The sequence below is a fragment of the Equus asinus genome, chromosome 2, assembly GCF_041296235.1.
Source record: "Equus asinus isolate D_3611 breed Donkey chromosome 2, EquAss-T2T_v2, whole genome shotgun sequence".
In the NCBI taxonomy this organism is placed as follows: Eukaryota; Metazoa; Chordata; class Mammalia; order Perissodactyla; family Equidae; genus Equus; species Equus asinus.
In genome coordinates, this window is record NC_091791.1 from 128,108,457 (window position 1) to 128,213,312 (window position 104,856).

A 104,856-nucleotide genomic window follows, 5' to 3' on the forward strand; every position below is an offset into this window, starting at 1 on the left:
ATTTGGGAGTCCTAGTCACTCACAGTCAGTGTGTCACCCAGGCTGATTTAAACAGAAAAGCCATTTGTTGAAAGGGGACTGGCTGGGTCATGGGATTGCCAAGCAGGAGACGCAAGCTTGGAAAATAAGCAGGAACAATGGAAGGACAATCCACCAGAGCAAAAGCCAAAATCAGATACCAGACTCAGCCCAGCAACAATGCTGCCACTGTCATTATCACTGGAAACTAGCACCGGTACTCACGTACAACAGCCCCCCGGCATGGAATAAAGCTGACCCTACTATGGCCACTGCTACCAGGATGAGTTCTCCATGGTTCTGTTTCTCTGAATTATTAACATTTCTGGGGGCTACTTGGCCAGGCCTAGGCCACATGCCTCTCTTTTAGTTGCCAAAGAGCTGGGAAAGCAAAGATTCAACCTTTTCAATGTCTGTCATGGAAAGTGGGCTCTGCTTACCTCCAAGACTTGTAACATAGGAAGGGGATTCAGATTCTGGGAGGCCCCAAATTACCAAGGTCTGTCTCAAGTGGGTGCTGTTGAGGTCACTGGGAAGAGTGATAAAAGTAGAAATGGGTGTGGACTGAACTCTTTTATAAAAAAATTTCAATAGTGAATGACAGAAAAGGAGTCTATTAAGGATGCTGTGAAGGAGCCATATGAGGTGTAAGAAGAAACTGGAAGAGCATAGCCCGTACAAGCCAACGGAGGAAAGGGATGCAGGCGCAGGGTGATCAACAATGCCAAATGACATGAAGTGGTCAAATAAGCCTGAAATTTTCTAATGGATTTGGCGGTTTGGAAGTAGTTTGGAACTTTGGTGAAAGTATTTTCGGTAGAGATTTTGGGGAGAGGTCAGATGGTACTAGATTTAAGGAATAAATGGGAGGTGAGGAAGTGGAGATGGAGAATGCAGACTACTCCCTGGAAGCTTGGTTGAAGGCAAGAAAATATGTGCAGTAGTCAGTAAGGTGTGGGATTAAAATTGGATTATTTTAAAGATCGGGCTAATTGATCAAGTTTATATGCTGAGGTCAAAGAGTAAGAGAAAAAAGTTGAATGTCCGTGAAGGAGAGGGGTAAGTGAAGGAGCAGAGTTCCTTAAGAGGCAAAAGGGGATGAAACACGTATCACAGTGAAAGGATTAACCTTGGATTTGACGGGAGACCTCTCTACCTCCCAGGAAAAAAGGATGAGAGAGATTCAGATGTTTGGAGGGTGCTGAAAATTGACAGCGCCTCCCCTCATGGCCTTTATTTTCTCTGTGAAGCAGAATGGGGGATGGGTGGCAGAAGCTGATGTGTGGAAGGACTCTGGATGCACTGAGGGCCCAACAGAGGAGACAATTTGTAGTAGCTCTGTATGGGTACAAGTTAAGTTAACTTAAGCATTTTATTCTAGATAAAGGTAACTCATAGACCTCAAGGTCAGAGGGCCTCAGGAAGGGCCTGGGAAGATTCCAGCAACCAGACAGCAGTCTCGTCATTTCTAGTCTCTACCTCTCCATGCTTCATTCTCTCTCTGTAGATAGTCTTTCTCCATTTCTCATTCCTCATAGTAGTTGGGAGGCGGATGCACCATAGCTCCCAAGTTTATGTCTCTTCTGCTCAAGAAAGCAGTCCAGTTAAAATCATAATCTCTCAGCCCTAATCCAAGATTCCCAATTGATACCATCTGTGTAGCAGAGCTTGGATTAGGAATCCACTCACCGTTCAATAAACTGCAGCCAGGGCCCCAGGGGTCACACAAGACAAATATAGTCCTGAGGCCTGTAGATCTGGAGGGTGAGTGTGGAAAATATAATTCCTAAAGGATGGGGCTCATGGGTTGGACTAACCGAAAACAGTGTCCACTCACGAGCTCAATTCTGTAGGATTGGGTGATTTCCTTTGTCCTGGTTTAGGATGTGAGAGTAGAAAAGGTAAATGACCGGATTGATACAGGGATTTTAAGGGCAAGCATATTAACAAAAATGTGAGTGAAGTAACTGACCATAGGATCTGGACCAGACAGGAAAAGAAGTAAAGCCAGGAAGATACTGATAAACCATGAGGCAGTGGAGATTCATGAGATTCATGATAAGTAGAAGAGCTAGTGGTGTGAGATGAGAGGGGGTAAGGAGGGGAAATCCTGGAAGGTTAGAGAATACTGGAGTTTGACAGTTCACTCACTGGGACAGACCCCCTGTGCTTACTTAAAGTGCTAATGTTCAAACACTTCTATGCATGCAGGGCTCCAAAGAGCTATTATGGGGCCCTTGCTGGTGAGTTGTTTTAGGCAGCAGAACCAACTCCTGCCCCAACTACTCTGAATTTCTGTACTCTGAGACTAAGACTATAAGTCCTGCTACTTTATATCCCTCACTTTTTTCACTTATTATAAGCAACGGGTATAACAGACCAATACTGAGACAGTGTTGTGGCCCAGGCTGAATGGCAAGGTGAGAAGAGAGGGGCATAAAAAGGAGAGGGAGTCTGAAAGAAGATGCGGAGGATATTCAAATGTAAAAACACCACTGTGAAAATTGTGAGTGACGCCGGCTCAGGAGGGAGAGATATGACACGTGTTTATATCACTCAGGGCCAAAGCCTTCCTTCTGTGTGCTGTGTCCCGCAAAACAGAGGGAGTGAGAAAGGAGAGTAGATCTAAGACAAGTCTTTCCCCATCCGTGCTGATGGAAATGAGGGGCTTGTGGGAGCCCCAAGACACCAAATTCTGATAAGGATGAGGAGGTCTGGTCATGTCTGAGGTTAAGAAACACAATAACCACAATCACAGCTTCCATTTATGGACTACTTTCTAGTCCTCTGCTGGTTACTTTATGAGGTTGAACCATATGAAATTGTGGGTATTTGCCTCTTTATATCCCACAAAACGGTAATTGCATCCAGTTCAACCTACCATCTCATTTCAGGATGAACCTCACACACACACAGCAGCCTCATTAAATAGCTATTATTGTCCCCACTTTACAGATGAGAAAATTAAGACTCAGAAAGTGAAAGTCTTAGTTTAAAGCTGAACAGACAGCTGAAACCAAGCTTTGAAACTAGATTGTCTGAATAGAAGGCCACAGTGCTATCCCCCACACCACAGCTATCAAGGGCACAGGAGAGTTAAACTTAAGAATTAAAAGACCCTGAGGCGTTCGACACCTCATTGCAAACCAGAGATTCTTGGAGTCAGCAGGGTCTCAGAAGGCCCGGCCCAGGCCTCCAACAAGAGGCAGCCAAGACTTCCTTCCCTCCTCATTCCTCCTAACCACACGGGGCGCCAAACGCCAACAGTCTCTTCGGAGGGCCCTTCGCGCACCCCCGGAGCCCCTCTTGTTTCTTCATGCACCCGCCCGCCCCGACCCACAGCGCAGGCGCCCTCCCCCGCTCCACAACCCCTCCCCACCAGCGGCCACTGCGCAGGCGCCCCAAGCCTGGCATCGGGGAGGATGCCGCGCCCAGGGGCGGGCCACGTGGCAGTTGGTTGGGAGCAGGGCACGTGGCCGCGGTGTCGTTGCGCGAGCGTGCGCAGAGTGGCCCAGCGCGCCCGTGACGGAACGACGAGGCGTGGGGTGCGCGACCTCGCCCTCCGGGCCGGCCCCCGCCCCTTGGCCTGCTGCTCCGCCCCCGCGGGGCGTCCCGGGCCGCTCGTCCCTTCGGCGGCGGCAGCGCGCGGCCCGGGGTCGCCGTGAGTACTCGCGAGGCTCGCCTTTGCGGCGGCCGCCAAGGGGACGGGGACGGGACGGGACGGGACGGGGCGGGGCGGCCGGGCCGCGGGCAGGGTGCGGGGCCCGTCCCGCCTCGGCCGGGGTGGATGAAGTGAGGGGCTTGGACCGGGTGGCCGCAGGTGCCCGTAGGCTTGACAGGCTTTGCTGAAGCCGGGCGGCTGGCGACACCGATGAGGCAGAGCTTCTTCCCCGGGAGGCAGGTGTTGGGTGCCTTTGGGGTTTCCAGAGGAAACCGGAGAAGAGCTCTAACTGCTCCCCCAAGGGAGGCCTCAGGGCCTGTCCTAAAAGTGTTTTGGGGGCTCAGCTTGTCGTCTCCCTCTACTGGGTATCCAAGACAGCGCTACGCTGCGAGAATCGCCCCGCCGCGGGTGCTCCCCCGCACTCTTTGTTCAGTGGCCTAGTCTTCCTGAGAAGGGAGCACTCGATAGAGAGTGGAGTAACCTCCTTTCCCAGGACCACATAGCTGAGAGTCAAATCCAGAGTTTAAACGTTGAGATCCGAGGCTTTTTTGGCTAGATGTGAAGTTGTTTGGCCGAGAAGCGCCCGTGGACCCAGGGAAAGACCTTTGAGATCCACATTGAGGCTTATTTACATTTGGCCTATTCCCGTGCCAATTCATAAAGTGTTCTGTGTTAGCTGCCATCATCCAAACTAAACACTGAGCCGAACGACACTCTTCTTTGGGCACTGTTCTCACAATCTGTCTTTGGCCCATCATCTCTTGAAAGGTTCCCTCCTTTTCCTCATTTAGATAAGTCAGATAGGTCTTACTTGCTTAATTCATTAAAGAGACCCTTAATTAGTTATAATCACGTCACAAGAAGATTGGATGTAATTAGGAACTGTTAAATGTGCTTAAGTCCCAGTTCCGCTGTACTCCTGACCTTAAGCGAGTTGCTTGACCTCCCTAAGCATGAGTATTCTATGTATAACATGAAAGCTTTGAAACAGGCCATCTTTCAGGCTTATTCGGCTTTAAAATGTGTGTGAATTCCATGACTCACCACTCCCCTTTTCCCACTCTTCATCTTTTAAACCCATTCTCCATCTCCCCAGAAGAAAGGGCATTGAGAGTAGAAGGTGGGCATCCCTTTCACTGAAACAGGCTGGTTTGAAAAAGATGGTAGTCTCTGAGTTGTCTCTTCCCTGGATAAGAAAAACTCCCTCTGAACTACATTTTTCTCCTTGTGATAACAGCAGAAGCCAAGCAGCAACAGCCTTTGGAGAGAGGCTAAGTGTTTCTTGACTTCTGCGGTGACAAAGACCTTGAGAAAATTGGTACTTCTGGCCTACGCTGCCATCGGCCTACCGCCCAGCCCAAGACAGCCCAAGCTGGACATTAGTGCCTCCCTCTTTATTCCTGTGTGATCATCCAGATCAGCACCTGACTGTTTATTTTCAAATCTGACAAACCCAGCCCCCGGGTCTTCATATTCTGGTTGTCAGCTGCTCTTGAAGGTGAATGGAGTCTTGCTTTTTAAAATTATTTTTTTATGATTTTGTCTATGTGTGAACGCATTTAGGTTCTTGTATGTATCTCCCATTTGGCTTAGGTAACCAGCAGACAGTTCATTCATTCATTCACTCATTGAATAAATACATGTTGAGAGACTGATAGTATAGACAGTGAAAACAATCAAAGCTCTGTCACCATAGAGCTTACGTTCTGGTGGAAGATAAATACAATAAACATACAAGTTGTATGTCACAGCATGGTAAGTGCTGTGGAAAAAAATGAAGTAGGGAAGGTGGTTAGTGCTAGTATTAGTGCGAGTATGTGTGTGTTGGGGTGTTGCTGTTTTATATAGGATGGTCAGGTTGACCTTTGAGCTGCTGAATGAGTGAAGGAGCGAGTCATGTGGATATCTGGGTGAGAAGCATTCTAAGGGAGAACAGCTAGGGGCAAAGGCCCTATGGTGGGAATATGGTTGAAGAACAGCAAGGAGGCAGTTGTGGAGTCTTGGGTAATCTTCCTGTTCACATTTAGAGTTAACATTCTAGGGAAAGCCCCTGCAAGAGTACAAGTAGCCTCTGAAACCTTCAGGGACCCATCACTCAACTTCATCAATAATCGACATTTTGCCGTATTTAATCTATCTACCCCCTTTTTTGTGTGTGCTGGAGTAGTATTTTAAAGCAGATCTCAGATGTCAGGCAATTTCATCTATAAGAGCTTCAGATGCAATTTCCTTTTGCGTATTGTTTTTGATGGGCCAGGCAGCACTGTCACCTGGAGGACTGCTATGCTGTTTGCCCTGGCATCGTGCCTTCTGTTCCCATCCTGGGTCGGTTACCAGGCTTAAGTTGGTATCCAAGGTACAGACCACAGTCTCTTGGAACACACAAGGATTTGGAGCAGTCCTCAAATTTTATGCATCAGAATAACTTGGGGGGCTTGTTAAAACACGAATTACTGGACCTCATCTTTGGAGTTTCTAATTCAGTAGGTCTCAAGAAGGGCCTGAGAATTTACATTTTTAACAAGTTTCCAGTTGATACTGATGCTGCGGGTCCACAGACCCCATCAGAACCACTGATCTAGAACCCTAAGGTTCAGTAGATCCATGTGAGACCAAAAACACCACTGTTTAAGGTTGAAATAGGTTAGACTGAGGTGTGTGCAGAGCCAGGAAGGCCTAGAACCGTGGTTCTCAATTTTGTCTTTGCAGTAGAATCACTTGGAGAACTTTTTACAATTTCGTTAGTTAGGATCCGTGCCCCTGAAATTGAATTAATTGGTTATGGGATGGCGTTGTGGACTGATGTGTGTTAAAGCTCCCCAGGTGATTGCAATGTAAAGCCACTTTTATGACCTACTGATTTAGAGAGCAATAAAAAGCTTTTTTAGCCTGCTCCTAAGGTAGCTTTGCCATCCTCTGCCATTAAAACCTTCATAAATTGACAGATGATGTATTTTTTCCTGCTGTATATGGAAGCTTCAGTGGGACTAAAACTTGCTGGTGTAGGGTTGGGGATCTTTAAGATTAGAAGGGAACAGGGAAACTGTATGTGAAAGGGCTAGGGGTTAGTGTTTTTGTGAGTGTTTTTTTGGGATCAGGATTGCATTTTTATTTGAAGAGTAGTTTCCAAGAGGAGTCCAGGGCATTATTTTGGCCCTGACCACTCAGACCACGTCTACCTTAGGATGCTCAGTGTTGAGGACTTTTAAAGTTAGCTATGATTGTCATATAAAGGCGGCTAGTGATAGTGTTGTTTAAAAAGAGATAACGACTCAATCTGGAGAAATAACTAGAGGAAGAGAGTCCAAAAAAATCTGATTCTGATGGGGGTTAGTACTGTGAAGAATGTTCAAAAATGAACTGACTAGATAGAATAGCATAAGCATCTGGTCCTGCCACCATCACTTTTGGCTTCCGGGGTTGATATAGCATTATGAACTAGAGCAGGGACTTGCTCCTGTCCCAGCTCTCTGGCTTAAATGGAACAACAGTGTTTTATGTTTGTATAGTGCTTTCACAGTTCATTATCTTTAAAGAACTATCTGTACAAGTGTATGTGTACATGCATGCAAGTATGTCTCTGTGTGCAAGTGTCTGTACATATGTATAATAAGAGTGTATCCGTAAATGAGTGCCTGCTTATATACCACCCAGCCATTAAGTGATAACGAAACCTATTGTCTACTTTCCACAGGACAGTGACTTGTTACCACTACAACGGCAGAGCCTGCCATCCTCACCAGATCTTCAGTCATCCCCTGACATCACCCCCTCCCCCATCTCCCTTTGTGGCCTCCTAAATGCCCATCTCACTGGCCTGGGTTCAGCCGGTGGTATGGAGGGGTGCTGCCTAGCACTGACCTGGGAGTGTGTGTGACCCACTGCTCCAATGGTGAGAACAACTGATCCCTAGATGGGACGAAGTGCAGGCCTCACATTTCCCTGGTATTTTCCCTCCCAACCTTTTGGAAGGTAGAGTGGCTATTTGAAGTTAAAGGAAGGAGAAGGTCCATGGAAAGAGTATTATTTGCTGTTTGTGTAGGTGGATTCTCTTGGGAAGGAAGGGGTGAATTGAATACTTTAAGGGATAGGAAGGGAGTGATGAGACAAGAGAGCTTAGGTATATGTGGGAGCTGCTGCCTTGGGTAATGATCCTAGAAGAGGCCAGCTTGTAGTTGAACCTAGATTTGCCTAGGAATCAACCTTGACATTGAAGTCTGAATCCTTCCTCATTGGCTACGAGAGCCTCAATCATCATACCAAGACTTACGAAGGCCGAAATTCCCTATTGTTTTCCCCTGTTCCACCAAGTCAGAGCTAGGCCATGGATATGACCAGATTCAGGAAGAGACTGAGATACTCCCAAAGGTTGAGGTGAAGGGAGTAAAGGGATTAGGGCTTCAGTTATTCTATCCCAAGGGACCTGCTCCCATTCTTTGTGGGAATGTGTTTCCCATCCTATAACCCCACCCCATTCTGTGGGATAGCAGGGACCCAACAAAGGGTTATATCCTTATTTCTCATTACTAGGACATCAAAGGCCAGTTCTGGAATGATGATGATTCGGAGGGAGATAATGAATCAGAGGAATTTCTCTATGGAGTTCAGGTGAGGCTATAGCCCCTAAGACCCAAGTTGGATGGTCTTGATGTGTACTTTGGATACATCAGGAGTGAAAGATTATTCTGGAGCAGAGATGAGATGAGGATATAATGTTGGTGTGGTCTGAGCATGGTCTTAGCAGAGCTGATCTCATCTTCTTGCTCTTGCCTGGGACTCATACCTTTCCCAGAGTAAACTATACCCTTTGTATATGGAGGCTACCCATATGTTTTAGTTGGAAATAGTTATTTTCTGACCCTTCCCTCACTAGCCAGTGGGGGTCATTTCATTGATTGGGTCAGATTTTTAAAATATTACCCTGCCAGTCATTGCCTGATATCATCACTACCCAGGGTGTGATCCTCAGCAGGATTGTTGGGCTTTGCAGAAAGAACCAGCCTGAGTTAAATTCTCTTCCGCCTGTTCTGATTGTCATAGAAGGGATACCTAAGGATCCTAGTCACAGTCTGAGAGGAAAAGCAGGAGACTTAAGGATGTGAACTCCTCAAAGCCTGCGGCTAGTCTGCCAAAACTTCTTAAGAAAGGTGTTGAAGGAAGACCTGTGTGTCAGTAAAATCCCCAGCTAGGGCCACCACTAAGAACCCCTTCATATAAGTGGGTTTGAGCTTGTATGTGCTGCTGCTGTTTGATTTCCCTGTTCCTGGTTTTTCTTCATGTTCTTTTTATGTTCTTCATGTTCTCATCTCTCTCTTTCCCCCATCCCTCCCCCCACCGTCACACCATTTTTGCTGCTGACTCAGGGGAGCTGTGCAGCTGACCTGTATCGACACCCACAGCTTGATGCAGACATTGAAGCCGTGAAGGAGATCTACAGTGAGAACTCTGTATCCATCAGGTGGGACTCCACTTCAGGAATGGCAGGGCAGCAAGCCGTTTCTTTGAGTTGTTAAAAGGCTAGAGGTTTTTTCTTCATTTATGGTGTGATAGGGGTTCTGTGGACATTGATAAATTATGAGCTTAATGATAGTGGGAGTTGCTCAGAATACTTAAGCTTGCCGACAGGAATAAGTAGGAAAGTATAGCCACTTTTCTGAGAAGTTCCCGCTTATACACTTAGACCCTAGAAGGGTCTGAGAAGACCCTTCTAGGCTGATAGTTTCACCTTTGAGGTAAGACGGGCTTGTGGCTTGGAGAAGGCCCTAGTCATACTAAGTGGCTTGAAGCTGTAGCTAATAGCCTAGATACAGAGCTACCTTCCACCCTTTCCTCTGCCCTGTCCCCAGGCTCAGTTCTCCTTCTATCTGAGTCTCTGTTCCCGTCTTTGTCCCTTAATGAGTCTCACCTGTGGTCGCCTGTATCTCTGTAGAGAATATGGAACTATCGATGACGTGGACATTGACCTCCACATCAACATCAGCTTCCTCGATGTAAGTGGTGCTAGTATCTGCTAACAACATGTCTAGCTGGACTTGTGGATTTTGTCATGTAGGCCAGGAGTCTTACTCCTGAGTGCTGTATTTGGAGCACGTGTTCTTCATCCCTGTCTTTCCTAGATCATCAGCAGACGGTGGTGTGTACTGTCCATGTGCATGTGTGTGTCATACAGGGAAAACTTTAAGTCTATTACTCTCTGTTGCTAAACTGGAAATTATCTTCTTTACTTTTTTAGGAGGAAGTCTCTACAGCCTGGAAGGTCCTCCGGACAGAACCTATTGTGTTGAGGCTGCGATTTTCTCTCTCCCAGTACCTTGATGGACCAGGTAAAGGCAGTGACTTTGGGCAAGTGGGTGCTCTGAGTGTGGTCTAATCCAAACTCCTAAGTTAACTGAGACAGAGAAAAACTAGGAACAAGGCCCCTGGGTGAAATCTGCAGATAGGGGCTTTTCAGTCTCCTGTCATTGGTGTCTTCATTCCCTGTCACCTGATAGCCATCCCCTGAAAGTCTTCTTGGTTAGTGAAATCATTTTGTCTGGTTCCCAAATACCATTTTTTCCTCTCCTTCCCCTCAGCTTCCTACTGAGGATATTTGAAATTGACCACACAGCTCCCAGAATCTACCCTCTGTCTCAGATGTTTTCCTCCTCCACAATTATTGTTTAGAGTACGTTAGAACTGAGGAAGCTAATTCCCTGAACTGTGCCTTTGGACTCCCAGGAAGATAGAGAAATATATATACTAGAAGCTTTCTCTTCTCTTTACAGAACCGTCAATTGAGGTTTTCCAGCCATCGAATAAGGAAGGGTTTGGGCTGGGTCTTCAGTTGAAAAAGTAAGAACTTTGATCTTTCTGGTCTTGGACATAGGAGGGAAAGAGACATGTTTGTATGTGAATGGACAGGCAGACCCTTGCATGGAATGTTTCCTTCCAAAAATGTCTTTCTGAAATATGCCCAAGAAAGACTAAAATAAATTGGGGGAGTCAAATTTATGGTTAGATGGGGGAGACTGTGGTTTGGGGGTATCTGGCCTTGAGACTTCCTGGAAGTAACATGAGAAGCTCATCAGTACTTAGCATTTAAGGAAAAGTACAGCCTTGGACTTAGAGCCATGTTCTTCCCATTTCCTTTTGTGTTTTTTTCAGAGTGGGGCTCTAGCAGCTCAGACAGTTTTAGTTTGTTGAATGTGTTGAGCACCTTGCTAAGTATTTGGTATACAAAGAGAAATGAATTACAGATTCTACCCTGAGAAGTTCCAAATAGAATCCAGTGGATACATACTGTAACAGAAGTGAATATGTAAGATTTAGAAAGGACACAGGAAGCAGTGACTCAGTCTAGGGGCAGATGGAAGGCTATGAATGAAAGAATGAAAGGGAGATGATTAATAGTTTTCAAGGATGGATAAGAGTTGCCTATGTAGACAGATTCTGAGAGTAACATTTGCAAGGGCACAGCCATGTGAAGCAGCATGTGTGTAGGAAGCTTCAAATAGTTAAATCTTGCTAGTAAAAGGCAAGGGGAGAGTGGTGGGAACTGAAACCAGAGAAGTAGGAAGAAGTCTAAATCAGGGAGGATCTTGGGCTTTTGTCTTGTAGACATTGGGAGCAGTGAAGGGTTTTAGGCAAAGAAAGAACATGGTCAGATTTAGTTTTAGAAAAGCCATTCTGGTAGCATTGTGAAAAATAGGTAGAAGGGGGTGAGACGAGAGACCAGAACTAGTTGTAGAAGGCTTTTGTAGAAGTCCTGACATGAGATGATGAAGGCCTGAACCAATGTGTGACTGTGGGTAAGAATAGAGATGAGAGATAGATGAGAGAGAAGGGCTGGCCTGGTGGCGCAGAGGTTAAGTGCACACGTTCTGCTTCGGTGGTCCGGGGTTTGCTGGTTCGGATCCTGGGTGTGGACATGGCACTGCTTGGCAAGCCATGCTGTGGTAGGCGTCCCACATACAAAGTAGAGGAGGGTGGGCATGGATGTGAGCTCAGGGCTAATCTTCCTCGAAAAACAAAAAAAGACTTGAAGACTGATTTGGATATATTGTATGTGGTCATAAGAGCCAAGGAATAGTAGAAAATTACTCCTAGGTTTCCAGCTTAGATGTCTGGGTAAATTGTAATACCACCAATTTAGGGATTTAAGAAGAGGAGCAGGTTTGTGGGATGAGGGTAGGTAATTAGTTCCATTTTAAACATGTTATTTAAAGGTAACTTTGGGATATTCACGTGGAGATGCTTAATTGATTGTTAGATATGTAGATTTGGTATTTACAGGAGAAGTTGAGGTTGAAGATACATATCAGCGTATGGGTAGAAATTACAAACAGCATAGAATATGATATGAGATTGTTAAGGGAGAGCATGATAGAGCGAGAAGAAAATAGGAACAGCAGCAAAACACCTTTTAACACCCAGACAAAATACCCAACAAACAGCAGCGTAGGCAGAAGAAGAAACACTGAAGATAGGTCAGAGAAGCTGGAGAAGAATGGGAAGAGCATGGTGTCACAGAAGGCCAGGGGGAGAGTTTCTTCAGGGAAGGCAAGAGCCAGAGTGGATACGTAAGAGGAGATCGTGGGAGTTTCTGTTGGATTTAGCATCAAGGTGAGACCAATTTTAGCAGAGCGGTGAAAGTAGAAACCAGAATACTGTAAGTTGAGAAGTGACTGGTTGGCAGTGAAGTAGAAACAGTAAGTATGGATTGAGAAATTTGGATGAGGATGGGAGGGAAAGACAGAGATAGTTAGACTGAGGTGCAGAAACTTCAAACTTTCTGTAGACTTTGGGAAAGGAGCTGACAGGAGAGGGAGGTAATTGATAGATCAAGCTCCCTAAAGAGGAGGGAAGGTGCTGAGATCTAGATTACAAATAGAGGAATTGGTCCTTAATAGGAGGGTCATCTTGTCTCCAGAGAATGGAGGGATTGAGGTAAGGGTGGAAGTGGAAATAGATTTTGTAGTAGGGTTGGAAAATGAAAGGAGCTGATATCTGATGGCTTCAGTTTTCTCTTAAGGAGGAGGAGAGGTTAGTGGTTGTAGGTGAAGGTAGACACTTAAAGAAGGTGATAAGGATTTGGCATAATAGCTTAGAGTAATGCTAGAGAGAACTGATCAAGGACAAGTGAAAAGATTAGAAGAGTAGCTGATGGCCCAGCTCAAGTTGAAAACCATAAATTTGGGGATGTAATTTTTCACCTAACAATGTTAGTACCCCTCATGTTCCTAGTGCTTTTCTTCACTGTTCACAAGGCAGAGGGTGATACTTACCTCCATCCCACTCTCGGTGTAGTCATTCTTGGCAGTAAATTCCAAGGTTCATACCCTTTGAAGGCTTGCTCACCTTTGAGGTTTCCCTCTAAAGGCAAAGCATCTCAGAATTTTTCTGGTCCTTTAGACTAGGTAATGGGAGTGAGTATTTACCCGCTAGGGTAAATAGGTGCTTTAGGACAGTACATTTCTGTGTGTTAACGTCATATCAGGGGAGTCTTCCAACACACATTCCCCCACCACGACTGGCTTTGTAGTCCCTTGGGTCTGAATTTTGGATTAGTTGCCTTTCATAGTCCTCTATTTCATGACCTGTTACCCTGCCTGAGCTTTCTTAAGCCTGTTCTCTTTGAATTCTTAGGATCCTGGGTATGTTCACATCCCAACAATGGAAACATCTCAGCAACGATTTCTTGAAGACCCAGCAGGAGAAGAGGCACAGTTGGTTCAAGGCAAGTGGTACCATCAAGAAGTTCCGAGCTGGCCTCAGCATCTTCTCACCCATCCCCAAGTAAGTGCTCCCCCAGGACCTGATCATCTCTGATCATGTTAATCTTGTCTTAGCACCCACCCCACCTTCTAGATTACCCAAACTTAGCTAGTCTGTCCTCTCCCTAGGTCCTCTGAATTCTGTTGCTTTACTAATACTACCTACGTGGTCTTATCCCTTATATATCCTTTTCTTTCTATTCCTAACCCATTGTTCGTCCTTTATGTAGAACACAATAGCTCACTTCATCCATCCTGGCCCAGGACCCACTTGTTTCCAGTCCTCTTCTATGATTCCTACTGAATCCCCACTTTCTTCACTTCTGTTTGCTGTCCCTTCAGGTCTCCCAGTTTCCCTATCATACAGGACTCCATGCTGAAAGGCAAACTGGGTGTACCAGAGCTTCGGGTTGGGCGCCTCATGAACCGTTCCATCTCCTGCACCATGAAGAACCCCAAAGTCGAAGTGTTTGGCTACCCTCCCAGCCCCCAGGCAGGTCTCCTGTGCCCCCAGCACGTGGGCCTCCCTCCCCCAGCACGGACCTCTCCTTTGGTACATGGGCTGGGGAGAGTTTGACTTGGGTGTCAGGAGGGTGGGAGTGGAAATGTGGGAGTATAGCTTCTCAAAATGGGGTAGAAGTATGGTTGTCCAGGCATCATAAATCACACTTGGACATGTACCCTGAGTGGGTGGAATGGAACTGAAATTTTAATAGCTGAAAGCTTACATCTAAACTATCTGGCAAACTTTTCTGACAGTAGGCCATGGAGCAGAGAGTCTGGGGTGGGGCATCCCAAGGAGATGTCATGTATGATTTTATTAGGTTGTGGTTAGGATTTGGTAGTCAGCTGCTGTGCTAACCTATTCCACCTACCTTGAAGAGGGTTAAGGACAGGTGAGCTTTTTTTGAGAACTTTTAGCAAAGATAGCTGAAGGTGTTCTGTCCAACTTTGGCATTACTTAAGCTGGTCGGAGCTAGGGCTTAGCTATTTTGGGAGAATACTAGGTGATGGGCATGAGCGACGTCTGTTGAAGCACCAGCTTCATAGGAGGCTCATAGGGTCCATCTTTTCACTCTCATCAGGTCAGTGGTCACTGCAAGAACATCCCCACTCTGGAATATGGATTCCTTGTCCAGGTAATCAAGTCTAAAACCTTTCCCCTCTTGTCTGACCCGTCTGATCCGCTAACATCTCCCAGCTCCTCAGCCAGTTAACAGATGTTTGCTGAGTTAGTCTACTCCCAGAACTATACTATATGTTGTGTGGATAGAAGTAAAGAAGGCATAGTTTCCATCCTCAAGAAGATTACAGCATTTTTGGGAAGACAACACTTACAGACAACTTAAAATCAAGTGCCAAAGCAAGAGGCACTGCAAATTTTAAGTGCATAGATATCAAGATGAGACAGGGATTAATGCTAGTTTCCTTATGATCCCCAACATCCTTGCTCAAATGGTCTTCTGTTTTCCCCACAGACCTCTGTCACTGCTCAGCCACTACGGGTCATTTGCTCCTTTTAAAATCTCCTTATTTCCTGGACACGCTTTCACATTGCATCTCTGTTACCTTTGTTCATGTCGTTCCTCCACTGGCCTTTCTCCTCGTATCTGCCCATTGCGCTTGAGGCTCAGATGCCACCTTTTCCATAACATCTTCTCCGTTATCCCAGCTGTATTAGCTGGAGGAGATGTCTCTTCTCACTTTATGATGCTTTTTGTTTTATAGGACACCTGTGTGTCACATAGCATATGCCTTGAATTGTAATTAATTTGCATGCCACATCTCCCTTGTTGGAATATAGGGTCTGAGTGAGAAGAAAATCTTTTATATTATTGCATAATCGAGGAGACCTTTCCCTGAGCTGGGTACATATAGACATTTAATAAATCTGTATTAAATGAATGAATAAAAGCCCTTGCATGTCCCTTTACCAGCCCAAAGGTATATGAAATGGGAGCAACTTGATTTATATACAAAATATGGCTGATTGAAAAAGCTGTATTAAGACAATGTTTAAAAAAGTACTTGAGGAGGGGCCGGCCCAGTGGTGCAGCGGTTAAGTTCGCACGTTCCGCTTCTCAGTGGCCCGGGTTTGCCAGTTTGGATCCTGGGTGCGGACATGGCACCGCTTGGCATGCCATGCTGTGGTAGGCGTCCCACGTATAAAGTAGAGGAAGGTGGGCACGATGTTAGCTCAGAGCCAGGCTTCCGCGGCAAAAAAAAGGACGACTGGCAGTAGTTAGCTCAGGGATAATCTTCCTCAAGAAAAAAATACTTGAGGATATTGCTGCATGAGCTCTGGATTTGTGCTGTCTTCCCAGGACATAGTTGTATCTATGGTTTTGATTAGTGGACAGGCTGATTGTTTAAGATAGTTGAAATGGCTTCTTAGGTGCCCTCTGATCATGGACTGAATACCCAGAGGGACAATCTATAGTTACTACAACTAGTGTTAATAGTTTGATTAGTACCCATTTATAAAATACTTTCACAGAAATCATCTCAATACCTCTGAGGTGAATAATGTTACACTTTCTAAATGAAGAAACCAAGGCTCAGGTTTACCGACTTGCCCAAAATTATATTTGGTATTAAGTAGTAGGCAGGGACTCTTAACCTGGCTCTTCTACCATGTCTGGTCTCATCTTTACTATAATATATGGTCTTAGCTCTAGACCTAGGCCATCAGTTTAACTAAAGTGCAGGGCCCAGGAGTAGATTCTACCTTAGGCACAGGAGGGAGAAGGAGAGTAGCCAGAAAAGAAGGTAAAATTCTTTCCCAGATCTGTGCCTGTACTTCCAAAAGACTTAGTAGAATCTCTTCTCTCCCCAGATCATGAAGTATGCAGAGCAGAGGATTCCTACGTTGAATGAGTACTGTGTGGTGTGTGATGAGCAGCATGTCTTCCAGAATGGGTCCATGCTCAAGGTACGTGCCCCTATTCTGTGACCCTCTTCCTTGGACCCTTAGCCAAGGCCCCTTCACTCCTTACCTCTTCTGTATTCCTTTCTTCCTGGGTCTGTGGTAAAGGTAGAATTCTGTCTACACTCCCTGAGACTCTAGAAATGTTTTTCTTTGAAAACAAATCTCAGCAGCCCTGTTTGGAAATATGAGGATATGTGACTATTTTTGAGGAGATAATCCCCACCCAACATTTAAAAATAGGGATCAGATACTGATCAAGATGATTGGATATGATGCTGTCCTCAAGGATCCAAGTCTAGGTGAGTAGACAGACACTTCATTGTAAGTGTGTAGAAGAAATATGAGCAGTGTTGTGGAAACTCAGAAGAGAGAGCATCTAATATCTAGGGAGGCCATGGAAGGCTTCATGGAAGACATAACATTAACTCTCAAACTATCAGTAAGGCAATGTAATTAAGACTTCACTTACTTATAATTTTCTCATGACGTAGAGGGTCCCAGATCCCTACTTCATTCTAGAATTGTCTGAGGTTGCGATTGTCTCTCTCTCCCTACAACACCTTCTTACTGCACACTCGCTACCACCACCATCTGTTTAATATGTCCATTCAGCCAGCTGTCTGTACTCGTGAACTGTGCGTTTTCTCCTTCTACACACTGGGAGTCATGTCCGGAGCTGCAGAGGAGGTGGCCACTGGAGCAGAGGTATGGGAGAGGGAAAGCTGCTGGGGAATTGGGATCAAGAAAGTGTGGGGAACCCAGCAATGTCACTTCTTAGAATTTAACCTCCAGAAGTGCTTTCACATGTAAGGGAGTTCACTACAGTATTGTTTGTAATAGGAAAAAAATAAAAAGGGTACAGCTCCATCTGTAGGGAATCTAGTTAAATTAAGGTATGTCCTTACAGTGGAAATACTATACAGCTACTATTTATGGGTAGAAAATTATAACATAGAAAATAGAACAGTGTGTATAGTACAATTCTTTTTTTTTAATTGCCTATATAATAAGATAACTATTTCCATAGGAAAAATATCTGAAAGGATATAAATCAGACTTAGCAATAGTTACCTGTGAGGAGTGAGATTCATTTGTGGGCAAGGGGGTGATTTTCATCTTTTCTTTAATCACTTTTTTAATCATTGTTACTTGAATTTTTATAATGTGCTTATATTTTCTAACAAAAAGGCCATGAACATGTTCGCTTTTTAAAAGAACATCAGAGAAATGCTGAGACTTCAGCAGATGGACCCCTGCTTGATACGGTGTGACTCTCAGCACTGGGGAATCACTTAGTCTCTTCTCCCTGTCTCTCCCTTCCGCTAAGGTGGTGGATCTGCTGGTGGCCATGTGTAGGGCAGCTTTGGAATCCCCTAGAAAGAGCATCATCTTTGAGCCTTATCCCTCTGTGGTGGACCCCACTGATCCCAAGACTCTGGCCTTTAACCCTAAGGTATAGTTGCTTGGGAAGAAAGTCAGGGCTAAGAAACAGAAATCGTAAAAGATGGTGGGAGACTATTTGCCATCGTTCTGGTGTACACAATTTGGAATAAGAGAGAGAAAAAATGGAACACTTGTTTCTTGGGAACTCTTGAACCCTAAGCTTTAGCTGTTTTAGTGAATAAATAACTGAGTTTGTTAGAAGAAAGGGAGAATTAAATATTATATGTCATGATAGAGAAGAATAGAGGCTTTGGAGCCAGACAGACCTGAATTCCATTTGAGGTTTGGCTGCTCTCTAGCTGCATAGTTAGGCAAATCACTTAACCTTTCTAAACCTCAATTTTCTTATCTGTAAAAAGGGCATACCTTGCAGATTGTTATAAAAATGAGAGATAACAAATGTAAAGTATTAGTTAGTCAGGATTCTCCAGAGAAACAGAACCAATAGGAGATAAATATATATAGGAAGAGATTTATTGTAAGGAATTGGCTCATGTCATTATGAAGGCTGAGAAGTACCAGGATCGGCAGTCAGCAAGCTGAAGACCAAGGAAAGCTGATGGTGTAAGTCCCAATCCAAAAGCTGATAGGCTTGAGATCCAAGAAGAACTGACTTTTCAGTTCAGTCCGAAGGAGGAAAAGACTGATGTCCCAGCTCTAGGCCATCAGGCAGGAGGGCATCCCTCTTACTTGGCCTTTTCGCTCTATTCAGGCCTTCAGCTGATTGGATAAGGCCCATAGGAATTGGGGAGGGCAATCTGCTTTACTCAGTCTACTGATTCAAAGGTTAATCACCCTCAGAGAGACACTCAGAATAATGTGTGGCCAAATGTTTGGGCACTCCATGGCCCAGTCAAATTGATCCGATTAACTATTGACAAAATTAATCATCATAAGTACCAGCACAGTGTCTCACAATTACTGTCAGTGCTGTGTATCAGGTACTGTATCAGGTTCTTGACATATGTTGTTTAATCCTCAGAACATCTCTATGAAGGTAGTGGGAATATTTATCTTCCTTTACACAAGAATACTGAGGTTTTAAGAGGTTAAGTAACTTATGCTATTAACTCCAAGCTGGTAAAAGAGAACTAGCTTGTCATTCTATAACTATCTGACATTAAATCTGTGTTCTTTCTATGACATACTACATTGTTTCTCTGGGGCCTAGACTTCTTTTGTGTATCTGACCCTCCTTTTTGTCATGTCTTACTCTCCTCCACCTTTGTTCATCTGGTTCTTCTCTTCCCATTGATTCCCCACAGAAGAAGAATTATGAGCGACTTCAGAAAGCTCTGGATAGTGTGATGTCCATCCGGGAAATGACCCAGGTATTCTGTCCTCTGCCTGTCCTCTGCCCTCTATGTTGCCCCACTCAAGTGCCCTATTCTGCTTGCAAGTCATGGGAACTTAGAGATTTAGAGATGCTACTTAATTCCTCACTGTGTTGTGTTTAGTCTTCCCTCTTTAGCCTTCCCAATCCTTGTTCTCTGTTTTGTTACTCCTCTTTCTCTCTCCTAATGTCTCTCTCAACCTTTACCTTTGCTGCTAATTCCTTCACAAGTTGTTCATATTTAATGTTTTTCCCGTAATTCTTAGAGAATTAGAGAAGTGAGGGAAAGACCTCTGCCCAGGGTTGTGAGGGTGAGGAGGGGGGCTTGGAGGTAAGGAACTAGACCCAGGGCCTACGTCTTCTATCCTTCTAGGGGTGGGGCAGCCACATGGAGCAGTGACCATCCTTTGAATCAAGGCTGTCCCTCACCAGACTTCCCCACCCCTCGTCTGCAATCTCTGCATGAATAGACATTCATTTGTACTCACATTTACAGGTGGGCCTCTTCTCAGCAAATCCTATATATCACAGTTCAGATTAACACATAAGTGACACCTAGCAGGGATAATTTACTTGTCAAAGGACTCTTTGCTTTTTGTAAAGTTTTACCACAGGATTCCTTAGCCTAAATCTTTCTGGGACATTGATTTTATTTATTTTTTGATTTATAATCAACCTTTTAGGGCTGTAGGAGTTGCATAAAATGAGGGAGACCCACCTGCATGTTGTTTTGTAAGCATCTTTGGTCATTTTCATATTTATTTATAGTCTTCCCAACCTGACTGGGCTCCTTAAGGGTGGGAACCCCATCTCCTCTTGCCTTTGTATGGCCTTCAGTGCCTACCTTGCCCTGGGCCCTGATAGTCTGTGGAAAGTGGGAGGGTTCCCACCTCTCCTGGTAGATAACTTTAGGGCCGTTGTCTTACAGGGCTCATATCTGGAAATCAAGAAGCAGATGGACAAGCTGGATCCCCTGGCCCATCCTCTCCTGCAGTGGTATGGATAGAATGATGCATCCTTCCCAGGGCGGGTGGGGAGAGAGGCACAGTGTTAGACATGGAGCCTGCACCTTTTCTTAGAGGCAGTTTCAGCATCCTTAAGGAGGTTATAGATGTGGCTGCTTTTTCTTGGGGTTTTGTTAATACACCTGGCCATGATAAGAACTCAGATCCTACAAAGAGCCCACAAATTCTAACATGATGTCTCAAGTTCTCTGTACATGTTTCATGTTTCCCAATAGGTTTTTGAATGCCCCTTGCATGTAAGAATTAACACTGTTCATTTCAACTGGGTTTTCTACGTACCCAGAGGTCTGTCTCCCGCTTAGACTCCCTTTCCCTGTCTCAGTGCCTTTCCTGTTGATACAGACTCTCCAGAGCCTTGAGACATTATTGTTATTCCCTTCTCCTAGCAAAGACTCTGACCGTCCTCTGCTGCCCTCCCTGCTGATGTGGATTTCTGTTCTGTTTTCCTGACATAGCTTTCCCCTTCTAGCTTGTTGCCCTCTTCCTCATCAGCCTTTGACATCAGTACTTTATCAGTGCAGCATTCTCCCTCTTAGCATGAGGAATGACCAAGTATAGACCATCCAGGATACACGTACCATCATAGGTACATGGATGAAGCACAAAAAGTAAACTTTATCCACTCTAGGAGATAATGCTGCCTCGCTGAACCCTCCATGTTTTATGCCTTTATTCTCTCCTGTCTTCTGAGTTCAGGCTCTGTACAGCCCAGTCTGTCCCTGAATCCTCAGAAAGTTTGTTCTAGTTTCTTCTGTTTCCTTCTCCAGCCCAAACAGTAACTTTCTCTCCATTCCTCCCCATCCCTGAGAGAGCCCTCAGGCTTCCTCTCAACTCAGGTGGGATGGCTCCTGAGCCTCAGTTCTAAGTTTCTAAATCCCAGGTATAAGTTATCACCGTCCTAATACAGACCCCTCCTTTCTAATTTCTTTTGTTTTGTAACTGACCTCTTGTGCTCTTCTTTTATATTATCCTTTTCTCTCCCTAGATATAGCAGCCCACCTCCCATCCTTCTCTTTCATCCACTATTTACAAACCTAGTACTTAGCTCTTTGGTCAGTAGCTTCCCTTTTACATTTTTATACACAGGCATTACCCTCCCCAGGAATATCCAGACAGTGACCTGGACACTTCACACAATTCAGACAGCCCTGGAATCCTTGTTTGTTCTTCCAGGGGCAGAGCAGCGTTGCTGCTTTATTCAGGATGGCCTAACCACGTACTTGTTCTATCCTTTTCCTTTTTTCTCTGTTTCATCCTAGGATCATCTCTAGCAACAGGTCACATATTGTCAAACTACCTCTCAGCAGGGTAAGTGACCATTCTCCCCCAACTCTTTAAATTTCTAGTGAGGGGCAGGGAGGGGCTCCAAATCAGCTAACCTCATTGGTTTTAGACCTGTCTGGTGGGCTCTTTCCATCAACAGTAGTCTTTGGGCCTAAGCATATTTCCCTTCTTTAGGGTCATTGCAAGCCTGATTTGCTCCCTATCCCCAGCCCTTCCCTCCCTGATCTCCATTTCTGCTCTGTTTTCCTGACCCCACCCCACCCTGGGCAGCAGCTGAAGTTCATGCACACCTCACACCAGTTCCTCCTGCTGAGCAGCCCTCCTGCCAAGGAGGCTCGGTTCCGGACCGCCAAGAAGCTTTACGGCAGCACCTTTGCCTTCCAGTGAGGGGGTGGAGCCTGGGGAGGAGGGCAACGAATAATGTAGGGGGGTGGGAGGGCAAGTTCCCTTGAGGTGTATGAGTTTGTGTTACCTATGTCTGTCACCCAGTCAGTCAACAGATATTTACTAAATGCTATTGTGATAGGTGCTGTAGAGAATAAAAAGACACATGTGATATGGTCTTAACTCTCAAACTTGTTATGATGTAGTTGAGGAGAAATGATATTTACATGTAAAAAGATGTGGTTGAAGGAACAGATTGGAGGGGATAGGTTTGAAAGCTACTTTGAAGGAAATCAGCAATCTATGCCTAATGGTGGGAGGGAAGAGAGAGAGAGATTAAAGGCAACTTAAAGGGAGTAGTGGTACCCTTTTCTTAAAATAGACGTTAAGTCAGGATTGGAAGCCATATTTGGGATCAATGATAAGTTTGTTGAGTTTGAGATGAAGTTGTTTAATTTGAAATATCAGGAGAATAAGCACATGAAAATACTGAACCAGCAGTTGAGGGTTTAGGATGGGATTAGCTGAAACGCAGAACAGAGGATGGGACTGGAAGTCAAGATGCAGGCATCTTGCATGCCTGTGACTGTATCCACGTGCATGTCCATCACTGGGTGTATCTGTGTCCGTCATGGCCCGTGTGAGTGAGAATGGGTGGGAGTGGCAGTCTTGGAAGTACTCCTGGGAACCTCATACAATGAGGAGACATGTATACTACCCTGCCTTACAGTGGGTCCCACATTGAGAACTGGCATTCGATCCTTCGCAATGGGCTGGTCAATGCATCCTACACCAAACTGCAGGTGAGGCTGTGCCCTTTCTCTTTCTCTCAACCTCCCTCCCTGCCCCACTGAAGTTTTGAAAGGCAGCTCTAGAGTACTCAACTGTTTTTGCCTCAGCATCCTCAAACCTAGCCTGCCGTGGGGCTTCCCTAGAGAGGAAGTTGGAATTGCGTGTATAGAGTAAATGTCGCTGTTGTATATTTGACCCCAGGCTGGGTTTTTTGGTGATTTTGGAAATGAGAATGTAGCTATAGGCAGGAATATGAATTGCTGATTGCAGCCACTGTGATGAATTAACCTATTAGAGCTTTTCAATTTATGTGTCTATTTTATTCAGAGAGTTTATATAGGAGACTTATTTCTTTGCCCTCTGAGACTCCAAGGAATGGTTATTGTCCTTCTTCCTGGCTATCTATTCTGTACTGCCCTTTTGTGGAATCTGCATATATCCCAAGGCCCAGGGACAGGAGCATGGATTCTGAGGGACTGACTCAGTGGCTCTGCCACTCTTACTCTCCAAGGCATCAGTATCTAGTATTTCATAGGCAAAGGGGTTAACCTGCATCCACTTTTCAGCCAATCAGCTTTTTAAGAGTAGGTTCCTAGAGTTATCTGAATGAATGAGAGGGTAAATGGAGAGACAGAGGGCTGGATAAGCCTTGTGGCTGCGTAATATGCACCGATGGGAGGGCCCAGGCTCATATTGCTCATCCTGGTGTTTCCCTGCAAGCTGCATGGAGCAGCCTATGGCAAAGGCATCTACCTGAGCCCCATCTCCAGTATTTCCTTTGGATACTCAGGTAAGAAATACTCTCTGGCCACTTTGACTCTATTTACATTGCATCCGTTTTGTGACTATGTGATCTATGCTGTCTCCTCCTCCATCATAGATACTTGGTCTATGTCAGCTCTCTCCCCAATCATGGATACATAGTCTGTCTCTCTCCGCTTTCTCTCATTAGGAATTTAGATTCTTTACAAGATGAGGCCAGTTATCTCCCTTTCTTTTAGGTAGTCCTCTTCTCCATGGGGATTGTTTTATTCATTGTAAGGGCTTGTCTCTGGAAATGGGTTAGGGAATAACTGGGAGATGAAACAAGGCTTTTTTTAGACTACATTTTTGATGTTGGCAATAGCCTGTCATCATAGATTGTGTGTGTGCACATGTGCATCTGAGTTTATATGTAAATACACTTGAAGGCTTGAGTCCTTTCCACTGGCTTACATTTCGGGAGACATTGCTCTTCTCCCTGTGAACCACCTTTAAAATTTAAACTGTCTATAATTACACAGTGTTATGTTAGGCACATTAAATGCAAGAGAAAACATTTTATTCCGAAGATAAGTCATGAATGAGGTCCAGATTCTAGTCAGGAGGTGAGTCCAGCTTTGTCCAGCTCAGAAAACGAATCTGGCCTAGAGCTCTCTCAGTGTTCCAGGTTCATGTCTTAGTTGCTTTCCAGTCTTTTGTTCTTGTTCTATGTAGTCTCTGTGAAGGATAGCCACATGTAGTTGCATGTCTGTGAAGGGGACAGTGCTAGATTCTTTACAGAGTACTTGGTATTCTTGAGCAATTGTAAATGTCATAAAGGTAAGGAAACCTGGGTCCAGCGTCACAGAGCTAGAACAGTCCCCAACAACAAAGTAAACCAGACAAAGTGGAAGAAAGCAGATAACACAGGTGAGCACCTAAGTAGTAGAATAAAGACAGTTACAATAGATAGAGCCAAAAAAGCCAAAAGATGATTCTTGTAAAGAACTGACAAGACAGATAACCCTAGTTGGATTGATCAAGAAGGAAAAGAACACAATTAAATAACAATATGAGTGAAAAATGGAACATAACTACAGATATAGCAAAATTTTAAAAGGTAATGGGAGAATTTTGTCAACTTTATGCCAGTAATTTGAAAACTTTGACAAAAGGTTTAAATTCCTAGAAAACTTAACACAATCAATTCAAGAAGAAATAGAAAGCTTGAATAGCCCTAAAACTAGAAAAGACATTGAAATAGTAGTTTAAAATTTTCCACAAAAAAGAAAACAAACTAAAACCCCACCAAGCCCAGCTAGTTTTACAGTGAGTATTAAATCAAACTTTCAAGGAACAAATTATTCCAATCTTACACAAAATTATCCAGAGAATAGAAAAAGATGGAATTACAAGTCATGAAAGATTGGTAAATTTGACTATATTAAAGCTAAAAACTTCTTTTCATCAGAAGACACTTTAAGAAAATGAAAAAAGAAAGATAAGCTACAAACTGGGGGAAGACATCTGCAACATATATAACCACAAAAGATCAGTAATAAAAATGTATTTTAAAAATTCTTACAAATTAAGAGGAAAAAGACAAACCAAATAAGCAAAAGCTTATTATAAAATAATATTATGAAATTATAAAAATAAGCAGGTGACATGACTGGGCATTTCACTGGAAACGATCAAAAAATATGAAAAGCTGCTCAACCCCTATTAATCAAGGCAGTGAAATCAAGACCAAAATGACTTACCATTTAGCACTCATGTGGATTGGCAAAAATTAAGAAATCTGATAATACCTCTGATCGTATCAGAGGTTGTAGATCAGCAGGATCTCTTTTATTGCTTATAGGGATATAAATTGGTACAACTACTTTGGAAAACAATTTTTGGTGTTAAATTCCATAAAGCTGAGAAATTTTATCACTGTGACTCAGTATTTTCATTCCTACATGTGTGCACCCAGAGACGTGTACACGAATGTTCAAAGCAATGCTGTTTGCAACAGCAAATCTTGGAGACGACCCAAATGCTCATCATCGAGAGAATGAGTAAATGTATTTTAATATATTCTCACAATGGGGGCCAGCCAGTGGCGCAGCGGTTAAACGCGCACGTTCCCCTTTGGCGGCCCGGGGTTTGCCAGTTTGGGTCCCGGGTGCGGACACGGGATTGCTTGGCAAGCCATGTTGTGGTAGGCGTCCCACATATAAAGTAGAGGAAGATGTGCATGGATGTTAGCTCAGGGCCAGTCTTCCTCAGCAAAAATAGGAGGATTGTGGCAGCAGTTAGCTCAGGGCTAATGTTCCTCAAAAAAAAAAAATTAAAAAAAAAAAATTCTCACAATGGATTATTATTCGGCAATGAAAATTAATGAAGAGTGGCATTCAACAACATGGAACAATTTTAGTAATAAGTTGAGGGAAAAAAGGCCCCCTGTATGATGCCTTTTTTCATATTGTTCAAGAGCAAACAAAATTAAGTGTTATTTGGGGGGGGGGGTATGAGTGTGTTTTATGATAAAACTAAAGAAACAAAAAAAGAAATGACAACCTACATTTCAGGGGAGTGATTACCTCCCAAGGGGAGGAAGATAGTTGGCATAGGGTAGGTGTACATAGCTAAATGTAGGTCACTGGTAATGTTTTAGCTCTTGGATTTAGGTCTTAGGTTGGGTCTGTAGGTATTCATTGTTCTATTAAATAAGTGGTAGTGTCAAAGGTTATATGACTAATCCACACAGGATAAGTGCCCAATAAATATGTATTGCATGTGTGAATGAATCTTATTCTGTGTGCCTGGGGTCCAAAGTGGGGGTTGGATTGGGGTAGTCTTTTTGGCTTCTTTGTCTAGGTTCTTCAGTCTTTATTCCAGCCTGAGCTTCCTTCTAATTAAGCTCTTATTACTTTCTTTTTTTTTTTCATTTATTTGTTTATTTTTGTATGTACATCATAATGTATTTCAAATTCTGTGTAGATTAACTTATTACTTTCTGAGTAGTAAGATTCTCCTGGCTCTTGGTACCCGCAAGATTCTTTCTTCCTGCTTCCTCCCTGCCTCTCCCTGTTGCCTCTCCCACTGGCCTTTGTTTACCACTAAGTGCCTGAATACCTTTAGCTGATGAAGCCAGGAATTTCTTTTAACTTCTTACCTTTCTTCATCACTTGACTGATTACATAAAAACATCATATGACACTATCCTTCTCCCTCTTGAACAGGTTGATTGATTATAGGTAGAAAATACCATAGGATTTTACTACTGGAGTTATAGATCATCTTGACCAATCCCTTTTACTTTATAGATAAGAAAGATGATACACAAAAAAGTTAAATGACTTTCTCAGAGTCACACAGCTATGAGTAGCAGAGCTAGGACCGGAATCCAGGTCTCCTAACTTCTCGGCCACTGTTGTTATTAGTATATCGCACTGACAGGGTAGGCTTTGCTGGCTGACTGAGTCTCTGAGGGCCCCACAGATATGTGAGAGTCTCTGTAACAGTGGGCAGGATGTGTGCAAATGTCCAACATACTGTAGTTACACTAGCATTTGGCCAACTCTATCTTTTTGTAGGTTTCTTCCACCCTATTCTGCTCTGGTTTCCTTTGTTCTTCCTATTCTTAGCCTAGTGGCATTGGGTGCCTTCGCTGGGCGGGGGTAAATCGAGAGCACCTGTTTGACTAGTAGACCCTCCAATGACTTGGCCATAGTGTGCAGGTTAAAACGAGAGACAGTGTTAAAGGAGATGGTAAACTCCATCTGTTTGTTTAGCCCTGTTTAGAGACCTCTGATGAGTATATACTCTGAACACAAAGTATCCAAGGATTATTCTAGCCACCATGTTCTCAGGGTCTGGGCTCAGGAAACTGACAGAAAATCGTTGGGTCAGTATGGACAGGACAGTGCAACAGGATTGGGGTGGATCAAGATTTGGGTTAATTCATAAGGGCCATCTCTAAGCTCAGCCAGAAAAATCAGATTGCTCTTGCTCATCTTCTTGGGTAGAACCTTTCATTGAAATACCCAGGCTGAGAAGATCATGAGGTTTGGATAGAGAGCTAAACCTAGTTAAGGCTAAGGGAGAAGGTGAAACAGAGGAGTTGGGTGTCCTTTAGGAGAAGGAAATTGGCAGTTCAAGTCTTGAGGCTTTCGTTGCCCTGAGTTTTGTTCAGATCTGTCATAGGACTTTGGTGTGAGTGCATGATGCATTGACAGCCTCAGCAGTGAAGAGTGTCAGTCCAGTAGTTGTCACCCCCACCTCTACACCATGGCTATCACAAAACCAAGAACTGATGCAGAGTGCAGTTAGTAATAATAGGAAGTTTGGGGTGGAGTGTTGAAATCAGGGCCCTGCTTATGGCCTGTAATGATGGCATCATTTCCCATCTTCATCTCCCTCTTGGTCTCATACACACAGACTTTTATCCCTAACTGTGAAGGGCTGGGCCTATGATAAAGCTGAGTACAGAGACTGCAGTCTTATTCACAAGCCACAAAGAGTTGGGGTAGGGGCACACAAGCACTGTTTCATGCTTAAATAAGGAAAATCCAGAATGAGTCTATTAAATGTTAAAAACAGGGCTATTCACTAAGGGTAAGGATGATGGAGGATTTATGGATTTAAATAGATGGAAATGAGTCTGGGAAGACTTTCTGAAGGAAGCAGTGTATTTCAAGATAGCTCCCTGTGGAAAATTATTCATCACTTAACTGCTGTGCTCTCTCCCTTTTTTCTTGAATGACTCTGGTCAGTTTTTGTGTAACTTTGAGACTAGAGCAGATCTGACTTTCTCTGCTTGCTTCCTCTCCACTCATTTCACTTAGCCTGGCATTTGATCCTAGGTGTTGATGTCACCACACTTCTGGGCCCCTCATTCCTAGCTCATTTCATGTGTTACTACCCTGTCTTAGAACCACATGTTTCCCTGATGTTCTCAGGATAAACTCCAGTTGCCTTAACGTGACCTACAGCGCCTGCATGATCTGATCCCAGCTCACCTGATTCACATCCTCTCTTGCCACTCCTCTGCCATTAACTATGCTCCATACAAACTAACGCACACTGCTTTCTTTCCCCCAGGCCTTCCATATCCTATTACCTCTGCCCAGAACACTTCCCCCCCTTCATATAATAACTCTTCTAATCCTGTAGTTCTCAGCTCAGCTGTCACCAAGAAGCCACCTTTAAACTCCTAGGCTAGGTTAGTTCCCCTGTGCTGCCTCACACACTGCTTTGTATTCTCCCCATCACAACCCCCACCATGCTGTGTTATAAATACTTGTTCCTTGCCTGTAATCTCCACCAGACTAAATTCTGTGAGGGCAGATATCTTGTTTGTTTTATTCACTGCTGTATCGCCAAGTGTCTAGCTCATTGCCTGGCACATAGTAGGCACTCTAGTAAATATTTAATGAAGAAATGGGTGAATGAACTGGGTTTGTTGTTCTGTGACAGGAATGGGAAAAGGACAGCACAGGATGCCCTCCAAGGATGAGCTGGTCCAGAGATATAACAGGATGAATACCATTCCCCAGGTATTAGTTGGCCTTGCTCCAGTGAGGCAGGACCCTTCCCCTGGGATGAGTTTAGGCTTCAGAGATGGATGGGGAAACAGTACGGGGGGGAGGTGGGTATTTTAAAGATCACTTCAAGGAATCAGGTATGTTCTTAGATGAACATACTTCCAGAGTCATATATGGCCTCAGTCATAAGTATGGAAGCAGAGACTGAGTGTAAATGTAGTGACATGAAAATGTAAAGATGGAAGCTGTGGACTCATCCAGACTGATTATGGGAAAGCAAAATTTTGGTGGGGGGAGGGTCGCTGGGAGCCCAGGACATCTCTGAGCCCCACTCCCAACCATTACCAGCTAACTAGCTTCTCCAGGGAAAGCTATACCAGTCTACTTGGCTCTGCTCTCCTTCTCTTCCAGACCCGATCCATTCAGTCGAGGTTCCTGCAGAGTCGGAATCTAAACTGTATAGCACTTTGTGAAGGTAGGTAGTTCCCCCAGTCCCTGTTTTTCTGGGTCCCCAACCTTTATTTTTGGTGCAGCTTTGGCACATGATCTAGCTAAGGGTGACATTGAGTCATCATGTCTTCTCTCCCCTGCCTCGATGCTGTGACTTAAGCATTATATATATAATTTCTGGCCCCCTTCTTCCCAGTGATTACATCTAAGGACCTCCAGAAGCATGGGAACATCTGGGTGTGCCCTGTGTCTGACCATGTCTGCACACGGTTCTTCTTTGTGTAAGTCTAGGAGGGTACCTTGGGCATTGCTCTGAGGAGTGAGGGTGGGGGTGTGATGGTGTGTGACTCCTGGGAAAGTGGGAGTCTGAGACTTGTCCCTGGCTGCCTCATTGGAGCTGGCACTGGGACTTTCCCCTTGGAGGATGGGGATGAGTATAGATCAGGATCCGTTTAGAGGAAATCAAATAAGCTGAATCTCTTCCACCCTAAAAAGTAGCACAAAAGGGTTCTGGGATGGGATGGCTACACCTCCAAATACAGTTCCATTGGTTGACATTATCCTGGTATTGTCTCCCTCTTATGCTCACACTTGCCCTATCTTTGGCAGATATGAGGATGGTCAGGTGGGCGATGCCAACATTAATACTCAGGACCCCAAGATACAGAAGGAAATCATGCGTGTGATCGGAACTCAGGTTTACACAAACTGAGGGGGCCCCAGCCCTCGTACCACCCCTGTTCCCCCAGGATCCATCTGCCCTCATAAAAGGGGTCAGGAGCAGCTGGCGAGGCTGTCCTGAGGAATCAAGGGGCCATTACCAAGGGTCAGGAAAAGGATAGAAGAGGCGGCCTTCATGGTGGAGACTGACCCAGGAACCACTCCACATTTGGATGGCCCAGACTGACTCCCTACTCCTGATTTTCCCAGTTGACTTCACCCTGTTTGTAAATAAAACAATAAAATGGAAGGTGCTGTGGACTGGATATGATCACTGTGGTCTGACTAGCCTTGGCCCAGCACCTACCCCAAGCCCCCACTTGGGGGTGGCGGGGGTGGGGATAATGGATGATCCTGAGGGTTGGGACTATTTATGTTGGATGGAATCAAAGCCAACCAAGTCCATCTAGTGTAGTGTACTACAGATTTGTCAACTTTTTTTTTTTTTTGGTGAGGAAGATTTGCCCTGAGCTACCATCTGTGCCAGTCTTCCTGTGTTTTCTATGTGGGTCACCACCTCAGCATGGCTGACTAGTTGTGTACATCCACGCCCAGGATCTGAACCCACAAACCTGCAAACCCAGGCCACCAGAAGCAGAGCACATTGAACTTAATCACTACACCACAGTTTTTATCAATGGATTAGATAAAGAAAGGAAATTGATCAGTTATGCAGATGACACAAACTGAGAAGGATCTAGAATACCACTGATGACTATTCCTTAAGATTTAAAAGGGCCATTGAGGGCAAAGAAGCTCAGATTTCCTACTCTTAGGGCCTCTGCTTTCTGGACAAAACCTAGCCACTCTCCCTTGCTCTGTGTCTCAGGGGCTGGGCCCCTACTCTCTTCCTCCTGCCAGCTATTTGTGATAAAGGAGGTCAGGGGAGAACTGGCAGGTACAGGAAGTTGGGTTGGTGTCTACTTGATATAAAGAGATCCTAAGGATATGCAGCCTCCCTTAATGAAACAAAATTCAAATTCTCCAAGGTTAGCAAGGTGAGGGAAGACAACTGTTTCTAGGAGACATAATTGTTTCAGTGAAACCCATCTCCCTGTTGGAATTCCCACTGCCAACTTTCTGCTGGCCCTGTAGGCTATGCTCCATGTATCTAAATCCCTAAGTTAGTTCTAAGAGATAGGTTGGACATTGCCAAATATTTTATGAAATATTAATGAAGAGGGGCCAACCCCGTGGCTGAGTGATTGAGTTCGCACACTCTGCTTTGGCAGCCCGAGGCTTCGCCAGTTCGGATCCTGGGCGCAGACATGGCACTGCTCATCAGGTCATGCTGAGGCATCATCCAAAATAGCACAACCAGAAGGACCTACGACCAGAATATACGACTATGTACTGGGGGTCTTTGGGGAGAAGAAGGAAAAAAAAAAAAAGATGGGCAAGAGATGTTAGCTCAGGTGCCAATCTTTAAAAAAATATATTAATGAAGAAAAACAGGAATATAAGCCCAGAAAATACAAAAAGCATTAAATAAATCTGGCTTCCTTTTCAAGTATAGATTCTTAATTATTTTATAGCTTCTTGATTTATAAAGCCTGCACCAGACTACTGTTGTCTTTTCGTTAGCTTCACACTGCTTTGGAGATAACTTTGCCTGGGTACCTTGCCTGCTTTTTAGTTCAGACTACAAAGCCTGAACTTAACAGGGAAGTACCATTCTTCCTCCCTGCCCCCAAGTAATTTTACTGAGATCATAATGGTTTATAACATTGTGTAATTTCGGATGTACGTTATTGTTTATCAGTTTCTGAATACAATTCATCATGCTCACCCCTAGTAGTCTTAATTTTTATCCATCACCATACATATGTGCCACTTTATCCCTTTTGCCCACCCCCCAACTCCCTTGCCCTCTGGTAACCACTAATCTGTTCTCTTTATCTCAAGGTCAGACCTGCCTTACCATGAAAGTACCATCCTTAAAGTCCATTCTTAACGTGCCCCCCAGGAGCTGTTTCTTAAATTTCTTTATCCCTTCTTCATCAAGACTACTGCATTCTGACTCAGTCTCCTAAGGCTCTTTCCCCCATTCTGGTTTCAGGTTTAGAAGTATCTCTTCACTAAGTAAATGACCCCATCCGGGAACCCACCTAACTGAAATTCCTGCCTCCTGGGAGGACCCCTGCAGCTTATCTGTATGTTATCAGAGATAGCTAGCAAATTTTAGTTCTTTCTAGGTAGGTGCTAGGCATTATGCTAAGCACTTTAATAATTTGCTAACACTTTGACTTACATGTGCTTGGCATTGTTGTAAGCTCTCTACATGTATTGATGAATACAGTTCTCACAAAAAGCTTATGAAGTAGATGCAGTTATTCCCGTTTTGTAGATGAGAAAACAGGCACAGAGGACAAGTGATTTGCCCATATTCTTTGCCTAGTGACTGACAGGCAACCTGACTCCAGAATTGCTGTTCTGGTTCTATGCTATATAGCCGTTCAAACTTCACAAATATTTTTTCATTAATCCTGACAACAAAGGTGGAAGATAGGTTTTCTTTAGAGATCTTAAATAATATGTCTAAGGTCTCACAGCTGGTTAGTGGCAATGCTGGGTTTTGAACCAGATCTGCTCAACTCCAGGACTCGAGCTCTTAACCATTCTGTTAATTCCCCAGAGCTTCTCAAACTCTTCCCACTGTGTTGCAGCAACTAAACCTAGGTGCCTGGATACTCAAATGGGAACGACATTTTTGCTTAATTTTCAGAAATTATTAATAAATTTTTCTCAGGTGGAAGCATTTCTTAATAGTTTTTCTTTATCAGTGGTAGCTGATATAGCAAGTAGTAGCAAATGATGGAGTGAGAAGTAATGAACAGGTAGGATATATTACCAGAAAAACTCAAATACTTGAGCTAACCTCATGGGTGTCACTTTTTTATAGCATATGCATAATGACTTTTTTATGCCAGTAGAATTGTAATGAAATTAAATATACCGTTTTATAGTATTCCAAATAAAAGCAACAGGACTTTATGAATCTGAGAAGTTTGAAAGACATACATCATCATATCTGAACAAATGATTATGGTGTAAAACACATCTAATTAAAACCCACAGCATTCCTATAACAAACGCTTTCATTGCAGGGACGAGCCCTGAGTTTCTGAGAACAATCTTTCCGCAGCCTGGAGGGGGAGTTGAGGGAGGATTGCCCCATTCCCCAACCCCAGGCCTGGCTGCCTTGGAGGTGAGGAGGTCTGAAAGCCAGGTCTGAGCAAGAGCTCTTCCTTCACAGGTGCCAAGGCTATTACAAATCCAGTGGCCTTCTCCATTCCACACAGTCCCGTGCTCAAGCAGCCTCACTTCATTTAGACCTGGACGTGCTTAGTGAGGGCTAGGACCAGGAAAAGAACTACTTTTCTCACTTAGTTCCAGGTGGAGGGAAGATGGCTATGATTTCTGGATTGAGAACTCAAAAACGCCTGCAGTTTAAACTTCCGCTTCCTGTCATGGGAATTTTCCATCCAGGCAGGGTGTGGCCATGACTCAGTTTGTGGGGAGGATGTGGCCCTCCATGGGGGAGGAGCCTTCTGCTTGATTCTGCCTTTCATTCTGGCCAGGGGTGGAGACGGAGGGAAGAGTCTGGTGCTGAGTCATAACTGGGTTACTTACTAGCTTCTCACAGGCTGGATTCTGAGGTGGAAGTTTGGGCGATGTCTCAGCTTCTGGGACCACTTTGGGAGTGGTGGGAGGAAACTTCACTGGTCACACAATTACCCCAGAAGGGGTGGGAATAAAGTACGGTCCATTTTGTTTGAAGGGGCATCAGTCTCTCTTGGTATAGGATTTTTCACAAATTTCAGAATCCCCTTGCAGTGGGGCCAGAGACACCACCCTTTAAGTTAAAGCATTGCCTATAAAAATTAGGGGAGAACCCCCAATCTCCTTAGTCCTAGCTATACGTGGGTCCTGCTAGCTGGGAGCCAGTGAGCGTGGAGGTGAAGATGAGAAGTATGGTGTCAAGGAGAAGGCAGACTGAACTGCAGCAGCAGAACGTGCTAGGGGAGGGGGCACTTGATCCATTGTTCACTGAGGCCTTTCTTGTTCTTCCAAATCTTGATTACTTTAGGGGACAGGGTCTGCTTACAATTCCACTTGCATTGTAGGGAGCCTAAGCTCTGGCTGCACTTGTAGGGTAAAAGGAGAGAGCACAGGGCTTCCAAGGTAGTGGCTTGGTGGATAGGATTAATGCACCCTAAAGAGGCTTTGTTCTGTGAGCCCTAGTGGTTCTGGGCTAGAGAAAGATTGCTGGAGGTCCTCGGCTAACAAGGTCACCTTGGCTGAGAGAGTATTTCTGCTGGAATAAACAGGACTCTTCAAGCTTCTTCCCTCCTGCTTGTAAGTGCTGATGAGGCATTTTCTCAAGTAGGGGTAGAAAAGAGGGAGGAGAGACCTAGATACACAGTTGCATTCAGAAAACATTCTTTACTATTCCTTCCCATACCCATCTCTATCATAACCAACTCTCATGTCTCTTCCTCCATGAAACCTTTCCTCTCCTTCACAGACAGCCTGTTCTCTGTTTATCCCTAACTCCAAAAGGCCAACTTTCTTCTGTCCAGGATTTGTCTGAGGGAAACTCTGGAATTAAGATTTTGTGCCACCCTGGTGGGCCTGAAGAGACCTTGGGAGTCTAACGGAAGGCACAGAATAAATTAAAAAGTCTGCTTCGTCTGGCTCTGGAAAGGGCATGTAAAGTCCAAAGTGAGAAGCATTTCTGCTCTAAACCTGACGTTGAGGGCCTATGAGCTGCCCTGGAAGTCTGTATTGGCCTGGGAGAAATAATACTGCTGTTTCAGGCAGAAGTCAAGATGTCAGGTAATGGTAAAGCCTGTAACCTCACCCTCTTCACCAGGGCCAAAGCTTGTCTTTGGGCTCCAGGATTGGGTCCCGTATCCTTTGCTGACATACTACCTTGCCTAGGATTCCAAATGACCTTCAAGAGTTAAACCATTGAACTCCAGATTCTTGGTACTGTGGCTGAGAATCCAAGCAGGTAACAGTAATCTACATCCTCACACCCCAGTCCAGTGAACCTAGAAGCTTCTCCTCTGCCAGGTCTATGAGCACAGTGGAAGGGCTGACTCTAGGGAGAGGAGTCTGGCCTCTAGTTTTGTGTCCTCCCTCAGCTGTTCTCAGTTTCCTGTAGCCCTAGGGTTACTTGTTGCTGAGTCAAAGGAGTGAAGATTCAGGAGAATGGCCCAGAGAAGGGCAAACCGAGTTACTTGAATTTAGAAAGATGTTCTGGCACTAGTCCTAAAGACAACCCTCCAGGACTAATCAATTCCCAAAGAAAGAGGATGCCTATTGGATGCTGTGCTGTACTCATTCGCATACAAGAACCCAAGCTTTCTTCTGTACTATGCTGCTGCTCAGCAAAACAATGACAATCAACCTCAATGTGACAGATTTTCACTATGCACCTAATATATGCTGGATTAGTCTGCGGGAGTTTCATGGACAGCATTTTTATAACTGTTAGATGATCAACATTTGTGACTGAAGGGCAACAGTTTGCCCCCAGCTCTCCAGTTTAATACACTTGTCAATGCAAATAATCAGTAACCAAAATCTATAGATAAGATAGAGTGATATTTATTGAGCTGAGGAGTAACCAGGAAGCCCTGTCTCCACCCGGGAAGAAAGCACTCAAGGAAGTGTGGCTTACAGCATGGTTATATGAACAAAGAACAGATATCAAGCATGACAGGTAGAGAATCTTTTTTCCAAAGTCACAAGGAGATGTTTTGCCACAGTTTAGCACGTACACAGCAGTTCAACTTGACCTTGGTTCTCTGGGAAGAAAAACTTATCTTCAGAGAAGTACTGGTAGTGGCGCCAGAGAAAGGGAGACATTCATCTCTGTAAGGAGTGCATTCTTTGCTTTGGGAAAATGTTTGAGCAGATGTACAATGCATGTTCGGTGGGCCATAAGTCAGGCTGCTCTGGGAAAAACAAGTTTTAGGCCAAATCAGATTTAAACCAGAATGGCTTCTCTATATACCTCAATATGTGAAAAATTATTCTTATTTTCATCATGTGCATTTCAATCTTGCAAATATATCTAGATTTAGAACTTTAAAATGCAACATAGTCCAGCATTGGCCAGATCACTGCCACCTCAATATTGTCCACCACTGTACTTAGTTTGTCTTTAGCTCAGGGGGCAGAGAGGGCCATTTATTGCCATCCATCTTTCTCTGGACAGGGAGGAATCTGATTCTCCCTGGTGGGGCATGGCTTTTTTTCCTCTTAACAACTTCATCTGCTCTCACCACCTCAATAACCAAGCATTTACTCCCTCTCTACAACTAAGGGGACCAGAAAAGGCTTACAGAAGAAATTAAAGGATTTTATCTCAAACAGAAATTTACTTTTAGGCTGTCCCTTTCTCCTCCCGGTTTATCTGAGCTAACAGGAAAGCGTAATGAAGGCCTGTGATTCAGCTGCAGGCAGGGTGTCTGCCTGAGCAGGTCACACCCATTGGTCTCATTTACCAGGAAAAAGAATCTAAGACAGGCTATGATTTTTAGTGAGGCGACGTTGTATCTGCCGTCAAAACTTGGCTGAATGAAGGCAAGAGTTAACAGCTGTTTCCATGATTACTGCTGCTGTCACTGGTGGTGGGCTAATTACTGGGAAATCGGAAAATGCCTTGGAGAAAAATGTAAGAAAAGCTCCAACAACACTTATTTAAATGCACCAAGTTGAAAACATAAGTGCTGACTCCTGCAGAGATGATTGGCTCTAACGTTCTGACTTTATATTTCCTGGTCAGTTCTGCACTAATATTAATGCCTTCCATTCACTCTCTGCTCTCAGGCACTCGCTCTGCAGGATTCCAGCCCGTACCGAAGTATTCACATGGCCCCAACCTGTCCTTCCTTGTATTAGCCTAAGAACTAAAGGCCTCACGCTCCCGCTCCATTGCACACTCCGCCCTCCCTAGTTCTCCCTACTCCCGCTACCAGTGCCAGGGCCCCTCCGAAGGGGGTCCGGACCTCAAGCCATCCCACGAGTTTCCATCTCTCCCCACCTTTTCATCCCATCCCGGCCTCCCCAACCTCCAGTCCGGCTCAGTCTCCGAGATGTGCCCTGGGGCGGGACCCCGGAGGGGTGGGGAGTCGCAGGGCAGGGCTGGGGAAATGCTGCCCAGGGACCCGTAAGTCTGGGCACCGCCGGGGTAGGCCAGGGCAGCTGGGCGGCCTGGGCCGAGGGTCAAGAAAAGAACCGTCGTCCAACATTCTAAGTTGGCGGCAACAGGTGGGCCCGGGCTCCCCTGGGTCTGGGAGGGAGGTCTCCGGAGCTCCGGGGGCGGGCTCTGCTGCCTCGCCGCTTCCCCATTGGCTCCATTGGATCATCAATGCTGCGATTTTTATGCTGTGTTCTTCCGCCACGGAATGTAGTCCCCCCCAAAAGGGCAACCTGACTGCCCGTTCCGCCTGCGCGCAGTTCCTGGGGAAGGTGACTGCGCCCCGCGAGGACGCAGAGGGGCGGGGCCTGCGAGCCGGAGGCCGGGATTGGGTGGGGGGCGGGGCGGCGGAGGGATTGCGGCGGCTCTGCAGCGGGATAACCTTGAGGCTGAGGCGGCGGCTCTCCGCGCTTGAGCGCAGCGCCGCTAGACGTCCGAGCTGTTTGCAGGAGCCGCGCAGCCAGAGCCGGACCACGCCGGAGGTGAGCAAGGGAGAGGCTGGGCCCACCGTCCCCGCCGAGGCCCTGTCCACTCGGCTAGTGCGGAATCCCGTCCGCCTGCTCACTCCTCAGGACGCCCATCCCTGGGCGGCGCCGAGTCCTGGGCATCTGGGACCGGGTTGAGGTCGGGAGAGAGGAGAAGGGGTGCCCGCGCCTAGGGCCTGCTACTCCAAGCCCCCAGCTCCCGTTTCTTCCCAGGTCAGATGGGTCGGCCATCCCCTTTCCTCTCCCGATCCGTCCCTCCATTCTGGTCCCACCCTCGCCTCCTTCTCCCTCCCTCATCTGGTTCCATCCTCGTCCTCCTTCCCGTATTTCCTCCTAATGCGATTCCTTCCTCTCTTCCCTCTTTTCCCTCCTCCTTCTGCTCCCATGCTCGTCTCCTCCCCTTACCCCTTAATACTGTTCCATTCGCTCCCTCGTCTTCAGCCTGTCGGTGTCCCCCTCATTCTGATGCTTTCTTTGTAATTTCTTCTTGAAACTCCTTCTCTAGCTCCCCTCACCAGTCCCTCCACGTTCAGGTACCGTCCACTCTTCCCGCGTCCCTGTCCCCTCCTCGTGCTCACCCCTTCCCCCATTCGTGCCTGGGTTCCCCCCTCCCCCTCTCGCTCCATCTGGTCACGTCCGCGCCTCCGCATCCCTCTCCTCTGCTCCCGCGTTCGCGCGGTTCTGGTCACGTCCGCCTGCTCCCCCCGCCCCCTCCCCCTCGTCTCTCATCTCAGTCCAACCCGCGCACTCCGTCACGGCCTCCTAGTCTTTGCTATCCTAGAGTCCCGGGGTCACCACCCGAATTGCAGTGGTCTGCAGACGGGCAGCGCAGGCTCCTGTGCGGCCTGGGTGCTGCTGGAGGGTTACGTAACCCTTGCCCTTCCCCTTCCCCGCTGCAGGGAAGAAAGCGTGGCTGCTCCTGCAGCGCCTTCCGCTTTTGTGCCGCCCCGGATTCGGTGGGGTGGCCGCGGCGCCGCGCTCGTTCCCAGGGGCTCACGGGGCTCCATCCCGCTCCGGCGGGGATGCACGTAGCAGTCAGCGCCTGGGACCCGCCTCGCCCCACCCAGTCCCACCCCGCCGGACGACTGGCCTAGCGGCCGGTTACGGGACAAGCTTCACCTCCCGCACGACAAGCCAGCGCATGTGGCACCGAGCCTCCTTCGGGGCGCTCCCCGGCTCCTCGCCTCTGTTTCACATTGCTTAACAGATGCGCCCCGACTGTAGAACGCGGAGGCCATGGGGCGGGGAGGGAGCGGGTTGTGGGGAGAGAAGAAATATGTCGACGGCTTGGCGCCCCCGCATTCTCATTTACTCAATAAAGATTCTGTGTGTGCCAAGAGCTGTTTGGGGAAGGGGGGTGGAGACCCGGATGACTAGAATGTGACGGAGCTCACAGTCTAAGCAACGGACGCAAAAGTTATTACTGGTAAGTGCTGTGAGGAAGGTACGTGCTTCCTCCCGGGGAACGAGGGCTTGGGGTGAGGGGGACAGGAGGCTACCACCAGTCTTGAAGGTTATTTAAGAGCCCAGTCGTGGAAAGGCATCCCATTTGGCATCTTACCTATATTCTTCAAACCCAGCACATTGGTCCTCTCCAGTGCAAGTGAGCCTAATTAAGATCCACGCATTGCCAAGTGGTAAACAGGCTTTCAGAATTAGATTTGACTCATTAACATGCTGACGCGAATGATGGAGGGAATTCAGCCTCAGGACCTCAGTTTACCGTGTGTAAACTGGGAGGAACGTTCTCCTGATTGTTGAAAGGATTGGTCACTATACACACCTACATGTATATATGTTAAACGCTCAGTGCAGTGTCTAATCTCTAGTGAGATGTCCAGAAGAAATGCCTCCAAATATATTCTTTTGGCCGCCGAGCACAATTACTTAACCCCTAATTGAGCCTGAGGGCTCATCTTCTACAGGCCATCCCCAAACACATACTTGTAGTTAATCTTTGGGAGTCAGGATCTCTAAATACCAGACATCTCCTGGAGACCAGTCCCTTCAGGGATCTTGGTACAGTGTTTACAAAGTAACTAATACTGTTACTTTGCAACTCTCCACTTGCAACAGGGGCTCTTTGGTCTCCTGAGAATGGGACCTCTAGACAAAGGAAGGCAAGGAGGGGGGTGATTTCAGCCTTTGATGTTTGGCTCTAAGAGTGGAAACAAACTTGCTACCCGAACTCTTCACATTCCATTCCCATCTGTTCAGGTGGGTTTCTAGGATTTTCTCAGCCAGCTGGTAAATGAGGTTAGGATTGGAGTCAGGCACAGTAGCCCCCTGTAGGCTATGCTGAGGGTGTGGTCTCTTCCTAGGGTACAGAGGAGGGCCTAGGTCAGGCGCCACCCCCACCCCCACCCCGCAGCATTGTTAGCAAATAATTTGATCTCTGGTTGCCTGAGGATGCTGTTGGGAATACAGTGGGATGTTCTGAGGGGGAAAAGTATGTAAGCTATCACCAGGTGGGTGGGGGTAGGGGAGGAGGCAGGGAAGCTCCGTGGAGAGGATGACTCAACCTTTGAATTTATTGGCTTTTCAGAAAATTCTCTTAGTTGGGTGAGTGGAAACCTGCATTGTGGTCTATGAAGGTTTAAAAAGTCCCCTTTCCCCTTTCAGTGAGTCAGATAATGAAGCATGCAGTTCCCCCAGTTAAAAAATGTGTCAACTAAGTGAAAAACGGTTGATCCAGGTCCCCAGGCTCTCTCTACTGCCCTAGGAGCTGAGGTGCAGCATGGCAGGGCCGCAGGCCAGGGTGAGCCTTCTGCAGTGGTCATGGCAGGCCTGGTGGGATGGGGGCCGTATGTACATGAATAATGATGACTTAAAAGAATGTCCTTGAGCTAATTTCTGGGTTACTGGGCTTGAGCCAGACTGTGTGGACATCAGTCTCTTCCTGTCTAGTACAGCAACTCTCATTTTAAGCACTATGTTAGAAGTAAATTTTAGTGTTGAATTTATAGTTCAACAAAGAGGATTATTGGGTCTTTAAGAAATGCACTCATAGTGACTTGGCACATTTGGTAGCTGTGACACTAAACAGAGTTAGCACCCTATGGCAGTTTCTTCTGTGCCTTGAATGTTGTGACATTAATATGAGGGGCACAGGAAAAGGCATTTTATTTCTTCAAGCTATTCATTTCTTAATATTGAGGCAATGGAAGAAATGAGGAAATAACTGAACAGGAAGGTAGAAAAAATGCAACTCTTGCAGTATAAACTCACACTACATGGGTTTCTATTTATTTTGCTTCAGCTTTTATGAAGGCACCTCAGGGTGTGTTATTTTGGCCAAGAGTTAAGACTGAGATCAAGGTAGGAGGAAATGACTCATTTGACATTCTCTTTATTTCTGAATCCTTCCAAATATCCACAGTCAGATCCCAGTTGACTGGTACACTGCAAGAGAGAGTTGTCCGGGTGAGCAGTTTTCTTCCCACCTTGTTGAGGATCTTATGAAATGAATAAGTGATTTACTTGGTAAAAGGTCTTATAGGACCTTGAATCATCACTTTAGGGATCATTTCTGGCACAGATAGGAATAGAGCAAAATGAAGACCTTTCTTAATACCATCATACTTTGTCCTGGTATGACTGCTCAGCCCAAGAGGGGAGGTTGGCTGGGCCACCAAGCAGTGCAACCCCACCCCTGCAGTGATCGGTATGTGCCAGTCTGCACGTAGGAGGGAGAGCCAGGCTGCAGTACCTCTGGTGGCCTCTGAGACTTGCCTCCCGCACTTATGTCATAGGCAAAGCTCCTGGGCAGCTCTAAGCCTCCCTTTCCTGATGCTAGCTCACTGTTTTGGAAGTCAGGTAGGGGCTGTGTTAGAGGAGATGCCAAGACCAGCTATGATAGGGCACTGAACTTGCTGGTCATAGTATTTTGGAGTATGGACCACCTTAGCTGATGCAGTCAAAAAATTCTCCAAAGGAGCACCATCTGTTTAAACACCTTTTAACCTACAAATAATACTTATTTAACTTTAGACAGCTGGTGTCTCCCCTGTCTCTGGTGATGAGTGCCAAAGAATTAGTCAGCTGAGTCTCTCGTGGTATTTGAGACATAACCATGTACATTTTGGAGGAGTCCTAGGGTTTTGATCTGGTTAAGAGGTAGGGAAGTAGAGACTTTGAAAACAAGACTATCCTGATATCCCTCTTTTATTACATTACAGAGCAGATTAACAAATGTCACGCATCAGATGGGCAAACATTTTAAAAGTCTGATAGTATCAAGTATTGACAAAGGTGTGGGAAGGCAAGAACTCACATTACTGATTGGTGTAAATGGATATAACCATTTTGGGGAGTATATCAGCAGTATTTAGTAAAATAGAAAATAAACATACCCTGTGACCCAGGAATTCCATTTTTGAATATGCAGAAGCTCACACCTGCACAAGGAGACATGTACAGGGAGGGTTGTTATAGAATTGATTAATAGGGAAAAAATCGGTTTAGTGGAGGGCAGAGGGCCATCCAGCAAGGGAATACATAAATAAGTAGTCTAGTCCTACAGTGGATTAGTATAGGAGTTCACGTGAATTAAGTAGATCCATATACCAACTGGATGGATCTTAAATGTGTGGAGTGAAAAAGCCAGTTCGACGATGTTTGTAGAGTATACTACCTAGGACATTTTAAAAAAAACAATGTCATGGGGTTCCGTATATAGACACTTAAATAGAAGGATGCAATTCATGATGGTGGGTGGGTATCAAAGTTCATGACAGGGTGTAGAAGGGTTGGAGGGACCTGGGGATGGAGGAAAAATGAACTGTATGAATTGTAATTGTTTAAGTCTAAAGAAAATCTGGCTAAATACTAATGAGCTCTGGGTGGTGGAAATACAGATGTTAATATTTCTTTAAGTTCAAAACAAAATAGAGACAAACCTGTAAAGGTCACTGTAGGAAGACTAGTCCATGCTAACTAGGTCAGTGCTTGGACCTAGTTAGTGTTTCCCTTCCTCTCCGTCCTGCATCATAGCCTTAAATGCTGAGCCAACGCCTCATTTTGCTGAGGCCATAAACCAGGGTCCGAGTCCTTGCTGCTTCCAGAGTATGCATATCACGTCCTGAAGCACTGCCCCATGTTTTTAAGCCTAGTAAGGAGTGACACAGCGGAAGAAAAGGTTCATCCAAACTTCCTCCTTCAGGCTGAAACCAGTTCTCTGCTCTGAGCATCTGTCATCAAACCAGGAAATCCTTGGCATCTGAGGACATGGAGGTTTCTCTGACTTGGGACTCCCTTTTGGGGGTAAACCCAAGTATCAGCTTTTGTGCCCTGTTCCACTCGAGTTTGAAATAGGACCTTAGGCTCCTGCTTATAAAGTTTAAGTCACTAGTTCTAGCCCTGAATAAATAGAAGAGCAAGGGAATTTTACCTGAACCTTTAAGTGAGCTCCTTTTATTTGTGCGGATCAGGATCTACTCCAGACCTTCCTAGATTCTGTGGCTGTTCCAGCACCCATTTTGGTCTTGTCGCTCTCATAGATGAGGGCCAGTATTGAGAATTATATTTCACTGCTCCATCATGTAGGAAGAGAGCTAGAAAGCAGGCTGGACTGAATGCAGGGTCAGGGTCCGGCGTATTGTGACACACACTTTCTACTGGATGCTGGAATTCTGAAGATTTGGGGAATTGAAAAGCCTTCATGCTGGCTTAGAGACTTGGAGGTGTGTGTAGCAAATTGATGTCAGAGCGAGGAACACAGTCGTTGGCATCAGAGCAAAATTGGTGCAGAGAGGCCTGGCTGGTTAAAAATAGGCTTATGTAGATGCAGCCTCATAGGCCAGGCTGGTTTACTAGGGCAGAATGATTTGGGCCTTTGTGCAAGATGGAATTGGTGAAGCATGAATCTTTCCCAGCATAACCTGCCAAGAGTATTGGCTCTGAGTGGCATGTTGAGTATTTTTATATATAATTTTCAACCCCTGGTTCCTGAAGACTGGCAAAGAATTGTGTTTGGCACAAACAAAACTATAGTTTTAGAGAACCAGGAGCTGCTTGAGATGAAAGGAAAGGTGGGAATAGGGTGCCTGGAGCTGAGTGTGGCTGCCTGTTCCAGCCCGTCAGCCTGCACTAGGGCGTCTGATGGTATCTCATTTCTCACAGAGGAGAAATGGCCCTGGGGAAGATCCTACTGCAGGGGCTCAGGCTCCAGAATAAGGCTTCTGTACCTGGGCACTGCGTTTGGCACCGTCAGTGGATCCACCGGGCTTCCACTGCTGGCAGGAGGTTGGCTTTGCATGTCTGCCTCCCGGAGAGGAGGGTGCAGGAGTGAGTCAGACTGGCACGGGTTGGGCCGCATGTCCAGGCAGGCACTGTCCAGGCGGCCAGTGCAAGGGAGGGGAGCTCTTCCCAGAGGCCTGCTCTGAGAAACGGGGGCTGAGGCTGCTCTCCTGGGGCCGGGAGAGGGAGAGTCCAGACCGTGATTAAGTCAGAACTGAGGTAGGTGGTTGGTGGGATGGGCAGCTTGTGCTCAGAAAAGAGGCAGGAGCGTCCTCTGACCCCAGGGCAGAGCCTGAGGGGAGAGAGACCAGTTGGTGGCCCCTGGATGAGACAGGTCTCTGGTTTGGTGGAGGGCTTTAAGGACATGATGAGATCTTCTTGGAGTCTGGGCAGACTTGCTGACAAGCAAACTTTTTGATTGCTGGTGTGTAAATCCACTCAAATGCCAAACAAATTTTCATTTGTTATTTTTGTACTTAATAGCCTGGGTGAGCAAAAGATCAGAGCTTGTAGACTTCAGATTTAATTCAAGATGGTGAAATGGGGTTTGTGTTTGAGCCCAATGTAATTATATCTTCTAATGGTGTCTCCTGATCCCAGAGGCAGCCCTTCTGGACTAGAACATCTTTGTCACAAAGATTTTGCTTTGAAGCTTGAGGGCAGACTAAACGGGAAAATTTGCTGGATTTGGGCACATAACTAACAGGTTTTGGGCATAGCATTGTCCTAAGGACTGTGTTAACTTTTTTTTTTTTTTACTTTGAGGTTCTGAATGGATCAAGGTTGACCTTAAGCCAGTGAAACTATCCTGCAATATATTTGTGACCTAGGGCCTGAGATGGCATATTTTGCATCTGCCACACTTAAACATGTATTCCAGAAGTGCATAGAGCAGCAGTTGACTAATGGAACTGGGAGCTTCACATTTGTTTTAATTCCAACAGTCTTATCAGGGTGCTTGTAAATATATCATTTTTAGAAGAGAGACACTTGTAATTTTTCTTATTATAAAGTATTTCATATCAGTCCATTCATTAATAAAGAGAAGAAAAACTTTTGGGGCCAGCCCCTTGGCCAAGTGGTTAAGTTCATGGGCTCTGCTTTGGCGGCCCAGGGTTTCGCTGGTTCGGATCCTGGTTGCGGACGTGGCACCACTCATCAAGCCACATTGAGGCGGCATCCCACATGCCACAATAGAAGGACCCACAACTAAAAATACACAACTATGTACGGGGGGCTTTGGGGAGAAAAATAAAATCTTAAAAAAAACATTTTTTTTTTAAAGCAGGTAAACACAGTTTAAAAAAAAACTTTTGCTGTAATCCTACCACCTGGATGACATGCTGTTAATACTTGGTAGATATCCTTCCAGTCCTTTTATGTATGTCTATTTAGTGTCGCTTCCCCCCAAAAAAGGCGAGGGACCAAGTTCTTTTATAGAATAAGTAGTGAAATGTTAGTAAATCACAGGTTTAAAGAGACCTGAGAGAGAAGGCAGTCTTTGGGTACAGTGGGAGGGGATAAACCAGTGCAGAGAAGCCAGTAAGAACTCACTTTCACCTGTGAGTTTTCTATTATCAGTTTCTTAGTATTTTCTTGGGAGGCTTCTCTGGGGTTTTTTGGTAACATAGCTGAATCTCTAGGAGCAGTACCACCTGGATTCCTGGTTATTAAAGTAATTTCTCCGTTACCTCAAAGAGCTTTAGTTACACTCAGCTTTTACCTTAATCCTTGTACAGTTCTACAGGGCAAACCTTGCTCAGCTCCGACCGGTCTTTGCAAGTGGGGCCAAGGAGCGACCCTGAGCCAAAAAAAGAGCATAATGTCACCACCGGAAGCCCAAGCCCAGAGAGCACAAGGTATGACCTGATAATCAGTGGCCCCAGCCAGGTCTTTGCAAGGAGACCCTAATGTCTCAGGTCTAGAGAAGAACCGGCTGATGATTTTTAAAAAGAGTGGGGTTAGTTACTCCCACACCCTCAGTCAGGTCTTTTGTCTATGACACAGTCCTCAGACTGGATGACTCTCTACTTGGAGGCCACAGCAAGGCCCACGTGTTCCAGTTGGCTTGGTGTGCCACTTGCTACCATCTCTTGAGTAATGTTCCCTTAACAGCCAGACTTACCTAAGTCCAACTGGGTGCTCTGAAGCCCTGCCTCCATGATGAGTGTGAGTAAAGGGACCCTGGCTGCCCAGGCCGTCCTGTCAGTAATTCAGAAGTTCCTTAGATTTGGGGAGGTAGGGGGAGCAGAGGTATAACTTTCATTTTGATGAAGAGGCATTAAGATCCACTGAAAGTTCATTGAACAAACACTGGAATGCCTCCAGGTAGTGGGTGCTAAGAGATACAAAACTACATAGGTCATGGAGGAGAGGGTTGACATTTTCATTTTGCTATCTGGTATGCATTGGGTAGGGAGTTGGGACATGCACATTGAAAGGAACAGTGCATTTCCCATGTGGAATAGTTAGCTGGTATCTTATTTCCCTTTTTTAAAAAGTTTTAGAGTCTATACTTAAGGACTCATAGCCATCAGTTTTCAATAGCTGACAGAAGCTTTGCTCACAACTGGTCACAGAGCTTCTTGGCCTTTTACCGGAGTTCTTGAAGATTGCAGAGATGGGTAGATGCACGCTCTACTTGAGCCACCCAGAGGGGCCACAGAGTCAAGGATGGAGGAGGAGAAAGAGTAAGGGTTATATGTATGGGGTACCTGGATTTGAAGCCCTGAGATTTAGGAGGAAGTGGGGCAGGGCTAGAGAGGGGCTTGTTCCTGAGGCTGGGCTGAAGCGTCTAGGCTCAAGGGTTTTAGGAGGAGTAGCCTTTGCTATGAGAACTTGAGGAAGGAACTTCCTTGAAGCCTTCTGATGAGGAGTGTCAAGCTTCTGGCTCACATCCTTTACCTGATGGTTTTTCATACACTGTGTAGAAACTTCTCAAGTCTTTGTCTCTAATCACCTAACTAGCCGGCTGAGTGAGTTTAGTTGTTAGTAATGAAGTTAAGCAAATAAGTCAGTAATGAAGACAAGCAAGGGTCAGGGCAGTTGTCAGGATTGTGACCTGGGCTGGTTAATTACCTGGAACAAATGATCTTTGTTGCTGGAGGTAGTGTACTTGTCAGACTTAGAAAGGGAATCAGGATGGTCCATCAGACAATCCTTTGGGGAAAAGATTTGACGAGCAAGACTTCCTCATGTTGCAAGTGTCCTGTTAACGTAGTTATAAGAATTTTAGAACTAGACCAGTGCGTTTGTGGTTATCCTTGGTTGTATGCACATTGCTTTGCACGTCCTAAAGTCCTCCTGACCAAAAGTAAATGTGGTTTTTAGTTAGACTCCTGGGGTGAAAGATTTTGCATTCAGGGTTCTGGCTGGACTTTGCTTCCTGTCCAGGGACTGGTTTTTATTGCCTGTCAGTGGGCTTGGACCTACTCTTGGGCCTAAAGTAAGTTGAGAAATGAATTTCTGTGGTGTTCTGGGTTAGTGAAAACCTCGGACTTGGGAGCTTGGAGGATTGGAGCTAGGAGCTTGGATGGTGGTTGTCTCTAGAGCCAGGATAAGCACTTTGGGTGTGGGTGGGGATTGTTAAGAAGTGGTGTTCAGTGCCCCAGCCCGTATGAGAGGTTTGTAGCTTTGAGACAACTTTCCATACAAAGATCTAGATTTTCCAAGGTAAAAAACTTGCATCACTGGAAGATTGGTTACAGCTGCCTTTTGAGGGAACTCCTTCAGTTCATGTAAAATGATGTTATCTATAGGATTAGTGGGAAAGCTGTCAAGGTCGTTATTAGCTCGGTGTGAGGGAGGTCTGCTTACACTGGACACCTGGGAAGTACATGCATTTGGTACAAGGTTTTAACTTGTTCTCTGAGGTCCTTTCCACTTGCTCACAGTCGTGTGAGCCCTTTGCCCGACTTGAGGAGCACCCACATAGCCAGCGCATGGTGGGGATCCCTGTGGCTTGTGCACAAAGCGTGCTTATTGAGTTAATGTGTAAGGAGGAAACAGCCTCCTGTGCCAAGCGGTGTATTAACCACCCCAGGCTTCTCAGACTGATCACTCTCTCTTCAGTTCCCCTGGACCCAGGACCTCAGAAGCCATGTCGAAGCCTCATAGTGATGCCGGTACTGCCTTCATTCAGACCCAGCAGCTGCATGCGGCCATGGCTGACACATTCCTGGAGCACATGTGCCGCCTGGACATTGATTCTCCACCCATCACGGCCCGGAACACTGGCATCATTTGTACTATTGGTGAGTAGGTGTGCCAGGCCCCCCTCTCCCCCCCCCCCCCAAACAAGGGCTTCACAGTGATCTTTTCTCTCCTGAAAAGACTAAATGTAGCAAACCTGGGTGCTAAGAGAGATGCTACAGATTCTTGTGGAAATTCAAGTCATAGGAAATTGCAATAAAGAATTAGTATGCTTTAGTAAAGGATACAAAATTTAGAGGATGTCTTCCTTAGCAGATTTTTGTAGAAACATCTGAGAGAGGAAAGATCCTTTTGACATGCTCTGTGCAACCAGGATTCTGTGTTTGGACATCTGTCTGGGCTTCAGGGAGAGCAAAGAGGGCTGGCCAAGTCTTACCTAGGCTTTCCTAATTAGATGGAAGCCTGTAGAATTTGAAGGAAATAGGAGAAGTGTCCTCCTAAATCAAGAAAGTGGGCTAGCACAATAATAGCCATATATATGCTTTTGAAAGAATTTTGAGCAATTTGGCAGGAAGAATTTAGGGGAAAAAATAAAATATCAAGAGTTCTTTCAACTTAAAGTGTTATTCCTACTTTGAATAATTAACACTTACGGCCTTAAAACTTTTTTTTTTTTTTTTTTTGCTAGGCCCAGCTTCCCGATCGGTGGAAACATTGAAGGAGATGATTAAGTCTGGAATGAATGTGGCTCGTCTGAACTTCTCTCATGGAACTCACGAGGTGAGCCTCAGCTGGAGAGTTTGGCTACTGGGATGGCTTATAGGAAACGGTGGGAATGCAGTATTCATGTAGCCACAGTGGACCAGGCAAGAAGGAGTCTGGGGTTTACAGCCAATGGGAAGATTGTTTTCACTAGCCCACCCCTACTCTCCTTCCCCCCTGTCCTGCCATCTCAACTGGCCAAGTCTTCCTAATTCCTAAGCAAAGAAGACCTACTTTATCATTGGCCATGGTTCTCCCACACACCTGTGCTACCGTTGGCCTCACAAAGGAAAGGAAAGTGTGGAAGCGTTCTACTCTAATCCGTTAGGTATCCTGGCCATAGGGCTTGACACTCCAGCCCAGGGTTTCTGTAATAGCTCATATTGCAGCGATGAACCAAAAGGTCACCCTGCAGACTGATTCTGGCCTAGTTTAGACCCAAGATAACTAGGCAGGTCCAGGAGAGGGGTTTCCACTCTTGCAAGTTAAGGACTGAGTCTAATGCATTAACACCATCTGGCGTAATATCCCACTTCATGAACTTTGTGTTCCCAGACTATCTCTTCCTAAGGGGTCTGGTCTATTAAAATAAAGTCAGCACACTTCCCCAGGAGGGAGCCTTGTAGGAATGTATTAGTACTGGGGCTGTTTATGAGCTGACTTCACCTGTGGAGAGCCTTACCCAGGGACCAGGTGACAGCTATTGAGAAGTGCTCCATTCCTACTTCTGTTCCCAAGGTGAGAACAAACTTATTTTGAGGTGTGTGGGGCTCCCTGCGGAACAATGCCTTTCAAAAACCTTCAGGCTCAACCATAGGCCATTCATCCCTACAGGGGTTTCATATTAGCATTGATAGAGGAGTAATGGGTGAGGCAGACTTCCCCAACTCTTGACTTATGTATTTCCTGTTCAGAATAAGGAAAACGCTACCCTGTAAGGTCAAGTCGTTGAGGGGTTGCCCTCTGGCATTTGGAAGTTAGTGTGAAGTTTAGACTAAAAATAAAAGCTCAGGAAGTGCAATCTAAGAGGTGAATTTCTCCTTTCTGGAAACTTGAGACTCTTCATCAGAGGTTCCTTAACCCATGTTCCATAAACAGCCTATGGCCTGGCAGGCAGCAGGCCTCCAAATGTCATGGGGGCCTGACCAAGCTCAGAGGAACTGTGCTCAGCAGGCATCTCTGGCAGATTAAGACACACATCTGTGAGGACATTCTGTAATTTTCCAAAGGGTCCTCAGCAGGAGTCACCAGGGATTACTGCAAGTGTTAGCTTAGCCCAAAGAGAGCTGAAGACCTCAGAGAAGATCGGTTCAGTATTGGTGCCTGCTACTAGAGTGTGCCAGGGTCTTCTGTGTGCAGGCAAAGGAGCAGAAATAGATTTTAAGAAATTGACCTTTAACTAGGCTTTACCCCTTCTTCCATCCAGTAAAGTAACACCACACAGCCCTGAAATGGCAAGGGGATCTGCTGCACCTGCTGGAGGGGGGCTGGCTCAGGGATTTTTTTTTTAAACTACAAGAAGCATTTGGAGATTATCTATGCTTTAACTCTTATTCCAAGATTAGAATTGAGATTAAAAAAAACAATTCTCTTTTATGGGTTTCTTTTGAGGCTTTTGACCATGTGAAGTTGTCTTGTCCCTGGGATTGGGGTTTTGGACACTGATCTGAGATTGTCCTAGTATTATATAATGTACACAGCTTTAGTTTGACTGCGTCTCAGGGCCCTCACTTCATATGCACCTTTCACTAGCAGCTGGGACATGGTTTTCTGATCTTGACAATTCTAAATAATCTTGTAAGCAGAGCGTTGGAATTGTCTTCTCCCTCCCTCTGACAGAGAGACATCCACTGTTTGCATCTGATCTTGCGACAGCTTTGCCACAGTGTCTCCAGTCCCCACTCTTGGCAGTTCACGTAGGCAAGATGTGTTTCTCTTGAATGGGCGGTCACATAATGCCATGTTGGCCAGAAATACTGACTTTTAACCAACCTAAATTTAGAACCTTCCACAAGGACAGCATTGGTTGATGGAATTCTTTACCACCTGGTAACATCCAACAAAACCACAGCCATAGTGAAAGACTTCAGTGCACCTCCCAGAGATATACCAGCAGATGACAATATAGAGGAAGTGGATAAAATAATGCCTAATACTCTAATTGGCTTATGTATAATATATGATTTTACCTCTCCAAGACCAAAAATGCATGTTTTATTTAAAATGCTCATATAGTAGGCCGCTCAGAAACCCTCAAGTTCCGTAAAGTAGAAATTATATAGACTGCATTCTCTGACCTTTTTTGTGAAAATTAAGAACAAAGTCTAACCTAGTAATGAGAAAACTTTTAAATGCACTTCTCAGGAAGCAGAAGTCTGAAAGTAAATGAAATAAATATTTAACTCAAAACACTAGGGGAAAATACTAAACCTTAAAAGGGTGAAGGAAAGAAATTGATTTAAAAACATAGCATAATGTGGTAGAAAGTAAATTTGACAAATTAAGGCAAGAGCTGGTTCTTTGGGAGTAAAACAACAACAACAACACAGTAAAACAAATTCCCTGGAGGCCTGGTCAAGAATTAAGGATGCACAAAAACACTAAATAGGAGAGGGAATATTCCCTATACATTAGAAGAGAGTTCAAAAGTTATAAAAAGACTTATACCTTCAGCCCTATAAGTTGAGGTGAAATTGACTATTTCCCAAGAAGTAGAAAATGTAAATAGACTATCAGCCTTAAGAAATTGAAAAATGATTATAAGATCTAGCTCTGCTCAGAATACCAGACCCAAATGATTTTGATGGCTGAATTATGTCTCCCCATCAAGGAATACTTAAATCCTTTGTTATGCTGGTCCAGAGCCTAGAGAAGTATAGAAATCTTCCCAGTATGTTCTTTGAAACCAACATACCCTGATGCTAACATGAGACAAGGATAGTATCCAAACCAGACAGGTTAGTACTAAGTTAGTACACTAGACCAGTGTCACTTAGAAAGCATGAATAAAATTTAACAGTCCAGATCCAGGAGCGTATTAAAGGAATTTCATGACCCATGACCAAGTAAATTTTATTCTAGGAACACAAAGTTCACACTGGGATTAAATAGAGTGGTCAGTCTAATAGAAGAAGATGATCATAATAGGTAACATTTATTAAATAATTATGTGCTCATCTGTGTTCTAAGCATTTCATGTATTCTTTTACTCCTCACATCAAATCGGAGCAAAAGGCATTTGACAATATTCAACACCCATTCCTTCAAATTATTTCTATATTCAGTACTATTTTTACTGCAAATCAGCAATAGAAAGAAATTCTCATAACTGACGGTAAGGACCTCTACCTCAACGGAACGAGCCAGCGGTCCTCATTATAGAGTATTCCTAGAATTGGAAGCTGAAGATCTTTAGGTAATGCCATGCTTGGAGATTAACCTCTGGTGCCAGCTCCCCACCAGCCTCCTCCTTGCAGGTGCTGTTCTCGTGGACAGTGATAGTTAAAGGATAAGGCCCACAAGTGCTGAATTGGCTGTCCATTATCAGCAAAGTCATACTGATTACACTGTCTAAGAACTTTTGACATCTTGGCTTTGAGTCAAATGGCAATGGCAAATGGAAAAAGAGAAAGGGATTTAGAGAGACGATTGAAGCCAGGATTTATTGCAAGTGAGAAATAGCAAAGGGCAATTAGTTCAGAGAAAGGCACATTCCCACCTCTCTCTACCCCACTTCCGTCTCTAATCAGACTCTAGAAAGTGATTGGGAAAACCACGCCTGTGCGACCTTAGCAGTGGGTTATTCAACTCGGCCACTGTTAGCTTAAGTTAATAACTTTGAGTTTGAATTGTAGTTGGAAACAATAGAGGAAAAATGCAGAATTACCAAATCTATCAGAAGCTGACACTGATTGCCAGACCAATATTATCCAGACGTGAGCCTGGGTGTTCTACTCCAGTTGCCTGCTTTATTTGCTGAGTGTGTTTGATGAATCTTAGGGAAAAGAGAACAGCTGGAGGGACACATGCTTCTTTTATGTTGAGACATGTTTACACCGACACATTTAATGGGTTTTGGTGGCAGTATTATGAAAAGTCTCATAGATTTGCCCTTAGAGTGAGTTAGTGCTGTGGCAGAAGAGGGCGGAAGCTGAGGAGGTTGAAATAAGCTGGTAGAGGGTGCTCAGTGAACAGACGGTGCTGAGACTAGACGGAGGTGGGGGTCTAGAACATCCACAGGTCTTTCCTGAGTGATTAGCTTCAGCACTAGATCCTAGTGTGTGGGAGGTTGCTCATCACCTTCCCTCCTTTCCCCTAGTACCATGCAGAGACCATCAAGAACGTGCGCACAGCCACAGAAAGCTTTGCTTCTGACCCCATTCTCTACCGGCCGGTTGCTGTGGCCCTGGACACTAAAGGACCTGAAATTCGAACTGGGCTTATCAAGGGCGTGAGTATCCTGGGGAGAAGCTAGAGGGGAGGGCACAGGAGGCAGGGTGCCGCAGAGACAACCTCAGCAGTCTCTGCCCTTTGAAAGCCGTGTTCCTCAGTGTTTAGGTCTATAAATGAGAGTTTCCTTCCTCACTGTAAAAACTGTTGATTTGATCTATTTTGCTAAGAACTACTGTCAGAAATAATCTTTGTTTCTCTAAAAACCCACTTCCAAGTCTCTAACTTTGGGGAGCAATTTCTTTATCTCTTTTCTCCTATCAGTAAGCAGCATAACTAAAACATTGTAGGTTTTTCTTAGGTTATTTCCTTGAAATATACCAAGTTAGATGATATGATCATTTATTTCCAAAGGAAAAGCTTTAGTGTTACTTCGACCTGAGGTTTGAGCATTGTTCCCTGGAGGAAGGAGCTTTTCTGTTCTTGCCAGGAGGGCCTGGCCTCTGCATTTCCACTCGCGGCTTTCTCTCTTCACTGTAGAGCGGCACTGCAGAGGTGGAGCTGAAGAAAGGAGCCACTCTGAAGATCACTCTAGATAATGCCTACATGGAAAAGTGTGACGAGAAGGTCCTGTGGCTGGACTACAAGAATATTTGCAAGGTGGTGGATGTGGGCAGCAAGATCTACGTGGATGATGGACTTATTTCTCTGCAGGTGAAGGAGAAAGGTACGTTACAGGAGTCAGGGTCTAGTTGTCTAAAGCCGGCTCCCATCTCTACATTTCTTCAACATAAGGAAGATAGGAAGCATTTTTAGCTGGCAGCAATATTGAGTCTTTATATGCTCAGGAATTCCTTTTATAACTCCTTATTCTTAAAAGCAGACTTCATTCCAGCTTGATTGTGCTCTTGGGGAGCATCTCCACTGCTTTTCGCTTTCTGCTTCCTTCTTCCATCCCTCAGAATGATATGTACAGGCCTCCAGCGTGCATGGGAATGAGACCTAATATTTAAGTGCCAGGCACTATTCTAAGCATTTTACATGATAATTTGTTTAAACTTTAAAACAACCTGATGAGTACTTATTATCCCTATTTAACAGGTGAGGAAACTGAGGCCCAGAGAAGTTAATTGACTTGCTCAAGGTTACATAGTTAGTGGGATTGTGATTTGAATTTGGGCAGTATGGCTCCAGAGCCCATCATCTGCTACTTCCCTGTTCACTGTGCTGGAGAGAGCCTACTTCCTGTTCAGGGCGCATGCCCTCATTGCTCCATCTCTCCTACCTGCTCCATTTCGCACAGGTCCTGACTTCCTGGTGACCGAGGTGGAGAACGGTGGCTCCTTGGGCAGCAAGAAGGGTGTGAACCTCCCTGGGGCTGCTGTGGACCTGCCTGCTGTGTCAGAAAAGGACATCCAGGATCTGAAGTTTGGGGTAGAGCAGGATGTAGATATGGTGTTTGCGTCTTTCATCCGCAAGGCATCTGATGTCCATGCAGTCAGGAAGGTCCTTGGAGATAAAGGAAAGAACATCAAGATAATCAGCAAAATTGAGAATCATGAGGGAGTTCGGAGGTAAGTCCCCTGCCTGTCCCCCACCTCTTTCAGCCCCAACCCATCTCTCTGAAGAGCAAGATGCATCCTATGAATATCTAGTTCCAAACCTGGCTGCCTGCCCTTCAGGATACAGACGCTAGTGTTTATTCCTGACCCACTGAATTAGAGTATCTTAAGAAGGGGAGTGGAAGGCATTGGTATTTAAAAATAAACCAAAGATTCCTAGGTGATTGGGATGCCAGCATCTTGACATCGTTCCGTAGGCCCAGGGACCAGCATTAGAGAGAACAGGGTCACTGCTCACAGGATCAGGAGCCCTTGTGCTATGTTGCCTGGCATGGGGGAACCACCAAGAGGGAAGACAGCAGGCTTTGAGGAAAGGGCCCCCTCACTTGGGAGCCATGTGGAAGCTCAGGGCCTAGTGTTGAGACTGAAGCTTATGGCCTCTTGGTCTTCACTAAGAAAGCAGCTGGCTTGACGATTGGGCTAGCTTGGGCGTGGTATCAGCTTCCCAGAGGAAAGCATGCCGTTCTCCCTAGGTCCAGATTGTCCCAGCTCAGCTTCACCACCTCCCAGAGCTCACCAGGTAGAGCCAAATGAGTATAGCCAGGTTGATGACGTCTGTTCCTCTTTGGCTCCCTACTGGAAACAGAACTCAGTGCTGCCGAAACTCCAGAACTACTCATGTGGTTTAGGTGTGTGCGTGGGGAGGGTGGGAGGAGCAGCACTAGTCACTGTCATAACCTTGCCATCCTTAGCTTCATTTAGATGTCCTTTGTACCAGGCAATTTGGGGTCCTCCCTCTACCATCCTGATAAGCCATGGGTGCTAGCTGACCTAAGCCCCAGGCTAGGCAAAGCCATGTGTCCTCTTGCCTTCAGCAAGTTAGAAGCAACCACCTGAAGGAGCAGCTCTCAAGTGTCCTTGGCTGGAAGAAGCCATGGACCTTCATGTCAGGAGCAATTAGCAGGCCTTGGGTTTTCTTTCTGCCTTGGAAGTGCTGACAGGAGTGGAAATGGTAGACACCTTAAGAGGGGCGTCATACAATATAGATTGAGAGGAAATGAGCCCATGGGACTTTGGGGGGACCTTGCCCTTTCACCCCAATGAAGTATCCATACTGGTGCTGAGAGCCCAGCAAGCAGAACTGTTGTCCCACTTTAGGGGGCTGGTACACCCCACCACCTCCATGCACCCGTGATGACCTCATAGATGGCTGTCCTGGTGCAAGGACAGCTAAGTCAGAGAATCTCAGCAAAACTTCCTTTGCATCACCATACTTGTGGCCCCTGTTCCTTATAAATATCTCTCTTTCCACTTTCTCTGTCAGGTTTGATGAGATCCTGGAAGCCAGCGATGGGATCATGGTGGCTCGTGGTGATCTAGGCATTGAGATTCCTGCAGAGAAGGTCTTCCTTGCTCAGAAGATGATGATTGGGCGGTGCAACCGAGCTGGGAAGCCTGTCATCTGCGCCACACAGGCATGTGCCTCTCCCTGAGTATGTGTGCTTTCATGGGAAACTTTTGTGGGCTAAAAGTTTAGACCACAAACTGGTCTCTTCCTGTGGACTCTGCTCCACGTCATACACACACATACGCACGTACATATATCCCCTTCCCCCACCCCATGCACCCACACAAAGCTATACTCTCTGCACACACACTATCTGGGGAGTCAGCTTGCAGTCCTTCATCTATGAAGATAGCCCAGGCCATGTCTCACTAATGCTCTGTCCCCTCCCAGATGCTGGAGAGCATGATCAAGAAGCCCCGTCCCACCCGGGCCGAGGGCAGTGATGTGGCCAATGCAGTCTTGGACGGAGCCGACTGCATCATGCTGTCTGGAGAGACCGCCAAAGGGGACTACCCTCTGGAGGCTGTTCGCATGCAGCACCTGGTGAGTTCTCAGGGCCTGCGCATCTCCCCGAGCTCAGGCTGGGGCTGGGATGGAGGCACGCTCTGGTACAGAGCAACACCATTTAGGTTTCTGCACACGCAGTCTCCAAGTGACAACAAGAAGAGTGAGGAGGGGTGTGCTGGGCAAGGGGTGTCTTGTTTTTTCTGTTCTACCTTCCCTGCCCACACCACGTCCCCTGTTTCCTTCTGTTCTGGAGGTGTCCTCCTTCATCACACGATAGCCCTGTTCATTCGTAGCTTCAGGGTTGTGAGTCCTTCCCTTGGCTGAAGTACTGGGATACTTGTATCTCTTCCTCTGGACAGCCCAGAGGACCTGAGTAGCTCTCCCCTATTCTGGAAAAGGTCAAGGGCTCCTGATCCCAGCTGTCCTCTTTGTTTGGCTTTCTGTCTGTTTTTTTTTTTTTTAAAAGATAGGCACCTGAGCTAACAGCCGTTGCCAACCTTTTTTTTTTTCTCCCCAAATCCCTCCAGTGCAGAGTTCTTTATTTTTTTTAGTTGTGGGTCCTTCTAGTTGTGGCATGTGGGATGCCACCTCAGCATGTCCTGATGAGCAGTGCCATGTCCGCACCCAGTATCGGAACCAGTGAGACCCTTGGCCACCAAAGCTGAGCGTGGGAACTTAACCACTCAGCCACAGGACCGGCCCCCGGCTTTCATTTTGATTCCCCACCTGTCCCAAAGACAGGTGCTTCCCCCACAGGGGCCTCTGGGCCTGCGCTGGAGGCTGTTGCCTGCGCTCAGTGGACCATGAGCTGGTCTTGCATGGGGCCTGCAGTGGGACCTGCTTTGCTGAGCTGTTGCACACTCCCCAGACTAAAAAGTGGGGTGTAAGTGATAGCGACAGGTCCACAAATAGAGATAGGTGGGAAGATGGCTGATCCTGGCTGGCCCTGGAGTGAGAGCATCTGGAGGTGACTTTTCTCTCCTGCAGGGAGCTAGCTTTTCAAGGCTCTTCTGTTCGGCTGTGTCCTACCACCTGGCTGCCTCTCAGGGCTTGAGGCTTGGTCCCTCTGCCCTATCTGCTTCTGTTCTAGAGCTTACTAAAGAGTTAATGGAGGCATCAGTTATGAGGGTTTCTTATCCCTGGGAAAATGAGTGCTGCAGATGAACTTTCCCACAGTCGTCCTGGCTCACTGTTTATCACGTACAGCTCAGTGAGCTTGCCTCTTGCTCTGAAGTAGTTTTTCTTCAACCTTCCTCTTCCCTTTCCAGCCAACACAGGACCCCCTGTCCTTTGTGACGCCCTTGCATTCCACCAAATTTAAAACAACCCCCCAAAAGGGACCTCTGCACTAGGTTTTCTTTCTTTCCTCCTTCCCTTTCTATGTGTGCAATTATTAGACTTACATGGCTTCCGGAGAAGACGTGTCATTTGTAACTAAACACTTTGTCAGTGGTGAACAGAGACACCTTAACTACTGATGTCTTCTGGGCTGTCCTCAGCATCCTTGGTGGACTACCCCATAAGGAAATGGTAGAGACCGCTCCCTGTCCCCAGGATGGCTGAGTACCCTGGCCTGGCTGATAGGCCAGCTTCTCTGCAACGTGATTGCTCTTCGGATGCTCAGGACCTCTGGGCTTGTTCTCATGACTGCCCCAGTGCAGGAAAGTGTCTTTTCTCTCCCAGGAGACAGTGGACCTTGACCCCGCCACTTCTAGAGTGGTGGCTGTTGTTTATGAGTGTCTCCACACATCCCCCCTCTGATTTTCTTAGTTGTGTGGCCTAATGGCTTCAGAGGTGGGATAGTGACCTTGACCTGATTTACTAAACGATAAAACCACGTAGACTTAGGGACTTTATGTATCTGTTGGCAAATCAGTTCAGCTTTCAAGGCCTTATCTGTAAAATGAATTAGATGGGATATGTTTAATTGTAGCCTTAGCATTAACTATTCACTGCTGTTATTAAGTGTCTGGTAAGTCCCTCTGTAGATTGATGTAAGCTTCATAACTTCTGTGAGATAGATGTCACCCCAATTTATAGATGAGGGTTACATGATACTAAAGCCTGAATTTGAACCCAGATCTCCTGACTCCTAAGTCACTGTTCTCTCCTGCAATGTAGTGCTTTGTCTAGCAGGAGATAGGCCCACATATCCATGTGGAGCCCTCACTGGGGTCAGAGACTGAGAATCAGGCTCTGGGCTCTCAATTCCATGTCCATTTTTCCATACCCTGATCTTTCCTGTGAAGAAACACGTCTTAGAACTGCAAGGCTTGGATTGCATGGTGGTGCTCAGAAGATAAGTTATGGGGTCTGGGCCAGGTGGTGCTGGCCTCTCCTTTCCACATCCCTAGACCACAACAGCCTCTCCTCTTAACTGCTTTCCCCTGTGTCTAATTGATGCAGTTAATGACCCATGACTAGGGCCAGGCAGTACCAGGTATGGTTCTGTTCCTGTTCATGTCCCCTCTCCTTTGGGCTGCATGCATTCTATTCTTACAGAAAGAAAACCTTTAACCTAGTAAATCCTGCCACACATCTGCTTATTACTGTCAAATTAATGAGATGCTGTTACTTATTCCCTCACCCATCATTCTCTAAGTTGCTGATAATTGCCTTATAATCCTTAATAATAATAAGCTTAAATTTTCTTTCTAATTCTTGCTGTTGGTCTGAGTAGTTGGTCTGTAAATAACTCGGTGCCTTTCTTATGACTGTTTTAATCATTAGATTTTAATCAGATATCTTGTTAAACTTGCCTGCGTGCTTCCACAGGCATCTGTCTCATCACATGGCTGGTCAGTCTACCCCTCATTAGGCTGCCAGTTTCCCACCATCCTGCTTAGAATGCGGTAAAGCCACATGGTTTTGGCTTTGTCTGACCCCAGCTTTCCAGCGCTGCTCCATGCATTTCCGTGGCAGGCCACGGGAAAGGCTCATAGTATCCTCGCTTGAAGCTAAGGCAGCACTCCATGTGTGCATGGAAGCTGGACAGGGAGGCCTGGGGTAACTAGACAGCCATGTGAGGAGAGAGGGCCTGTTCCTTCCTCTAAGCTGTGTCATGAGGCAGTGTGGCCAAGTCCTGCCAGGGAGTGGCGTGGGCCCAGCCTGGACATGTTTCTGAGTCAGGATACTCGAGCCTGCTGCCATATTGTCTCCCCCCACCACCACCCCTACGATCCCCCATCAAAAAATCCTTCCAGAATGGAGGATCCAATTTTCCCTCTATTGGAGGGGAAGCAGCAGCATTTGGTGCTGAAAATTCTCCACATGGTCCTAAATATTTAGGTTAAGCTTTCATCACCCTGCCTCATTGCATCTGCCTGAAGGACAGATTTAGCCAATTAACCCAAGGTTACCTTCCTCTCTGATTAATTCCACATTCTGTCTTTCCATGTGTTGTCTCTCGTTTTTTTCCCTTCTTTTTCCTTGCCTCCCGTCTCTCCTAAACCTTGCAGATAGCTCGTGAGGCTGAGGCAGCCATGTTCCACCGCAAGCTGTTTGAAGAACTTGTGCGAGCCTCAAGTCACTCCACAGACCTCATGGAAGCCATGGCCATGGGCAGCGTGCAGGCTTCTTATCACTGTTTAGCGGCAGCTTTGATAGTTCTGACGGAGTCTGGCAGGTAGGGCCCTGAGGGCAGGTAACTCTAGGATAACCAGCTTCTTGCTCCAGCTGCTCTAGAAGACAGCCAGGGCCCAGCCCTGCACCTGGGACCTGGACTCAGGGCCTCTTGTCTCATCTGCAGGGAGCCAGCCAGGAAGGTTAAGGCAGGGCAGGACCAAAGGTCCTTCGGCGTGGTAGGCACAGCAGGTGTCACGGGCACTTGGTGAAGGACTGGTTCCTGTGAGTCTTGATCTTACTCAGCTCAGGACCTCCAGTAATTGGTCTCCTCTTGGCCTTTGCATCCGGGGACATGTTCCTCACCAGCTGTCTGTGCGCCTCTTCCCTTCCCTCTCCCGTTGTGACACAGCTCTGACAAAGCTCTGTCCCCCTCTCGTCCCTCTGGACGGATGTTGCTCCCCTAGATTGCCCGTGAGGCAGAGGCCGCCATCTACCACTTGCAATTATTTGAGGAGCTCCGCCGCTTGGCGCCCATTACCAGTGACCCTACAGAAGCCGCCGCCGTGGGCGCCGTGGAGGCCTCCTTCAAGTGCTGCAGTGGGGCCATAATCGTCCTCACCAAGTCTGGCAGGTAGGAGGTGGCAGTGGCTCCCTGGGAATGCCCTGCTCAGTGGCACCTTTCCTTGGGGGTCCTGGGAGCAGTGCATTGAACGGTGCTCAGTGGCGCTGAGCCAAGGTAAGACCCCTCTGCCTGCCACCTGGACCCTACAGCGAAGGAGCTCCCCCAAGCCAGGATCCAGGAGTGAGCAGAGCCCCTTCCCTGGGCCTGAAGGACAGGACTCCAGGCAGCTGTCATAAGGCGTGTTGGGCCATTTGGATCCAAAGCAAGTTTCTCCCCTCATGACAAACTGGAGACTTAACTGCGTCACTACAGATAGACTGACTACAAATGTTTATTTGATATTTGAAGGCAGGTCTTCTCAAAACGTAAAAGACAGTTCGTTTTGCTTATTCCAGTAACTATGGGCTCTTTTGAAAGTTCAGTTTTGAAAATTAGTGCTGTTCGCTGACATGCTGTTTCGTTGATGCACCCGTCCTCGTCTGTCTTTGAGCCCCAATGATGAGTGGGTTCTGGCTCAGGAAAGGTCACCGTGTTGTCTTGCTGACACTCTGGGCTGCCATGCAGCCAAGCTGAGGACTTGGGACCCCTTCCTAGTCTGGGATAGTCTGCGTTATCCCCAAGTCTGGGGGTGTGCTGCTCATCCCTGCCCACAGGGTGGCTAGGGTTCCTGGCAGAGGAGGGTGGGAGAGGAGCAGACGGGCAGCCCTCATGCACTGAGAGCAGCAGGTGGGGCTGCCTGGGGAAGCGGGACACGAGACCTGTGCAGATTCTCAGCAGAAAGCTCAGGATAAACAGCTCCAACGTTAGGATTGACCTTTGTGAGAAGGTCTGGCCTTTGCTTTCTGGCTATTCTTAGCTCCAGTCTTCTGGGATTTCAGTCTCAGCTGGTCCTGATTTCAGCAGTTGCTACTCTCTGAAAGCCTTGTATGGAGGCCAGGCCTTAAGCGGGGCATTCTCTGCTGTGACATGGCTTAAGTTCCCTGACACCTGTTGAGTGTCCTCATGGCTTGCCTTCTGGGCCCAGTTCCTCCTGCGAGCCCCTCCCCAGCTCCTGAGACACATGTGCGACTACAAGTGTAGTGTCAGTGTTCAAGGCAGCACCTGGCATCGGGCCTTCTGGGGCTCCCCAGCCCTCCGGGGGAGCCTTCACAGGCAGAGCCTCCCACACGGACACTCCAGACTCATGCTCTGGCCTCCTGGGTAGCACCCAGATTTCCAAGCCTCACTTAGCTACTCAGGTTTGACTCTAGGGCTCTAGAGCCTAGTTGCTGGGCCTGTTTCCAGGGGCTGGGGGCCATGTGGGGTGGGGAGAGGGCACAACAGTGAGGAAGGTTTGGATCACAGATTCCCAGGGGGGCTGTGGGGCTCTGCTCCTCTTCTTTACAGATGTTGAAAGTCAGGTGCTATTCACATGCTGCCTGGCTTGTAGCTGTTGCTGACAGCGAGAGGAATAGGTGTTGGTGAGGTTGGACAGGGCTTCCTCCTCATGCCAGAACAGAAAAGTTTAGAGGAGGTGGGAGGGTTCTGCCAACAATGGTCTGTGTGGGGTAAGTGGGTGAGACTGACCATGCTGGGCCGCTATGAGCCTGGGGCCCTGCCTGTGGGGAGGGCTAGAGGACAAATGGATAGCATAGCTGTGAGGAGGAGTTATATGCTGGGACGATAACAGGATTAGGGGCTGCCCCAACCTTGGGAGCAGATGTGGAAATGGCCAGAGCCTGAGGCTGGCATAGTGAGTTGGATTAGAGTGAGCTGTTACTGAAGGCCCTAAAGGGCTTCTTGGGAGGCTCCTGGGACACTAATGGTCTTTTCTGCCTATTCCCCATCCCATCTCAGGTCTGCTCACCAGGTGGCCAGATACCGCCCCCGGGCCCCCATCATTGCTGTGACCCGGAATCACCAGACAGCTCGCCAGGCCCACCTGTACCGTGGCATCTTCCCTGTGGTGTGTAAGGACCCAGTGCAGGAGGCCTGGGCTGAGGACGTGGACCTCCGGGTGAACTTGGCCATGAATGTTGGTGCGTGGCTGGGGGCAAGGGCTAGAGCCTAGAGGGATGGGAGGGTGCTTGAGCACTGGCCTCTTTGGGACCCTATAGAAAGGGGAACATGCAGACCTTAGAGTGCAAGAGCCCCAGCTGCCCTCACTGGGACTGTTCTCTCTGGATCATCCATCCCCATACTCTGAAGTCCTGGGCTGAGCCCAGGAGGGAAGAGGAGCCTTGGGGTTGTGGAGTTGAGTAACCTAGTTCCTCTCCTCAATCATCCAGTCTGGGGCCCAAAACAAAAGATCTTGGATCGTCAGGGCTGTTCTTTCTCTTACATTTGCTCATTACTGAGGATGTTTATAAAATTAGCCCAGAGCTCCTACACTGTGGGGCCGCACACACACAGACTATGTACTCATATGACCTTTGTCCCTGTGTAAGAGCAGGATGTCATGGGATGAGAGCAAGCAGCTAGCTCTGACCTCGGGCAAGGCTCTCCACCATCTAGAGTATAAAATGAATGATGTCCGAAGGTCCCTGCCAACTCTACCATCTGAGTGATAAGGAAATCTCAGGGCCTCTCCACATCCCCTTCGCCTGGGCTGTGAGGCTGGCGCCACCTTGTGGTGTAAGGAAGTAATGGTCAGCCAGCCCTGCTTGCAACCTCTGGCTGTGGGGCAGTCTCCCAGGTGCCTACCTGCCTGGCGTGGCTTTTCCTCACCACCTCTCTTCTCTTCTCTTCCTCCAGGCAAGGCCCGAGGCTTCTTCAAGAAGGGAGATGTGGTCATTGTACTGACTGGGTGGCGCCCTGGCTCTGGCTTCACCAACACCATGCGTGTAGTGCCTGTGCCATGATGGGCCCCAGAGCCCCTCCTCCAGCCCCTGTCCCATCCCCTTCCCCCAACCCATCCATTAGGCCAGCAATGCTTGTAATGCTCACTTGGGGCTGTAGCGTGGCACTGGTAGGCTGGGACACCAGGGAAGAAGATGAATGCCTCTGTGAAACATGGCTGTTTTTAAGACCCTGCTTAGATAAGGTAGCCTAGAGTTGGGCTGCCCATCCTGTGGCCCACCCAAGCAGGGGATGAAGGAAGTGTATGGGACTGGAGGCCCCAGAGCTTAACACAGAGGGCGGCAGCTCCTGCTTCTCTTCCTTTGTATACTCTATTCAGTTCCTTCGAAAATGGATACCCAGAGAACTCCCAGCCCGGCCTGGGGTCAGGAGATGGCCAGCAAGAGTAGGGACCGTAGGGCATGGGCACTGGCTCCAGTTTAAGCAGACGGGCCCTGGCCCTTACTTCTCCAACCCCCTCAGCCTCCCCGATTTGGACCTTGTGCACTTGTGTCTCTGCTCCACTCAGCTGTCGCTGCAGATAAACACTCCAGCCTCCATCTTCCATTTTCCCCACTCCTGCAGCCGCCTCCGGGCCTGTTGCTATAGAGCCTACCTGTGTGTCAATAAACAACAGCTGAAGCACCTGTTTCCTGTCTTTTCTGATGGGGGTGTGGGTGGTTGAACCCTGCCCTCTGAGTAGGGTGAAAATGGCAAGAGGCTCGTGGCTCCTGGTGGGTACTCTTGTGTTAACTCAGGCCACCTGTTCTGTCCTCCAGGGTGCAGAGGTGCTGGGAAAGCAGTAGCTGACGAGCAAGGATAACAGGTTACCCCCTTCAGCACACTGGGGAGGTGTGGTAGCTGTGTCTCTAAAAGCTCCTGCAGCTGGAGTAATTTTAGTGGCTTATTTGGACCAAAGCTAGGAGAGGGCAGTAAACCAGGAGTGAGGTGCTCTTGCCCTGCCCCTCCTCTTAGGTCTTCCTGCAGTAAAGGCCTCTGATGCAGGGAGCTGTAGGATGAGACCGGGTTCTGCTCCCAGTTTCCAAAATAGTTGTGGACCCCGGTCTCCCTTTGTGCCACTATTGCTTGCCAAGTGCTCTCACCGTGATAAAGCAGGGCCAAGGAGGTGGGAGGGTTGGAAATGCAACTGAATCTGGCTTGCACCTTCCCTCCCTCCTGACCACTCCCTAGGACCAATCCCTACCTGGTGAGGATAGGAGGGAAGGGGCCCACAGGTTGGCTGGGGGACCAGGACGGGTCCCATCCTCAGGGCCCAGTTCATTCTTATACACACGTCTGATCTCGTCCTCCTGTGCTCCAAGAGTGGAAATCATCCACTCTTGATTCCTGGCTATCTTCAGTACAAAAGCTTTTTGCCTGGGAGTCCCTGGGAAGTTCTCAACTCTAGGCCAATTGCACTAAGGCATTCTAGCTCCAGGGCTATCACATTCAAAATCCCCTCTGGTGGCCCCTGCTGGGTCCTCACTTCTCCAGTGTGGAGAGAAGTTGAAACCTAGCCTGGAGCCCAGTGTTGGAAGCGTTGGGAGAAGGGTGGGAATGGTTGCTGCAGAGAGCTACAGACTAAAGGTCTGGAGCGGACCCAAACCCTCGCTGTGAGGACGGGAGTACGGACCCAGGCCCTGGGCTCGGGGACTTTCCAGCCTAGAGGACGGAGCGGTAGGATCTGCGCGGCGCCTGGGGCTCCATCCGCGTCTGGAGAGGGGGAAGGACGGCCAATGGGCTGGCGCGTCCCGCGCGAGCAGCCAATGGGTGGGCGGAGGTGGGTACTCGGGGAGGGCGGGGTCGGGCCGCGCTGGTCCCTGGCGGGCGGTCCCCAGTGCTCGCTGGAGGCGCTGCGATGACCGCTCTGCGCCGGGGCGAGGCAGCCGAAGGGGGCAGGTAAGGGGCGCAGCCCCGGGACCGCAGCGAGGGGAAGCTGCCGGCGGGGCGGGGGAGGGGGGGGGGGCGGCCGCGGGGCCCGCGGAGACTCGGCACGTTCTGCCCGCGGGGCAGACACTCCCTGGCGCCGGCATGAGGGCTCCGTGCCAGAGCTGCCGGCCCGGGAACCTCCGGGGCTGCGGGTGTTCGCGCGGGGGCAGAACGCCGGGGCAGTCTGCCCTTCCTGCGGGGGTCTGAAGTTGCGGGATGAGGGACGTCTGGGCGGCGTCAGGGTGGTGGAGGGCATCTTCCTTGGTCCACCGCCACCCGCTTCCGCCAGCATCGCTGCTCATTCATTCATTCCTCAGCCACGTCGACCCCCAGTCCTGACTGCCGCGGCCCAAAGGCTGGAACTGCCCTGCTGGCCCCCGGAGGGAACAGCCTCTCTCCTCTCCTAGCCGGGTGTGCAATTGTAGCGGCCCGCGGCTGCCCGGGAGGCAGGCAGTGTGGGTGGAGGCATCCTGGCACGACTCAGCCGCGCCGGTGCACCAGGCTCGTCCCGGGCGGGCGGGCCGGGGCCGGTCTCTCAGTCTAGAGATCTGATCCAAAGTTGTCCTCCGAGAAAGGAAAGTTCTTGTAGCTGGGGAAAGGGGAAGGAGGCAGGGCAGGCGGTAGTTGGCGTTTCAGGTGACATCAAGAATTGTGGCCTCTGCCCACCTTGATGTCCTGGGGCCCTAGGAGTGAGATTATTTGGGGAAGATAGAGCCAGTGAATGAAGATATAAATTCCTGCCCTTACCCAGGTCCCAAACCCCAAATCTGAGCTCTGTAGGACAACCTGGCACCCCTGGCCAGCCAGCCCTGGGGCAGGTAGTGTGAATGCGTGAGCCCTGTGCCCACTCCACACAGGTATGTGGAGCTGGCAGAATGCTTAGGGGCTCCCTCTCTCCTGTCGTCAAGAGGCTGGTGAGACTCTACCCAGCTGTCATTTACCCTTGCTTGCCGTACTTCCCCCACTCCCACCCCCACCACTGTGTGATGTTTAGGGGTGCCCATCCTTGAAGGGATTGGGCTCCTAGGGAATGAAAGCGAGTCCCCTGACAATCTAGGATGTCTTTGCCGCATGTACACGTCTAGCTGGCTCTGAAGTCTAGCTCCTTTCAGAGCAAAGATTTATGGGGTTGCAGGGAGAGGCAGCGTAGAGGGTGTCCCTCCCAGTCTGCAGTGAAGGGGCCAGTATGCCCCCTCCACAGTCCTCTGATCACGCTTGCTGGAGTCCAGTCAAGTCCATGCTGGCAGACCCTCTCAGGTTTGAGGTTACAATTTGATGGGGCCGGTTAAGCAGTGAGCAGCTCTGGGGCAAATGGGCAGGTCTAGAGGGCAAAGCTGGCAGGGGTTGCCACCGAGCTTCTGGGAGAGTTTCTGCTGGAGCCAAAGTGGAGTTCTCCTTCTTGACTTGCCTTTGGGAGAATTTTCTGAATAGCGTAGAGGGGACAGTCCGGGCCCTATCCATGCTTTGATGTTCCTTGTAGCTTTCAAATGTCTGAGCTTAGGGGAGTCCTCAAAGCCTTAGTGCAGACCAGACAGGTCTGTGTGCCAATTCATCCACCTAGGATGACCCCCTAGGGTTGAAGTCGGCAGTACTCAAGATGAGCTTATACCCCCCAGCTTCCCTGAAGCTCTTGCACATGCCTGCGCGGCTCCGCCCAGTCCTTAACCTCCTTAAGTCTTTGCTTTGGCTCTTGAATGCCACATACCATATTTATCAGACTCTTGTGAAGAGCTTTCCTCTGGGAGTCAGAAGTGAGTTAGCCTCACGCTGTTCCTACTTTGCCGCGGCTTGAGACAAGTCAGGTCCCCTCTCTGGACCTGCTTTGCCATCACAAGGTAAGGAGATTGGATGGTAGGCTCCCTAGAGGCCTCTTCCATGTAGCCTTTCAGTGATTCTGCTAACTAGCCTGTCACCCTCAGTTTCTAAAGGTATTTTATTTCTTTACATAATTTCTTCTTTGCTGTGTCTACCTTTGGAAAGCCGACGAAGTCGAGCACAGTGCAGCATTCCACTTTGGTGTCCAGGGCCTGAGTCTGGGCACCAGAAAATAATTTTGTTTTCTCCCCTCCTGAGAAGAGAAAATAATTGCCCCTAATCCTGCAGCCATCCCTGATGCAAATGTAACTTTGTCATGAAGTCGGCCTTGGCCCTGCCCTGCGATGCTGTTCACCTGGGCTGCAGGGCGTGACCTGTCCTCATGTGTTATCACCGACCTTTGAAGCTTCGATTAATTTCCCAGCTGTTTATTACTGTAGGCAAGGAAGGAGGAAGGGCAGGGCAGAAGCCCCTGGGAATGGAGCTTCCGGTGTGATTAAGAACTGCAACTGCCTCCCCAAGGAGCACCTGTCTGCTACAGCAGATTCCAGAAGGAGGGCATTGTTCCCAAGAATAAATGCCTGTACAGAGCAAACTGGTTCCTCCCTTCTCCCACCATCAACTACAAATTTTTATTAGTTTAGAAATGCTTGGTCGTGATGTAGGACTGGAATGTTTTACTAACCTGTGGATTCCGAACCAGTCTTTAAGTCCTTGTCCTAAATTAGTGTTTCCTCAGATGATATTTAAAATCCACCAGAAAATCCCATTGTTAATTTTTCAAATGGACATCAGTTGTCTGGCACTATTTTTTTTAAAAAATATGAAATAAAAAGCATACAAAGAATTAGTTTAAATCAAACATAAATTGCGGGGCTGGCCCAGTGGTGCATCAGTTAAGTGCGTGTGTTCCGCTTCGGCAGCCCAGGGTTCTCCGGTGTGAATCCTGGGTGCGGACATGGCACCACTTGGCAAGCCATGCTGTGGTAGGCGTCCCACATATAAAGCAGAGGAAGATGGGCTCGGATCTTAGCTCAGGGCCAGTCTTCCTCAGCAAAAAGAGGAGGATTGGCAGCAGTTAGCTCAGGGCTAATCTTCCTCAAAAAAAAATAAAAAGCCTGCATAGGTTAAAAAAAAAACATGAATTGCTTTCCTCCTAATGTGTTGACGTGGCACTTAAATGGTATATTAAATAATTGTCAAAATTTTACTGGTATTTCACTTCATCAGTGTCCCTTTTTTCTCTGACTTAGGGTCAGAGCAGCAGCTGGGGTGCTATGCCTGAGGAAACAATAGTGACTGGTTAGGAGATTGGTTCTCTCTTTCTCTTTTCTACAGAAAAAGAAATTACATATTTCTTTTTTTTTTTCCTTCTAAAGATTGGCACCTGAGCTAACATCTCTTGCCAATCTTCTTTTCTTTTTTTTTTTCTTTCTTCTCCCCAAAGCCCCCAAGTACATAGTTGTATATTCTGGTTTCAGGTCCTTCTGGCTCTGCTATGTGGGATGCCTCAGCATGGCCTGATGAGTGGTGCTAGGTCCGCACCTAAGAGCTGAACCAGTGAAAACCCTGGGCCACTGAAGCAGAGTGCGCGAACTTAACCACTCGGCCACGAGGCCGGCCCCTGATGAGGAAACTTTAAATGCTGACTAGCTATCTGATGATTTTAAGGAGTTACTGTTATGTTTGAGGTGTGAAAATGGTATTGTAGTTCTATTTTTTTAAAAACCTTATCTTTTATAGATGCACACTGAAATAGTTGTGGATGAAATAATATATCTTTGATTTGCTTCAAAACAATCCAGGAGGGGCTAGCCCCGTGGCCAAGTGGTTAAGTTCGCACAATCCGCTGCAGGCGGTACAGTGTTTTGTCAGTTCGAATCCTGGGTGCGGACATGGCACTGCTCATCCAACCACGCTGAGGCAGCGTCCCACATGCCACAACTAGAAGGACCCACAACTTGGAATATACAACTATGTACCGGGGGGCTTTGGGGAGAAAAAGGAAAAAAAATAAAAATTAAAAATCTGAAAAAAAAAAAAAAAAAAACAATCCAGGAGGAGCTGGCCCGGTGGCACAGCGGTTAAGTTCGCACGTTCCGATTCGGCGGCCTGGGGTTCGCTGGTTCCGATCCTGGGCTCAGACATGGCACCACTCATCGGGCCATGCTGAGGCAGCATCGCACATGCCACAGCTGGAAGGACCCACAACTAAAATATACAACTATATACTGGGGGGATTTGGGAGAAAAAAGGAAAAAAATAAAATCTTTAAAATTTCCCCATCATCTCATAAACTTTTTTTTTTTTGAGGAAGATTAGCCCTGAGCTAACATCTGCCACCAATCTTCCTCCTTTTGCTGAGGAAGACTGGCCCTGAGCTAACATCCGTGCCCATCTTCCTCTACTTTATATGTGGGACGCCTGCCACAGCACAGCCTGCCAAGCAGTGTGTAGGTCTGTACCCGGGATCTGAACTGGCAAACCCCAGGCCACTGAAGAGGAATGTGCGAACTTAACCATTGTGCCACTGGGCTGGCCCCCTCATAAACGTTTTTGTACCTTTTAAAAAAAATTTTAATAAGGATCCCAGTGAGTTTTATACAATTGGTTGACACATGGAATCTATATATCTATACCTCTACAATCTCATGTAATCTATAGTTCCCCTTCCCATTCCCTTTCTTCTTTTTTTCCCTTGCAATTACTTTTTGAAGAAACCGGGTTATTTACACTGTACTATTTCCCAGTTTGTTGATGTTGTTTAAAACGTTCCTCTGGGGGCCAGCTGGTAGCGTACTGGGTAAGTTTGCACGCTCCACTTCGGTGGCGCAGGGTTTGCAGGATCAGATCCCAGGTATGGCCCTACACACCACTCATCAAGCAATGTTGTGGTGGTGTTCCCACATACAAAATAGAGGAAGATTGGCACCGATGTTGGCTCAGGGCCAATCTTCCTCACCCTGCCCCCCCCCCCCCCCCCGCCAAAAAAAAATTGTTCCTCTGCCTCCTGTATTTCCTATACGTTGGGAGTTGGATCTAGAGGTTGCTCAGATTCAGGAGATATTGAACACTTGAGGAAGCACGGAAGGTCTGGTTATGTCTCTTTGAGGGATGTTAGCAGCCATTGGTGATTATTTTGTTTAGACCCACTATTTCATTAGGGATTTGAAAATGGTATTACTCTAATTCTATCACTCTTTCATCATTTATTAGCTTGAATCTTTCTATAAAAAGAAATGTCCATTCTTCATCTATTTGGTTACACTGAAGTATAGCTAGTCCTAGAAAGGCAGAATAAATGCTTAACTCTTTCCTTTTATTTACAATTTTTCAAAATAATGAGATGGGTCCTTAGTATCCACCTAAGGTGACCAATGAGTCATTTTTGTATTATTATGATCTCATGGATTTAAACAGATTTGATGTGTTTCAGGCCATTGTAGACATCATGCTTATTGGTGCCCAGATTGTCCCATCTTTGTCCTATCTTCAAGTTGGCTCCCGAGTCCTTGTGCCATGACCTCAGTCTTTGATGGCTTCCTTGCTTTCTGGTGTGATTAGATATTTTAGGCTCATTTGTTCATTTCCTGCCCCAAATCTGGAATCAGTCGTTTCTCCAAGGAGCATCAGTTCCTTTCAGTGGGGCATGGCATTTAGAGACAACCATCTAAGTACCAGGGATGCTCATTGCTAGCTGAGTGTTTATTTTTTAAAGTAATCAGTTTTGGAGTTTATATATATATATTTTTTTAAATACATCTTTTTTTTTTTTTTCCTTTTTCTCCCCAAAGCCCCCCAGTACATAGTTGTATATGCTTCGCTGTGGGTCATTCTAGTTGTGGCATGTGGGACGCTGCCTCAGCGTGGTTTGATGAGCAGTGCCATGTCCGCGCCCAGGATTAGAACCAACAAAACACTGGGCCGCCTGCAGTGGAGCGGGCGAACTTAACCACTCGGCCACGGGGCCAGCCCCTGGAGTTTATATTTTAAACCCATCTTGTTGCTCATCAAATTAAAGTTGTATTTCCTGTCATTTGGGGAGTCATAGGCTACATTAAAAATCTAATAAAAGTGCAGTAGCATTTCTATACACTAACAATGAACTAACAGAAAAAGAACTCAAGAACTCAATCCCATTCACAATCGCAATGAAAAGAATAAAATACCTTGGGATAAACTTAACCAAGGAAGTGAAGGATCTATACAATGAAAACTACAAGACTTTCTTGAAAGAAATTGATGACGACATAAAGAGATGGAAAGACATTCCATGCACATGGATTGGAAGAATAAACATAGTTAAAATGTCCATACTACCTAAAGCAATCTACAGATTCAATGCTATCCCAATCAGAATCCCAAGAACATTCTTCACAGAAATTGAACAAAGAATCCTAAAATTCATATGGGGCAACAAAAGACCGCGAATTGCTCAAGCAATCCTGAGCAAGAAAAACAAAGCCGGCGGAATCACAATCCCCGATTTCAAAACATACTACAAAGCTACAGTGATCAAAACAGCATGGTACTGGTACAAAAACAGGTCCACAGATCAATGGAACAGAATTGAAAGCCCAGAGATAAAACCACACATCTATGGACAGTTAATCTTCGACAAAGGAGCAGAGGGCCTACAATGGAGAAAAGAAAGTCTCTTCAACAAATGGTGCTGGGAAAACTGGAAAGCCAGATGTAAAAGAATGAAAATTGACCATTCTTTTTCACCACACACCAAAATAAACTCAAAATGGGTCAAAGACCTAAAGATTAGGCCTGAAACAATAAGTCTTCTGGAAGAGAATATAGGCAGTATACTCTTTGACATCAGTTTCAAAAGAATCTTTTCGGACACTGTAACTCCTCAGTTGAGGGAAACAATAGAAAGAATAAACAAATGGGACTTCATCAGACTAAAGAGCTTCTTTAAGGCAAGGGAAAACAGGTTTGAAACAAAAAACAGCTCACTAATTGGGAAAAAATATTTACAAGCCACTTATCTGACAAAGGGTTAATCTCCATAATATACAAAGAACTCACACGGCTTAACAACAAAAATACAAACAACCCGATCAAAATATGGGCAGAGGACATGAACAGACATTTCTCAAAAGAAGATATGAATATGGCCAATAGACACATGAAAAGATGTTCAGCATCGCTAATCATCAGGGAAATGCAAATCAAAACTACACTAAGATATCACCTTACACCCATTAGATTGGCAAAAACATCCAAAACCAAGAGCGACAAATGTTGGAGAGGTTGTGGAGAAAAAGGAACCCTCATACACTGTTGGTGGGAATGCAGACTGGTACAGCCACTATGGAAAACAGTATGGAGATTTCTCAAAAAGTTAAAAATAGAAATACCCTATGACCCAGCCATCCCATTACTGGGTATCTATCCTAAGAACCTGAAATCAGAAATCCCAAGAGTCCCTTGCACCCCTCTGTTCATCGAAGCATTATTTACAATAGCCAAGACGTGGAACCAACCTACATGCCCAGATACTGATGACTGGATAAAGAAGATATGGTATATATACACAATGGAATACTACTCGGCCATAAAAAAAGACAAAATTGGCCCATTCGCAGCAACGTGGATGGACCTCGAGGGTATTATGTTAAGCGAAATAAGCCAGTCAGAGAAAGACGAACTCTATATGACTCCACTCATAGGTGGAAGTTAACATATTGACAAGGAGATCTGATCGGTGGTTACCAGGGAAAAGGGGGGGTGGGGGGAGGGCATAAAGGGGGAAGTGGTGTACCCACAACATGACTAACAATAATGTACAACTGAAATCTCACAAGGTTGTAATCTATCATAACATTAATAATAAAAAAAAATCTAATAAAAGTGAAATGCTCTCTTTCCAGAAACATGTTCCTTTGTTCAGACACAACAATTTGCCTCAAATTCCAAGAGTTCACAGACCCGCCCTGCAACCCTTGCCTGGCCTCCAGAATTCATTAGACTGTCAACCAGGGTTTGTAATGATGGAGGAAGACTTGAGAGGACTGGAAATAACCAATTGGCCCCATGTAAAAGCAGCGAGTGGGAAAGCTAATGGGTCTTGCAATATCAGACCCAGGAGAAGAGAGAGCAGTAATGCTCATGGCCCAGACTCTGCACTGGTCACACTAACGACGGAGATCTAGCTTTATCAAGGAAGGAACGTAATGACAGTTTCGTTCCTTGGTGAAGGATCGCTACATAGGACAAGGTCCATTCAGGTGTGGAAAAAACTCTAATAATCAGGGCTTCAGTGACATATCTGATGGATGATATTCACATGTAGGCACACATTTTGAAATTCTTTGTGCCTAAGTGCAACTCCACTTTTTTTTCACCCACTCAAATAGTTTCCTTACACCAAGTTCTTTGATATGGATAACACTGAATAAGTGTTTTTTTCTTTTAAGTCTTTCTCAGATACGTAGTCACTATCATATAATAGGAAGAGCTGAGCTTTCACAAAGACCTGGATTCAAATCCTTGCTCCACAAGTTACGCCTGAGTTACTACTAGCTCTGAGGCTCCCTTTCTTCATCTATAAAACAGAGTCACGTCTGACCCACTTCAGAGATCCTCAGGTTGTGAAATGGCCTGGTACAGGAGGTGCTCACCAAAAGTTAGTTTCCCTGCATTGCCTCCAGCTTGGAGAATCTGAGACCATGCCTCTCTGGTGATCCAGCTCCAGCTCTAAGAAAAGCTTGGTCTGTTTTCTTTTCAAGAACCCAACCACTGGGCCACACGGCTGGCCCCCAAAGTTCATTTTTTAAATGTAAACTTTTGGGGCCGGCCCTGTGGCCAAGTGGTTAAGTTCGCGCTCTGCTTCGGTGGCCCAGGGTTTCGTTGGTTCGTATCCTGGGCGTGGACGTGGCACCGCTCATCAGGCCATGCTGAAGCAGCATCCCACAGGCCACAACTAGAAGGACCTACAACTAGAATATACAACTATGTACTGGTGGCCTTGTGGAGAAAAAGGAAAAATAAAATCTTTAAAAAAATAAAAATAAACTTTTGGGGCCGGCCCGGAGGTGCAGCAGTTAAGTGCGCACATTCTGCTTTGGCAGCTGGGGTTTGCTTGTTTGGATCCCGGGTGCAGACATGGCACCGCTTGGCACGCCATGCTGTGGTAGGCGTCCCACGTATAATGTAGAGGAAGATGGGCATGGATGTTAACTCAGGGCCAGGCTTCCTCAGCAAAAGGAGCAGGAATTGGGAGCAGATGTTAGCTCAGGGCTCATCTTCTTCAAAAATAAATAAATAAACTTTTATTTTGAGATAATTGTAGATTCACATGCAATGCAATTATATGAAATAATATAGAGATGTTGTGTGTCTTTCACCCAATTTCTCCCAGTGGTAACATCCTGCGTAACAAAAACACAACAGCACAAGCAGAAAATTGACATTGATATAATCCATCAACGTTATTTAGATTTCACCAGTTTTAAATGCACTCACTTATGTGTGTGTTTTTAGTTTTGTGTAGTTTTATCATGTGGGGATTTGGCAAAGTTCATTTTTAAAATCAAAGTTTCTTTTTCTGTTGGATTCTGAGGGTTTCCCTGCAAGAAGAATGAGGTTTTAGGATTTTGGAATTTCAGAGGTATCTATTAGTTAACATATTGTGCCCTTGAACAAATCTTTTTTCTTGTCGTATCCTTCTCCTTTCTCCTTTTTATTCTTTTCACCTAATGAAAACAGTTAGTTTATTGTGACAATAAAATTTAGGCAAAGTATACAGAAAAGTATAAAGAAGAAAATAAAAAATACCTAAAATCCCAACTGATGGAGAAAAATGTTGTTAGAATTTTGTTGATCATCCTCCCGACATATATTTTATCATGCATGCTGTTCTATATAATGCTTTTTCCAAGTTGTATAATGCTATCCTTCCATGTTCATATAGACTTTTTCTTTTTCCCTGAGGAAGATTCTCCCTGAGCCAACATCTGTGCCGATCTTCCTGTTTTGTATATGGGTTGCCACCACAGGATGGCTACTGATGAGTGGTGTAAGTTCATGTCCGAGAACTGAACGCAGGTCACCGAAGCGGAATGCACTGAACTTAACCACTAGGCCATGGGCCAGCCCCGATAGAGACTTATTTTTAATAAATAAGTTTTAATAAATAATTTGATATCATTTTAATAGTTACATAGCCTTCCATTCTATGAATAAACCATAATTTGTTTATGCCCTATTGTTTTTTCTCTTCTAACTACACTTCAGTGAACATTCTTATACATTTAAATTTGTGTCCAATTATTTCCTAAGAATAAATTGTTAGAAGTGGAATTTATGAGTCTGACAATTATCTACACATAAAATGTATATATCTTTTTCACACTGCACTACCACACAGTAGTGTGTGAGACTGGCTGTTCACTATGTTGATCAACAGTAGATACTATTCAACTTTTAAGCCTTTGAAATTTAATAAGAAAAAATATCATTTCTGCCTTTTGTTTTTAAGTATCTTTATTGTTTTTGCTGATTTTAAAAGTATTACATGCCTGTTATAATAAGTTCAAACAAAACACAAATTATAGAGTGAAAATCCTCCCATATTTCTCCCCCAAGATACAATCACTATTGTTTGATATATATCCTTAAGTATAGATTTTTTAATTTTAAAAATGGATTATATCTTACTAATCTGTACCTACTTTTCAGTAAACAACACATTTTGGACTTTTCCATTTTAACACTATACTCTGTCCTTTTTTTTTTTTTTTTTTTAGAGGAAGATTAGCCCTGAGCTAACATCTGCCAATCCTCCTCTTTTTGCTGAGGAAGACTGGCCCTGAGCTCACATCCGTGCCATCTTCCTCTACTTTATATGTGGGACACCTACCACAGCACGGCTTGCCAAGTGGTGCCATGTCCCCACCTGGGATCCGGGCCAGTGAAGCCTGGGCCGCCGAAGCGGAACGTGTGCACTTAACCGCTGCGACCCTGGGCCAGCCCTATACTCCGTTCTTTTAGTTAATTAAATAGCAATCTATTGATAAAATACTATTTTGAAAAAAATACTGTTTTCATGTTTCCACTTTCCCCCCATAATTGTTAACCGTATGAATATAAATTTTGCCTATTTGTCCATTTATTTCCTTATACCAAGTTCTGTGAAATGGAGTTGTTAGATCAAAGGATTTGCATTTCTTTTTTTCTTTTTTTTTTTTATTGGAAGGTGCTGGAAATGTATATCTTGATTGTAGTGGTCGTTTTGTTTTTGAGGATTGGCCCTGAGCTAACATCTGTTGTCAATCTTCCTTTTTTTCCTTCTTTTTTTCCCCCAAAGCCCCAGTATATGTTGTATATCCTAGTTGTAAGTCCTTCCAGTTCTTCTGTGTGGGACGCTGCACAGCGTGGCTTGATGAGTGGTGTGTAGGTCCGTGCCCAGGATCCCAACCTGCGAACCCCAGGCTGCCAAAGTGAAGGGTGTGAACTTGACCATTACGCTACTGGGCCAGCCCCTTTACCTTTTTCTTATTGACTTGGATGAGCTTATTACATGTTAAAAATACCAATCCTTTGTCAGTTTAAATTTTGATGTACAAAGATTTTTAATTTTTATGCAATTAAATCTTTTATGTGTTCTGGGTTTTATATCTTGCTTAGAAGAACCTTTCCTGATAGTTTAATATTCTCCTTTATTTTACTTTAGTTCTTTATTGATTTAGAAAATATTCAGATGTTTAGTCTGCCAGGAATTTATTTTTGTGAATGGTGTGAGGTACCCCGTCACCCCAATACCATTTATTGGACAATCCATTCTTCTCTTATTTGAAACTCTTTATTACATACTAAACTCTCAGAGGCCCATAGATTATGTTCTGGACTGCCTCTTGTGTTTCTATTGATCCATTAATCTTTCCTAAGCCAGTAAATACCGTGCTATTTTAATTGCTCTTGCTTTGTAGTTCTGACATCTGGTAGGGCAAAGCCCTTGCATTAAATTTGGGATAAATTTGCCTCTTTAAAACTTTGAATCTTCCCATTCAAGAACAGAGTTTGTCTCTCCATTTATTCAAGTCTTCTTTTAAGTCATTTTAAAAATGCTTGTAGTTTTCTTCTAGATTTTCTATGTTTTAAAAGTTTATTGTTGGATATCTTATATGTGTTGTTGCCATATGAATGAAATCATTTTCCTGAATATATTTTATAACTTTATTGCAGGCCTACAGGGAAACTATTGACTTTTATGTTGCTCTTCTAACCACTAGACTAATAATTAAGTCCATAAGAGTTCATCGTGTCTATCCCCGTCACAGCTCTGTCTAGCCCAGTGCCCAAATATAAGAATATCTGGGCCACTTTCTTATGGTTTTTCAGTTGATTGTGTGTGTCCCCTAGGTAATCTTCCTATCTTTCAAATAATAATCATCTCTTTTTAATGTATAAACCTTTTATTTCTCTTTCTTGCCTTTGTGCAGTGGCTAGAACCCCTAGAATAATGTTGAATAATAGTAGTGAGAGCCAGCATTCCTAGGGGTTTTCCACCAGTTAGACAATCTGGAGTTCTCCCTGGAGGAGGAGGTCCCAGGCCCCAGCAAGCTCCTTAAGACTAGGTCATTGCTTAGGAATCTGAACCCTTAGCCGAACCACAGCTTGGGGGAGCAGAATTGGCTGGAGCCTGTGGCAGGGCTCAGAGCCTGACTCTGCTTGGGGAGTCCCACATCCAGGCCAGCTACCGGGTTTGGTGCTGGGCACCAATCCAAGCGGGCTTGTTTGGGGGACGGCTCCCTTTTCAGGGAGGCCGGGATGTGCGGGCGCGGCGTCTCTCCCAACAGCGCTCCCTGTCTGCGCAAGCTTTTGCTCTGACGTCTCAGGACCCACCAGCCCCCACCAAAGGGTGGGCCGGGGCCAGGCAGGCGGGCTCTCTGGCGCCGGTCCGCCGCCTCCGGGAGCTGGCGATGAGTGCCGTGCTGGAATTCTGGGTGTGGCTGGTGACCCCGGGCTTCCCAGCCCTTCCTGGAGGCAGGCGCAGAAAATGGACTTGGGATTTGCGGGCTGCGGCAGACACGCACCAAGGGTAAAGGAGAGGCAGGTGAGGATGGCTGGGCAAGGGTGAGGCTGCGAGCAAGGACAGCACCCCTGCCTCTCCCCGACGGCAAACAGCCTCCTCAGGGCACCAGGAGAGGAATGTACAGTCCCTTCTCCTTCCCATCCTCCGCGGTCTTTCACTGCGAGGGAGGCAGGATCCGAGGTTGGTGTGGCGCTGAGCTGGCCAGTGACCTGGGTTTCCGGCTGTGCTCAACAGCATCCTCGCTTGTGCTCAGAGGCCTGTCCCCACTGTCCATCCCTGGGATGAAGTCTCCAGGCTGGGAGAGAGGTAGGAGAAGGCCGTTAGCACCCGAGTCTGGATTCAGATTCCCACGAGCGCACCAAAGTTGTCGCGGCTAAAGTTACCGATCCTCTCCGTGGTGCTCAAGTCCAGACTGCCTCTCCTCAGTCTTCCTTCCACTCCGGCTCTCAGCAACTTCACTGCTTTCCCATTCCTCCTTTTTGAAAACTCCTTTGGCTTCCACGACAGCCTCTACACCTGGTATTCTCCCTCTTGAGGCACTCTCTCCTCATCTCCTTGGGGGAACTCCTCTCCCTCCTCCACACAATCTTTTAATGTTGTGGTTCTTCAAGTCCCAGACTTCTTTCCTTCAAGATATAATTCATACACCATAAAGTTCACCCTTTTAAAATGTGCGATTCAGTGGCTTTTAGTGTATTCCCAAAGTTGTGCAACCATAACCCAGAACAGTTTCATCACCCCAAAAAGAAACCTTATCTGCATTAGTCACTTCCCATTTCCCCCTCCTGGCAGCCCCTGGCAACTACTAATCTACTTTCTGTCTCTATGAATTTGCCCATTCTGGACATTTCCTCTACATAGAATCATACAATATGTGGTCTTCTGTGACTGGCTTCTTCCACTTAGCGTAATGTTTTTAAGATTTATTCATGTTGTAGTATGTATCAGTACTTCATTCCTTTCTATGGCTGAATTATATTCCACTGTATGGATATATCCCATTTTGTTTATTCATCAGTTGATGAGTATTTGGGTTGTTTTCACTTTTTGGCTATTATGAATAATGCTGCTATGAGTATTCTTGTACAAGATTTTGTGTGGACATATGTTTTCAGTTCTCTTGGGTATATACCTAGGAGTAGAATTGCTAGATCATATAGTAACTCTATGTTTAACCATTTGAGGAACCACTAAACAGTTTTGCAGAGCAATGGCACCATTTTACATTCCCACCAGCAATGTATGAGGGTTCCAACTTCGCCACATCCTCACCAACACTTGTTATTGATTATAGTCTCCTAGTGGGTGTGAAGTGGTAACTTATTGTGGTTTTGGTTTGCATTTCCCTGATAACTAATGATGTGAGCATCTTTTTATGTACTTATTGGTCATTTGCTATCTTTCTTGGAAAAATGTTTATTCAAACATTTGCCTTTTTTTTTTTTGTGCTGAAGATTTGCTCTGAACTAACATCTGTTGCCAATCCTCCTCTTTTTGCTGAGGAAGACTGGCCCTGAGCTAACATCTGTGCCCATCTTCCTCTACTTTACATGTCGGACGCCTGCCACAGCATGGCCTGATAAGCAGTGCCAGGTCCACACCCGGGATCCGAACCAGCAAACCCTGGGCTGTTGAAGCAGAGTGCACAAACTTAACCCAATGCCGTCGGCCGGCCCACATTTGCCTTTTTTTAATTGGATTGTTTGTCTTTTTAATGTTTGGTTGTAACAGTTTAAAAAAATTTTTTAATTATGGTGGAAAAAACCCACATAAAATTTAACATTTTAATCATTTCCTAGTTAATTTTTACAGTTCAGTAGTGTTGTGTATTCGTATCGTTGTGCAGCCAATCTCCAGAACTTTTTCATCTTGTACAACTGAAACCATGTACCCATTAAATGACTCTCCATTTCCCCCTCCCTCCAGCTCCTGGCAGTCACCACCCTACTTTTGTTTCTTTGAATTTGACTGCTCTAGATGTGTCATATAAGTGGAAAAATATAGTATTTGTCTTATTGTGACTGGCTTATTTCACTTAGTATAATATTTTCAAAGTTGTGAGAGTTCTTCATATATTCTGAATACTAGTTCCTTATCAGATATATGATTTGCAAATATTTTCTCCCATTCTGTGGGTTGTCTTTTCACTTTCTTGATGTTATCATTGGCGGCACAAAAGTTTCTAATTTTGATGAAGTTCAGTTTATTTTTTTCTGTTTCTTGTGCTTTTGGTCTCATCTTATGAGACCATTGCCTAATCCAAGGTCACAAAAATATACATCTATGTTTTCTTCTAAGAGTTTTATAGTTTTAGCTCTGACATTGTTTAGTTAATTTTTGTATATGGTGTGAGATAGGGGTCCAAATTAATTCTTATGATGTGGATATCAGCTGTCCCAGTGCCATTTGTTGAAAAAACTATTCTTTCCCCTGTTGAATTGGTCTTGGCACTCTTGGTGATAGCTTCTCTTCTTTACGGACCCACTTTCCCTGGAGGATCTTCCTAGCTCCTCTACCCATTCATGGACCAGTAACTCAGAAATTTATCCCTCTTGCCTGGACCTTTCTTCTGAGCTCCTTACTCATATATAGCTTGACAGCTCTACTTAAATGTTTCTCACACATGTTCAAGACTGAATTCATAAATGTTTCCTCCAAATATGCTCTTTTTCTAATACATTTTTCTCTATTTTGCCTCGCAAAACAGCAGTATCTTACTTGCTTAAGCCAGAAATCTGAGTCATATTTGACACTTTCTCCTTTATGCCCCATGTCCAGTTGATCACCAGGTGAGGCTCTCTTTAGAAATATATACCCTAAATCGACCCCTGGCCCTTCATCACCAGTGCCACCAAGTCTGAGATGTCATCTCTCTGTTGGAACACAGTCTTCTAACTGATCTGTCTCCGTGGAAAATGAGGAGATATTTACATATACAAAAGAGGAGAGAGTTGTAGGGCGGACCCCCATGTATCCATCACCCGGCTACAATAAGCCTCAACATAAGACTGTCCCTATTTCATCAGGACTCACCCTCTATTCCCCCAGTCCCCCTCCACTGGATTCCTTTGAAGCAAATCTATGTATCAGAGTGATTTCTTTAACACGCAAAGTTGATAGTGCATTTCCCTGTTTAAATCCCTTCATTGGCTCCGCATTGCTTTTAAGATAAAGACCAAAAACCCTTACTGGGGTTCACAGGGCCCTCCATGATCTAGCCCTGCCACCCTTTCCAGCCTCATTGCTCACCACTTCACTACTCACCTCTACCATCCAGACATAAAGGCTCTGTTTATGTCCCTCATATACACCACATACTTCTGGCCTCAGAGCCTTTGCACATGATAACCCCTCTACAATGACCCCTCTCTAACTGCCTCCAACTGCCACCCCCCGCCCCTGCCCCGATATGATTAGCATCCATTGGCTATCAGCTCAAATGCTGCTGCTTCTTCAAGGAAGTCTTCCCCGCTCTCCCTGATAGAGGTCCTTCTAGGACGCTGTGCTTTTACTTCATAGCATATATTACACAGTTATAATGATGTGTTAATTTTTATAAATATTTGTTTCATGTCTGCCTCTCCCAACAGGCATTTTGGGGATAGTAGCTTGCCTCATCCCTCTTGGTATACACAGCATTAAACGCAGTGGAGCGAATAACAGGCATTCAGTTGGTGTTTGTAGGAAGGAGGCAGAGAGGCCGGCAGCCCTTTGAGGACTGTGCTCCTGCCAGCCTCTGCTGGGATAGGGTCCCTCTGACCACAGAGGGCCAGTGGCCAACTGCTGTTCACCCAGATCCTGGCTCTGCTTTGTTTTTCCCTCAGACAACATTTGTTTTCCCTCAGGGCTGAGACTGTCTTGCCCCTTTGCAGAGGAGTAGCTGAGGTCCACAAAGAGAGAGTGGCTTCCCGGAAGCCCCTCTGCAGTGAGAGGTACTTCCAAGCCTGCCTTCCTGTCTTCCTGCCCCCATGCCCAGGCTCTTTAAGGACCCTGAGCCTCTGAAACCTGCCTGTGCCCTGAGAAGAGCCTTGTGGGTCCACAAAGCCAGAGTGATTCTGAGGTGGGTGTCGCAGGGTGGCTGGAGTGAAGTGTGTTGGATAGTATCCACAGATGGACAGAGCTGACTTGTCCCAAGTGTAGCCACACCCACTGGCAGCCTGGAGTGGCGGCGTCTGAGCGGCTGAAGCTGTCTGTGGGCCCTCCCATCTGCAGGCCTGGCAGAGGGTGGCCACCAAGAGCACAGGGGTGCTCTGTTTCTTAATGAATGCAAGTCTGTTTTTAGACCTGAATGACCAGCTTCTTGTCTGGAAACAGCCAGGCCCCAAGTGGCCTGCCAAGAAAAAGTGGTCTGTGACCAGGTCCAGGGCTGCCAGCTCAAACAGATGCTGCTATAGCAGTGGGCACTACGGGATGAGGCTAGCATCAGGCAGGCCACTCTGAAGAACCAGCCGCTGCTCTATGGTGTGGTCTGGGCCTCATAGGAAATCCTGGATATGCCCCGGAGCAAAACTTCCGGGTTTCAGCTGTTTGTCCCGTCTGTCTCTCTAGTGACTGTTCTCACTCTGCAGACCTTTGAGCTCTGGCCAGGGAGGGGGCAGCAATTGCAGGCCTCAAACTCCTCATGGAGGGAGGAAAAGAGAGGGTGGGATCCTGAGCGTGGCTGGGCCTGAGCTGTGGGAGTACCTCTGTGCCCAAGAGGGGTGGGAGGTAGCCACTGGGTGTGGCCCAGGTGTAAGAGGGCCCTGCTTGCAGCCCTCTCTGGCTGTAGTCCCGGGAAAGATTCAGTCATGCAGGACATGTATGAAGTTTTGTGGGTGCAGTTTGGGGCCCGGTAGAACCGCCATCCCTTCTTCCCTTCGGGAACTACACCTCTAGTCATCCTGCAAAGGACATGATGGGATGTGGGCCCAACTCAGCTCTCAATGGTGCTGGCAGGGGGAGTGAGGCTCAGTGGGCAAGGCTGTGAGGGCCGGCCCCCTCCCCAGGGCTGGGCTGTGACCTCTCAGAGCCTCACAGGTCTTCAGGGCAAGGAGGGGATTTCCCCCATTTCATAGAGGAGCAAACTCAGTGAGAGGTGACTGGGGGCTACTCAGAGGGTCAGGGGGGCCAGAAGCAAACTTGAATGAGTTGCTCCCACTCCAGGTCTTGTGTCTGTGTCCCAAGGCCCCAGTGCTGCTGAGCAACCTGCACAGAGGAGCTTTTCAGCTGGGAGCATTTGTTTATTCAACGTATAGTTATTGAGGGGCCGGCCAGTGGTACAGCCATTAAGCGCGCACATTCTGCTTCGGTGGCCCGGGGTTTGCCAGTTTGGATCCTGGGTGCGGACATGGCATCGCTTGGCAAGCCATGCTGTGGTAGGCGTCTCACATATAAAGCAGAGGAAGATGGGCATGGATATTAGCTCAGGACTAGTCTTCCTTAGCAAAAAGAGGAGGATTGGCAGCAGTTAGCTCAGGGCTAATCTTCCTCAAAAAAAAAAAAAAAAAATATATATATATATATATATATATAGTTATTGAGCACTTGCTGTATGCTTAAACCTGTTCAAGGCACTGGAGTAAGAGAGGAATAAGTCAGTCTAGTGGGGAGACAGCCACATAAACAGGCAGTGCAGCAACAGAAGATATCTGAGCAGACTGTGTGTGGACACAGGGAGGGAGGGGTCTGCTTACCCTGGAGGCGCAGGTTGGCCAGGCTTCAGGGAGGACAGGGACTGGGGGATGAGAACAAGGGGGGCGCCATCTTGGGCAGGAGCAGGTTAGCTAAGCAATATCCCGGCAGAGCTGGGACAGGCAGCTCGTTAGCACGCCTCCCCAGTGCAGGAGAGGAGTGAGCCTGAGCATTTGCTCCTTTCCATGCCCATGCGGAGCTGGGGCTTTCTGATGTGCTGAGAGAGCCCAGGCCTGGATGGAAGGTCAGGAAACAGGGAAAACGAGGACTCGGGACTTTTAACGAGGGCTGGTCCAGTCAACCAAGCAGCTAAGTGCTTGGCTGACTAGTTCTGGGCTCCACTGAGCCACCTGGGCAGTGGGGAGTGTCTTGACTGCTGAGAGTGGGAGATGGGGCCAGCCTTGCTCTTGGCCCTTCCTGCTCCCACTGGATGGGAGGACCCAGGGGTTTCTGAGATCCCTGTAGGTGGGAGTTCTTGTTAACACCAAAGCTCAAAGGGGTCCTTGTTCAGGCCGGATCCAGCCACCCCCAGAGGGCTGGGCCAGCCCACATCTCCTCCTGAGCAACTAGCTCTCCCAGTTTGTTTGGTTCTTTGAGTAGAGGAGATAAAGGCTTGTGGGGTGGGGGTCTGAGCTAGGGAACCCAGAAGTGTCCTTGCATGGTCATCTCAGCCTGAGAGACCTCTCTTTCCCTTCCCCAGTTCTCATCTACTAGGGCCTTTGGAGAGAGCTGGGGCCTGGCCCTGCCACCAGGGAAAGCTACATGAGAGGGCAGAATTCCAGGGCCCTCAAGCCCTCCAGGCAGTGTGCCACAATAGAAAGAGTGCACATTTTCAGCCAGACTGGAGTTTGAATTCGAGCTCCGCTACTTTGCAGTTCAGTGGTCAGGAGCAAGGTGATTTACATCCCTGGGCCTCAGTTTCCTCATCTGTATAATGGGGATGATGCCATCTCCCTTGCAGAACTTGAGCTGAACTGAGGAAGGATCAGAGGAGATCATGAGCCAGATTTGTTTAACTTCCTCCTCCCCAGGGGCTCCCTCAGCTAATAGGGCTTGACTTGGTTTGAACAGAGTCCTCTTCCTTTCCTGGTCCTGAAGGCTCATTGAGGGTATGATATGACCCAGGCTTGTGTGTCAGGCAGACCTCCATGGATTCCTGGCCCTGCCAATGACTGTGTGGGCAAGTCACTGAACCCAGCTGAGCCTCCCTTCTCCACCCATGAAATGTAAGTAGTGTCACCTGCCCCACACTAATGGCCTAGATGACATCACATGTGTTCCCTGGTTTGCAGTGTTTGGGCAAACCAGGTATGGGTCGGGCTTGGGGTTGGGGCGGGGTGGGGGACGCGGTTCTTGTCTTGCTGCAGGTGCTGGGGCACTGGGAGCAGAATGGGAAGTTAATGGGCAGCCAAAGGGAGCAAACTCTCTCTGCTGTCCCAGACCAGCTTGACCCATGGCTCCTGCTTCTCTCTGCACCCTGTGCCCTCTGCCTTCGCTCTAGCCCCAGTACCTGGTGCACACACAGATTCTGCTCCAGCATACCTGCAGCTGTGTCCTTCCTGTTCACTGCATTGGGCTGCACACCTCCATGTCTCGTATTTCCTAGTTAGGATTCATTAGAAAGGGAATCTGATGGGCCAGCTCATCTTTTCACTCCGAAGACGCTGCTGGTGGCTCACGGATGGCTTTGCTTGGGTCTGGAGCATACCTGTGGCTCTGTCAGTTGTGGCCAAGATCATTTGGTACAAACTGTGACGTCTTGGGCAGCAGGGCCTCTGGCCCTTCAGATCCCTCTTCATTTCAAAGGTGCCGCAGGTGGTAAAGGGACACTAAGCACATTCCTGGCCCAGGTGTTTTCAGAGCAGCTCCTGGGAAGTAGGGTTTGTGACTATACTGAGCGCCTGCCCCTCCCTGAGTCCTTTTCCAGGGTGGCTGAGTGAGACAGCTGGATTGGAGCCCAGCATGTGACACCCCCCCCCCAACTCAAGGAGCCCCACTCCCTTACACTCAGTTTGGAATTCAATCATGAGATTTTTATCCCCTTTCTAGCCAATAGAAAGGGCAAAGCAGTTGTCCTAGCTATGGAATATTAGCTTAGAAAATAAAAAGTGAGGTGCAGCTTCTGTGTAAGAAACACTAGAATTATTTTTTGCAAAAGAAGATAACCTTTTATCTTCAAGTTTCAGCATATTGATGATGAGCCTGACTATCCACATTATTCCAGTTTCCCTTTGAGAGAGGTCTTGTCGGTCAGCTTCTGGGCTGTGTGTTGGGACTGTGTTCCCAAGAGAAACTAGGGAGGCTCTTGGGAAGGACATGGTGTGGTTCAGAGCCAGCCTCTGCCACATGGAAAAGCTGGCCTTCTTACTTCCTTGGAACGACCTAGTGAATGTGCTCTGTGTCCCTAACAGATGAAGGAAATCTCTATTAACAATGTGATTCCTCGTCTTGCCAAGGATGTTCCTGGAAATCCACAGGGGCCGGGTGAAGGCACAGGAGGGTCAGGGCCCTAGACTCAGAGCCCAGGAGGGAGGATTGGCCTTGGAGACCAAGAGGTATGCTTCTATCTCTGAGCCACAAAGAGAGGATGGGAGCGGGCAGGGTTCACCCAGTGAATTCTTAATGCTGGCTGTGGGTTTCAAGTCACCTGAGAGCCTTTAAAAGCCTGAAGCTGAACATACACCTACCTTATGGCCCAACAATTCCAATCCTAAGTGTTTACCCATAGAAATGAATACTTGTGTCCACAAGACAGGCACTGGAATGTTCATAGCAGCACTTTCATAACAAGCAAAAGCTGGAAACTGCCTAGATGCCCATCAATAGTAAAATGAATGAATCAAGTGTATTATGTTCATATAATGGAATTCCAAATACTAGTGAAAATGCACAGTTTACACTACGTGCAACACTGGATGAATCTCACAAATGCATTGCTGAGTAAAACACATAAAAGAGCATGTACGGTGTGATGCCATTCATAGAAAGTCCCCAGTGAGGCAACGGCAGTCTGTGCTTTTGGAAATCAGGGTGATGGTTGTCCTTGAGGGTGGGGTGGGAGGGGGCAGTGAGACTGGGACGAGCAGGAGGAGCTTCTGAGGGGTGGTTTCCAGGGATGTTCTGTTTGTGAAATGCATTGAATTGTACATTTATTTTACATGCACTTTTCTATGTGTAAATTATACTTCAATAACATTTAAAATATGTAGTTACCCCCAGAGATTCTGATTTAATTGGTCTGAGACGGGACTTGGGCATCATTTGGTTATTTAAAAAGCTCTGCAGGTGTTTCTAATGTGTACCCAGCAGGCTACACATTAGTGTTAACAAGTGGGTCTCTTCTCTGAAGTAGATGGTGAGCTGTGTGCTGAGTGAGAGGTGGGGTGAGGTGAGGCAGGGGGAAGCTGGGGGAATTTGGAGCAGCACCAAGTCCAGGCCGCTGAGCCCCAGTGGCTGATGTTCCTTCCAGGACAGATGTCCATTCAGCTTTGACTCTAGATGGCTACTCCCATGGTTTCTGGGTTTGTACTCTCGGGCCTGGTGCTAAGACACAGCTCACTGTGCTGCGGCCCAGTGTCCTGGCTGACTGTAGGAGAGGGTGGAGCTTCCCTGGTCCTGGCCTTGAAAAGAGCTGGCAGGACCCACAGAATGCTCTAGTATCTCAGATGTCCATGAGGAGTCAACTTGGGAGAGAGTGGGTGCCTCCCTGGGGGAGGAGACATCCATGGGGACCCACCTGTGACCATGAAGGCCCAGTTGGCTCAGGCTGCTAGGCTTGGCCAAGCTTTCTGTTGCATCATCAGCCACGGCACTCCTACTGCCAGAGGCTTGGAGGAGCCCTGGAGGGAGGTTGGCCCTGGGGTTAAGAAGGGTCTGGTGTGGGGAAAGGGGCTGGGTAAGCTGGAGGAGTGTTGCTTGGGCATGTGGCAGCTCAGGGGGAGTGTGGCCGAATGAACACTTCAGTGGAGGCAGCAGGGGCCCAGCCTGTGCTTTCCTCCAAATACCCCAACCATCCAGTCTGGGCCACTGTATCCTCTTCTATATGTCTCTCCCTCCCACCTGAGCCACCCCTTTGGTCAGTCAACCACACGAATTGAGTACCTTGTGGTGCTAGGCCAGGGTTGTCTGCCTACCAGCCCCCTTCCAGCTAGGGCTCCTGGAGGGCAGGGCCATCTGTGGATGACTCCCATCAGCTCCTGTTCCCAGGCCCTCCCCTTCCTGCTGGGCATCAGGTGTTCTCTGTGCCCCTTTATTTCCACTGCCTTGCTTCTGTTCTTCCCTCCTCCCTCTGGGAGTGCCATCATCTCTCTCTCTCTGTCTCCCTCACTCATTCATTTAGCAAACACTGGGTGTCTGCTGTATGCTGGGGATACAGAGATGTGTAAGACACGTGCCTGGTGGAGCTCAGAGTCAACTGGGGGAGGCAGATGTGTAAACAGACAGACGTAGTCTTGTGTGGTAAGTGCTGGGGCAGCAGCGTGAAAGAAGGGACAAGGGACCACAGAGGAGGGACTGACCAGCTCTGTAGGGGAGAAACCGGGCAAGGCTTCACAGAGGAAGTGACCTTTGAACTGGAGCTTGAAAGACAACCAGAATTCCCCCTGGTACATAAAGCATGGGAAGGAATTCCAGGTGGAGCAGACATGCAGGGATGAAGGGTGAGGAAGCAGAGGGGTGAGGAAGAGAGGGGCTCGGCTGAGCAGCATGGGTGAGGCTGGAACGGGAAGCAGGAAGCCCAGCTGAGGATGTCAGAGGGAACTAAAGAAGGAGAGTCAGCAGGAGTGGAGCAGGATCAGATCTGGGCCCCAGATGGCTCTGTTGGTGGTGTGGATGCGGGAGTGGGCCAGGTGTGTAAGGGCAAGGCTGGGGCAGGGTTAGTTAGGCTGTTGGTAGCATGCAGGAAAAAGACAATGGTGGTCTGCGCTGGCACGTGCAGCAGGAATGGAGAAAGTAAACAGTAATTGGTGAGGTTCTCAGGGCCTTGGGGACTGATTGGTTGTGGCGGTGGGGAGTAGCATGAGTCAAGGATTTAGGTAACTGGAGGATGGCGCCTTTCAGGGATGTTGGCTGCCCAGAAGGAAGCAGGTTTGGGCAATGATGCTGAGCTCACTTTGATGGATTCGTCTATGGGGCAAGGACGAGGTGTCAAGGTTAGAGATGTAGATTTGGGAGTGTCTGCCTGTGGGAGTATTTTGAGCCTGGGGGAGGCATCCAGAGCAGCGTGTACGTCAGGTGTCCTGCGGGGCCTAGTCCATGAGGTCTACAGGAGGCAGCTTGACTCTTGCATCTCTGGCTTCCCTGCTTACTGCCTCTTTCTCCCTCTCCTCTCTGCCTCTCCTTTCTTGATGGGCCCGGCTCTTATCCTGACATCTCCTGGTGCTAGCTGCCTATCCCTGCCCTTTCAGCAGCCCCCCAGGCTGGGCAGGCCCCATACCGGGCTCATAGTGTGATAAGCTGAGTAAGTATTTGTGGAAGGAATGAAGGAATGGCAGGTGGCCTGAGTTCCCTCACCGGCCAGTGAGGCTTGAGGACAGAGCAGGCACCTGCTGTGTCCTCTGGCTAGCCATTCCTGCTTCAGACCAGGCTCAGCAAGGTGAAAGCACCTCATCTGAGTTTTCCAACCTCTACCCCCTTTAATGTCAAAGATACTGGGTGTCCCCTACCCCATCCCTCTCATGACAATAATAATATTTTTTGTGGCTTTTATTGAAAAAAACAGATATTGGGGGGCTGGCCCCATGGCTGAGTGGTTAAGTTGGTGTTGTGTGCTTTGGCGGACCTGGGTTTCACCAGTTCAGATCCTGGGTACGGACCTAGCATGGCTCATCAGGCCATGCTGAGGTGGCATCCCACAAAGCAGAACCAGAAGGACCTACAACTAGAATGTACAACTAGTTACTGGGGGCTGTGGGGAGAAGAAGGAAAAAAAAGATTGGCAACAGATGTTAGCTCAGGTGCCAATCTTTAAAAAGAAAAAAAAGAAAAAGAAAAAATAGATATGGATTTGAGGACCTCTTGATGTTAACTCCACAGTCTGTACGTGGATGTGGGATAGGAATGGACGGGCAGGGTGTGTAGTTCACAACTCACAGAGGAAGAGCAGCTAGCTCGAGGAACTCTATGTGGGAATGGACAGAGGCTGCCAGCAGGGTCGGGGGGCCCAGGCTGAGCCGTCCTGGTTCCTCACTTTCCAGTTCCCTGCTCATGAAGCCTCCTTCCTGGCTCTCTGGATGGGGTCCAGCTGGTCCTCGGGTACCCCTACCACCACCCCGCCTGACAGGTTCCTTTGGTGAATGCTTGATGACCACTTCACCCTAGACCTTTTTATCTGGCATTGCTCCCATTTCTTTATTTTCACTCATCTAAACAAATGCAAACACTATGGGGGGGAAGACTAATTATAGCAGAAAGTCTGAATTGAAGATAATTTTGAAAGCAGTGCATTTTGGCCACAGGGAGGGTCTCTGTACCAACAGCATTATCAGGACAGCCAGGAGGGACTGGCTCCAATGGATGGACATGAAAGAATGGCTTATAACCATCCTGTTGATCACAAGTAAAGGGATTTCTTTTAGTTTAAAAATATTTGAAAGTCCTGTGTTCCCAACTGACTCCCGTTTATTGTTTATTGTTTTCTTCACAGATATGCTGTGGGCAGTGGCCACAGCCTTTTGTTATTCTCATGGTCTGTCTCTCCTGCAGCCTCTGTTCTTTATCTCACTTACACTGTCTTCACACAGTCCTTCCTCAGACATGCCGAGTGCCTGCTGCATGATGGCATTGCACCGGGCTCAGGGGGTTCAGGGATGGAGGAGGCAGTCCCTGATGTCCTGGAGCCCCTGGAGATGGACAGTTAGAGCACACCACACAGCGTGACAGTGCCATCAGGGTGCCATGAGTGCCTGCAGCAGGGTCCCCTCAGTAGGCTGGGGGAGGGCCGAGGGAAGGCTCCCCTCCCCGAGAAAGTCACATTTGGACCCAAAGATGAGTTTGGTTTGGAATGCATGCAGAGGCATGATTATGGGAGCCATGCAAGATCAGAGTCCTGTGCAGTCAGTAAGGCTCAGCTTCCTTTTCTCCAGGAGCCCTTCTGTGACTCTTTTACTCCATGGGATCTGTGTGTCCTCTGAGCTCCTGCAGCCCTGACAACATGAATCATACTCTCCAGTGCCTGAGTGACAGGCTCCCTGCCTCTGAAACCACAGGACAAGCTCCTTCTCCTTGGGGTCCTGTTTTATTTCTGGTCCTCCAGACTGGAGTGTGTCCCTCAGCAGAGCCCACGCCCTTCTCGTTCCTGGTGGCCCAGTGGGCTCAGGGGCTGCAGGGCTCTGAGGTTTGACTTGGACCTCCTCCACCTTAAGGGCCTCTCTTATCAAAGCACTTACATTAAGTAAGGAGCAGAGAGAAGGAAGATAAAAATAAACACAAGTACAGCAACAATACCAGACAAAACTAAAAGACAAATGACAAACTGGGGAAAATATTTGCAAAAAATGATAAAGCAAGGATTAAATATTCTCAATAAAGAATTTATACAAATCAAGAAGAAAAACATGAGGATCCTTACAGACAATTCACAGATGAAATTCCAATGGTTAATATATATTTGGAAAAAATTGCTCAACCTACCAGTAAGCAGAAATAGAAATGAAACCAATTTATTTTCACCTATCAAATTTTCAAAGGTGAGAAAAAGACAATACCAGTCTAGGGCTTGGATGTAGCGAACGGGCACCCTCATATCATGCTGATGGACGTGTTAACTGGTATAGCATTTGGAAAGCATTCTGGAAGTGAGTCTAAAGAGTCTGAGAAAGGTTCATTCTCAATCCACTGATTTCACTTCTGAGATTCTATCGTGGGAATGGACAGTGACATGGGGAATTTCTCATGAAATCATGTTAAACAACAAAAGTAGGGCGTAGAAACTGTGTGATATATAATCCTACTCACATAAAGTATATATTTATGCATAAATATTTTCTTTGGGTGATTTTTGTGGGTTTTTTTCCTTATGGGTGATTTTGATCGTCATATTTTATATGTTTCTCATATTTTCTATAATGAGCACAAAAAAAATGAAGAGGGAATGAAAAAAAAATCTGTGTGAAATGTGAAACAATGGAACCAAATAAACCCAGAAATTAATTTTGGGAGTCAAAGGATCAAATCACTGGCATAACTTGTCACTTTGCAAGATTCAGGAAATATATATTGATGTGTATACCAAAACCCTCCATTAGGTTGAGGGCAGAGGTCACCAGGCCACGTGACTATAGCTGGGCTGATTTAATGGGTGAGGGTACCTGGCTCTGGGTGACACTGGGTATAGCCTGTCTCTTGGTAGGTCTCAGTTTCCTAATCTGTACAGTGGTACAGTGGGAGGGGGTCAGACTAAACAATTTCTGAGGACTCTGGCAGATCTTGGCTGAGTCAGAAACTCTGTTCTTGAAAAAGAGAACTTCGACTTGCCCCCGTCACACAGCTGAGAGGGACCAAGTGCTGGGATTTGCAGGCTCCTGGTTCCAGCTCCTTATCTGCTGAGAAACCACTGCACAGGACATTGTTACCTATTTGGGACCACTGCACTGCCTTGTCTTGGCTCTGCTCCTTGGCCAACCTCTCATCCTGTGACAGCCGCTGGGCCCACTCACTGGGGGGCTAGTTTGACTGCTCAGGCTTTATTGATTCCTAGTCTGCCTGCCCTGGAGGGGCAGGAAATGGGAACCCCATGCTTTGGAGCTGTCTAGTGGAGGCATGAATTCAAGCCCATTTGGGATCCCCACTTGCCCAGGGAGAGGGTGCCTCAGGGCCCTCTCTCTGGGACATTAAAAAAAATATATATATATATACATTTTTTGTTGTTGTTGAGGAAGATTGACCCTGAGCTAACATCCATTGCCATCTCCCTCTTTCTGTTTGAGGAAGATTGGCCCTGAGCTAACATCTGTGCCAATCTTCCTCTATTTTTTGTACATGAGATGCCACCACAGCATGGCTTGGTGAGTGCTGTATAGGTCCATGCCTGGGATCCAAACCTGCAAACCCTGGACCACCAAAACAGAGTGCATGCACTTAATCACTATGCCATGAGGCCAGCCCTTCTTTGGGACATTTTTGAGATGGTTTGGCTCTCAGGGCCAAGCTGCCCTGACTGTCCAAAGGTGATCGAAGCCACTTCCTGATGTGGAGCAGCCCCTCCCCTCCCGGCCCACAATCACCTGTGGGCTGACTGGAGTCCACTCCCACAGCATCAACTGCATCAGCTCTCAGCTTTGATGAGGACTCCTGTGTTCAGTGACCTTTCCCAGAACCTGACAGTTTATGGTAATACTGCCCGGGCACCTCAGAAACTTCTTTTGCTTTCAGCTGTGAGCAAGTCTCAGAGTCCTCCCTCCCATGTACCTTCTCAAGTGTGGGGCTGGAGGCCTAACTCCGCCTGGCCTAACAGCTGCCTGGCGCTGGGGATGAGGTAGATTGATTTTCCTTCCTGCTCAGGTGTAAACTGAGCATCAGGCTTCCAGAAAAGACGGTGTGTAAGACTACTGCCTCCATCAGCTGCCCCAGGACCCCTGCCTGAGCTGCTGCCTCTGGACTGTGACATCTTCAGCCTTACCCTGCATAGCAAGGCCAGTCCTGGGTGGGGGCAGAGGCAGCTGCCCTGGGGCATGGTGGAGATGATAGGGAAAGGTGTCCTCAGGAAACCTCTCTTCCTAATGTGGGCCTGTTTCTCTTTAGCAGCAAACAGATGCATGGAAAGACGGCTTCTCTGAAGAGTCCCGAGTCCTGCACAGAGCAACTAGACAGAGTTCAGGCACCCCTGGACTCCAGGTGAGGCCACCCTCCCAGTCACCTGTACATACAGATTGTAGGTAGGAAGGCCTCAGGAGGTGACCTGTTAGAAAGGGGACCTTGAGGCTGAGCTAGGGTGTTAGGTCTGGCACAGGCTGCCCAGGTCCTCTTCCTCCCACTCCCAGGCCCGTCCCAGTGCACTGGGACCTAGCAGAGTCCAAGCTTCTCGGGTTACCAGCCTCCTCCCTGCCCACCTGTCCTCAGGCCAACCTGGCCAGGGCAAATGTTTGTGTTTCAGCACCACCCCTTCTCCCCCAACCTTGGTAACATCCATCAGGTCAGGGGAATCTGCCAAGCTCCTCACTGCAGAGCTCGGCAGGGAGGAGGCTGCAAGGAGGGCAGTCCTGCCGGGATCATGGCCCATGACCAGGCCCCGGAGCTGTGAGTCTGACACCTCCATCTCACCCACTCCTCAAACAAGTCCCCATCCCTGTGCTTTCTGCTCATTTATTCTTGGGTCTGTTCTTCTGCTCGTCCCCTGGCCAGAGAAATGGGAGAGTTTTTGACATCCAGGGTGGGTGGCTCCTAAGCATTTCTTGGAGATTGAGGCTCAGGTTGGGCAGCTGCTGATCACACGTGTTCAGGGAGGGCTCTCAGCGACCCCTCCTTGCATCCAGGAATGCCCTTCCCCAGAGTTGAGCTATGTGCTTACTGTGCTTATCACTTTGCTGTGGCCCCTGGAGAAGGGCCCCAGGCTCCAACCTCTGCCCTAAGCTTCTGGCTTGAAGCCAGGGCAGAACTGGCACTGAGGATACATGGGTAGGCCTTGAGGGTTCCTTGTTCCTGGAATGGAATGTCTCCTTTGCAGTCTGCACTGGCCCAAAGGCTCGAAGGGTGAAGAGATAAAGAAGTGCAGCCGAGAAGGGGTAAGTGTGTGGAGGCTGACTTCTCACTGCCCACCAAGGGAGGGGTCCTGGGCTGCCTGAACTCAGTGACTATTGGCTCCTTAGCCAAGGCCTGTCACCAGGAAACCTGAGTGAGTGTCCCCTCCTGGGTGGGAGTGGTGTGTTCCCCTCCAGTCATAGGCTGCCTATCAGGACCCAGCGTCACCAGGAGACAAGGTGTGCTTGGAACTCAGCCCTCCACGCCCATTGACTGCTTACTGGCTGCTTCATGCTAAGTCCCTGGGGGGGCCGTCTGTGGCATTATTTCCTGGTGGCTGGAGCAGAGCCCCTTGGTGGTCTGATCTCCAAGGACTTCTCAGACCCAGCCCATGTGTTTGCAGACATCACTGAGTAAATACAACCAGCAATACCACAAGCTGTTTAAGGACATCCCCTTGGAGGAGGTGGTTCTCAAAGGTGAGCTGTCTCCCTGGTGTGGCTGGACAGGCGCCTCTAGCGCCCGAGGCCCAGTTCCTCTCCTCTGGAACCTCCAAAGCACGATTTAGATATGGGAACTGGCTGCCCTTTGGATGTGGTTTGTCTTGTTTCTTCAAAAGTATGAGAAGGCTGGGCTGGTTTGGGATATGAAGTTGAATTTGTGAAGGGTCTCTTGACAAAATGTCAGGGCTTCCAAATCTAATTTCTGTTCTGCTCTTATCAGTGACTGTTCTCAGGTCTCTCACTGAGCATGTGGGAGCATTTGCACAATCAAGGCCCTCTCTCAAGGGCAGGGCAGAGCAAGGGGTTCTGCCTAAGGGAGTGAGAATCCAGGCTTAGGTGACCCCTTGGGGCATGGTCGGAGGAAGAGGAAATATTAGCAGTTTGGTAGGGTAGGTGGGGGCAGTCAACATTCTGAGGAAGGGACTCTTGGGATGCTGGGGGAATGAGTTGTTTGGAGCCTGGGATTGGGAAGGGGGATTCTGAGGAAGACCGTCCTTGAGCCTGGACTCTGGATTCCTGAGTGTGAGGACCCTGAGGCTTCCTGCTGACCTTGCTCATGGTGGTCTTCTTTCCTGCGACTTCCTAGTGTGCTCCTGTGCCCTCCAGAGGGACCTCCTTCTCCAGGGCCGGCTCTACATCTCCCCCAACTGGCTCTGCTTCCATGCCAGCCTTTTTGGCAAGGATATCAAGGTAGTAATGAGTGGTAAGGGCTGCCACAGCCCAGTGAAGCCCTAGCCCCCTGCCCTGCAGGCACACCTCAGGTCATGCCTGTCCTTCTGCAAGCTGGTGAAGCCTCTCACTGGTTGGATGAGCAGCTGTGAGGTGTCCCAACTGGTGTCCAGGGGAGTAACCCTCCCTCTTCCAAAACCGGGACCCTAATCTAGACTCTGCTTCTCGCCTGAACAGTTCACAGCCAGATTATCCTGCCTATGGGTGTCTCTGAAATGCCTTTAGAATCAGAGTGGCATGTCATTTAGGGGGGACCATAAGTGTGGCCAGGAGTTACGTCAGGGAACTCCTTTACTGGAATATGGGATTCACCAGAGCAACCACCCTTGGCCTCCTGGATAACAGGGTGAGAGCCTGGAGTGGTGTGTGCTGCCAAGGCTGGGGTTGGGTGCTGGGGATAACTGGAAGGGAAGCCTACATAAGAAGGTGGAATGTTCAGATACTCTCCCACATGGGGCCAGGCTTCTCCATGGTGTTCATGCTTGGCTCACTGCCAGCTGTGGCTGGGGCCCTATGCAGGAAGCAAAGGGACCATGTCCTTGGGAGTGAGTCCTGAGAGAAGCATGCCTCTCCCCACTCAGGTGGTCATTCCTGTGGTGTCTGTGCAAATGATCAAAAAACACAAGATGGCGCGGCTCCTTCCTAATGGTCTGGCCATCACCACCAACACCAGCCAGAAGGTCAGTGAGTCTCTGGGCCAGCGCTCCCTTGTCAGTCTCCCCATCCCAGTCCCAGAAACCCATAGCCTGACTGTGGCACACTCTCAAGTCGTTATTACCCCACCCTCTTCTGTTTTCTTTCCATGTCCTAGTATGTCTTTGTGTCACTGCTGTCCCGGGACAGTGTATATGACATGCTGAGGAGGGTCTGCAAGCACCTACAGGTATGGAGTTCAGGGGCAGGAGTTGGGCTAGGGAGGCTGCTCAGGCCTGGAGTGGGGTCTTGAGACAAGTCTGTTGGGGGAGGTCGGCCCATCTCCAGCACAGGGAGAGGGGAGTACGGGCTTAGGCTCAGTGGATCAGAGGCAGTCCTTGGACTATGTGTCTACGCTTGTGAGCATGTCTCTTTCAGGCCAGTGGGACCTTGTGTGTCCCCATGTATATGCTCTCACATGTGCTTCCTCAGCATATGGATAGGCAGGAGCACGTGGCTGCTTCCCAATATGCCTACAACTCTCTCCGGCTCCTGGTGAGGAAGGTGGGAGGGGCAGCAGCATTGGGGAGTATATTGCCTTGGATTTGCCCTCTACTCCAGAATTAACTAGGGGGTTCCTTGGAAACTCTGGGAGCTATGCTCCATCTGACCCAAAGTGGCTTAGTTGGAGGCAAAGCTCTCTTGGAGAGTGCTAGCACCTCCCCATGCTTGACCTTAGCTGTTCCAGATAGACAAGTGACCCCTGTTCCCTTTTCTCCTCAGCCTTCCAGCAAGAAGAGTCTGAGTGTAAGAGAATTTCCAGAGGAACCTAAGTGCCAGTCTCTGGTGAGAGCTAAGGCTGAGAGCAAAAGCTGCTTCCCTGAGATCACCAGTGGCTCTGTGGTTTCAGGGCTTCTCAGGCAGGGGCCCACAATGCAGAACTGGGGCCCCAGGTTCAAGAGCCAGTGGCCACACTATGCCAGGGGGGCCCTAGCCCGCCACACTCCATACCAAGCAGAGCTACTAGGTCCTGGGCAGATTTGCTGACTCTGAGCAGAACAGATGTCCAGCCCCCAAGAACACTGCCCAGGTTGGATTCCACACCTGTATGGACTCAGAGCAGTGACCATCCTCTTTCCTCTAGCGGAGTCAGGATGCCTTCAAGGGGATAGAGATGTCCTTGGGGAAGAACTCCAAAGGCTATCACTGTGGAACCCAGACAGACTTAGTTTAGATTTGCTGAGGTCCCAGCAGTTTGCTTAGCTGTGGGGGTTCTGGGTAAGCAGAGCTGAGTTTCTAGAGCAGAGATGGGGGGTGGAAATGACCCCAGGGTGCTTGAAGCCTCCTTCAGTAACTATTAAGTGTTTAGCCAAGCATGCAGCATGACGCAGTGGATAGAAGGTGATGTTCCCATTTTTGTTGATGGGCACCCTGAGTACCCCTGCCAAGGTCAGTGATGTGCTTAGCATTAGAGCCCAGATTTGAAGGAGTCATGACTTATCCCATCTAAGATATTTTGTGCTGAGCTTTCTTGGACTCAGCTGATCTGAGCATGTACCTGGGTTGCCTCACGTCTTAGATCCCAAGTGGTTCTACACTAGAAGTCTTCAAAGACATCACATGTTAACTGGCAGAGTATCTGGTCACTGCAAGGGAGCAGATAGGAGAGACGTGTGGATGCTATGGCAATGATTTCCCCTTTCCTGGATACCTGCTTTCATGCCTTGCTGGGTATCCATACTGGTAATATCTGGAAAAGCTTTGATGAACCTAGTGTGGGCCCCTTAGGGCAAGCAAGATCCCAAGGGCCATGGTGAGACAGCTTCTCCTGCCTTCTCTGCAGGAAGTCCTCATCCCTGAGATGAAATGGAGAAAAGTATGCCCTGCATCTGGGTCTCTGTCCCTCCCAGCCAACATCCCTTGTGTCCCTCGGGCATCCATGGACTCCACGGACAGCTTCTTTCCCTCCAGGAAGCCTCCAGGGTCTGGTGAGTTCAAAGGGCTTGACAACAGCAACTGTGTGCAAAGACTAGGCTTTCCCTCCTTCTACTTTTGCAAACAGGGATCATCACAGCCCGCAGGGCTTCTGAGAGCTGTTTCTTTCTTTCTCCAAACCGATAAGGGCAAGCCAAGCAGCTTCGGAGAATATGGGGAGGTGGGCATGCCCTGTATTGGACTGGGGTCCTGCCTGCCCCGGGAAGATGCCCAACTGCTCTCCTATTGCAGAGAAGGCTGTCTGTGAGGAGGAGAAGCTGGAGGAAGAGCCCAGGAGTGAAGGGGAACTGAGGCTCTGGGATTACCTGCTCCTCAAGATCATCTTTGTGCTGTAGGTGACTATATTATGGGAGGGGAGCAAACTGATCCGGGTATCTGGGTGTTTGGAGCAGGGGCCTTGGTGTGAGGGGAGGTCACTGTCCAGAGCCAGGGGAAGGTTCTGAGTCAACTGCAAGCTGCTGGCTGGTGTCTGGAGGCCACATGGCAGACCTTCTATAGCAAGACAAAGTATCTCCAGTTTTTATTGTTACAAACCAGCAATTTAGGGTTAAGGCTGTGTGGTGGGGAGGGGCAGGGTATGAAACTGTTGAGAAAAGGAAAAGTTGCACAGGACTGGGGAGAGGGAGGGCTGGCAAAATTGGATAGGGCCGTCAGATAGACTAGGGAAGAGCCATGGCCTTACCACTGCTACCCACCATTAGGACAGTTTCTGGAACCCCAGACTTGTCTGTAATTCCGCCTAAGGACCAGTAGGGTAGTGAGCATGGTGGGACGTTTTATGAACAGCCAGTCCCTGGCTTCCCTTCACCTAAGCTCATCACCTTCCTCTGGCTCTGCTGGCTGGGTTTTGACTGTTAACCTCAGCACTTGCTGGAGAAAGGGGCCTACTGTCTTAGTGGGTAATCTTAGTGGCCTCCCAGAAGAGGCACAGGACCAAGGTGGCTGGTCAAAGGGAAGGTGGGCTCAGCTGAAGAACCCAGAACTCCTGCTGGGCTTCGAGGACACTTCCATGGGAATGAGTCTCAGGACCTTCATGAGGCCTCTGGGAAGAAAGATGCCCAGGCCTGAATATAGCTGCAGGGCAAAGGATTCTTTAATTCTTCCAACTGCAGGAGTAGCTTAGTCATTACTCCTATTTTTGGTGAGCCTCGAAAAAGGTCCTTTTACTAGAAGAGAGATTCAACCCTTTCTTGCCCCCTCTTTCTCCAGGATCTGCTTCTTGGTCATGTCCTCATCCTATCTGGCATTCCGCATCTCCCGGCTGGAACAGCAGTTATGCTCCCTGAATTGGGATGGCCCAGTCCCTGGGCACAGGTGATCCCCTTTCTCTTCCCTAATGCCTCTGGGATTGAGGGTTAAGGACAAGAGCCAAAACCTACGGCCAGGCTGCTTGTTACTCTGGCTGGACTTGGCCCTGCCCTTAAGCTGGCGTGATGGCCCTGAGCAAGGCTGGGCAGAGTGTGCAGGTTACACAGATCCCACCCTGACTCACTCTTACTGGGGGAGAAAGGCTTCACTGACCTACCTGCCTGCCTTCTACGCCCTGTCTCTGATCTGGGCGTGTCTCCCATGTGCAGGTAACAGCCAGCTGGCCTTTGTTCCGGCTCCTCCAAGAAGAATGCTCTAGGTGCTGAGGTTCTCCCTATGATCCCCTCGGTTTATGCTGCTGCTGTGCTGAGACTGAGTATGAAGGAAAATATTCCAGATCCCTCCTCCTCCCCACAGCTCTTCTCCCTCCTTTAATGAGTGATCTGAAGTACCTGTTTACAAAGCTCCTACAATTTTGGGACTCAGACAAAAAGCCAGATTTTTGGAAACAGCTGAGGAATTCTGCATACTAAGCTTCGGCAACCACTTAAATGAAAAAAAATTGTTTCTTGGAAACAGTTCTGGCACACAGGCAGAGCACGAAGGGCCACCCCAAGAGAGGGCCATGATTTGATACCTGGAATGTGGCTCTCTGTCACATGGCTCACTCCAGTGGTAGGACAGGGGCCAGAACCCATACCACCAGTGTGCTCTCTCCCAACATACTGTGCCCTCAACTTGGGCCCCTGAGAGTCCCTGTTCTGGGGCCCAAAGGCTTCTCTTCAGGGAGCCAGGCCCCTATCAGGCCTACAACAGACTGGAGGGAGGTAGGGGCAGGCTATGTATAAGGAGAGGAAGGCTTGTGGCCAGGATTCCAGTAAGAATGGAATGTTCATGATCTGTGCTGAGGCTCTGTTCTGGCCCCTCACAAGGAGGCTGGCTGAATCTAGAGGACACTACCCACAGCAGGAGACAGTGGCAGGGGCTGTGAAGGAGAACAGAGGTCCAGCATTCTGTGTCCTCAGCTGCCACTTCCTGGTGAGATAGGTGGATCACTGTGGTCACAGACCTGATACTGGATCTTCTCTTGGTGTGCTCAGACATTTCCAACATGCCCTAGGCAGGAAGGAGGGGTTGGAAAGGGTGGTGGCTCTGATTTGAGGTCTTGCTCTGTACTCCCTGCCTGACTGCCTGGATTTCAGGCAGGGCCAACTGCAGCCTGTTGGGGAGGCTTGGCTAGGCAGCTGGGCATGATGGTTTTGGGCCACCACGGGGCAGAGCTCACTCATGTCACCTGCAGTCAGTGTGTGGCAGACCACGAACGAGGGTCCTCCACTCCATGGGCTCTGTTCTCTATAAATAAAGTGGAGGTGTCCAAAGCGGGCCTAGTCTAGTGCAGGGACCAGGCCAAGGAGGTCTGTCTGATACCTTTGGGGATGAGAGCGGTAGGGGATGGAAAGAGTGGACATGGTGGTGGCTTTGCCTTAAGAGATCCTTCTCTTAGCCTTCTCTGTCAAGGCCTTCTCTATTCCAAAAAGCGTCTCTGTGCCTTAGAACTCTGGCCTGCTCTCTCTGGGACTCATCTTCTAAGACAGTGCCCTTGGAAGTTCTGGAAGGGCCTTAGTGAGGAGGCCAGATATCAGGGAAAGTCTCTGGTGATGGGGTGGGTGGTGTCAGAAATAGCCACTGTTTTTCCCTCTTCAGACACCTGAGAAGCTAACTGGGGAAACATCCAGGGGAAATGATTGATTGTGGAGTTGTGATTGTCTGTCCTGTTTATGACAAAGCCAAATGAGGATTGGAAGGACTGAGAGTGGGTGATAACTCCCTACGCTCAGACTGGAGGTCTCTTCATCCTGTCCTCATCCCAGATTCTAGGATTAAGCTTAGAGCCTGGCCTTGTGGGTTGCTTGCACCGAATCTGTATGTCTCAGGTGAAACTCGCTGTTCCATTCTCCCTACAGTGCCACACTGGATGAATGCCCCTCCTTTTTTTGGGAACAAGTCCCCTTCATCACTCCTTTCCATAATATTTTCAGGGAAATAATCCTACTTGCCCCAGCGGCTCCCCTCCCTGGTCCTTGCTGAAAGGCAGGGAGAACAGATCCATTCTCTGAGCCTTGCTAGGTTGAGCCAGAGGCCATAAGAGGTGCCAAGTCGTGGGTGGCTGTGCCAAGATGCTGGTGAACCCAGTCTCCAGCCATGCCCGAGACTCAGAAAGGGGAAGAGGAATGCTGTAGGGTATATATGGAGGCCCTCTTAGGGTCCAGGGCTTTGAGTGGTATGAGTGTGCCTGTCCCTCTGGAGGGTCCTCTTTCTGTTTCTCCCTTTTGTCCCCCAGCCTAGTCCTCTGCGGCCAGTGTACCTTCTGTTGTGCTCATTTATAAACTATGTGTATTTATACAGACCTGCTTGCATTGGCTGATGCTCCTTTAATTCCCTCAGAGTCTGGTTCAACTATTCTTGGGTTGTTTCACTATGGCATTGGCCTTTGAAAATATTTTTAAATAAAAAATTTGATTTTTCTAGTGTCCTGTGATATGGAAAGTTCATTTTTATCTTTTGACCACTCATTAAAGGTACTGTTATGTATTTGGCACCAAGGAGACTGATGGAGCCCAAGTCATTCTCAGAATCCCAAGTACTCTGCAAATCTTCATGAACTTCAGCTGAGCTAACTCATACTTCAGGCATATGGGGAAGGATAAGGATGGCCACAGCAAACCACCACAGTCTTCTGCCTTTGTTGGGCGGACACTGAGAATGCTTTCTCCATTTCTCCTTTTCTCCTGGGCAACTCCAAAGCAACGTCCCTGGTTTAAATAGTACTGTGCTTCTGGTTCAAGAATTAAAGTCTGGAGGTTAGAGCCAGAAAACTCCTGTGTCCTTTTCTATGACATTGAGCCTAGATTAGGGAGGTTAAATTCCAGTTTGGGCAACATCACCTTTCTTTTCCCCTAGGATGCCCCCTCTAGTAGTGATTCATTCATTCAGTAAATATTGAGCCCAGACTATGAGCCAGCTACTATGCTGGGCATTGGGGATATAGCAGTGAACATGTCACGCAATATCTCTGCGTCTCCATGGCACTTAAGTTCCATGTAAACATAAGTTCCAAGTAAATATGTAAACAAGGTGATTGCAGATTGCAGTCAAGTTCTATGAAAGAAAGAAAGAAAGAAACAGTAATATGAGATAAACAGAGAGATGGCTTTAAATCGGTGGGCCAGAAAGTTTCTCTGAAGTGACATTTAAGCTCGTGCTTAAAGGATGAGGAGCCAGTTTTGGGAGGAGCTGGGAAAAGAGCATTCCTGGAAAGTGGATCAGCAGCTGTAAAGGTAGGAAAGAGGGCCTGTGCCTCTGAGGAACAGAGAGCCGGTCTGCACGACTCTGGATACTAATCAAGTGGGAGAGTGACAAGAGAAGAGGCTGGAGAGGTCAACTCAACAACAAGAAAACAAACAACCTATTTAAAAATGGGCAGAGGACTTGAATAGACATTTCTCCAAAGAAGATACACAAATGGCCAACAAGTACATGAAAAGATGCTCAACATCCCTAGCCATTAGGGAAATGAAAATCAAAACCACAATCAGATCCCACTTCGTTCCCACTAAGATGGGTACTATCAAAGAAACAGAAAACAACAAGTGTCGATGAGGATGTGGAGAAATTGGAACCCTTATGTATAGTTGATGGGAATGTAAAATGGTGCAGCCACTGTGGAAAACAATAAGGCAATTCTTTAAAAAATTAAAAATAATTACTATATGATCTAGTAATTCCAGTTTTGGGTAAATACCCAAAAGAACTGAAAGCAGGGTCTCAAAGAGCTACATGTACACCCGTGTTGATGGAAGCATTATTCATAATAGCCAAAAGGTGGAAGCAACCCAAATGTCTATTGGCAGATGAATGGATAAACAAAATGTGGTATATTCGTACAATGGAATATTACTCAACCTTAAAAAGGAAGAAAATTCTGACACATGCTACAACAGATGAACCTTGAGCACATTATGCTAAGTGAAATAACACAAAAAGACATACTGTAAAATTCCACTTATGAGGTACTTAGGGTAGTCAAATTCATAGAAATAGAAAGTATAATGGTGGTTGCCAGGGGCTGGGGGGAAGGGAAATGAGAGTTACTGTTTGGTGGCTATAGAGTTTCAGGTTTGCAAGATGAAAAGAGTTCTGGAGATGGTGATGACGCTTGTACAACAATATGAACTACATACTATGGAACTATATGCTTAAAAATGATTAAGATGATAAATTTTCTGTGTATTTTACCACAATTAAAAACAAAGAAAGGCTGGAGAAGCAGGTAGAAGGGAGTTTGGATTTTATACAATCCCTGGGTACTGCAGCTCAGATCTGAACGTTTGGAGCTGGTAGGATCAGTGGTTGCTGAAACCAAGTGCTTTCCTTTGCTGGAAGAAATAAACATGGGGATGTAATATGGTCTATAATCTACATATGCTAATATACCACCTTTTCACTATTCCCAAGGACCCGTTCATAGCAGTAGCATCAGAGAGGGTATATAATCTTAGACATGTTTATATTTTTAGTGGAAATAAGCTAACTTTATAAGGGAGAAACAACTGCCTTAAATTTGGAGGAATGAAGGGAAATATATATATACAACGCAGGAGCCTCAGTTTTGCAACGTGGGCCTTAGCCAGATGAGAAAGGGTAATGGGAGGGGGAGGAGTTCTAGTGAGAAGGCCATTCAGGAATGAGGGGAGCTCCATGAGAACTGCATCCCGTTGGAGACATCCTGGGAGTAAGAAACTGCCCCGACCCTCACTCCCAGGTGC

At 47.2% G+C, this 104,856-nt stretch overlaps 3 protein-coding genes across 41 annotated transcripts; all 3 read left to right on the plus strand.

Annotated features, from left to right (window-relative positions):
* The first annotated feature begins 3,412 nt into the window (after nt 1-3,412).
* On the plus strand, nt 3,413-30,316 carry PARP6 (poly(ADP-ribose) polymerase family member 6). 17 transcript variants are annotated; one of them, XM_070498673.1, is made up of 24 exons: nt 3,413-3,679; nt 4,920-5,177; nt 7,374-7,571; nt 8,210-8,287; nt 9,043-9,137; nt 9,609-9,669; nt 9,912-10,002; nt 10,444-10,510; nt 13,304-13,453; nt 13,774-13,924; nt 14,517-14,570; nt 16,268-16,363; nt 16,973-17,065; nt 17,688-17,813; nt 19,069-19,134; nt 20,065-20,132; nt 21,421-21,469; nt 21,719-21,828; nt 22,560-22,632; nt 23,342-23,411; nt 28,829-28,908; nt 29,308-29,371; nt 29,543-29,627; nt 29,956-30,316. In XM_070498673.1, exons 3-24 carry the CDS (start codon nt 7,569-7,571, stop codon nt 30,056-30,058), a joined length of 1,833 nt encoding a protein of 610 aa, XP_070354774.1. In that variant the 5' UTR covers nt 3,413-3,679; nt 4,920-5,177; nt 7,374-7,568; the 3' UTR covers nt 30,059-30,316. The 17 variants fall into 17 exon arrangements, 9 of the variants coding, with proteins under 9 accessions (XP_070354774.1, XP_044620537.1, XP_070354751.1 ...); XM_044764602.2 differs by having other exon boundaries at nt 3,467-3,679; nt 4,917-5,177; XM_070498650.1 differs by having other exon boundaries at nt 3,502-3,679; nt 13,774-13,984.
* A 7,161-nt stretch (nt 30,317-37,477) lies between these two features.
* On the plus strand, nt 37,478-64,371 carry PKM (pyruvate kinase M1/2). 3 transcript variants are annotated; one of them, XM_044764607.2, is made up of 11 exons: nt 37,478-37,761; nt 48,073-48,254; nt 48,842-48,933; nt 53,234-53,365; nt 53,845-54,031; nt 54,608-54,878; nt 56,191-56,341; nt 56,605-56,757; nt 60,180-60,346; nt 62,744-62,925; nt 63,641-64,371. In XM_044764607.2, exons 2-11 carry the CDS (start codon nt 48,101-48,103, stop codon nt 63,745-63,747), a joined length of 1,596 nt encoding a protein of 531 aa, XP_044620542.1. In that variant the 5' UTR covers nt 37,478-37,761; nt 48,073-48,100; the 3' UTR covers nt 63,748-64,371. The 3 variants fall into 3 exon arrangements, 2 of the variants coding, with proteins under 2 accessions (XP_044620542.1, XP_044620541.1); XM_044764606.2 differs by lacking the exon at nt 60,180-60,346 and adding an exon at nt 60,750-60,916; XR_011498474.1 differs by having other exon boundaries at nt 37,575-37,761; nt 60,180-60,916.
* A 1,152-nt stretch (nt 64,372-65,523) lies between these two features.
* Nucleotides 65,524-104,354, plus strand: GRAMD2A (GRAM domain containing 2A). Of its 21 annotated transcripts, none has more exons than XM_070498868.1 (13): nt 65,524-65,623; nt 93,687-93,817; nt 93,927-94,019; nt 94,849-94,906; nt 95,266-95,341; nt 95,952-96,055; nt 96,676-96,774; nt 96,906-96,977; nt 97,511-97,573; nt 98,571-98,715; nt 98,954-99,053; nt 99,932-100,036; nt 100,300-102,559. In XM_070498868.1, the coding sequence occupies exons 3-13, from the start codon at nt 93,937-93,939 to the stop codon at nt 100,301-100,303; spliced, it is 909 nt and encodes a 302-aa protein (XP_070354969.1). In that variant the 5' UTR covers nt 65,524-65,623; nt 93,687-93,817; nt 93,927-93,936; the 3' UTR covers nt 100,304-102,559. The 21 variants fall into 21 exon arrangements, 19 of the variants coding, with proteins under 19 accessions (XP_070354969.1, XP_044620549.2, XP_044620545.2 ...); XM_044764614.2 differs by lacking the exon at nt 100,300-102,559 and adding an exon at nt 102,610-104,354 and having other exon boundaries at nt 65,531-65,623; XR_011498526.1 differs by lacking the exon at nt 93,687-93,817 and having other exon boundaries at nt 65,533-65,623; nt 98,850-99,053.
* Nucleotides 104,355-104,856: the final 502 nt, after the last annotated feature.

Bases quoted from the DNA above. Each gene is read 5' to 3' on its own strand.
- PARP6 (XM_014849698.3), top strand. The intron at 10,003-10,443 runs GTAAAGGCAGTG...TTCTCTTTACAG, and splicing joins CCAGTACCTTGATGGACCAG to AACCGTCAATTGAGGTTTTC. The intron at 17,814-19,068 runs GTATAGTTGCTT...GATTCCCCACAG, and splicing joins CTCTGGCCTTTAACCCTAAG to AAGAAGAATTATGAGCGACT.
- PKM (XM_044764607.2), top strand. From the start codon at position 48,101: ATGTCGAAGCCTCATAGTGATGCCGGTACTGCCTTCATTCAGACCCAG. The intron at 48,934-53,233 runs GTGAGCCTCAGC...CCTTTCCCCTAG, and splicing joins TCTCTCATGGAACTCACGAG to TACCATGCAGAGACCATCAA. The intron at 54,879-56,190 runs GTAAGTCCCCTG...TTTCTCTGTCAG, and splicing joins AATCATGAGGGAGTTCGGAG to GTTTGATGAGATCCTGGAAG.
- GRAMD2A (XM_070498800.1), top strand. From the start codon at position 85,305: ATGACCCAGGCTTGTGTGTCAGGCAGACCTCCATGGATTCCTGGCCCT. The intron at 85,415-93,926 runs GTAAGTAGTGTC...GTTTCTCTTTAG, and splicing joins CCCTTCTCCACCCATGAAAT to CAGCAAACAGATGCATGGAA. The intron at 94,907-95,244 runs GTAAGTGTGTGG...AGGACTTCTCAG, and splicing joins AGAAGTGCAGCCGAGAAGGG to ACCCAGCCCATGTGTTTGCA.